We start from the raw sequence: 144179 nt of genomic DNA, 5'->3' as shown, positions 1-144179 counted from the left end.
TAAAGTAAGCCTCCTTTTTTAGTAATATTTTTCTAATTTGTTTCATGGCTATTCTTGCTTGATTAGTCATCTCAAAAAATCCCATTAAGATTGTAATTGCAATAGTATCAAATGGCTAAGTTAATTTGAAAAGAATTCAGTTTTAGTATATAAAAACACAATATTATGCTTTCCTATCAATGAACACAGATTTTTCTCTTCAGTTATCTTCTTTTATCCCCCTCAGTGAAGTTTTATCATTTTTTTTATGTCATTCTTCCTTATTTCTTATCAAGTTTACTCTTAAGTGTTTTATACTTTATAGTGACTTGTGATTAGGATATTTGTCTGCTCAATTTTCAAACTGTTTACTGATATACAGGAAAACGATCAGTTTTGAATATTCATTTTATAACTGGCCAACTTATTGAATTCTCTCATTAGCTCCAATAGCTTCTGTTTCCCCTCCTTACTGATTTTTCTATCCATTTATTTTCTGATCTTATTTTATGACTGGAATGCCCAGAGCAATTCTGAATAATAGCAATGACTAACGGCAGACACAGGAGATGTTTCCTTGGCTCTTGTATCCTCGGGAAAGTCATTACGTTATCTTCATAGATAAAAACAATTTTATTTTACCTGTGCTATTTGCTTTTCCTTTTTTGAAGTTCTTCTTGTTTTACCCACTTTGCTTTTCAGATCATCCTTTGCCTTTTTATCACATCCTGTCATCTCTTCACTCTTTTTCTTTCCTCTCTCTCTGCTCTAATTCATTGAGACAGCGTCTTCCTATATTCTGTTGAGGAAGTCAAAAAGATTCCTCAAATTCTTCAAGACTTTGTGGAGATTATCCTTTTCCTCTAGTTTTATACTACATTTTCATAAAGCCTTAATTTTCTTCTGTTGCTCATTCTTGAATAACTTAAGATCTAGTCACGCTTTTCTGTCCTGGCCCCACTTTCTGCACATCTGTGGGAAGATTGAGTTTTCTTTTTGGATCTACTGTTTGAGGGCAGGTTAAAATGCTCCTTCTCCAGTTGACAGTTGTTGGGCTATTTTCAATTATTACTGTTTTATTCATGATATCTTATCTCACCCCTAGCACTTTGAAATTATGGAGTATTTGAAAATTAATATCCTCATGAGGTACCTGTGATGGTTAATTTTGTGTGTCAACTTGTCTAGGTCAAGGTGCCCTGATATGTGGTCAAACATCATTGTGGGTGTGTCTGTGAGAGTCTTTCTGTTTTTTTTTTTATTTTTTTTATTTTTTTATTTTTTCCTTTTTCTCCCCAAAGCCCCCCAGTACATAGTTGTATATTCTTCGTTGTGGGTCCTTCTAGTTGTAGCATGTGGGATGCTGCCTCAGCGTGGTTTGATGAGCAGTGCCATATCCGTGCCCAGGATTCGAACCAACGAAACACTGGGCTGCCTGCAGTGGAGTGCACGGACTTAACCACTCGGCCATGGGGCCAGCCCCTGTGAGAGTCTTTCTGGATGAAATGAATATTTCAGTGAGTAGACTGAGTAGAGCAGATGGCCCTCTCTGATTTGGGCGGGCCCCATCCAATCAGTTGAAGGCCTGAAGAGAACAAAATGGCTGAGTAAGAGGGAATTTCTTCTGCCTGACTGTCTTCAGGGTAGGGTGTTGTTTTTTCTCCTGCTTTCAGACTCAATCTAAAACAGTGACTCTTTGAACCTGCCAGCCTTTGGACTGGAACTACACCATCAGCTCTCCTGAGTCTCTAGCTTGGTGACTGCAGATCTTGGGTCTCCTCAGCCTTCAAAATTGACTGAGTCAATTCTTTATAATAAAGCTCTTTCCATAGACATCCTGTTGGTTCTGTTTCTCTGGAGAACCTTGCCTAATATGATGCTCCTACTGGGATTCTCCAATCATGGCCTTCTGCCTTTGGAACCTTATACATGCTGTCCATACCTGCAGTATACTACCACCAGCTTTCCTAAGCCCTACTTTCTGCGAATCACTCTCTGAAATTTTCACCATCTCTGAATCATAAAAATGAAAATGGCTAACATCAATGGGAGCTTAATTCAGTCAGCATGCTAAGAGCTTTATACCTACTGTCTCAGCTAAACGATGTCGGGGTGGGGACAGAGAGGAGCAAGAAAAAACGATCAGTACTCTGACTATTGTATAGGTCGAGATCCATGGGCTAGGTACCATCTGCCCAGTGCTCCAGTTGGTACAATTACAGGGTCTCTGAATGCAGGAATAGTGGAGATGATGGAAATCATGTTCCTACCTCTTTTCAGATGGTTTAGGTGCACTATGAAGCAATGTCTGGGAGATTAGAGTCAGCTGAGCTACCCTGTAAGCTCTGTAAGGGCTGACCGTGATCACATTTGTTCACAGTGTATTCCCAGCAGCTGGCACTGAGCTCAGCACACGATCAGTGCTCAATATTTCTCATTAATCTTTCTCAGATCTACTTCTCAGTGAGTCAACATTCACCCCAAATTCTGGTAAGTTATATATCTGTCTTAATTTTCCTTAAGATAATTTGTCTTCTTTTTTCTATAGTTTCATAGCTATTTTAGCGGGCAATTGAAAGAAATTTTATATATTTTTAGACCAGAAGTCACTCTAATGAATTTTAAATGAGATTATATCAAAGCTGAGGAATGGCTCCACTAAAGATGAATGATACTACACATTTCATAAATTGAATTAGATGATTAAAGCAGAAGAGTCAGGAATATCAACAAGAAATAAATACCGCCATTGCTCAGAGCTCATTTCCTTGTCTGTACAATGAAAATCACAGTCACCCTCTCGGTTTGTTGTCTGTACGTGTGTGTGTACATTTACATATAATGTATGTAAAACTGCTTTGCAGACTGTAAATCCTGTATATATTTTAAACATTTTGGTTGTTATCATTATCATCATTTTCTGCCTTGTGTGCTAATCTACATAACAACATCTTTTTGTGACAAAGATTCCAACCCCATATTTTGTTCTGTCATTCCCAGAAGCAACAGTACAGTATTATGCTCGATTTCTCTACCAGACTCAGGGTCATGATCTCTTTGGCAGGGAGAGAGTTACTGTCAGGAAAATCCTACTGTTGGATCCAGGACAAACCATTAAAAGGTTGCATAAGTCTTTGTCAGCCTCGAGTTGTCCCGCAGGTGTTTTGCTGTGTTGACACAGCTCTTGTTTGCCCTATTTTATTTATTGCTCTTTCTTTTGGAGGCAATCACAGAGAAAACAGGATTCATACCACAAATGGAGACAGTTGATCGGTTTAGCTGTTGAACTCCTCAGGAGAGAAGGAAGAAATCAGTGAGAGATGCGTGAAGGAATAAAAAATATTCACCTTCAAAACCTGCTAAAAAAAATAACAAAGGAGTCAGATTAGGGGAACTTGTGCCAGAGATACTGGAGCTCCTGGAAATGCAGAGGAAAAAGGGAAATGTGATTCGATTAATTTTAATAGAGTAAATAATTGTTAATCTTCAGTCACGTTCAAGGCTCTGAAGGAGCTACACAGATAAGTAGAAGGCAATCCTTGCCCTCACCTTCGTTATAGCTGAACAGAGAGAACAGAGCGAGTAAACAACCCTAATATAAAGCAAACCGTAACATATGGCTGTAGCCAGCATGACATCCCCCATTGGAGCAGATCTTAATACTTCTTCATTATACTATCACATCCTGTTTCTCAAATTACATGTTTTATTATAAACTCAAGTTAGAATCTTGAGTTCAAATACAGCACTTAATGAGTCCAATGAACAAACTTTCAGAGAATAATATGTAGTTGTCTGGGAAGAAAGAAAGGTTTAGAAAATATAAGTAGCTTCTCTCCAAATGCCTGTCCCTGTGCTGGTTGATAGCCACTGGAAAGGCCGAGGATATAGGAAATAGTCTTCTTTCTAATATGAAAGGCATATTTGTGTCCCGTGGTATGAGAGGTATGTGTGGTATGAGAACAGGACCCAAGGTCATCACAGGGCTCCCAGTTGTAATGCATATTTCCTGAGTTATGTTCTCCCGCATGGATCACTGCTTGTTGGTAATTCACATCCATTACTTCTAATGGATTAGTTCAACAATAATAATGTTTAATTATTCTTGTAATTTTAAATGGTATTTCCCTTTCTTCATCATTCTCTCTTTGTTATTGTGGAGTTTCATTTCAGCCTTGGAGTCGATTCAGTCTCGTCTCCAGCGTTTCAGCAGCGTTGGTTTTACGGTTTCTCTGTCGTTACACATGGTTCAGTGCTTTCATATTTCTTAAAACTTTTAACTCCTTGATGACGTAAAGGCTCAGAAACGTACACAATTTTTAAAAACACATGCTTTTCAAGTCTGAATAGATGACATGTACTTAATGTTTTGCAGAGTAGAAATGTGAAGCCTACTTTAAAAAAATTAATAGAAACACAAGCCTTGTAAATTGCCAATCACCACCTGTCCCCTGACAAAGTTAATATTTGTCTAATTTTTAAAGCAAGATTTCTGTAGAATACAATGCAGAAATCTGAGGCATAGATTTTGATAAATTTTGATAAATGTGTATACCCACGAAACCACCATCCCAATCAAGTCAGCAAACATTTCCATCCCCCAGAGAGTTCTCTCATATCTCCTTCCAGTTAATCCTCAGCATCCAAGGGCAATTACCGTTCTGACTCCTTTCACCGCGGATTAGTTTTGTCTGTTCTTTACTTTCATGTGTGGAAGGATACAGTTTTCACACTTTTGTGATTGTCTTTTTCAATCAATATACTGTTTTTGAGATTGATCTCTATGGCCGTATATATTAGAAGTTCCTTTTTGTTTTATTGCTGAGTAATATTATATTGTACAAATATAGCACAATTTGTTGATCTATTCAACTGTTGATGACATTTTGGGGTTGTTTCCAATTTTGGACTATTACAAATACACATTTACAACTCAGCCAAGTCCACTTTCAAACACCATTATACTACTTCCCGGGTAACGTGAATACTTTATAATAGCAAAATAATCCTAATTCCTCCTCCCGTTCTTTGTATCATTGCTGTCATTCATTTCATTTATGTATAAGCATACATAGGCACATATATGTACATATATATATACAAGATGCATACATAAGTGAACATAAGTGAATGCATTGTTGTTATTATGTTCAAGTAACTGTTAGATCAATCAACAATAAGAAAAATGAAAGTTTTTATTTTACCTTTACTTATTCCTTCTTTGATGCTCTTCCTCTCTTTATGTAGACCTGAATTTCTGACCTATAGTATTTTCCTTCCTTCTAAAGAAATTCTTTTAACCATTCTTATAAGGCAGGTCTGCTGGACACAAATTCCCTTAGTTTTTGTTTGTCTGAGAAAGTCTTTATTTCTCCTTCACTTTTGAAGGACAATTTCACAGACCTTGTGAATTTGAGTTATAAGTGAGTGGTGTTTTTCTCTCAGCACTTTAATTATTTCACTCCACTTTCTTCTTGTTTGCATGGTTTCTGAGCAGAAGTCAGATGGAATTCTTGTCTCTGCTTTTCTGTAGGTAAACTGCTTTTCCCTCTGTCTTCTTTCAGGATTTTTCCTTTATCTTTGATTTTCTACGGTTTGAAAATGATATGTCTCAGTGTAGGTTTTTTTGGCATTTATCCTGCTTGGTATACACTCAGTCTCCAGATCTGTGGTTTGGTGTTCAGTATTGATTTCAGGAAATTCTCAGTTATTATTGTTTCAAATATTTCTTCTATTCCTCTCTCTTTCTTCTCCTTCTGGTATGCATATTACGCAGATGTCATACCTTTTGTAGTTACCCTACAGTTGTTGGATACTCTATTCTGGGTTTTCTTCTGTCTTTGTCTTCTTTGCTTTTCAATTTTAGAGGTTTCCATTGATACAGACTCAAGCTTAGAGATTCTTTCTTCAGCCGTGTCCAGTCTACTAATACACCCGTCAAAGGCATTCTTCCTTTCGATTATAGTGTTATTGATCTCTAGCATTTCTTTTTTGTTCTTTCTTGGGATTTCCATCTCTCTGCTTACATTGCTCATCTGTTCTTGCATGCTGTCTACTTATCCATTAAAGCTCTTAGCATATTAATCCTAGTTGTGTTAAGTTCCTGGTCTGATAACTCCAACATCCCTGCCATGTCTTGTTCTCATGTTTGTTCTGTATCTTCAAATTGTTGTTATTTTGTTTTTTGTTTTGCTTTTTGGTATACCTTCTGGTTTTTTCTTGATAATTGGACATGATGTACTGGGTGAAAGGAGCTGCTGTAAATGGGCCTTTAGAAAGGTGGTTGTAAGCTGTCCCATAGCCCTTCCTATGAGGGGAAGTATTCTATAGCCCTATGATTAGATCTCAGTCTTTTAGCAAGCCCGTGCATCTGGACTGTGAACTTCCCAAATGTTTCTCAGGGTTTTTTTTTTAATCCTGCCTTAGGTGGGACAGGATGGCTAGAGTGGGCTGGAGTTGGGGATTCCCATTTCACCGTGTAGAAGGCTAGAGTTGACTGGAGTTGGAGTTGGTATTTCCCTTCCCCAGGTCAGTCAGGCTCTGACGATACCCTAGCCGGTTAGGCGCTAGTTAACCAGCTTCGCCTGAGGGCAGGCCTTGTTAAGAAGAACAGATCGCTCAGGCACATTTCAAAATGGTTCCTCTTCCCTTACCTCTGCCAGAAGCACTAGGGGATTTTTCTCCAATATTTGCTGTGGGAACCAGGTTGGGATCCGGGAGGTAAATCTCACAATATTACTGGGGTCCCCTCTGACTGGGTCCCCCTGGGGTTTTTAACTCTAAGAGTTGTCCACATTGAACCTCGAGCAACTCATCGATTATACTTCAGGTTTCCCTTATCGGCACTGGTTCCCATGGCAGTTCCCTCTCCCGAGTGTCTGCTCTGGAAGCTGTGACCCCCTGTAGTCACTTGTCTGTCTCTCCAATCTTGGGGGCAGGGTCTTGCCCTGTGTCCTCCCCTCTCTTAAGGATCCAAGAAGAGTTGTTGATTTTGTCAGTCTGTCCAGTTTTCACTTGTGTTTAGGATGGAGTGGGGACTTTCAAGCTCCTGCATGTGGAACTGGAAACCAGAAGCGTGGCTATAAAGAAAGCCAAACACGTTCTTGTACACGTCTTTTGTGGCCATGTTTTGTTTCTCTTGGGTAAATACTTAGGAGAAGAATTGCTGCATCATAGAATAGGTATATGTTTAGGTCTATTTAAAAACTTACATTTTCCCAAAGTGGTTGTGTCTATTTATCCTCCTATGAGAGTTTCAGTAGTTTCATACCCTAGTCAACATTTGATCTTGCCAGTATTTTAAATTTTAGTGCTTCTTATGTGTGTGAAATGGTATCTATTGTAGTTTTAATTTGTATTTCCTAGATGACAAATAATGTTGTGTACCTTTGCTTGAGTTTAGCTGCCATTCCTTCTGAAGTGTCTGGTCAAGACTTTTGCCCATTTTAAAAAGTGGGTTACCTTTAATACTGATTTGAGGTTTTTCTATCTACATATTTACATATATATATAATTCTGAATACAAGTAATTTGTTTTATGTATATACGTTTGTTTTATATATGACAACATATACATGCGTACATATTTGTTATATGTATATGATATATACATGTGTATATATATTTGTGTGAACTATATGCTAGATTGATACAATTTCTCCCAGTCTGTAACTTCCCTTTGCATTTTCTTAAAAAAAATTTTTTTTTATTGGTGAGGAAGATTGGCCCTCAGCTAACATCTGTGCCAATCTTCCTCTATTTTGTATGTGGGATGCTGCCACAACATGGCTTGATGAGTGGTGTGTAGGTCTGCACCCAGGATCTGAACCTGCGAGCCCCATGCTGCCAAAGCGGAGTGTGGGAACTTAACTACTATGCCATGGGGCCAACCCCCTTTATGCTTTCTAAATGCTGTCTTTTGATAAATGTAGTTTTAAATTTTTATGAAGTCCAATTATTCTCCCATGTTTTCTTCTGCAAGTTTTTAGTTCTAGCTTTGTATTTAGCTCCACAATGCAGTTCAAACTACTTTTTAGTGTGTGGCTTGAGGTAGCTGTCAAGGTTTATTTTTTCCTTTATGCTTATCTGGATATTCCAGGGTCATTTGTTAAAAAGTCTTTCTTTTCCTCATTAAATTATACTGGAAGCTTTGTGAAAATTAATTTGTTGTCTAAGTGTGACTCCACTTCTAGACTCTGTATTCTGTTTTGTAGATTCTATTGTATTTTCTACTTAGACTCTCGTGTCATCTGTGAATAAAGACAGTTTTATTTCTTCCTTTCTCATCTGAATGCCTTTTTTCCCCCTTGCACTGGTTATAACTCCAGTATAGTGCTGAGTGGAAGTGGTAAGAGCAGACATTTTTATCTTGTTCTTGATTTTAGTGGGAAAGCATTTTATGTGTCAACATTAGGTATGATGTTAGCTGTAGGATTTTTGTTGAGAATTTTTATCAGGAGTAGATGCTATATTTTGTCGGATGTTTCTTCCGTCTGCTGAGATGATCACATGGTTTTCATTTTTAGTTTATTAATATGGTGAATTACATTGGTTGATTTTTGAATGTTAAACCAAGCTTGCATTTCTGGAATAAACCTCACTTGACCTTGATGCTTTTAATATGTTGCTGGATTTATTTGATAAAATTTTGTCTAGAATTTTTGCATCTATGTTTGTGAGGAAGATTTGTGTCTGGTGTTCTCTGACTCTACTTGTGCATTTGTCCATTTCTCCCCATAAATCTATCAGGTTTTTTCTCTGTTATTTGGTGCATAAACTTGTTTCTTGTGTTTGGGATTTATTAAGCTTGGTAAATCTGCGGGTTTATAATTTTCATCATATGTGGAAAATTCGGGACATTATTTCTTCAAATATTTTTCAGCCCTCTCATCTCCTTTGGGAAGTCTAAGTACACATACCTTAGTTTGCTACAAGTTGTCCAAAAGTTCACTGATGCTCTTTTTGTTTTTGAAAACATCCTTTTGCTCTGTCTTATTTTAAATAGTTTCTATTGCTATATATTCAACTTCACTAATCTTTTCTTTTACAATGTCCAATCTGCTATTAACCCCATCCAGAGTTTTTTCATCTCATACATTGTATTTTCATTTCTAGAAGTTTCATTTGGGTCCTTTAAAAAATCTTCCATGCTCCGTGTAACTTTGTGAAAATATGCAGTGCAGTAATAATTACTGTTTTAATATCTTTGTCTGCAATCGTGACATCTATGTCAGTTTTGGGCTGGTTTGAACTGACGGATATTTCTTCTCATCATAGGTCCTATTTTTTGGTTCTTTTATGCCTGATAATCTTTAATTGGATGCCAGACATAGTAAATTTTACTTTGTTGGGTGCTAGATATTTTATAATCCTGTAAATATTCTTGAACTTTGTTCTGGAGGCAGTTAATTTTCTTGGAAACAGTTTGATTCATTTAGATCTTGCTTTCAAGTTTTACTAGGCAGGACCAGCATGGTACTCAGTCTAGGGCTAATTATTCCTCAGTGCTGAGGCAAAGGCCTTCTGTATGCTCTACCAGTGCCTGCTGGATTATGGTATTTTCCAGTCTGTCTAGTGGGAACAGTACCATTCCTGGCCATGTGTGTGCAATGGATACCATTCCTTTAATCCTTTTGGATGGATTGTTCCTAGGTATCAAGTAGTTTCTCACATACATCCACTGATCAAAACTCTGCTGCTTTCTTGAAGGTGCCTTCTGCAGATATCTGGTTTTCTCTCTCTCTCTCTTTTTTTTTTTTCAAAACTCTCCCCTCTATTACTCTGTCCTGAACACTCTGACTCCCACAGTCTCACTGACTCTCAGTCCCACCTCCTGTAGTCAAGGAGTTCCCTCCATTTTGCCTGGTTTTCTCTCTCCATGGTGAAGCCTAGAAGCTCTCAAATTGTCTCAAGGGTATAAGTTTGGCCATCATAGCACTCCTCTTGCTCATTTCTTGTTTCTTGGAGATCGCTGTCCTTCACTGCCTGATGCCAAATGTCTCCAAAACCACTGTTTCATATATTTTGTCTTTTGTTATTGTTCTTTGGTTGTTTCAGTTGGTAGAATAAATCTACCTCTATTTTTCCATCTGGGCTGGAAGAAGAACTCTCTATTTTATGTTTTGATGCTATTTTAAATGGATTTTTAAACATTTATTTTCCAATTGCTTGTTTCTAGTACCATAAGTGTAACTGATTTTTATAAGTTGACCTTGTATCCTCCAAACAGGTATGATTTTAACAAGATCATTGGATCATTCACACATACATATAAGAGAGCAAAACATATAAAGTGATACAATGGATTATGGGAGCAGGAACTCACAGCTGATTGGGGAAATTACTGAAAAGGCTACATGGAGGATGTGGATTCGAAAGATGTGTAGAATATATTATACATAAGAGCTATAGCGTGAGCAAAGTACAGAAAAAGACATAATCAAGGTTTCTAAGTAGTTCAATTTGGATGAAAAGTCAATTATGAGTAGAAAATTTGAAAACTAAGGTTTCTACATATATAATATACAAACATAAAACTTCTGTAGGATATCTTTCTCTGATCCTGCAGACCAGGTTAAATCTTTTGAAATAAGCTTTATTTCTCTTTCATAAAGTGCTCACATTTCTAATTAAATTTTGCTTACCTACTCATGTAATGTTTATCTTTCACACTAGACTGAAAATTCAGTGAGGGCAGAAATCACACTTGTTTTTCTCATTGTTGTGTGTCTAGCATTTAACAATAAGTATTCACTGAATGAATTAATAAATGGAACCAGGATAAGAAGTCTGAATTAAATTTCATGTGCAATTGCGTCTTTAAAAGTATTTGCTTTAGGAGAATGATTTGCTCCGAGTTGTGCTTTAGGAAGATTTTTCTGGCAGCTTGTAGTGAATGAATTAGAGGGAGAAGAGCTAGGCATGAGGAGAGCAGCAAGGAGACAATGGAATAGTTTAGACAGGAGGCAAGGTGAACCTCAGCCATGGCAGTGGCATAGGAACTGAAAGAAAATAGATACAAAAAATTCTGTAGAGAAAAAACCAACAAAATATGGAAATAGGGGATGAGAAGGAATACAGAAATCAGTGAAATACCTGATGTTTTGATAGTGGGAGATTAGGAGGAAAATGGTGCCATTCATAGAAATAGGAATCTAATAGAAAGAACTGGTTTGGGAAGGAGCTGGGCAGTCTTGACTGTCAATTACCTGTGAGCTTTCTAGGTGGATCTATTGGTCAAGCAATTGGAAACATTGGCCTGGCTCTCAGAACAGAGCTGTGGATTGTGGAGAATCATATGAAAGTCATTCGCCTTAAGGGTGTGTTTAGCCCCAGGGAACAACGCGATTGGTGAGAAAGACAGAGAGGTACATAGAGCGGAGAAGCCCAAAGAGACAATTTTGGGACATTAACTTTAGGATGCAGGAGGAAGTCAACAAAGGATATAGATAAGTAAAGTTTTCTAAAATTGGGAGTAGAACCAATACTGTTATGTTATAAAAGGAGAAAGTTTGAGGAGAAAAGGCCAAGGCTTTCATCATTAGATAACTAACAAACTTCAAAATAACTTGAGTTATTTCATTTGATTCTTAGAACAATCCATTAAGGCAAAGTGGTGGTGGTGGTGGGGATTATTATCCTCACTTTGTAGATGAAGAAACTGAGTCTCAGAGAGTTCAAGTAGCTTTCTCAAGGCCACACAGACATGAAGCGTCAGAACTGGATCTTGACCGCAATGTCATCCCTGACATTGTCTCCTAACACCACGCTGCATCCTAGTCTTTCTAACATTCTTCAGAAAACTGTGTTTGTTCTCATACCTATACTCTGCTTTTATTCATCTTGTTATTGTCTATTCCTTAGGAAACCTGTAAAAACACTCATCTTGGATCCCACCGATACATAAAGATTGATATAGATAGCTCTTGTTAATAACTTAGAAGGAGTAAAGGCTCAGAATCTTTGTTTGCTATCATAGGGTGTTGTTTATTGAAATAACATAAGTAAATAACTATTATTAGGGGAGCTTTTCTGTTAGAACAGTGGACACCAAATAAGGAGTATGTCGAATTTTCCTCATCAATTCTATAAGTAAATTAAGCATGTTTCATATTTCCTTAAGTTTAAACTTGATTAAAGACTCATGATGTATTCACTTACTTCGTCTAATCAGTTCCTTACTAACTCATTAGTAAGTAACTGATGGAAGTCATACAAGAATATTTAAATATCAGAACATTTTATAAGTACACTGTAGTATGACGAGGCCCAGAAAAGCATGCCTATTGTACTAACGATGGCAAATATTTATCCTGAAAGCCACAGCCGTGAGGTGAGAGGTGCAGGAAAGGCTCGGAGAATTCTGACTTACTAATTTACTTTTTTTTACCTTAAAGAAGAAAGACATTGCAGATAGTTAAGCTGATAGGCTTGACTGCTGTCTTAAATAAGGAGCTAATATAAGACGATAATATATGCTGTTGTCGTCTTCAACAACTTCTAAAACAAATAAACAGACAGACAAACAAGAAAATAACTGTCCCACCTGTAGACTCTATTGTTGGATCTGTGAGTAAAACGTTGAGGCTTCTGATTTCTACGATGGGCATTCATATATAGGAAGAGCTGACCCCATCATAATCAATGGTCATTAAAATGCTTACTATTACACCAAAGGGGCTGGTCATTTAGTTCAGAGAAGAGTTACAATTATTCTTCTGAAAGACCTGATGTCTCGGCTTCGCAAAAAGAAGTTAGCCACTCTGAAGGAGAGAGAGTTCTTTATTACAGAGCTAATAAAGGTGAGAGCATGTTCTGAAATACGTGCTCAGTTGTCTAACTACTGCCTCAGAGCGTTGTGCGAACACCAAGGTTTTGAGTAGGTTGAGTCTCCTTTGAGAGTCTCTGTTCAGTGGGAATGCTGACTCTTTTGACCAGGATTAAGATTTACTTTATAAATTGGTACCATTTTTCAGAAGAAAATAAGGACGATTTTAAGAGCATTTCCATGGATATTCACTTTTCCCTTGCCAAAAAGTAATGAGACAAGCCTACAGGCTTGGTTCCATTTTGGTCAAATCACAAATATGTGACATTTTAGGAATTTTGGGCTGTTTCACTCTTCACACCCATTTAATCACAGTTTGGTGGCTGGGGTTTGATGCAGTAAAGGAGTTCCGTAGATTCAGTGCAGTTCTGTTTCTGGGATTTTGTAGCAACTATGGTTTCAGAAGAGAATGGAAAAAATAAACACGCTTAGCAACTCAAAGGCCAGCTGCCTTAAAACTGGCTTGGACATTCTGGACTCATCACCATGACTTTTTCAAATTTTTTTGTTCTAAATTGTAAACAGACTGGCTTTTCTTTTGTATATTTGTGTTTGGGGAAGGAGCAGGTTAGGGTATCCTCTTTTCTACATTTGTATAACCTTTAGAAATTTAAAGTAATAAGCCCATATTTCATAGTTATTAAAAACAGAGCAAAGGCTTGAAAGAAATGTAATTGATGACTATTGGCACCATTTCTTTCCTCTTTAAGAGAAACTGGATAATAATATCCTTCACCTGCGTAACACCCTCTAGTCTAAAGTGTCAAAGAGCTTTAAAAAACATTTAGACTTGGAGACCTGTAGTGTGTGTGATGGCTGTTGTACTGACAGCTTTACAGGGAATGCAAGAGAAATGTGACATAAAAGCTTAACTAGTAGAGGTCAACTGAATTACCCAAGTTTATACAGTAGCATAGCTAGGAGGTGACCCATTCACTGAGTCTCTCCTCCTTAGGTCTAGGTAAGCTCTTGAAATTGAATTCCCATTACTGTGCTGCATCCAATAATTTTATACCTTCTATGATATTTACCCAAAGTTACATATCATATATATACATGATATATATAATGATGGGGTGCCATCATGCTATAGTGGAAAGTGTGCTGTCTGGGAATATAGAAACCCAATCCAGGCTAGACTATTACCTGAGTACTGTGACCTCCAGTACCACATTTTAACACATCCCTAGTCATCTTTTTGGAGAAACAATAAAAATGAAAGATACAGTGAATATTTTTGGGGTCACTCACCAAAATCTGTCCTTCTCTTCTGCTTAAAGTAACCTGAGTTTTTTGGAGGGAATCTCTTTGAAAAGCCATTGTATGATAGTTGTGAAATTACAGTCAGATTGACCCAAGCATGGGCCTGATTGGCTTAAACCAATCAGAAATTCCTACTCTCTGGCCATAAGGATTACTCAGAGATAAACCTCATCAAATTTGGGTCAATGAGACATAACTATGTATATATGGTGAGGTTTCTCAGAAGTTAGTTCCCTCACTCTTCTAACCTCCCCAAAAGAAAATTCTTCTTCTTCTGGATGGGGCGAGAAAGTCTGGAACTACGAGAGCCACTGTCACCATGAATAGAGCTGGCCTTAAGACAAAGCTGAGGCGCTGGGGGGAGGGGAGGAAGTGAGGGGTGCGTAGACATGAAAGATAAGTGGACAACAAGTAGGAGCCCATATGGCCTCAAGAACCTCCGGGTCTAGGCCTGGACTATCCAATCATGTGATCCAATAAATTCCTCCACTATTTTATTCTTTGGTTAAGTCAGTTTTGGCCAGATTTTCTCCTACTTATAATCAAAAGCATCCTGATTGCTACAAAGGGGTTGAATTAAATGTAGTCACTAGACCCACATTGTCCAATAGAAATTTCTGTAGTGATGGAAATATTCAATTAATGCACTGTCCAATATGGTAGCCACATGTGTCTATTGAATTGTGGCTGGTGATTGAGGAAGTAAAATTTCAATCTAACTAATTAAAATTTAAATTTAAATAGTCACGTATGGCTAGTGGCTACTAGATTGGACAGCGCATCACAAGATAATCTTTAAGATTGCTAATAGTTCTAATATGGTACGATTTTATGAATATACTTAATACACATGACACCCATGAGTGGATCCAAATGTGACCTAAACTAAAATCCGTTGCCAACACACACAAGATATCTGATTTCCAGTAAGAATGGATATATTAGATTTATGTTTTCATTCAAAGCTGCTATTGTAGTTAATTTATGAACAGATGATAAAAAGATCAATATCTACTGCTCCTTTCCACATTAGGCATTTTACAGCTGGGAGGATTTGGGCAAATCTCTAATGATATTTTGAAGATTAAGTGAGATAATGCATGTAAAGGACTCAGCAGAGAATCTTGCCCACAATAAAGTTTCAATGAATGGCAGGTATGGCTGCTGTGACTACTGCTACTTAAGACTGACATAAATGATGACCCAATACCTCCACTCCTCAGTAGCTAGAAATGCCTATATCTGACTGAGGAGACCGGCGACAGGCTACTGAGATATGGACGTATTGAAGTTGGAAAAGACTTAGAGAGCGAGTAATCCAGTAAGATATAGACTCAGAGGGTTAAATTAAGTCCCAGTCAGCAGAATAACCAGGAATTTGGTTTAGGAGAGAAATTAAAACCAAGGTCTCCTGGCTCACAATTCAAGGCTCTTTTCTTAGATTTTTCTAACTGCCTGGCATTCTCTATTCAATTTAGCAAACAGGTTAATACTGACTACTTATAGAACATTCTATTTATCTTCTAGGAAGTTTTACAAGATAATCCTCTCAAGACCGTTTAATCTCACAGTTGACACTAGTTTGGGAAGGCTTCTGCTGTCAGTGTTGTTGACTATCTGGCATAGCTGTCTAAAGGATTTCAAAAATTCAAACACTGTTTTGATCTCTTTCTCTATTCCCTTTTTTTTCCCAACAGGAAAAAAATATCTTTTTCTTAAATTTATAGCACTTTTTATAGTATAGTTTATTATAGTCAAAGGCAGAATCGTTGTATAAACTCCTTATCGGGTCACATATTTTCCTCTTTACTCCCTCTCTTGTTCACAGGCTGCCATTTTATTGCTTTCAAAATGGAAAAAACAGCACCTAAAAACAAAATCTCTGCTGATGCAATGCTGAGCTAGCTCACCTTTGGGTCAAGGTGGCAGGACACAGCCCACCTACAATTTATCACTAAATAAACAGACACGATTTGTTCCACATCTCCAAATTTAGGTGGTTCAAAATCATTCCAATCCTTCTCTCCATGGCACTGTAGGGGTGGACTGATTGGAGTGTGAATTTTGCAGCTGCATTAACTCATTAAAAATTATTGTTAGAGGGGCTGGCCTGGTGGTGCAGCGGTCAAGTGCACACGTTCCACTTTGGTGGCCCGAGGTTCGCTGGTTCAGATCCTGAGTGTGGACATGGCACTACTTGTCAAGCCATGCTGTGGTAGGTGTCCCACATATAAAGTAGAGGAAGGTGGGCATGGATGTTAGCTCAGGGCCAGCCTTCCTCAACAAAAAGAGGAGAATTGGCAGATGTTAGCTCAGGGCTAATCTTCCCCCTAAAAAAAAGAAAAAAGAAAAAATTATTGTTAGATTATATTCCTGTTAGATTGTGATCAATACTTTATGGCTAGAAAATCAGAGTGAGAAGGTGAGACTCCGTTTGAATTAATTTTCCTTACATTGCTTCTACATGGATCTATATCTTTTAAGCTACTCTATGTAATTAAGTATGAATATTTGAAAAAAATATCTGATTTACAAAGATCTTTTTGTCTTACCATCCTTCCCAGGCCATATCAGATGTTCTAAGAAGCTCACCTCAACTACCTGAAGAGGGAGAGAAGGATCCTATACCGCCATACTCTTTTTTCAAAAAACACGTATCCACAGACCATTTTCCCAAGGCTGTAAGAAAGAGAAAAATGCGTTCCCAGGGCTGCCACATTTCTTCTCTTCTCATAAAAAACCTTAGGGAACAAACATTTTCTCCAAATAAATGTGTGCCTTTATTGATGCCAAAGAATAAGTTCCTTAAATGTAGTTACATATGGTGATTAGACTTCTAAGATGGTCCACACACATACACAAAAAATATATTTCAACTACTTTAGGAGTTAAACTGGCCTGGGGTAGCTAGAGTGGGAGCTAATTATAGGTTTTAGAATTATTTCTGGGAAACATCACCCAACCTCCAGAAAGCAGACTAAATTTTTAGGACATAACCTTTGGAAGTTGGAGATTTCCCATATTTGAAACAGGTTTAAAGTCTGAACAACATTAACTCAAACAATTTTTAAATAACATAATTCAATCTATGTGCAACAGTGCAAAATAAAATAACAGCTTCTCAAAATATAATAGTGAATACGTTACATGAAAAACTTGAAAATGTAAAGCATTAATGCAAATGAAAGACTACCAGACATATTCAGGAAGGCATTCTAATACTGGTAGCCAAGAAAATGTCTTACTGGAAAAATAAATGTTATGGTTGATATATACATACAAAAGATGCAATAGGTCAATGTTAATCATATCATCCATTGCATTTTTTCACTTTGAAAGCACTGAGAGATCCAGTAGTGAGTCATAACTGTTACTTCCAAACTAGATCAATTTCGAAGGAGACCTATGGCTGAGACTAGCTGATAAATGTCATTTGTAATGGGAAACATTTGCTTCCTGGCTAGTTCAGTGCATTTAGGTAGACAGTAATGAGTTGCAGCTGAAGGGTGGAGATCCTCTAAAAAGAAGTATATTTTTTCTTTGCCAAATATAATGAAAAAAGTATGACTTCCAACTGCCCCACTATTGATATTCATTCAAGAACGATTCTTGCAATGTGACTCTTTCACAGGAAAAAAAAAAACCACTGGAAAATCAGAAGAGAAGATTTTTACAGTTCAATAAACAATATGGAGACGTAGGAAGAATAATCAAGATTTATCACTATAGAAACAAAAATAAATTAAAACAAAGAATAAATATGGCTTAAAGTACAGGAAAGTAAGTGTTTGATGAAACCACATATTAGGATGGGCTGATTTATGTTTTAATTACAAATAAATCCCAAATCTCAGATGCTCAAGACAATAAAGGTTTATTTTTCACAATGCTACGTGTCCAGCATGGATCTAGAAGGCGACTGTGTTCATCCTTGTCACTAGTATTTCCCTAATGAAAATGGGAAGGGAATTGCAGCACTATAGTACCTAACACTGGCATTAAATGACTCTGTATCACTTTCAGTTTCGTTTCACTGGCCAAAGCAAGTCACATGGCCACAACCAACTTCAATAAAGTAGAGCTCAATTCTACCATATGCCTGGATGGAACAAGGAGAATTGAAATATTTGTGAACAGCTTGAAGGACTATCACATCATATTTAATAAAAGAAAAACTAGGGGCTGGCCCCATGGCTAAATGGTTAACTTTGTGCCCTCTGCTTCCAGGGCCCAGGGTTTTGCACGTATGGATCCTGGGCATGGACCCAGCACTGCTCATCAAGCCATGCTGAGGCATTGTCCCACATAGCACAACTAGAAGGACCTACATCTAGAATATACAACTATGTACTGGGGTGCTTTGGGGAGAAGAAGAACAAAAAGAAAGAAAAACTGCTTATAGACCATGAATCATTTCACTCAAGTAGAGTCCATGGGAACTGTTAATACCAAACTGGAAGGTGTTTGTTAACTTCAAAAAATAACTTTCACATTTACAGCTCATCAATACATTAACGTCTATCCTTGAGATCAGACAGAAGGTTATGAGAAGTCATGAGAAATAGTCCAAACATAAATTTCAGGCAAAATTTTACGGGTCCACTAATATATTCTCTGTATGCTTACTTAGCAAGTCAAAGATATTATATTTTCTCATCAGTTTCATTATGGAGTGTGGTCTTTGTTAGTAGACTTCAACCTTTTATTTTATTTTATTTTATTTTATTCTACTCTTTATTTTACTTATTTTTTTCCTCAAGCTTTCACCTGAGCTAACAACTGTTGCCAATCTTCTTTTTCTTTTTTCTTTCTTCTTTTATCTCCCCAAATCCCCCCAGTACATAGTTGTATATTTTAGTTGTGGGTCCTTCTAGTTGTGGCACATGGGACGCCACCTCAATGTGACCTGACGAGCAGTGCCATTTCCGTGCCCAGGATCCAAACCAGGGAAAACCCGGGCCACCGCAGCGGAGCATGCAGACTTAACCACTCGGCCATGGGGCCGGCCCCAACCTTTTATTTTTTTAACTCCAGAGGAAACCTTCACCCCCAGTAGGCCCCCATTGGTGCTTATGTAGCACCATGGCATATGAAGACAGAGAAGTGGATCTGAGCTACTTGAACTGGGATGAGAAGCTCAGAGGCCCCATAGGGTCCTGAGACACTTCAGAGATGGTGGAATTCCCTTGATTACAGCTTCAAAAACACTTCTCAAAGGAAAGGAGATGTCTGATTGTTCAACATGGGAGTTTTCGTCTCAAAAAGTCAAGAATTAGAAGTGTGACAATGGAGCTTTCAGTTCATTTCTATGATAATCTATTTAACATGTTTTTAAAAAGTAGCACAATATTTATTCTCCAATTTAATTATGTGATTCGTGTGACAATATCGTTTGTATCTATCTGTGATTGTGCTATATTGACCTTAAGAGAATATGTATGTGTTTATGTGTACATGAGTGAGACAAAATTTCATGAAATATAACCTGCCCTTACTATATGCAATAAACTCTGATATGTTCTATTCTTTGAAAATTTTTTTTAAATGCTGATTTCAACCCACTAAATTGGTTCATGACCCACTGAGGGATTACCACCACAGCTTGAAAACACTGACCCGAGAGAAGTTTCTACTTGGTGTACATTTCTCCTGGTGGTTTACATTAGGACATTGATTAAACACTGATGGTGTTTGCAGATGCTATCAGATTGGAAAATGTAGCTAATGTGGCCTTAATAGGCTGCAACAATGGGCCCAAGAAAAAAAGTCGAGGTTTAAAAGAGTTAAATGTATAACCTCATACTTGAATCTAGAAGATGTAAACCATATATACCAAGTAGAGGAAATATTTTAAAATTTATTTTATTCTTGTGGAAGGAGATATGGCTTAAAAGTAGAATATACGGAAAACATTTCAGGATTTTAATTTAGTATAAGCAGGATACGAGTAATCAGTCTTAAGTGATTGCCAAAATAACCAGGTGAAACTGAATAATCGGATGAAGAGTCCCTGAGAGCCTTTTCGGAGGGTGGAGCTTACCCAGAGCTTTGTGTTTAGTTCGCAGGACCACATGTTAACCAGACGGACAATGGCAATGAGAACAAATTCAATAAGGACAGTGGGGAGAATCACATCACATGAGGGTTAGTTGAAGGACCTAAGGATGTGGAGTCTGAAAATATAAGACTAAGGAAATAGTGGTCCTCAAGTACCAGAGAGTCTGCTATTAAATCCCATGAAAGAAAGATTGTACTTGCTCCCTCTTCTCCTAGAGGGCAGAACCATTCATTTATTGATTTATTCAACAAACATCTATTGAGCACCCAGCACTGTTTACTAAGCCAGGTTTTAGAGGCGCAGGAGTAAAGGCAGCTCTGCCTGCCCTCAAGGAACCCACAGTCTAGTGGGGATGAAGGTCAAGTTCCAGCTTCTGAACTTGCATTTACGGCTGTGGCGCAGCACTGTTTCCTTGGGCTGGCAGGGCCCACAGGCAATGTGCTGCCTTCCACATGGGATTGTTTCATTGTCCAGACTCATAGTGTGTACGCTGTACCTGACCGTGTCACCATCCAGCAGAAGTCTTTCAGAAACTCCCAGTTACCTTTAGAATAAAATCTAAAATCCAAATGGCACTCAAGACTTGTTTTAAAAATCTCTCTATATTTTCATCAATATTTCCTGCCATTCCCCCAGTACTGTCTACACTCCACAGTCCAGCCATTCTGGAGCAATTTCAGTTCCCTGAATGTGCTGCGCTTTCTGACCACCTCCACAACTACTGCATGCCATTCCTCATCATTAGCCCCTGGCTGACTTGTCTACCATGACAACTCGGTCACTGCCGACATCGCAAAGGCTCTGTGACTCTGGTTGGCCGTGTTCCATGATCCTTCCTCTGGGCTCCCATGGCACACAGTGCCCCTTTGTTACTTATCTTAGTGAACTGTCCCTTATCTATAAACTCCCCGAAGACAGGTGTGTTTCCTCTCACTACCTCTGCACCAGGCACAGTGGGTGGCACAGAGCTGGTCCTCAGCAAACACCTGTTAAACAAGTCAATGAATGAATGGTGCAGAATCACTTGGTGGTTCAGGTCTCATCAACAGATAAGTATCTATAACAGTCAAGCTGTTCATTGATCTTCAACTTTTGAAAATGAATCTAAATAAAAGAAATGTGAGAGGGATCTTAAAACCCACTTGAAGGTCGAGACCACTGTTGGCCGCTAGGCAATGGGAGTCATAAATCAGTCAGGTAAGAGGAAGTACTCCAAAAACTTGCTTCCCAGGGACGTTAGAGGAGAGGATGAATTATTGACAGTTACCAGCAGAAGCTGATCTCCATTTGCTGGTTTGAAAGTTGTCCTGCATTGCAGGGGACACCCAGCATTTCTCTCCTGCATGAAAGGCTGGCACTGGGCAGTCCGTGTGTCAGGCAGTAAAACAATCTTGCATGAAGGGCAGCACGTTGTCCATGGGCTGTGCCAGCCAGAGGAAACAGTGCTGCCTTTGAGAGACACAAAGAGCCACTGTCCTTGCCTCCTTTTTTTTCTTCTTCAAAAACTGTAAGAGTCCAAAACTCACTGTGGAGATAACAAAGGCTCCTCGCAGACAGAAGGCTGCAGTCATTTCACCTGTAGAATTCCAGCCAAAACCAGCCCACAGGACACAGCCCACAAGATTAGGGTAGTCGAGCATCCTTTTTACCTGAACTGTAATCTGAAAGAAAAATAAGCTCCACTGAAAACAGAATATCCCTTTTTTCTCTGCATCTGTCTGTTCTGGACTGTCCTGTCCTCATCAACAGAGGAAATCGGCTCCTGCATGCCAGGATGTCTTCATGGTAATGTTTTCCCCATATGCTAGTGTCTTCCATGATGCTTCCATGGTATTCACATAATATAAAAGCCTTAAGAATTATTTCAGCAAAGACTGGTGACCATCCACAAGGCAAGTCCTGTACTAACAGGGAAGTTGGACTGGCTGACCGCTGGGATCCCTTCCTGGCTCCGTAATTAGAGGCTAGGAGAGGGAACATGTAATTCATTCGAATCTGTGGTCACCTGATGGTCACATTAATACCCAAATGGCTCAAATGTGGACAACGCTGCCATGGATTCAAGTGCAGAGGGCAAGGTTTACTAAGAGAGAACAGAGGGTAGAGGCAGGCTAAGAGGTAGGGCTGCTGTTAAGAAGAAAATTGACTTAAATCTACATGGGACACTTGCTGCATTTCAGGCAGGGGCTGGAGACACGGAGATGAAACTCGGATTGTGTTTAGATGAGTCGTGAAGACAGACCCACACCTCGGCCATTAAAATACAATGGAATCGGTGCCATGATAATTCTGTGCTATGCAGGTAGCACAGAGACCAGTGTCTGGAAGCAGCATGCATAAAAGAGGACTTCTTGAATGAGGTAACAAGTGAGTTTAAGTTTAAGAATAACAGCTGAATTAGGTTGGGAGGAGGATGTGGGAAGATATTCTGGGTAGAAGGGACAGCCAACGCAAAGCAATAAAGCACAAGAAAACATGGCAGACACGGTCAGTTGCAGGTAGTTCCTGGGCACGCCTGGCATAGAGGATACGTGTGAAAAGATGACAGGGGATGCATTGGAGAAATAGGCTGAGACCCAATGGTGAAGAACTTTCCTACCATGCATAGCAGTAGGGAATTGACTTCAGTGATGAGAAGGTGTGGGTCCCAGAGCAGTGGGGAATAAGAGCTGCTGCCTGGCAGTGACTTGGGGTGGGAGCAAGACTTCAGAGAAGGAAAGAGACTACAGGAACTGGACTTCGCAGCCTAGTCACAGATTCCCGTATCCCAATCATGGCAGGAGAGTGACTGAAAGGCCCACGTGGGCCAGCGCAACAGACTTCTCAAAGATAGACTAGAATCCCTTACTCCCCACCCCCAACTACATCCTGATACTGTACAAGGCTCTGGGACTCTGTCTGGGGATGTGAGCGAGAAAGCTCCAGCAAGATCTGAAGTTAAATTTCTAGTGACCCAGAGGGTTAAGGCTCAGAGAATACGTGATTTAAAAAAATGCACATATATACAAAATATTTATAAAAATATAAAAGAAATGTATATATATTTTATATATTAAATAAATTTAATATAAATATATATATTTCATTTACATCAGAATTTGTAGATTGAGATTTACGCCTACCACATGTATCATCTTATTTAAGACTCACAATAACCTTATTTATGAGGTATTATTATTCTCATTTTTCAGCACTTAAAAATGGAGGCTACATAAAGAATGAGAAAATAAAAAGAAATATTCTCATTCAAACACCTCATTTTACACCTGAAGTGACCAAGGTTTTGGGAAAGCTAAATGGTCTTCAAGTTCAAAGACAGGTTATACAGACTTGCATTTTTTTAACTCTGACACATTGTTATTGCTTCCCCCTTTATGAGGCAAGCACATTTGAAAGGTAAATTTCCTGGACATTTTCTACTTTTGAAACATCACTTATAGCCTAGGATGATAGGAACATGTTGCAGGCCACAGAAGGCCCTGGGTCCTACAGGGTTAACCTCTTCCTGAAATATCTCCCATCCCAAGAGAGGCAGCAAATACCAGGAAGGAGAGAAGGGAAACTTCTAGAAGGGATGCGGCTGTTGCTCCTGGGGCGAAGAAGTGAACCCATGGGCATTCAGCTTATTGAACAATGCCAACAATGCCAGTCCTCTGCCAGAGTAACTGAGCTAGCGCAGAGGTCCAGAGCATCTTGGTTGGAGGCAGAAGTTCCATCTCTGCTGTCAACCTGCTCTTGGCTTAAGGAAGAAACTACTATTTCTAAGAACCTACTGTGTGCCAAGAGCTCTTACCTGTGTCATCTGATTTATTCGTAGAAAGAATACTGTGAGAAAGATATTATAGTCTACTCTCTGTAACCACGGTTCTGCACCCATGGATTCAACAAGCTAGAATCAAAAGGCCTACGAAGGTTGCATGTGTACTGAATACCTACAGACTTTTCCTCTTGCCATTATTTCCTAAATAATACAGTATAACAACTATTTAGATCGTATTATAAGCGATCTAGAGATGATTTGAAGCATACAGGAGGATATGCAGTTTAGATGCAAATAGACGCCTTTTTATGTAAGGGCCTTGAGCATCTGTGGATTTTGGTACCCACGGGGTCCTGGAACCAGTCCCCCAGGGATACCAGTGACGACTCTATTTCCACTTAACAGGAGAGGAAAGTGAAGATAAAGAGGTTAAGGATCTTGCCAAATTCCCAGTGCTAGGAATCAGAAAGGCTGAGATTCAAAACCAGCTCTTCCTATCCCCACACCCATTGCTTTCTTTTGTTCCCCATGGCCACTCCTCACTCATTTCTATACCGCCCTCCCTTACTGTTTGTCCATTCGTGAAAAGGGCTAGTGAAACAGTCCTTCCCTTACCTTCAGGAAAACTGAGTGAAATAATGTGAAAATATTTTGAAAGAAAAAGATGTATATGTCAGGATTCTTGTAGCCAAAAGAAAGGTGGAATCAGACTTTGCAGAACCAAATAGCAACAGCTTAAGTCCCCAGACTTCATGCAAACACACAAAACCATGTTGATTCCATTACTAAGACAGGAGAGGCAGGGAGGAGGGAAAACACGCTGGACTTCCCAGTGACTGTTTTTGGAAAAAAACAAAACAAAACAAAAAACCTTGGTGAGCTAATCTCGAACGTGAGGAACTGCTCCTTTGTTGTCCAGCTGCTGCCTTAGAATCCTGTGTTTGTGTTACCCACAATTGCCACGGAAGTGTTTCATTTCATTTATTTATTATTTATATCCCAAGAGAAATGCAAGGCCTGGAAGTGAAGCTTTTTTCATTTTCATACACTAGATTCATATCTCGACCACTTTGTTTTGCCGATATGTCAGCTTAAAAATTACAGAGCTAATACAACCACCAGCCGAGAGGGTGAGGTACTCTCAAATTCAAATATTTGGATTTGACGCCGAAGTCTGATGCCAAGGACATGCTGATCTGCGACTGAAGAGCCGAAACACAAAAGTCCCAATCTTATTTTCTCCTGACTATGTCACAGGGATGCACTGCCGATTTAATGTCTTTAATCTGCCTTGCTGCTTCCAAAGCCACAATTAATCAGAATCCATGCAAGGGCCAGCCCTGTGACAAGCTGCCCCTGAACACAGCGTGGCTGGGACCGCAGATCCCCGCCGACCCTTTGTTCCATCGGCAGAAGATTCTCTTGGTGGCCAGCTGAAGGCCTTTTCTTTGTGTCGTGATTGACAGACATGAATTAAATATCACCCCACTGAGCTCTCTGATTGGTGAATAACGATGGATTACAAGAATGTCTTGGGAAAATGGCGTTTTATGATGGGGGACAGTACCAGAAAGGCAGAGCTTTTCCAGCTAATCCTGAACTTGACAACAGCAGAGACCTTCATTTTAGGCTCTGGTTTTTTTAGTTCAATATGCCTTGTTCAGGTCCCAAAAGGAATGATCCTGGAATGGCCTAAGAGAAGAGGATGAAGCCAAAGAAAGTAAAAATTGGGGGGAAAGAAAACGATCGTTTTCTTTAAAAGACTCATGTTTCTGGAGATGTGCTTGAAGGAGTCTCTTCTAAAATGGGTCTGGCATTGTCCCTGAGGCATGTTGTTCTTTCTCAGTTTATCAGCGCGGCAACTAATGTCCCTTAGGGCAATGATGTGTGCTGCAGAATCCACCCTATTCCCAGCATCCTGCGCACAGTCGTGGGCATAAACAGCTCTGCACACACAGCCCTCTGGTTTTGAACAAGCAGAAACGGTGCACTAAGAAAGTACAGAGAAATGGGGGAGCAAAGAAAGGCATCCCAGAATTCTAGGTGACACAGCACATATGCAGCTAACTAGATGAAGAAGAAGGTGCAAAATGACAAAATGACAGAAACAAACCTGTCATCTAGTCTACGAACTGGTGAGGGGATTAGATGAGTGTTCATTTCAAAAACGTTGGGTAAGCTGGCTCAGTTGGTGACCCTCTAAAACAGAAAGGAGTGATTGTAATGCGAGCTCTCACAGCATCATTAGTCTTAGTTTCTATTTTGTGAATGATATTTTCTGATGCATCTAACATATATTCCAATGTGAAAGGAGGCTGGATTCTTAGGTTTGCCAGGGAGGTTTGCTATCAGTAATACCGTTGGAGGAGAGTGTCACAGCAGAATCTTTTGCCCAGCTTTCGATAAATATCAAAGCTGTTTTGCCACTGAGTTGGGCACAAAGATTCCTTCTACAAGATGAGAAGAAGGAAGAAGTATTTAAATGTTGGCCAGACTTCAGGCAGTAAAAATGTGAAAGTGAAAAAGGTGACAAGCTAAAGTTTGTTCAGCCTGGGGAATTATTACTAGGTCAGGAAAGGTAGTGTCAGGATTAGACTAGAGGATCAGGGACCAGTTTATAACCCTCACCTAGGAACACTCATGGGCCCCATCCAGGTGAGCAGCCAAAGAGAACTGGACAGTAATATCTGAGGGTCAGGGGGCTGCTGAGTCGGGAAGTCCGGCAGGTCAGCCATGAACAAGCCTGCACTAGAGGGGTGATAACAGATTAAGCAGCACACTGGCTTAGGAAATTAGGAGAAAAGTTGGGAAAACAGTTCAAAATCCTAGTAAGAAATTTGGGCAACAGGTAGAGTCCATAGCACCAGAAACATGCTCGAGCCAAGGAGTTGTCTCAGCCTGGAGGCCGTCATGTTCTCTGAAGAAGCGAAAGTGAATCTCGGCATGGCCAGGCTGAGTAGGCGGGGTGGCCATATGGCTCCAGTGGGGTGTGTTGGAGGTGGCGGGGAAGGGAGAAGAAGCACAAGGCAGATGTTTAGGAGTGCGAAGCTAAGGAGATAACCACCTACCTTTTCCGACTGCTGGAAATGGCCTCCTTCTTTCAGGATTAAGACTTGGGAGTTTTCATGTTCATGGAAATTATAATCAAAGCAAGGTCTTTATTTAGAGAGTGCACAGTTTGAGTGAACTGCTGTGACAGTGGTAAACAGATGCCTGGGGGTTGAGCTATGCAGCAATGCCAGCCCCGGGAGCCTTCCTAAACTGGAAGAGCCCTACTCTGGGAGGAAATGTGAGTAATAACAAATATGCTTTTTTAGTAGATCAACAGCTTGCTGAGCTGTAACATGGCACATCCCCACCCCCTCCCACCATATTTTTTTCTTCCTAAAGTACACTGTGTTGCTAGGAAGATTTATTAGCTGTGTGTTTCTTCAACTCCTTCTTGGATCCAAACAATTCAGTCTTAATGTCTTGGATATGATGTCACTGAAGGGAATGGGATTATTAAGGAGTCAGAGAAGTGGACTGGGCAGTGATGGAGTGTTGAGTTTGCTCGGGCTGCCATAACAACGTACCACAGACTGGTAACTTAACCAATAGAAATTTCATTCTTTTGCAACTCTGAAGGCTAGAGGTCTAAGATCAAGTTGTCAGGCAGGGTTGGTTTCTCCCCTTGGCTTGTGGATGGCCATCTTCTCCCTGTCTTCACATGGTCTTTTTTCTGTGTGTCTATATCCTAGTGTTCTCTTCTTATAAGGACACCGGACTTATTGGATCAAAACCCACACTAATGACCTCATTTGACCTTAATTAGCTCTTTCAAGATCCTATCTCTAAATATATTGTGAGATACTGGGAGTTAGAACTTCAACATATGAATTTGGGAGGGAAGACACAATTTAGCCCATAATATGCCACGAGCAGCCTCCCTGAATACCCAGGAGACACAATTGCTTTGGGGTCTATAAGACTGTTGTAAAATAGTCTTCACATAAAAACAGAATGTTTATGGACCTATAACCAGTGGATTTTCATTTAATCAATCATAGACCCATTTATTATCATAACCCTATTATTATCACATACCATACAATTAATTGTCCCATCAATATCAATAAATATTTATTGAACGAATGAATAACTCTTTTCTCTTGAAAAGACCCATCCTTCCTTTGGAAGGATTTGACAGTTGAGAGATGGGCCAAGGTCTCAGGTTACTTGCCGATTGCCTCCTATTGAATGAGTTGCGGGCAGTCTCTAGTGGACTATAAAGCATCATAAATAATTCACATTAAACAACCCTTGTCAAAATAAATTAATAGAGTGCTGTTTATGACACAGTCACTTCAGTTTCTTCAAGTTTGTTGGCTTGCTCACCGACTTGAAAACTCTAACACCAGGTACCGTGGCTGCCTGCTATGAGGATGAGGTCCTCTCCTGGGGAGGGAGGGAGAGATGCTGGGCAAACAGCCTCCTTCAAAATGAATTTCTGTGAAAAATACTGGATCAGCAGCCATGAGGATAGGGATCCTTCATTATAGGCTCAGTCCAGATGAGAGTCAAACAAGCTCCTGGTTAATTAACTGGCCTGTTCCATGTGGGTTTATTGGCCCTGAGTAGCATGCAAGTCTCACCCTAGAAGATTCTAGCATTAGTGTGTTGGTCATGGCCCCTGAAGACAACCCCCTGCTCCAGGAACATAGTTTTCCCTTGGCTAACATTTTGTCACAGTCACAGCAGCCCTGTGACAACCCCGTGTCAGGAACATCTCTGAGTCAACACGGTACTCAGAAGGAAGGACAAAGCTGTGAATCAGAGCTAGGAAAAAAGGTGAAGAACTGAATTCTGTAATATCGAAGGGCCAAAGATAGGCTCATTCTATTTTTTATTGTGGTAAAATATACATAACACAAAACTTATTATTTTAACCATTTTTCAGTGTACCATTCAGGAGCATCAAGTACATTCACATTGTCGTACCACCATCACCCTCGTCTATTTCCAGAACTCTTTTCATCTTCGAAAGTGAAACTGTGCTCACTAAGCACCAACTCCTCATTCCCCCACTTCCTCCATTGCCTGGCAACCACCATTCTACTTTCTGTTTCAGTGAATTTGACTTCTCTAGGTACTTCAGATAAGTGGAATCATACAGTATTTGTCCTTTTGTAACTGGCTTATTTTACTTAGCACGATGTCTTCAAGTTTCACTCACGTTGTAGCATCTGTCAGAATTTCCTCCCTTTTTAAGGCTGAAAAACATTCCATTGTATGTATATACTTTACTTTGTTACTTATTCATTCATCAGTGGACACTTGGGTTGCTTCTACCTTTTGGCTCTTGTGAATAGTGCTGCTATGAACACAGGTATACAAATATCTATTGAGTTCCCTGCATTCAATATTTTTGGGCATTTACCCAGAAGTGGAGTGGCTGGAAGGGCTGATTCTGAAGTCGTTTCAGGACATTTTCAAGCCCAGGAGGGAACAATAGAAATAAACAGAAACACGCACTGAGCACTGGAAGTGGGGAGGAATTGGGAAGACACAGCTGGGCAAAAAGGGTCCAAGTCCGGCTGAGGAACATGGGCAGTAGGAGCTCTATCCTCAGCCTCCTGAGATATTGGTTACCCCGAAGGATTTCTGCTTTGAGTGTATGCATCTCCTTTGGATCCCAAAGCTCTACGTCTCTACTATTCTGCCATCTCGTACCACTCTCTACACTGGAGGTTCTTTATACATGTACCTTAAGTTTCCTGCTAAACTGTGAACTTCCTGAGGGCAGCAACTATGCTGAATTCGTCTTTGAAGCTCCAGTAACACCTGGTATAGTCTCTGGAGCACAGCTGGTGGTTAATAAATGTTTACTAGATAGATGAACCTAATATTAGAGAAACTGAAACTGCTAGAGGATACTAGAGAAACAGACCTACTTGCTCATTTCCTGGAATTCTTCAAGGAAACCACCACCGTCATGTCAGCTTAGATGTTATTAATAGCAGTTGAGTAAGCAGAGGAAGTAATAATACCACTGTGGGAAAATTAGGCCACCTCCTAAATCCCATGTGCAGTTCCAGATCTGCCATAAGTAGTCTCTATCCTGGGTACTGAGGATAATCTAGAAAGAGCTCAGGGGAAAGGTAAGCAGAAAAATAAAGATTCTAGAAGCTGTCAGGTGGGAAACAGTTGAAGGAATTGACTGTTTAGCTTGGAGACAAGAAGACCAAGGAAAGAGACATCATGAATGTTTGCACATATTTGAAACGCTGTCTTGTAGAAGAGGAAGCAGGCTTGGTTTTACTCCATAGGAAGAAGCAGGACCAATGGGTTTAAGAGCAAGGAGACAAGATTCCACATGAGAGAGAACCGTTAAACTTAAATTTGAGCTCTCCAACAATGGGATAGACTGCTTGATGAGACAGTGAGTTCCCTGTCTACACAGAAATGGTCAGGAATGTGGTAGAAAGGGAAATACATACTGGGTCCTGTAGATTCTTGTTTTGACCATCATAATCTTTATTTCTAAGCCTCTAATAGTCTCCTTTAAAAAAAAAAAGTCCCGTTCAGTTTCAGGGATGCAATATCCTCTCTTCTCTCTCTGATATTACCCCTGGGTCCTCAGAAAAAAAAGAGCTTCCCCTACTGAGTTTGATGTCACCCTTCAGGATATGAGTTTTTCTCAAATGATTGACCATTCTTAGCTGTGAGCTCATTCTTGTGGCCGCAATCTCCTTGTAGTCTGTCTGCTTCTTAGCATTCTCAAGCAGGAGTGGGAGATACCTAGCATCAGGCAGGGTTTGCCAGTAGTTAGTCTTCTGGGTATAGGGATTGTCCATTATCTCTGGATGTTTCCAAAGCATTCTTCCAAAGCTTACACTCTCTGCTCCTGCCTGAAGGCAGACATCTCTACTTGGCAAGGAGGGGTCCGTCAGAGCTTGTCCCGTCTGGCTACTCCTCTGTGCTTCCGTAACCACTCACCCCTAGGTTTGCCTCTGGGCTCCCCTTCCGCCCCTCATAACTGTGACCCCCAAGATTGGGGTTGGAGCCTTGGAGCATTCCAGAATGATTTCTTCCTTCTACAATAGCCTTTTGGTTTTTGAAAAACACTTTCCTCTCTTGTCCCAATCCTGCCTGTCTTCTCTTATTTAGGAATTCTTCTTATTTCTAGCCCACCAAGAATATCTCTTCTAGTTTTCCAGTTATATTGTGGGTTTATTATTTTAAACATGTAGTCTCTTTTCTGTCATTTTTAGGCATCTGTGCACAGTTAACCATCTTAATTCAATCTCCTGTCCCTTCCAATTCTAAAAGTTATAATTTTATGAATGCAAAGGGAAAAGTAAACAGAAAACACACAGTCATTATAAAAAGAACTCATTTTAAAACTATGTTTTTCTAATTATGACAATAATAGTACAGAGATGAAATCCAAGATCATTCACAATAACCATATCAATCTCCATAATACCAACAACTGCTGCGATTTTGGAGTATATGTAAAATATACATATCTCTACGTATATATCACTGACTATAAATATGTATTCATATACAAAATATGCTACTTTTATATACATAAATATACTTATAAGGAATGAGAATAAATTCTCCAAATTAGCTTAACTATTTCTTGAAATCCCTTGTAAACTGTTATGTGATTATTTTAGTAATTAAGCCAAGTATAAACTGCTGGTTACCTTTTCTCTTTGAACTCTTTTGGGTTTTTCTCATTTTTGTGCATTTTGTTTTATAATTAAATGTTACTCTTTTGCTGGCTAACCACAGGAAACTTGTTTCTCAAGCATCTTTGTTTCCTTCACCATGTGTAGCAGTCTCTGCAAGGCTTAGCAAAGACAAAAACTTGGCATCTGCCATCCTTGATGCCTGGAATGGCGCGCCCACACTGCCTTTTAAGGTTAATTAATTTCAATCTTTATTAAAGTAAGTCATGAACACAGTTTTAGAAAGCTAGTAGTAATTCCCATTCCACCCAATTTATATCATAACTTATGAGTAAATCAATATTCAGGGTTTACATTCTTATGACTATGTACATTTTCTTTTGCCTGGGCTAAGTAGAATAGCATAATTATGTTCCCTTTCTTATTCAAATTTTTCAAATGTTCCTAGAGTTATCAATTGACTCTAATTTTTTTCTTAATTTGTACAATCATTAATTCTAAATATTCCAATAGCTCTGTAATATGCTTCTTGATTCTGTTTTCCGCCCAATCAAGTACATTAGTTTTGGTTTTTTATCCAGGAGATCTTCTCCTTGGAGTCTTCCTTCCTCATTCTCCAGCCTGGATTGTTGCTTCCCAGGCGTCCTGTACAGCTGTCATCCTGTGTTGGGTCCACTGCTTCCTATAATTTCTGCCTGGTTTTCTCCCTTATTCTTCTGAAGAACGTAATTCAGCACTTTTCTGAGAAGGAGCATATGAAAGGTAAAGGATTTTAGGATTTAAATATCTAAAAAGATCTTTTGTTCTCTCTTTATACTTAGTTAGTAATTTGGCTGGATATAGAACTCTTACATCAAAAAACAAAACCCCTTAGATTTTTGAAGGCAACTGTCCATCGCCCTATGGCTTCTATTATTGTTATGAAGAAGTTCAATACCATTTTGATTCCTGATACTTTTTACATGAACTGTTTTTCATTTTTCCTCTAGAAATTTTTAGGATTTCCTTTTTATTTTTGATGTTCTAATATTTCCCAGGGATATTTGTGATTTGAGTCCTTTGTGGTAGGTGCTCAACATGCCCTTTTAAATCTAGGGACTCAGATTGAAAATAATTTCTTATTTGCTCTATGTGTGTATGTGCGTGTGTAGGAGGTAGATAATTTGTCTGGCTATATGGGGAAAAGGAGAAAGCTGCATTGTGTATGTAACCTCTCATTCACATTTTCAGTTCCATGTCTCACAACCTTCCATATTACCTGGTAACTCCAAGACCTGAGGCTTTCTAGGGCTCAAGGGGGGCAAACTGACCCTCTGCTCTTTGTTGTTTCCCTTGTAGGCATTTAGATGGCTGGCTTCTGCATTCTGTATCATATCTCATCCATCTATTTTTTTTGTATCTAAAGATATGTTAACATAACGTTCATTTGGTCTTTGGGACTTTTTACTTTTTTTATTCTTGACATTTCAATAGATTTATCAGGCTTGTGTTAAACCCATCGTATTTAACCAGAAGTCTAAAGAGCTTTTAAAGTGAGTCTTTTAAGCCAGCAAGGGCCATTTTGCTGTCAAAGGAGTTATTGGGGAAATGTTTCCGAACAGGACAAAGACTAGGGTCATACACTTTCTCTTTTCTTTAGTAAACTTAACTCTTTGCCTCCTGGCAGCAAATGACAGAAATGACATCAATCAACTCTAGCCTTTCCCTCTTGACTAAAGTCCCATCTACTGCTGACCTCACCAACTCCTCCTTGGTCGCTAACAAGTAAAGGATCTATTATTTTACATGCTTGGACTGACCCGCGAGCATGGGGCTAGGAGTCATTACGAGTGCCAGTCTACAAATCTGACCTAAATACAGAGATTGTTAGAGTGGTTCACCCAAGGGACCAGATGTTACTTCATCTTAAGGGCTTAATTCCAGATTCTTTCTTTCTTTCTTTCTTCCTTTCTTTCTTTCTTTCTTTCTTTCTTTCTTTCTTTCTTTCTTTTTTACAACTTCAGCAAAGCCAAGAAGAAAGTAAGATGCTGACACTGTGATGCTACCAAATACAAGCTGTGTTGTATTTCTGATGATGCATTTGATATTCTTTCTGTAATGAATGCCCTTCTCATTCAGACTAGTGTATCTCTCCTAGAGTTGTTATGGGCCAAGACTGGAATCAAATTGCCTAGGTTTGAATTCTGGCTTCACCACTTATTTGTCCTGTGACCTCGGGCAAGATCATCTCTCGTTCCTCAGTTTCCTCATCTGTGAAATGGGAATACAATAGTAACCCGCTCATAGGGTAGTTGTGAGAGTAAAATTAACATAATGCCTCATGCAGTTTAAGTATTATATAAGTGTTTGCTCTGATTAGTGCTGTTGTTACTTCAAATAACAGGATGTTGGAATTGTTACTCTGGTTTTAAAGAAACTCATTAGAAGAAAAACAAAATCGAATAATCTGGAATCACAGTTGTTTTTCAAATATGACATGTGGAGGTAATTCCTTAGCAACCAAATCTCAAATGACACACGAGAGACTCCTTTTCGAAGACCCATTATGTTCCTTTTCTATATTAATTATTGTCAATAATTCCAAGGAGAAAGTTCAAGTTTGCCTAATAAACCAAGTCTTCCAGATGTGAATAGAGTGGGTCAAGGGGACTCCTCGTGTGCTCACGTGACATCCCTAGGTTTCCTCTTTCCTTCTCTTCAGGAAATCCCCTTCTTATCCGATTCTTTTTCTATAAACAGATGAAATTTGTTTGGAAGTTCATGACTAGCTTTGTGTTTGGATGGGAAGCTTTTGTGAGAGTGGGATACTTTGCTTGGGCTTATGTCCAGTGTTGACCCGTGGTCCAGTGTGGAGGGAAGGTGAGGGACTGGCAGAAGGGGAGGACCTAGAGGCCGGCAAGCACAGGCAGACCTAAAGATGCCCTAACCTTGACTTCTCTCCCTACGGAGGACTTGTGGTGTGCTGGAAAGGGCCCAGGATCCAGAGTTTGTCAGATCCAAGTTCCAGTTTTATCTCCAATTCAACTTCTCACAGCTTTATGAACTTTGATTCTTTATCTGTAAAATTAAAACTTCTTGGTGTTGTGATGGGCAGCCAATGAGTCATCCCAGAACTCCCTTTACTCCCATTCTCCTCTCCTTTTCTTACTACGCTTCACTAAATCCATACATGCATCTCCCCAATTACAGCTGCAAGACACATCTGTCCAGGCAACACGGGGATGCACAGGGCCCTGGTGATTACCCCATAGGACATTCACTTGAAGGGTCTGCAGAGATCAAATTTTCAGGACTATCCTAAATTATCTCTGATAATGGCTGGTTTCCACTCAGCAATTGAGTCATGTGTATCCAATCAATTTAGCGGTATTTATTAAGCCCTGCCCTGTGCCCTAGGGACCACAGAAGATACAAAGGAAGAAGAAGAGAGATTACAATTTTGTGAAAGAAATCAAACAACTAGATAAATAATATAGAACTAACTCAAGTAATGGACTGTAGACAAAATCCTGCGGGACTTGTTGAAGTTCAAAGTGGGAGAGACTTAATTTTGACATCTTATTCGATCTCCCTGTGCCATACAGTAGTGTTCAGTGGAAATGTCTTCACCTCATCCAAGCTAAGTGGGGTTTAGGGGGTTTCATGACAATGTGAGATGGGGCCTGGGGGGTTCTGGGAATGTGTACACATGCTGACTTGTCTTCAGGAGCCAAAATGCTTTCCCAGCCCAGAGATGTTTCAGTCTGGGGTTATTTTCTCAGCTTCTTGGGAAAAAGCCAAAGGGAGAATGCTAATGGATACAGCAAATTCTTTTCAGAACATGTTTTGGGCCAGGATCAGCTACCAACTGATTTTTAATTTTTGGTGATTTGCTAGAAGCAGAGTCTCAGCTTTATAGCATGAAGTCTTTCTAGCATGAATCTAGAGCACAGATTCTCTTCCTGCCTGTCCCCCTCCATTTTGCTCAGAGCGGATGGAGAGACTCTTATCTCAGGCATCAGTCAGATACTTGGCACATCTATACTATTTCTCATTCATAGAACTTCAAACTCTCTGAAAATACAACTAAAATCAAGTACTCAGGACCCTTCAACTAAGCTCATGGTTATTGGTGGCCAACATTTTCTAGGCAGGAACTAGAGGTTGATTATCAATAAATGCCTCGTTTTTTTTTCTCCTCTTATATAAGATTTGGAGGGTAGGCCTAGTCGTGCTAACTTCTGCTTTTCCTTATGTCTACCCTTCATCCTGACTTGACCTACAGTAACACTATTTCCCCTTAAGAGGATTGGGTGGTCTGCCATATTGGAAAATTCCCAGTTATATCTTGCAGAATAAGGAAAGGCAGACCCATGTAGCGTAGAGTGCACTTTGGGTTATATTCAGATGCCATCCTGGCAACTTCAGCTTCACAATCTTCTATTTTCTGGCTGCTGCTTATCTTAATGAGGGACTGGTCTGTTGGAAGTTTCAGAAATCCTGTTGGACCTCAAGTTTGCCCAGGCCAACAAAAGTCTGAGGCAAAGACAGGCTTGCGTTGAGTGAAAAGCAATTCTTACCTGGTTCTGGCTCCCCTTAGCTATCGCAGTACTTCTGGGACACTTGAAAGTTCATACCAACTTTTTTGACAGGTGCCCAGTTGGTGTTTCACGTGGGTTTGCAAAGAAGTCTTTCCAGGAAGTATCAGCAAAGCCCCTCATCTGAGCAAAAGTACTGATACTTGGTCAAAGTGGCTCTCCCATTAGCTGCCAACTGCTCCTAAGGCCAGGACAACCACTGAGGGCACTGCTGCTCTAGGGGTGCTGTGCCTGATGTTGAAGTGTGTCTGCCACACCATGCTGGGCCAGCTGGTGCTGGTATCACGGGGCTGCTGCCCACACATGGGGCCATAGTGCTGGTTCAGGGGTCTGCCACCCCCTGTGGTGCAGCCACCACCAGAGTCGGGCTACAAACCCTGATGCTGTGTGCTGCTTCCTGGGGCTGCAGTCTCACCATGTCCACGATGCCCTATGCAGAAATGGCCTTACTGAAGTAGGGACAAACCTTTTCTTCCACTGTCAGGGCACGCTCTCACACTTCAGGCCAAAGTAACGCTGCTGCCTGCTCCCAAAGCCTTACAGAGAGTTTTGTATGATCCCACCACTTTCCATTCTTACCTGCCTCCCTCCTCTCACCCATTAAGACTTGGCAGCTTGTTGAATGGGGATCAACCAGAGGAAACATCTATGTCCCGGGCACCAGGCTGTTTGCTCCTCCCACACTGAGCATTAGGTCGAAGCAACCTGGTGGGTGCTGCCCGGGGGGTGCTTCGGGCCCTCAAACCAAAAACCTGCCTCCAATCCTCCTTCCTAATTCCAGCCAGACACAGCTTGTAACCTTGTTTTGTTGCAGAGAAGCATGACAGTGTGATTAATAAAAGACTTGCAAGGGTGAAAGTATCATTAGGATAAAATGACATGAAGAAGTGGAATGGATATAAGGTCAAGGGGAAAATGAGGGACAAAATTTCTGGATATTAAATGAGTTTTCACGTATTTTTTAGTGGATGAAAATGAGTATCAAATTGTCCAGATATTCCATCCAACACATTTAAAAGTGATGTGTACTTTTAGTTTAAAATATTGACATTTACAATCTGCTGGAAATTATACCCCTGGTAACCATTTAAACTGATGGAAAAATTTTGGATTTTAACTTTAAAATAGGTGAAAATCTTCAGAGTTTTTCAAAATTCTCTCTTTTGAGGGAGGTGAGTTATGAGCAAAAATGTTTGAAGAACTCCAATTCAGAGTGTTTTGCAAATATGCTCTAAACAACTAACTGATTTCTACGAATTTTATTTCACAAACTGTTTTCTCATTGAAATATTTTGTGTGTGTTTGAATTTGTTTTTCAGTGGAAACTCTGAAGAACAATAATGATATTAGGGAGTTACATTAATTTGGCTCACCCTCCATCCTGAACGGGCTGCTCCGTCTGCTGCTATCTGGACACTTGCCCAAAGCAAGCTGACCTCAGATTCCCAGCCACGAAATGCAGGAACAGACCTTGCAGGGAACCACGTTAACAATTCTACTTTAAAGCTTGATCTGTTCTCATTCTCTGTCGTCTCCTCCTTCTTTTTCTACTTTTTAATGTTCCAAACAAAAAAGTGGCAAAACTCAAGATTGCTTGGCAAGGAGCATGAGTAGGAAGGGAACACAATTAGTGAGTAATGCTTAGTCTTCCCTGTGAAGTTATTTTTATTGCTACGCCAAGCCTCAAGGATCAGTGGGGAGGGAAGAGTTGAGAATAAGCGGGTAACTTGATTATCAAGAGAACCTTTCCCTAACTGGAAAAAGAATGACCGTCCCAGGAAAAATCGGCTCACAAGGATGTGCTTTCCTTGAATGTCTTTATAAACTTCTTTGTGGGTTACAAGAGAGACAGGACTCAGGAGCTGGAAATGGAGAGAAACTTCTGCCAGCTGTGTTCATTGTGGGCAGAGGGACAGGGATTTCCTTTAGTAAAGGAATTGTAGGGAATTGGGGTCCTTAGGATCAGTGGTCAAAGGTAACATTCTTTTCCCAAGGCAATGAGAGTCAGCAGAAAGTCAATTTATGCCAGCAGCGGGGCAAACAGCATAAGAGCTTTTAACACCAAATCTGCTGCCCAGAAGCTGAGCATAAGCCCCAGAAGGCTCCAGCCTCTGAAGAAAAAGTCAAGCACGAGTTCAGTTTGATTCCTCCTTTGCCTTGGTGATGAACACTAGGGTCACATTTAACAGTGGAAACTGGAAATTTAGCCAGTAAGAAATTTAACTCCCATCTATGTATTTGTATTTATTTAAGTCGTGTTCTAAATGACATCTACTCTGAAATTTGTTGGCAAACTGATAAATTGTGTTTGTAGGAGATTTACACTGATAAGCATAAACACACAGTTTTATGTTTATACGTACACACATGTATCCATCCTCATACACATTTTGTGGGAAATGTTTAACTTACGGCTCCTCACGCTAAATGTGCCGTTGATCAAGTCTGCAGAACTAGAAGCCCAGATGGTTGTTTCACTTTAAGCAACCAAGCCTTCGAACACCATCGATTATCAACCCAAATTGTAGGCCCTGTGCCTGAGAGGAAATGATCCATGTTTCCAGGGCTGCCCTTGCCAACCGGAGCCTCAAGGTGAGGCCAAACAGGGTCCCGTCTAAACACGCGGAGGTGGTGGCTGCAATTGCTGAGCCCTGAAATAAATGTCTGTGAGCCCACTGCCTCACTCTTCCTTGATACCCATTTCTCGTTCTGATTATTTAAAACTGTGTCCGCTGATAGGTGGGGCCAGAGAAACCTGAGAGAACCGCACAGTTTTCATGGAGTCACATCGCAATTGTTCTCATGGCTCTCATGGTGTTAAATGACCGGGTTGGACACCCCTCGACTTTGTTGACAGCAAGGGCACAGCGCCTGTGGTTAATAGACTCTGGTGCCTCGGGGAAAGCCATATCTGGCCATGCGGGCATCCCCAGTCCTTACTCTGGGCCAGGAGGTTGTGAATGGAGATTCCACGTGGAGATTGGAAATTGTTCCCCCAAAAGCCCCACCTCTGAATAGCCCAGAGGTACGTACATCAAAGAGGGCCTCTGTTGGCCTGTTTTTCTTGGCCAAGTGGGAGGAGGAATGCTGGAGAGCCCAGGACATTCCCATAGAGACGTAGGGCCCTGACTTGGTATGTTGTTCCCAATTCCTTTCTGAGTGAATTCCACTGCTGATAAACTGGCTCGGGCACAAATGTTCACAGCTGCGTGAAGGATGTTGCCGGGGACATAATGGCTGCTGTGTGTGGTAGAGCACAAACAGTCCCTCACAGGCCTGGACCTGAGAAACAATGGGGCGACAAACAGCCTTCAGGACAATGCATTCATTTCCTGTAATAACACTGGGCCAAATGAGGCCCAGCGGGCCGGCTCCACCTGACCAGGAGACTCTCCACCGATGCCATCATTTTCGAGGCCTGTTGTTCATTAAGGATGAGAGACACACATACAAAGAAGAGAGACTGCAAGCATTTGGGTTTGTTTTCTTTTTCCTTGCAGAGCAAGATATAATTAAAACTATATATATGTTTTTTATGCCCAGATAAAACAGTGTGGTAAAAATACTAGAGAGGTGTTAGAAGCTATTTCAACTTTAAGTCTTTCTGACATTAAATGCTATGACTCACTTTCACTCCTAAAAATACTGGTATGAGGCACCCAAGGCTTTTCTGCTTCCCAGAGAGCCAACTGGCTCCAAGGCGAGCTCTCCCCTCTACCCTACCCGAGCTTCCATCCGGTGGTAGGTAAAAGCCCTATTGGGAGTTGATTTAAGATAGCTCCCTACTAATGATAATAATAGCTAACAGCCCCTGAGTACTTCCGTGATAGCAGGCCCAGTTCTAATTACTTGAATCCTCACAGGAACCCTATAAAGTAGGCACCATGATTAGGCCCATGTTACAGATGCGGAAACTGAGGTTAGAGAAGTTAAGAAAATTGCCCGAGCTCCTAACTTGTAAGTCTTTTCAAATACATACTCAGGGCCTCCCATGAACCCACTTTGCTAGACAGTATCTTATCTGTGCAGGTAATTGCCTCCTGCCGTGTGTGTGATGAAATGGCATCAATAGCTCTTGCACGGGACAGGCATATCTTGCGGGGGCATGAGAGGGCTTCCAGGGTGGAGAGAGAGAGGAATGGCAAAGAAAGCTCTGATGGTTGTTGTAGGGGAGCCAATGTTCTTTCGCGTTAGTCTGAGAAGGGAGTGCACGGGGCTGCTTACTTCCGTGGCTGACAATTAATCAAACTCCAGGAGACTCTCCATGGATCTGTTTAGAAAGCCATGCCCTGCCCCGGCATGCTCCTGACTGTTAGGCTGGTGGGGCTGTTGCTGAGCATCGCATGTGCCTCACGACTGTTCAACGCGTTGGGAGAGACTCAGAGGGGGTCAAATAGAGGCAGTGGGAGAGAACACGGCAGGCTGGGGGAAACGTCGCCAAGATGGAAATATATTCATGGAACTTTGGAACTGAAAGAGACTTTAGAGAGCGTTCAGCCACCTCCTCATTTTATAATTGTGGGGCCGAGGGGCAGGGAGGTGAAGAGTCCCAGCTAATCCCACTCAGGTGGTTCAAGACAGAGCCAGGAGGAAAAGGGGGTCTGCTCTCTCCACCTGTGTGAAAGAATAAACCTGGTTAGAACCATTTGCTAAGTGCTTACTGAAGACTGAAGGCTGTGCTAATTCATGTCTTGGGAGGGATGTGACAGGAAAGAAGTAGAAGATTTCTCCTGTCCTGAGGCTTACAATTTCCCTGGAAATACACACGATATACAAATGCAAACGCTGATGGACTAATCTTGCCACTTCTTTCGTGAATCCAGCACACGTTAAGAACGTAGGAGATATGACTTCAAAAGATAATTGGGTTAGGATGGTGGTAACCCGGGCATGGTTTCCAGGAGTGCACCCTGTTCTGTATAGAGGTGGATAAGAGGGGTGTGAATTGGTAGAGAGAATGAAAACCATTCAGTGTTAGAAATAAATACGACTTGTGCCAAGGACAAAGGAGCACAGAGTGAGAGCCACGAACACAGGTGGCAAGCAAGTTCATTGGGCTGGCATGAAGAGTATGCATCAACAAGCAATGAGAAATGATGTCACGAAGAGAAACCAACTTTAAAAACATTCCTGTGATACCTTGAGGCAGCTAGCTGTCTGACGTTTGAGACACCGAGGAATCTGCCCTGGTTTGATACCTAAGGAACAAAACCAGTTGTAAGCAAAACAATGAAATTACACGTGTTGTTTCCCAGCACACCACATGAACAACCTCTAAATGGTCACAGTGCGGTTACAGAGCTGCATAAATCAGTCGCAAGGGGTGACGGGGCTTCTTCTATATTCTAGGCATATAGATGCCGGGCTCTGAAGATACGATGAACAAGACAGACTCAGCCCGCTCTGGGTGTGTGCTTTTACAGGTGTGTTCTGTCACAGCAGTTCCAGGAGAAAATCAGCACTCTTTATATCATTCAGAATTAAGGAAGCCCAGCAATTCCCAGAAGCAGTAGATAAATAATCAATATGTTTCAAGGATGTTTAAATGAGTGAATAAAGACACTGGGTTTATTCTGCCCAGTCACCAACTCAAGCAGAGAAACAGACATCCATCTGTGACTCTCCGCTCTGCTGGCCGGGAGCCAGTGCAGCAATACGGTTGTCTTCCTACCTCTTACCTCCATTTCTAGGTGTGCTCTCTCCCTAGAGGGATGCAAGGTTATTCTCTGATTATTGGGCTGTTCTTATTGTCGAGGCTGCTGGCTACCACTTTGTAAGACCGTTGGGGGGCAGCTTCAGCTGCGACTCATCTGGAGATGTCTCAGCAAAGGACTCCTGAAAGGACTGGATGACCCTGTGGGGAAAGCCTTGGTTACTCGCCTTCATCGGCTCCTTCTTTTGATCAGTCAAGGACTAGGCATTTCCCTCAAGCTCTAAACTAGAACCGATCGGAAGGTTCTAAAGTACCTGGAAGGGCGGGTGGAACAAGGAAAGGGTTTGAATTTTAATAAGAATGATATCTTGTCTTTGTTGAAGCACAGACTGGACAGGACTCCCTCCTGTTGAAAGGGGGGCTGGTGGTGGGGAGAGGGGTGTTTCTGGATTAAAATAAGCCAGACCATCAAATCAGTTGATTTCAACTAAACCAATACAGTTAAATCAACATTTCTTGGGTATTTAGTATGTGTCTGAACCATTTCTAATAAGTCTGGAGCACCTTAATCTTCATCTCCAAAAATGCATTTCTTACCATCAGACACTTAAAGTTTAGAAATTGATATATTTAGAAACTGACATATACTTTTAGTCCTTTTTTTCTTTGTTGTCATTGTTTGGTTTTTCATTAACCCTTTTTTCTCCCAGTGTCAGCTTGGCAATAGCATGGAAAGCCAAGGACTTTAGGTCAAGGGACATGCTCTGTGGCCTGCCGTGTGGCCATCAGCAAGAAGACAACCCAGGGAACATTTGGCTATTGTCAAATGGAGGGTGTGGAAGGCAATGGGGCAGCTGAGGCTTCCCTTTTGCCTCTTTCCTCCTTTCTGTTCAGTCCCTGTGGTAGTTTGCAGGTTCACAGCTTGGGGTTTGTGTTAATCTGGGAGCACACAGTTCTGAAAACCATTGCTTTCTAGGACCCGCGTGGAGAATTGGAGAATTCTCTATGGAGAGCTCTGGTCCTAAAGGGAATATGGCAGGAATGGAGGGAGAAGGGAAGAAGGGAGCTCATCAGAGTTGTGGCTTCTCCTCCAAGGGAAGAAAGTGCTGTTAGGGCTGCTCAATTAACTCCAACTTAAAGGGAGCTGGAGACAGCAAGGAGGTCATCCAGCCTGGGATATCCTACCCCCACATCTCTTTACCAAGACCTGGTCAACTGGGCATCAGGCTAGGAGGGATCTAGTTACTACATCACACAAGGTTTTCTGAACAAGTTTCAGACTAGAATAGGAAGGCTCTGGGCAAGTGGGGAAGGCACGTGAAGAGAGTCAAAGAAAAGCCTGTGCTGGTCAGTGGATGATGAATCAGTTTTGGCCCCGCCATTTATCAGCTGTCTGCCTTTGGCAAACTATTTAACTTTTCGGGGCCTCAGTTTACTCATCAGGAAAATGAGGGAACTACGGAGAAGGCTCTGGAGGCAGACAGGTTTAAATTTTTTTTGTCATTTTCTAGCTCTTGGACCCTGAGGAACTACTCACTTTCCTCTTGTGTAAAATGAGGGCAAATAATTACTACCTGCATCAAAGAGTTGTAAGAAGGAAATATGATAATATATGTTAAGTGTGTCATACAGTGTCTAGCATATGGTGTTCAATAAACGTCAGCAGTGTATATAATAGGAAGGGTGTGAGGATTAAGGAAATACATGCAAAGTGCTTACTATCCTTCCTGACACATGGGGCTCCCTAATAAACTTAGGTATCATGTGACTTTGAGCAGCCAATAAATATTTGTTGAGCAAATGCCCAAAGGAGGGTTGTGTCTTTTCTAACTTTGAATCTCTGGCCCGTAGCCCTGGTGTGTAGTAGAGTGCAGTGTATTACTTCCCTATTGCTGCTGTAACAAATTAGCACATATTTAGTGTCTTAAATTTGTTACCTTACAGTTTTGGAAGCCAAAGGTCCAAAATAGCTTTCACTAGGCTAAAATCAAGATGTTGGCAGAGCTGTGTTCCTTTTAGAGGCTCTAGGGGAAAACCCATTTCCTTGCCTTTTCTAGTCTCTAGACATGTCCTACATTTCTTGGCTCACACCCTCTTCCTCCATCTTCAGAGCCAGCCGTGGAACATCTTCGGATTTCTCTGTCTTTGCCTCTGACCCCTACTTTTGCCATTGCATCTCCTTCTCTGAGTCTGATTCTCCTTCCTCTCTCTTATAAGGACCTTGTGATTACATGGGGCCCAGTGGGACAATCTGCCCATCTCAAGATCCTTAATGTAATCACAGCTGCAAAGTCCCCTTTGCCATGTAAGCAGCGTAATCACATGCTTTGGGGATTAGGGTGTGGATATCTTTGGGGGACCATTATTCTGTTGACCTCGGTAGGAGTGAATGAACGCCATGTTGCACATCAGCACGTCTTTCTAGAGCCCCTGCTCGCCACGTGACCTTGCCCAGTATGTCTCATATTGAACAACTCTGCCCTGGACCTAAAAAAATTCGAGGACATTTGACTTCACAATAGGCCTTTCTACATGCTAGTGGTTTAGCAGCCTTGCCTCAGAGAGAAGGGCAGTTCACGATGAAGGCAAACATCTCAGGCTCGCTCTTTTCCCCAAGTTCATTATAAGCATCTTGATGCTCGCTATTGCCATAGGTTTACCTTTCTTTTTAACTAATTATGCATCATAGCCATACAATGAGGAGGGCTGTTTGTCTCTCCTGAGTTTATAGATGAGTAAAACAAGGCCTAGAGAGGACCCACTGGGGCTGGAATTATAGCTCTATGTTGTAGAAGTCAGAATTACTGTGGTTCTGAGTTTTTGCTTCAATATTCCGCTTCTTTGCCTCCAACTAGAAGAAAGGAAACTGTTAGGTCTTCATTGTTGACGTTGCAGCTTAGAGTTATGAGTAGATCAAAATTCTTTATTCCCCTCTCCGCTGGCACACTTTCTTTTTTTGGTGCCTGACTCGAAAGTCGCTGCCTTGTGTGTTTATGAACTTGTACAGTTAAACTTGCAGAGGGACGCAGCACCTGTCCCATGGCTTTTCCTCTCAGTGTGACAATGATTTACCAAGTCGTTCTGGCTTCCTGATTAAAAACTGGAACTTTTTTAAGAGTTTTAATTATAGTCAGTTCAAAAATGGTTGCCAAAATAATTTGGACTTAAAAAAAAAGCCATCTGTTCAAATGAGAACAGCATCACAATTGTTCGAACCACAGTTTTGACTAAGGTAAGATCAAAAACTAAGATTTTGCATCTTTGTAATGAAATCAAGGTTCAGGAAAATATTACATGGTCATAGAAATATTCTGTAATTATTTAAAATATGTTGTGAGATGCAAGGACTGAGATGAAGCTGAAGGGAAAGCTCAGAGATGAAAGACAAGAAAAATGTCAGCATTAAGTATTTACTTAAGACTATATTTTTGTATGTTAAATATAATTGTGTTGCTCAGTACTAAGTGCCAAGAATTTTACACGTTATTCACAATAGCCAAGACTTGGAAGCAACTTAGGGGCCCATCAAGGGATGAATAGATAAAGAAGATGTAGTATATATACACAATGGAATACTACTTAGCCATAAAAAGGATTAATTCTTGCCATTTGTGACAACATGGATGGACCTTGAGGGTATTAAGGTAAGTGAAATAAGTCAGAGGGAGAAAGTCAAATACTGTATTGATCTTACTCACAAATGGAAGATAAAAATAATAACAAACAAACACATAGAGACAGAGATTGGATTCGTGGTCACCAGAGGGGAAGGGGGCAGGGAGGAGGGCAAATGGGGTGATTAGGCACATGTGTGTGGTGGGGGGTTGTAATTAGTCTTTGGGTGGTGAACATGACGTAATCTACACAGAAATCAAAATATAATGATGTACGTTTGAATTTTATATAACGTTATAAACCAGTTACCTCAAAAAAAAGAAAAATACCTTGCTTGAAGTGCTACCAAAAAAAAAAAATACTAAGTGCCAAGAATTTTACATATATTATCTCATTTAATCCTCACAATACTAGGAAGTAGGTATTGTCTCCATTTAACTGAAGCTCATACTTGTTTATGATTCACAGTTAGTAAACAGAAAATCTGGCCTCAAATACAGGCCTGCCTACCTCCAAACGTCTTGTGAACTCCTGCCTCCTAATAGTGTTACACTCGGAGAGACGGAGGAAGAGGGTCAGGTCAGCTCCCTCTTTTTAAATAGCAGTTCCAGAGAGAAATGATGTGTTGCTAACATAGACAGCAAGAGGTCCATCAGACGGCAGAGTGATTTCTAGTATATTCGCTACCGTTTGTGTCTAAGGAACATGAAGGACACCTCTTTCCCTATTAGCTTTTACACTTTAGGGAACAGATGCGGTCTGGAGGTTGCTGGGGCTGGGAAGAAGATGCCTTTGTTTGAGGCTCAAGTGAGGTAGATGGGATGTCGTCTCAGAGCTGAAAGGATGACCTGCCCCCTATTAGTCATGACTGTCAAGCTTGGGCTTGAGCAGCAGTGGGTTCTGGAGGCAGGCACAAAGCCAGGAGCAGGCAGGGAATACCAAGAAGCCTGGGGGCCTGAGGGGTCAGCTCAGGTCCAGAAGTCAGGTGAACAGACAGTGTCTCTGTGGGCCAAGGCAAGGCGGACAGAAACCAGCTGATCGGTCAGGACCGACCTCAGCCCCTGAGCCACCACCACCAAGCGGGCCCAGTCCGGAGGCCCTGCATGGAGCTCCCATCTTGGGATCTGTGCATGTGGGCTGGAGCTGTGTCACAGGATCAGCATTCAAGGCCAGGGTAGATTCCTTGTGAGCAAGCTTGTACCACCCCGCCAAATATATTTTGGGAAATATCACACTTGAAAGAGGGCTGGTTTGTTTATTTCCAGAAATGATGAAAGAACCTGTGTAATTTTTTAAAATCATGTCTCATTATATATCCAGCATTGAGGTGGTAATCAAGATTATCATTTAGAGAGTCATTTTCAAGACACTTCACTGATTTTTAAAGGGCCAATATCTAGGATATTAAAGAGCCATATTAAATGGACATGTATGGTTAAGGGTCAATGCCTGGTATATATTAAATAATAAATAGTTATTAAATGAGTGAATGGACCTGCATTAACACAAACAAAAGGCCTACATTCTTTGGAACTCTATAGAGAGGCCTATATAAACCCAAAAGAACTAGGAACTACTACACAGGTGAAATGCTTAGTGTATTTGGAAAGTGTATTTTCCTTCCCACAAAAATGAAATTAGAGGCCGACATCATGGCCTAACAGCTACGTTCATGTGCTCCGCTTTGGTGGCCAGGGTTCATGGGTTCAGAACCCCGGCCTGGACCTACATTGCTCATCAGCCATGCTGTAGTGGTGCGCCACATACAAAATAGAAGAAGATTGGCACAGATGTTAGCTCAGGGCAAATCTTCCTCAGCAGAATAAAAAGGAATAAAAAGTTAAATTTAGGCCTAGGATTTAGAGATCTTGGATGTGGGTAGAAAATCTTTGATGAAGGTCACTTTCATCAGCAGCCTTCCTGCCTCTTATCTTCTTACGGACTCCAGTGCAGAAAGGGACTTATTCAGCTGCCTGCAGTCTGTGTGTACCATCAGCAGGTTAGGAAACGAGTTAAATGCCAGATTATTGAATGTCGCGTGTGGGAGCATCTGAAACCGAGATTTTAGTCACTTTGACTCTGCCGTGTACACCCACGCAACAGAAATGGACCACAAGCACTGGCTGAGCACGAGAGAAAAGCAGAGAAGCGGGAAGAACACTAGAAGATAGTCTGGTATTTGTGCCACATACTCATTCTCTTCTTCCAAGTCCTTTCCTCTTTATCTAAAAATCCATCTCCCACCCCATTTGATGAGAATTAACCCTTCTCTGGGCGAGTGAGGGTATGAGCTAATCGCAAGTTGCAATACTGATTAAAGAAATACAGTGCACTATTTCTTTCAAATTGCAGTTCTAAAAATCCTCCTGCCTGAAATCTAGAAACTTCTCAAACCCAGTCAGGTGTTAACAGGTTAAATTATTTAACATCTTTGAAGCTAGTAAAGAAGAAATAAACGCATCTGTTATTTTTAGGACACTCAGAGACAAGAGCAGCTTTCCTTTCCTCTCTCACCACAGTGGGAAATTTTTAAGTAAAATACACTTTAGGAATTAAAAACCTGTCTGAGGAAACAGTAATTTCGTATTTACTTATTTATAATTGTGGTGAAAACCACCCCACAAAATTTACCATCTTAACCATTGTTAAGTGCACAGTTCAGTGGCATGAAGTACATTTACATTGTCATGCAAGTGTCACCACCATCCATTTCCAGAATTCTTTCCATGATGCAAAACTGAAACTCTGTGCCCATTAAATAATTACTCCCCATCACCCACTCTCCCAAGCCCCTGGGAACCACCATTCTACTTTTTGTCTCTATGAATTTGACTCCCCTAGCTACCTCAAATGTACACACTATTTGTCTTTTTGTGACAGGTTTATTTCGTTTAGCACAATGTCCTCAAGACTCATCTACATTGTAGCATGTGACAGAATTTCCTTCCTTTTTAAGGCTGAATAATATTCCATTGTACGGATGTACCACATTTTGTTTATCCATTCATCCATCAATGGGCAATTGGGTGGCTTCCACCCCTTGGCTATTGTGAATAGTGCTGCTATGAACGTATGTGTGCAAGGAAAGAATAGTTTGTTAACGTGGGGTATTATTTTGCTCAGAGAAGAATGAGTGGATTGAAGATCTTGATAAGAGGAGAGGGGAGATACTGGTGACCCTTCGAAACATCACCAACATTTGAAACTATGCCAAGACCTTAAACAACTTTGCTGTAAGCATCTCTAAGTGTATGTACCAGTTTCTCTTCAAAATAAATGATTTTAAATCAAATTGTTTTCTTCTTGGGCTTGATGACAGCATTTAGTCTTTAATGAAATATTCAGGAATAAAGACTGAAAGAAGAAGTAGAAATGTTACATTTACTAAAACCCTCCAAACCACCAAATATTCAAGTGAACCCTCCGTTTGTTAGGAAGCTAGCCTAGTTCCATGAGAAGGGAAAGTATAAAATAGCTTTTGTGGAACATCTTGTCTATAATCACTGTTAATCTATATTGATATCAACATCTTTTTTCCTAAAATTCATTTTGACACTGTTAAGTATCTGGAGTCAATTATTATCTCATTGTCTGCCCAGTTTGATTACAGTGTATTTTTTAAGGCCTGGAGTATTTTTTTTCCCAGCAAAATGGAAATGCAAACAGATGGAGAGTAGATAACTTGAGCTAATGTTATTCTTTTTCTGCCTGAGGAAACAATAGTAGAAAACTTTATAAGGCTCTTATTTAAGTGAATATAATTCTTGTTGCAGACAACAAGCCTTTTTCCCTATTGCCATTTCAAGGATTAATGAAAAGCTAGACCAAGGCAGGAACATATTAAAATCCAGGGACAAGTTTCAAGAACTTTTAGTGGTATGAATATCATGCATAGTTTATCTCTGTCTGAAAGACTCTGAGTCAGAAAGGATGTGAAAACATCTGGGTAGGAAAAAAAAGTGTATTCAGAGAGACATTTTGCACTATCTGATTCTTATCTTCTTTTTAGTGGTTATCAAAGAGACTAAAAGGATTTCATAATATAAAATCCCCTAAAAGAAATATCATTGTGCATGAGAAGTGTATAAAATTGATACTTTTGCTTTCTTTTCATTCATTCACAACTATTTCTCATTTTCTTTTTTGAAGGTTTCTTTTTTCAAGAACAAATTAGTAGAAGAGATTTAGGAACCAATCATAAAATTTATTTTGCAATATTAGACCAAATTTCTGCACGTGTTAATCTTTAGGAAAAAACGTTAAGATGCTGGTGTTAGACTACATGAAGAGAGCAACTTGGAGAAAAATGGAAGTCTGCCAATTGCAGAAACACGGTGTCCAGAAAAATCACTGATTGTAAAGAACATCCTCTCTTCTTATATAAGCTACCAGATGTTGTTGAATTGAACTTAAAAGAGAAAAAAATAAAAACCTGATGAGTCATAGGGTGCAACCACAGCAAAGCAAAGTTTAGCAGATCTTTTAATTAAAGCACATTGTGGTATGTGTAATAAACAATGTTGTGAAATGAAAAAATATAAATTCTGTACTGAAAGGAAATTTAAATATAAGTCTTCAAAATGCTATTTAAGCCATAATGATATTGAAAATGGTCCAATTTGAATGATACAAAAAATAGATGCCATTTAAGTGGACAGAGGTTAAATACATAGTGTGTGATTAAAAAACTACATTAGGGCCAATCAATTTAAAAATGTCTTGGGAAACATTTGCCTTTGATAATCCTGAGGATGCCTTTGTTTATCCAGTGTGTGCTGACATGCAGAAGCTCATTGGCATTGATATTTTAAATGCAAGAAAAATGTCTTTTACACTCACCCATTTAGAAAATCTTAATATCTTCATATAGTTGAAAAGACTTTGAAAGTTCTGGGCCATCTCATCTATGACCCTCCACTTGCACCCCCAAAAGCACATTTTGGAGAAATCTGTTTTTTGTGTTAATGTCAAAGTTTAGTACTATAGTGTCTGACCAGACAGAGAATTGAGGAAATGTCCTCCTTATATCAGAATACATCAGGTGCCACTTCAGGCCAGGCCTTCTCTTCTATTCCAATGGAAAGTAAGAACCCTTGGATTTGATCTGCAAGAGCGAAGCTTCAGCCCTTCACCTCCTGCACATTTAAATTAGACGCTGACAGCCCCAACCCTCCACCCTGACCCTAGGTTTCTCTCTAAGCTCCTCTATTCTGTCCGTAGAGCCCTAATATCACTTTTCTTCATTGCAATTTACTACTCTCCCCTCATCCTCTACATTGCTTCTGAAGCTTATTTCCAGGACTAGTGCTGGTACTCTAGAAAGAGTCAAATGAGTTCTTAGGTCCACAAGACAAAATAGCTTTATTAGCCCGACTTCAGGCAACTGAAGCTGCATATCTGAGGGTTACTGTAAATATTCAAGAAGAACACGGTTACCCTTCAACCTTGTTCCCAACACAGCCACAGATGAAAAGAAGTTAATCCACACATTGTTATGAGCTTGTTAATTTGCTGTTTTCTTGTGTAACCTGAGGAGTGACTCAAGGGTCACAAGGAGTTATGAGCTTGTTTTGCAGAAGAAAAAGAATGCCTTCAAGAAGTTAGGACCACCAGATAACCAGCCCTCAGCTGCCACTGACCCCAGGATTCTGGTTGCCCAAGGGCTTATCTGGAGTGAAAGAAACAGGGACTTCCCCTTAGTTTCTCCAAAGCTCCTCCCAAGGCCCTTAGCACTATAAAGACCCCCTGCTTTCTTCTTTGTTAAGGTGGATTTGAGAGAACCTATCCTCCTGCCTTCTCATTTTGGCCGAATAAAGCTTTCTCTACCTCCAAGTACTGGGTGTCTCATTAATTGGCTTACCATACATCAGGCACATGAATTTGAGATTAAGAGGTTTGGTATCACAATCAACAAATATTTATCAATGCCTATTGTGACCCAATCATTGTGTAGGCACTGGTGACAAAGATGAAATGACACAGTTCCTGCTCTTTCTGTCATTTATGCAGCTGTCTCCAGAGTTGGATGTTCATATCTCGCGATAGATACACATGATTCATGAGGGTGGGTAGAAAATACTAAAACTTCTATTTATGCTTTTTAATTTAAATCTGAAAATAAGAAACTAAGCCTTATTAACATCTGGACTGCCATGCGAGGTCTCACTTGACCCATATGTCAGATGTCACATGTCAGGTACAGTGTTTAAAATACCTGGAGCCTGTAATGTTAAAGGATTGACAATGCAATATGCATGTCACACATAATATGTTTCTAATTAAATTTCCTTGGGATTGCGTTACCTAGTTTTATTTTCTCTAACAGCTTTATTGACGTATAATCAATATGCAATAAACTACCCATACTTAAAGTATACAATTTGATCAATTTTAGCGTATGTGTATACTTGTGAAAATGTCATTGAAATCAAGATAATTCAACACAGACAAAATTTCTTCCTGCCCCTTTGTAATCCTCTCCTCTTACCCCTCCCTGCCTTTGCTCTCCCATCCCCTGTCCTCAGGCAACCACTGACCTACTTTCTGTCACTCTACATTGCTTTGCATTTCCTAGAATTTTATGTAAATGGAATCACACAGTATATTCCCTTTTTTGTCTGGCTTTTTTCACTCAGCATAATTATTTTGAGATTCATCCATGTTTTAACATGTATCAATAGTTCATTCTTTTTTATTGCTGAGTGGTGTTCTATTGTATGGATATATCACAATTCCTTTATCTAGTCACCTATTGATGGACATTTGAAACGTTTCCAGTTTTAGCTATTACTGTACTAATAAAGCTGCTATAAATATTCTTGTGCTTTTTTCTAAATATATACTTTCATTTTCTAGGAGTGGAATGGCTGGATCATATGGTAAGTGTGTATTTCACTTTTGAAGAAACAACTAAACTGGTTTCCACAGTGTTTGTATCATTTTAGATCCCCACCAGCAGTGTATGAGAACAATTCCTCCAAAGCCATGACAATACTTGGTATGGTCAGTTTTTAAAATTTTATCTATACTGATAGGTCTGTAGTATTATCTCATTGTGGTTTTAATTTGCATTTCCATGATGACTAGTGATGTTGAGCATCCTTTCATGTGCTTATTTGCCATGTGTATATATTTTTTGGTAGAGTAAATACTTGGCCCATTTGAAAAATTGGGTCATTTGTTTTCTTATGATTGAGTTTTGAGAGTTCTTTATATATTTTAGATAAAGTCTTTTATCAAATATGTGATTTGCAAATATTTTCTGCCAGTCTGCAGCTTTTTTCATTCTTCTAACAGTGTCTTTTGAAGAGCAAAAATGTATTATTTTGAGAAAGTCCAATTGATTAATTTGTTCTTTTATGTATCCTACTTTTGGTGTTTTATCTAAGAAATCTTTGCCTAAGCAAGATCACAAAGGTCTTTATCTAGAAGTTTTATAGTTTTAGGTTCTACATATGGGTCTATGATCAATTTTGAGTTTATTTACAGGGTGTGCAGTATGACTCAAAGTTCGTATTTTTGCATATACAAGTTATTTCAGTACCAAATGCTATATTGGTTTTACTGAATTGCCTTTGCACCTTTGCTGAAACTCAATTGTCGATGTGTAGGTTGGTTTATTTATAAACTCTTTATAGTGTTCTATTGATCTATCTTTCTGTATTTATACCAATACTATACTGTCTTAATTACTGTATATTTATAATAAGTTGATATCAGATAGTGTTAATCTGCAACATTTTTCTTTTTCAGAGTTGTTTTGGCTATTCTAGGTCCTTGGATTTTCATATGAATTTTTGATTCAGTTTTTAAAATTTCTACAAACAAAAAAAAGCTTGCTGGAACGTTGTTTGAGACTATGTTGAATTTATAGAGTAATATGGGGAGAACTAACATTTTAGCAATATTGTATCTTCTGACCCTAGAACACAATAAATATACTTTCTATTTGTTCAGAACTTCTTTAATTTCTCTCAGCACTTTTTGTAGTTTTTAGTGTACAAGCCTTTTACGTCTTTTCTCAGGCTTATCATTAAGTATTTAATATTAATCGATATTATTGTATTTTTTTTTTTTAGGAAGATTAGCCCTGAGCTAACATCTGCCACCAGTCCTCCTCTTTTTGCTGAGGAAGGCTGGCGCTGAGCTAACATCCGCACCCATCTCCCTTTACTTTATACGTAGGACACCTACCACAGCATGGCTTGCCAAGCGCTGCCATGTCCGCAGCTGGGATCCGAATTGGCGAACCCCGGGCTGCTGAAGCAGAACGTGCACACTTAACCTCTGCGCCACCTGGCTGGCCCCAACTGATATTATTGTAAAGGGTATATTTTAAATCTCCATTTCTGATTGTTGTTGCTGGTATATACATTTGATTTTTGTATATTGATCTTGTAAATTACAATCTTATTAAACGTACCTATTAGTCCCACTAGCTTTTTGGTAGTTCCCATCAGATTTTCTGCATAGATGATATAAAATGGCAGAAATTAAGTCCTTATATCCCAGTAATCATAATAAATATGATTTAAATATAAATATATAAATCATAAATAAATATAAATAAATATAAGTCATAATAAATGTACTTAGAGTGAAATCTGTAACTTTAAAGACATTTATCAGGAAATAAAAGGGTCAAAACCCAAAAAACTAATAACTCAAGTAGTTACTTTTTTTACAAAAAAATAGAGCAATATAAGAACAGAAATAAATGAAGTAGAGCATAAAAGAATAAAGAAGTATCTTATGTCAGATTTCTTAGAACAGAGATTGGCAATCTTTTTCTGTAAAAGGCTAGCTAGTAAATATTTTTGGGTTGTCAGGCCACAGAAAGTGTCTATGTATATTTTTCTTCCTTTTTCTTTCTCTCACCCCTCCTTCCTTCCTTCTTTCTTTCTTCTTCTTCCTTTCTTTCTTTTTCTTTCTCTCTTTCTTTTTCTTTCTTCCTTCTCTCTTTCTTCTTCCTCTTTCTCTCATTCTCTCTTTCTTTCCTTCCTCCCTCCCTCCCTCCTCACCTGCCTGCCTTCCATTCATCCATCCAACCTTCCTTCCTTCTCTCCTTCTTTCTTTCCTTCTTACCCCTATACAAATGAAAAAACACTCTTAGCTTGCAGGCCATATAAAGACAGGTTGTGGGTTGAATTTGACCCGTGGGTTGTACTTTGCCCACCCCTGTTCTACAAGCAGAGCAGCAGAAAATGGTTCTGGCACACTAAGTTTTTGGTGTTGTATTGAGTGAGTGTTCTGAGGAGTGAAAGAGTGATGGAAGCAGGCCAGGACAGGAGAAGCTAAGCAAGGATGTGGAGAGCTTCAGCCTGATCCCACAGGGAGTTCTGGAGCATGAATTGTACCACACAGAGTCCCACTTGGCCTTTCGTGGTGCTCTCATGTCTGTAAGTCACTGGCCGTGACTACCCGGGGGAAGTTGTATGTCTCTAGGAAGCAAAGAAGGGGCAACCATGTGCTGTAGCAGCCAATACTCACAGAATCTGCAGGATGGGTACATTAGCCTGGAAAAGAAGATCCATTAGAAGAAGATTAACAAAACAAAAGGGATTTCTTAAAAAAAGAAAAAGGGTATTAGAAGCAAATAAAGTATGGAACGAAAAGAAAAAATGACTATACACATTGAGATTTTAAAAAGTAATAAAAATTTCAATATAGAGAGAATTCTTATCTTATTCAAGTTGTTTCAGAAAATAGAAAAGAAGTAAAAGTTGATCTCTCTTTCCGAGGTTAGAATAATCCTGATTCTAAAACCAAATAAGGATAATAGAAGAAAAAAGTTTCATTTCACATTTGAACGTAGATGCACAAAAATAGTAGCTAATGGAATCCAGTTGTATAAGTACCCAGAGGTCACTGGGTGCAGCCAAAAGTTCCAACCCTAATCACTTGGTCTTTCCGGTGACCAGTCCCATCCTGAGGCTGTCTGGGGGTCCCACTCTAAGTTACCTCATTAGCATAAACTCAGGTATGATCAAAAAAGCCTTGTTGTGGGGCCTGCCCTGTGGCCAAGTGGTTAAGCCCACCTGCTCTGCTTAGGCAGGCCAGGGTTCGGATCCTGGGCACAGACTTACACACTGTTCATCAAGCCATGCTATGGCGGCATCCCACATAGAAGAATTAGAATGACCTACAACTAGGATATAAAATAATGTACTGGGGTTTCGGGGAGAAAAAAACCAAAAGAGGAAGACTGGCAACAGATGTTAGCTCAGGACCAATCTAAAAAAACCAAAAAACCAAAACTTGTTACATTACAAAAAAAATAGACTTGTTATGAATAACAAAAGATACTCCTATCACTTTGCAAATTCCAAAGGTTTAGGAGTTCTGTGCCAAGAACCAGGGACAGAGACCAAATATATTTCTTATTATAACACACCACTACTTCTTACCCTCATCTGATTGTCATGTATACGTCTGTGGACAAACTTTCTACAGTGTCCATAAACAGTCCTGTGTACTGAGTCCTGACTTAGCAGTCCAATAGCATTGGTTCAATTTCTGGCTTTGAACAAAGCTGTGTGATCCCATGTAAGTGATTTAATCTCTTGGATGCTCATTTCCTTATCTCTAAAATGGAGATACCAATTCCTGCCTCTGAGTTTTGTGCTAAATATTAAATTGAGTTGTTGTCACGTTTTTGTATAGTGCATGATCCATTGTAGCTGCAGCCAACTCTTTCATGAAATGTCAACACACTCGATGCCTGGGCTTGTCTTTCACAATATGCTTTGTTGTGTTCATGATAGATCCTTTTGAATATAACTATCAGGATGTGTGCAGTCACCCAGTAGCTATGTAGTGTAAATCATTTTCTCAGGCTATTGATGAATATTCTTCATGTGGCAGCCTTGTTAAAATAAAGATAAGACAAATTACATCAATTTCTTTTTCCAGTCAACCAACTCTGTCATTAGATATTCAGAGAATAGATAAATCAGACAGAACAGTTTTTATTGTAAAGCTGTGTTGGTTATTACTCAGTAATCTGTTGTTTAAAAATGTTTGTTGATTGATTTGGTGAGTACCGTTTCCAGTATAATATTATTTATAGACAGGATGCAGTTCACCTAGTTACATTTATTTTGTTTTAAGGAACCTCACCCTGGATTATTTTCTTAGCCAAATTATTATGTGATTTCTTCAGATAAATATGGAATTACTTCTAAAATGTCAATATGAATTTATATTTATAGAATGTTTGGTAAGTAAAAACTATTTTACTATGTTTTTTATATTTCAAACTTAAGCACCTTAATGGAAATAAAACTACTTTTTCAAAGTCTTCCTAATTTATTCCAAACACTATTAGGAGGAAAACATGTATTTCTATCTTTGTAATCAAGGTGTGCTACTGACTGGTGTTCTTTGTATCATCTTACACTTTGCCAAGCGGCTAGGTAATATTCTGTAATTCTTAAAAGGCTATGCAAGCAGGCATATCTTCAATTTATGCATTATGACCACTGAATAATCAACTCCTTCAGTAATCTTATTAGTAGGAAAAGTGCAGGGCACATAACCTTTCTGTGGGAGATTTCATCTTCAGTTTTTTGAAGACGGCCATGGCATTCTATATCCCATCCCACTTGAATCTTCTTACAATATGATACTGCTGTTCTTCCACTGAGTGGTGGCAGTCTATGTTCCTTCCCCTTGAACACAAACAAATCTTTGTATTTGCCTTGACTAACAGAATCTGGTGGAAGCGAGCATGTGATATAAGAGGCAATATGGCTTCCACCTGCTTTTCTCTGTCTCTGGCTGAGCTTGCCTTTGGAACCCAGCCGCCATGTTGTGAGGAAACCCAAACCACATGGAGAGACCACACAGAAGCATTCCAACTGACAGCCTCAGCCAAAGTTCCAGCTAACAGCCAACATCAACCATTAGACGAGCCTTCAGATCAGAGCTACCCATAGAAGTTTCTGTGATCATGGACATTTTTTATGTTTGTGCTGTCTAATATGGTAGCTTACTACCATGTGAGGCTACTGAGCAATTGTAACATAGTTAGTGTGAATGAGGAAGTGAATTTTAAATTATTTAACTTTAGTTAACTTTAAATAACAACATGTGGCTAATGGCTGCCACATTGGACAGTTTAGTTTCACTTGGTTGTCAATCCTCAGCCTTTGAGTCTTCCAGCTGAGACAACAGACATGGAGCAGAAAAAGCTACCTCCACTGTGCCCTCTCCATACTCCTAACTCTTGTGAGCCATGAGACATAAGTAATTATTGTTGGTTTAAGCTCCTCAGTTTTGGGATAACTTGTTACACAGCAATCAATAATGAATACACTCTTTCTACTGTTTGTTTGTTGTATGCAGCAAATAAAAATGCACATGTCTCTCCCATCTTTTAAAAACCCTCTAGCTATGGTTACGTATCTCTTCTCTTCACAGCCAGGTTTCTTGAATGAGTCATCTACACTTACCATCCTCACTCACAGCTTATTCACTAGTCAACACCCACTAGGCTCTGGATAGAAATGAGGTGACAGCGACATTAGTTCAGGTATATTTCTCCTACTAGGAAAATGCAAGACTTCAGCATTCCACCCTGTCTTCACGTTCTCCCCTATTTATTTCTGAGCAAAGCCCACACTGACAGAAAAAGCCCCCTCTCCTGGCTGAGAAATTGCAGAAAAACATATCTTTTTTGAGTGGACTAGAAAAAGACACCCCTTTTAGAAAAAGGCACTCCTTCCTGAGGGCTAATGCAGTCCTCAGCCAGGGTCCACGGCTTGGCAAGTGCAGTTCAGCCCTCACTTGCTCCCGTCAGGCGTCCTTGCACAGGGCACCAGCTGCATAGGCTGTACAACTGCACACAGTAGCTGTGTTTCTGAGATGCTCAGAGCTTTTGCACAGGCCTCCATCGACATTCCTTTCATGGTCCCTTGAGGATGCCTGGGATCCATGAAGCCTCTGGAAGGTGGCATCTTGTGAAACACCCTGGATGTGGACACCCTTTCCAGTGCTCCCCAAATTGCAGAACCCTTGGGATCCTAAAATGGAGCTGCTTCCCCACTTCTCCACATGCTAAAGCTAAGCCACGATTTTCAATGAAATGGGGAGAATGGCCTGTCTGCCCTGCTGTGTGGCATGAAGGCGACCATGAAAACTGCTCTTTCAGCTGCATCTCTGTCTACGTCTCTCCGCAGGGTTCAGAACAAATCACAGGGTATGACTGGGGCCAAGAAACAATGCAGCCCTCTCCACGTACCCCCTTTCCTTACTCTGCTCACCTCCCAGCATCAACGTGCCAATCTCCCTTCCACAATCCCCTTTTTTCCTTCATGAAACTAGGCTGCCCGCCAGTCCTCAAGTGTCGTCAGGGGATCCAAAGGAACTTGATGATACCAAAGTGAGGAAAACTCCCAAATGCTATTTTTGCCCAAATTAGCCAGACATCTGGGTGGAGAGTGTGGTTTAGGGTTTCAATTTCCTAGAACATGCTACCTCTATTACAAAAGTGAGGACATATTTCCATGACACTAGGTTTCTGGAAGTGGGATAGATTATCTACTTTCTCCATTGGGAAAACACAAGTTCCCTCCATGCGAGGCTGAGGAAATGTCTGCTTGTGCTCTGAAAGGCTGTTTTCACAGCCCCAGAAGGCCTGAGACATGGCAAACGATGTTATATCCAACGACATCCAAAGATTAAATGAGGTACATCAGGAAGCGTCTATTTGCAGCTCACATCGGGGTACGTGGTTCAATATGTGATACATTCCAGTCCACTAAGAAAAGCCAATTTATAATGAGGGGCTCTAATTAGTTTGCAAGATCCCAAAGTATTACTAATTATGTTACTGTATTATTGTAGTAAAAGTATTGCTAATTATTGTAACTGAATCCAAATTTTTCCAATGGAGTACACCACACGTTTTTCCCCCTACTAATGAACTTTGGAACACGAAATTAATAAATACATTAATTGTTAATCAGGCAATAAGGTCTTGCATTTTTGGTCTAGGTTGAATAAATTCGGTGGAATTAAATAGACTAGAGTTTTGCAACAGAAAAGGAAATGCTATTTTTCCCAAGATGACGTTCTTGGCTATCACTGTCAAATTATTGTCTGATAGGAAAAAATTGTGGGAATGATTGAATGTACATTTAATGGATTTTTGTTTTTCAGCATTAACTCCCACAAGTTCTTCTCAAAAGCTTTCTGAAGTAAAGCAATTTCCTTTCCAATTTGACTAAAACATACAGGCCTCAAAAATGATATCAATGTTTACTAAAATTCAACATTTTTAAGAAAATATTTTAATAATACGTACTTTATGGATAATTTTATACTTAAAATCAAATGTGTCTGGATTTTCTCTAGGTCCTCTGATATAAATGTAGCATAGTAGAAAATTATGTTTAGAGCATTAATTTTGACAGTTCAAGAAACTGGCCAGCTAGACAGAATTATCAATCATAACCTGGACGTGGAGTCTTCAATGGAAAAAAGTTGGAAGGAATTCCCTTTGCTGGTTTCCCCCTTGGGACATCTGGGAGTGGTTTATTTTCTTCTCTGACTGGGACAAAGATATGCAGGAAAATCTTCTTTTACAATTAAAATTCCTTGTTCTTACAAACAAGCTTAAGGAGGAAAAAAAAAGAAAAGTGCCAGATCAAGCCCAACTTAATCGTTTGCTTATACTGGTGTATATATTGGATTTTTTCCAGGTTAACAAAAATAAAACCACAGGAAAGATATATGCAGTAGTATATTTAAGCTACTGGCTCACACACATTTTAATGGCTGAAAGTATATAAAAAATACGGAGGCGGAAGAAAAAACAGTAAGCAGTTATGAAACATAACAAGGTTTCTTATTCTTTATTACTTTAAAGGAAGCTAGAACCTGATAACAATATGCCACATACGGTTCAGAACCAAACGAGAGCTGCTTAGTTATTTATTTTGCATTTGTTCTTTTTAGGAAGTGAAAAAAACAGCTCTATTGGCACTTGAGTTTATTTTCAATTAGAATCCTCACAAATCAGAAAACATCTCATAAAACAGTGAAGATGGAAAAAATGTTATGCAGAAAAAACTTTAAGTTAGCTTGTTTTCTATAGTGGTTTGGATTGTGTGATCGATTTTATCAGGCCACCTGAAAAAATAATTCAACCTCTGCATTAACCTTTAGGATAATACATAATAGTGTCTTGTCCTATGATGGAAGTAAGAGGAAAAATTTATACTTGCTTAGTTTTGAGCACTGAAAACACTTTCCCCTCCCCGCCAATTCTGCCATTTGCTCATGTCCCACGTGAATAAAAGGATGCTGCTTAGAAACCGGGGCCTTGCTGCCATTGTATTTTTCTAATTAAAATTCACAGTATTAAACACAGTTGAGTACATCCATGCATACATGACATACTGTTATCACATACCGGAAGCTCCAATCAATGGCACTGAGCGCAGGCTCATTTCATAACATCATTAAGATTCATTGTACGCTGCGGTTCAGAAAGGCTTTGTCAAAGCAGATAATAACGGCCTGTCAGAAACGCGCAAACAGAAATTTATATTAAATTGTCCTTTCCCTCCTTTTTTAGTATGGGAATCTAGTTGCATTCCCAGTAGATGGGCTCAGAGCTTCACTTAAAAGGCTTCTAGGTTCTTAAGATTGCAAAATATTACCAAAATAGAGTGTAAAAAAAAAAATTAAGTAAAAAATGTTTGAGTAACTAGGTGGGGTACAGTAATCAAGCATGATGACTGTATCAAAACAAAAGAAGGTATAGCTCAGGAGGGTGAAGGTGGCAGAACCCATGAGTCACAAGGCGGAGTGTATGATTTGGAACAAGTCACAGAAAAGCACTGCTTTCTTTTCCTTAAGAACCTTTGTTACTCTTTATGTTATAATCTCAGAAAAGAAAGCCCTCTCATTAAGACAGTTTTTTCTTTTATTTCCTGCTGAGTGAAGAGGCCTGGGGAGACAAACTTTACATGCTGGCTTCCTGAGTGTAGCTGTAAGGCTGACGCGATCTGGAGATTCGACGGTGAGAAGTGACTTCCTCAGACTCGATACTTTTCCTTGCCGTGTTCACTGATCACGCATATGTGCTGCAACAGGAAAGGATTTAAATGCTTCAGTTTCTTAACAAAATATGAGGTGCAGAAAATGTGATGCAGCAATAATAGCTTGGTTATTGTTCTTGTACTTGGTTGTACTTGTTCATTTAAATATATATGTATGCATTTATATGTGTATGTGCATACATTTGAACACATGCACATATATGTATGTAAAATCTAAAGAGATCCATTCAAATGCTTAACAAAAGTTTCTTCGTTGTTTCAGTTTTGAGTTCTTTTCTGAATTTGGCTCCCTAGGTCTGTAACAATGAGAAATGCTGAGGGGGCAGTATGGTTAGCCATGGTGGAGACAGAAATGTCCTACCGGTACAATTACAACCTCAAGGGCGAATGGAGAACTATGGTAAACACAATATTGACTCTTACCCCACCCCTGTCGGGTAGCAAGAAATGAGTCAGGAATATTTTGATTGCAAGCGACAGAAACGGAGTCAGGCTAACGTAAGCAAAAAGGCGGGGGTTATTGGAAGGATACTGGGGTAGCTCACAGAAGCGAAGGAAGAGCTGAGCAACGAAGCAACTGGAAAGCAGGAACGGTGTAAGTCCAGACGTCAGTCCCTGGTGCTTGTGGGTGCTGTCTCTGGGGCACTGCGATTACAGGGGCTAAGCCCCAAAACCTTTGGTCTCTGTGACTTTTGTTTGTAGTTTCTAATTCTTAGGAGAGAGAGAGAGAGACTGATTGGTCCGCTTTGGGTAAGATGCCTACCTCTGGGTCATTCAGCATTCGTCAGGGTCACACAGCTGGGGGTCTATACTGGGGGTCCATGTCTATATGTTGAAACTATCTCCCCCAAAGGGCGATAGTTATGAGCTGCATGCCACTGTCATTGGTACCTGCTAGATTTCAAGCACTGACACAAAACAGTTTATAGAACATCGATTATTATTATGTTTGGGTGGGCATAGTCAGTGACTATGGGGAAAAATCAATATCAAGCCATAATTCTGGTTTTGCTTCCTTATTTCTTTACTACAAAAAAGATACTCATAATTGCTTCCATTGCCCTAATACCTTTGCAGAGTAGTGGTGGGAATTGAGATTATGAATGCAAAGTGCCCAGAATATTCTTGAGACAGAAGATACTCAAGAAGCAGCAGCTATCATTACTACTATCTCAATAATTGGTTAAATTTATGTCACTGTTAAGTTCTTGTGAAAAGGGAGTAGGGATTGGCACACGAGACTTACATTCAGATCTCGGAAGTATTCATTGTAGCCCAAGGCGTAACCCACCACAAATAAGTTTGGAATCTCAAATCCAGCATCTGAGTAGGGAGACAGAAAAAAAAGAAACGAAATGTAGATAACACAAGTATAAAGCCACCACATGCTATTGTTGGCACTTAAACTGGGAGGACATTGCATTTAGGTAGGAGCAAGCGAGAAAAGTGATAACCAATGTATAGGATGAGTCCAATAGAACCTGGACCAGAGGAGACAAGACAAACAAGCAAACACACGGTGAAGAATGGCTGCGTTCCTGCTATATAGACAGCACTGAGAAAGGGCTCTGGCAACCCAGGAGATAACAAGAAGTATGCACTCGTTAGTCATGTAGCCCTCTGGTTCCAAACCAAGAAGCATCCCACGACATAATGCCAAAGGAAACGCTTTGAAAAGCACAAGGCACAGTTCACACAGAACATATTACAAGACGGCAATATGTGAGCAGGTGCACAGGCTGTTGCAACAAGGAAGCCATCCTCCCACTGTACTCAGTGTCCTCGGCTGGATAAAGGGCTGGAAAGCGAAACCTGGCCAACAAGATGAAAGGAAATGGGATTGCTCAGCTTGAGGAAGAGAATCCTAAGGGTTATTCTAATGCTAGTCTTTGAGTCTACAGTGCAGATGATCTTAATTAGGTCTTTATCTCTGTTGAGGGCAGAATGAGAGGAAATGGATTTAAATGCAGTATGAGATACTTAGGTCAAGCAAAAGAAGAATTTATTGAAAAGGATCTTTCAGGAACAGACAATAACTCTCCTGCTTCAGAGGTCTTGAAACAGGATAAATGTGCCTATAGTCCAACAATTTTTCAAATTCTTTCCAGTTTTTTAGAATCTACGTTTTAGTTTTTTTATTTAAAGATTAGCACCTGAGCTAACATCTGTTGTCAATCTTCTTTTTTTCCCTCCCTCTCTTCTTCTTCTCCCCAACCCCCCCCCCCCCCCCCCAGTACATAGCTGTATATTCCCCTAGTTGTGGGTCTCTCTGGTTGTGCTATGTGGGACGCTGCCTCAGCATGGCCTGATGAACGGTGCCATGTCCGCATTCAGGATCCAAACGAGCAAAACCCTGGGCTGCTGAAGGAGAGTGTGTGAACTTAACCACTCGGCCACGGGGCCGGCCCCTATGTTAGTTTTTTACAGTATTGCAGATGAGAGATGTACTTGCTTACTTTTATGAAACTATACTTTGGTACAGCCAATGGACATACAGCATGGAGAAAATTATCTCCATGGAGACTGCTTACCACCATTTTGATCCCTATGACCAAAAATGCTTTCACATGGAGAAACCAACTGGTTGCTGCTCACAGTATGTACTAGAGGTGTGGGACTTATTTTCTAGGGGATTGCATTATGTGTCACTGTTAAGGAGCCCATTTAATTCCTCCAAACTGCAGGTTCTTGAGAAAATATTCAAAGAGGAGATGCAAGAACAGAAGAAAATATGTCGGAGCGTATAAAAGATGTCATTGAGCATATCGGAAAGGGTCAATTATGGGAAAGGAACAAAAAGTTCAGAGCCTCAGAAATCCAGAGAGAAAGAAGAAACAGAGATTCTGAGCCAGCTAAAAGAATCTTAGTAAATGCCAGGAAACCCTGGTTGTAACAATGACAATGATTTTACAGTGAGCAATGCAATCCTTACAAGAGGCGTGGCAACTCAGCCTGGCAAAGCCTTCAGGGCTGTCATGGTATCAAAGAAGGACGATGGGTCAGTGGGAGAGGAGACCAGTCAGGGATCAGAGAGCCTATCTCTAGCTGGTGAGTGGGTGCAGTTCCTACACTCACAGTTGCAATTCTAGATGTTACTTACAGGTGGAATGAAAGAGTAAGAGCAGCAAGTGGAACAGACTGCTTGGGTTCAATGCTGACTCTACGCTTACAGCTACGTGAACTTGACAAGCTATTTCAGCTTGTTGTGTTCGATTTCCTCATCTGCAAAATGGATGTAACAACAGCACCCACCTTAGGGGAATGTTGTGAGGATTAAATGTGTTAATATCTGTGTAGCTCTTAGAACAGTGTCAGATACCTCATAATCTCTTACTAGCGTCAGCTGCTATTATTTTATTAATGTTGTTGCTATCAATGACACAAGAAATTTGTAATTAGTTGGATATGTCTGAAGCAAACGTCTTTCAACTTCAAAGTTTTATCTATACACCAATCTTACATTAATTATTTCCTTAGAAGACTACTATTTACAAAGCTTGTCCAACCTTACCTACATCCTGAATATACTCCCCAAGCCAGGAACTGCACACAAACACACTATTGGGTTTATCCGCCCAGAACTGACATTCTCTAGATTGAATACATCCAGCAGAGAATGAAACTTGTTTTTAGAATAAAGAGTCACTGGCACATGACCCATCCATAGCATGCTTCTCTGGCAGTAATGTTTGTTCAGCTTGCTGATGAGAATTGTAGCCAAATTATCCCAGAGACCTTAGAGCAAATGTAAGTTATAAAAATCAAGCTGAAGTCTGTGTATGCAAGGGAAAAAAAATTGCCTCCAGTGTTAGACTAATAAGTAATCAAGCTGCTTGTTCATCCTTTCTGGCATTAGAACTATTCACATTATGAGGAGGAGGCAGGAGAGCGCCCTAGCTGAGGCAAGGCCTCCAGAACACTCGTCTGGAGGCAAGTGTGAAGAAGGGATCTAGAGCTGTGTGCTCTGCTAATTCTCCGTGTTGTTGAACTTCTGTTTGGAGGTGGTGGGGAGATGTCTGGGATTTCCCCTTCTGCGTGCTAAAATTCAGGCTTGCTGAAGGTCAGCATTGTGCATTGTCTGGTACCAGTTCCTGGAGATAGTATGAGAGTCCCTCCAAACCTTTACAGGGCCTCTCCATGTCTGATTGGAGGGGACAGCGGCCAAGGCAGGAATCCTGTGCATCGGAGCCAGTCTACTGGGTCGGGTCTCCCTCTACTCTAACACTCTAATAGGTTTCACGAAACCTATTAGCTGAGATCTTCGGAGTTAAGGTGCTATAGAAAACCTAAAAATAAAAATATCCAATGCACCCAACAAAGATGCAAATTAGAAAATTAAAAACCCTCATTGTAAAGGGTCCTATCTTCCCTTGGAAGGCTGGGGAGACCGCAGGGAATTGGTGGGACTATCAAACCTTTATAACTTCTGCTATAAAGGGCACACAGGAATTTCTTAAACACAAAACAACACCATCAGCCAACCAACCAACAAACGAAAAGCAAAAACACTTACAGTCAGGTCTAAAGCCATCACTTCCAGGTGTTCTCTTCACCAACAAACTACCATTAAAAAAAAAAGAGAAAGCTTTAGTGATCCAGATAACATTTCTGTGAACTGCAAATAGAATCAAACATCATTAAAGTATGTATTTAACATACGTATTTTTTTCCCTTGAGCAAATTCATGGTCCTGCTCCTGCAGCACCACATCAGGGATTCTGGATAAAAGGAAGGGAGGGGGGTGCCCTGGCACCTGGGCTCAGCCAGCTGCTCCTGGAAACAGCTAATGGAGGCATCATAAAGAGGGGCTCAGACACACAGCAAAGCATGTCCTCTTCCCTGTCGTGTCTCTCCTGCTAGCAGTCAAATGGGCTATGTGTTCAGTGCGGCCAACCCACAACACCCCAGGGCAAAGGGTCACTGGTTTGGAATAGACCCTACTCTTTGGAAGCAGCATCCTATGTTAGCATCCCTCGTGGGCTTGTCCAGAAAGACAGAAACAACGATGATGTGAATGTCCAACTCACCTGGCTACCTTAATCATGTTGGGCTTGTGTTTCTCTATGCTGCTGAGCAATGCTTTCATGGTCCTCCCAGTTCCAACAAGATCCTTCGCAAAGAGGACAGACAAATTCAACCAAATGCATTTGGGCAGCATAATGGACTTTTCATCCAGACAGATGATTATGTTCTTTATTAATAATGCATCATAATTAGAATTGCCATCAAATTGGAGTCAAAATGGGAGGAGGAGTTGGTTATATTTTTAGACAGGTGCTTCTTTCTGGAAGCTGGGTTTGGGGGAATATATTGGTGAATATTTCCTCCTTGAATCCTTGAGCTGTGTTGAAAGGCTAAATTCGGCCTTTAGAAAGCACGTGGGACTCCTCGCTGAGTACATTTGGACTCATGCACGCACATTCAAGGACTAAATTTGGCCCTGAGGTTATGTAACACAATATGGGACACATGAATTTTCATGGCCATGGGATGTACATCTGAATGCACTGAATGGATAAACACCTCCCCCTTGCCCTCCCCACTCAATAGGGGATTCTATGGCTGGGAAGTGAGATGTGTCTGGGCAGCAGCTGGTGACAGCCCGTGAATTCTGAGGGCGCACGGCTGGAGTGAGCTGAGGTTCATCTCTGCTGACGAGCTGCTGCACAATCAGAGGAGAATGGGCCGCAGAAATTTATTGTCCTTGGGACAGAAATCAGCTGTCAGGAGCTGATTATCAGAACAACAGGTCTGAATTTAGCCTGGGTTGGGCAATTCATTTGGCTAGGGCGTCTACATCATGGGTTATGTCTGAGCCAGAAGAACGGCAGATACACACGGCATACACAGTCAATTGTGTAACAAAAGCTTGAAAACAGCTCTCCTGAATTTTTGCCAGCTGATAAGACAGACGTGCTCCTGAACGAAACATGGCCATTTGCTGTGTTAATCCACTGCAGCCATAGGGTCCTTTCTTCCTTTCTTTTCTTCTTTCTTTGTTTTCTTTCCTTCTTTCTTTCTCTATTTTTCTTTCTTTTAATAGAAAAACTAATTAAATTAAATCATAGCTTTCCTTTAGATTGCATTTTTAAATTAATTGTATTTATGATTTGGATGCTGAAGGTGGAATTGCTCAAAGTCGTTAGGGGTCATCAGCAAGAACACTGAATTAAGGATGAAGAGAGTTCTAACCTTGGTTTTATCATTAAATAAATTTGGTTCCATGTGCAAGTTTCCTCTTCTGTAAAAATGTCGATTCACAAATAAGTATAAGAATCAACTTAGGCACGCGTGAAATTAGATATAAAAAAGGATAAGGTACCACACAAGTATTATCGCAAAGCTTTCTTTCTAAGTTATTTCAAGTCAGTGATTCTAGTTGTCTCCTGTTCAGTAAGTTTGGAGACTCATGCACACAGTGGGAATTCAATAAATCCTTGGCCAATTTGATAACAAGTTCTATATTTCAAAAAACTCACTGTTAGATTCTTTCAATTTCCAAATGTGGGTACGGAAGGGTCAACTTACCTTAACAATGAGGACATTCTGAAATTAAAGAAAACAAACAACCCAATTATTTAGAATATAATGCAAATCTGGCTTACAAGATAAACACGCATTTTGCTTATAGTTAGAATTTTGCAATTCACTTAGCTTGTCCTTCCCCATCCATCTAACCCAAATGCTCAGAGGTAATCTAGGTATTATTCCAGATTCATTTTAACAGTCTCTCTGGAATTACTTGGTGCTGCCATGTTGGTATCTATATTCAGGTTAGGAGCAGGCTTATTTTAGACCCTGTTAACTGCCTGAAGAGCTATGCATAGAGCCATCCCACCTCCATAATTCTGACAAGTGCCCCACGCAGCCTTCTTTGGGATGCAAAGCTTACTGAGAGTTTATCAGAAAAACAAGCCAAAATCAACTGCATCGCTAATGAAGACAGAGCTCTGTAGGAGGATCATGTATTCAGCTGGGACAGCCCTATTCCTGCATAGCCACGAAAATCACTGGGGATTCTGTATTTACTCTCTGATTTTCAACCCTGAGGAAGGGAGTGGGCTAGAGAGAGGGCTGAAAGAGGCCTGGTTTATATTTTTGGTGAAATGGTTATGTCCCTTGCCACGTGCTCTCAAGATATTCATCCATGTCCCCCCTAAGAATACTGATGATGCTTCATTTTAATTTCTTAGTTGATTGCTGTTTTCTCCACTAGACTACAAATTCCATGAGACTGGGAATCAGGTACGTCTTGCTCACTACTGTATTCTCAGTCTCCAGCATCAATAACTGCATATAGATGCTCAGTAATTATTTGTTGAATGAAGGAATAATAACTGATTATCCTCATTAATGAGTTAAAATCAAGCACTTAAATGGATTAGTTACATGTCAATACTATCCCACCAATTTAAAATCGGTGTTAAATTAAGACTGTGTTAATATGCCGTTCCAATTAACTAAATACTGCGAATATTCCCTCAATGTAACAGTGTCTTTCTTTAGATGACTTTTCATTGATCCCTAGGATTCAGATAATACTTTAAAAACTTGATCAAGCCTTACACCTTAGGTATCTTACTTATCTAACGCAAAAGAGATTAAAATAATAAAAATGTTAACCAACTAACCAAAAATTCTAAATTTGTACCATATTACTAAATGTGCCAAATGCATTTTTAGGCAGAAATATCTTTCTGAAAGTGTTTTTCTCTCAGGTATGGTATTTTTATTCATTAAATCCATTTCAAAAAATCTTAATTTTATCATTAAAATGTAAGATATTATCCATTTGTAAAGTAGGTCATGCTCACAGTATCCTCTCTACCCTGAGAATCACACTGAAAGAGGAGTCTCCCTGGGATTCTGAACACATATGCTATGATCCTAACCATCAGCCCACAGCAGTTAGTTAGGATGTGCATTTTTAGTTTGATCGAGGCTTACCAACCATGCCTATTAACCAACCAGGAGACTTGGAGAAGACTTGGTTAATTTAATTTCCTAGTTTACGATTTCTTTTTGTTTCAATCTTATAATGGAAAACCTTTCTAAACTCTGTTAGTCTGCATGCTTGCCTAATTAAGTAAAGTGCACTGAATGTAATTAAATCTGGTTTTTGAAAGTTCAGGACCTTGCGAAACAAGAGTCATCTTTGAAAAGATTAGCTTCAACTATAAGATACAGTAGTGGCTGAGAAGTGGGACTTGGATGTATACTAATCCAAGCATATCTTGTCAAAATTACCTAAACACATTTTTAAAGTCAAGGTAATGCATACACGTGTTCGAAATCAAATAGAAAAGTCTAAAGATTTACAAATGTCGACGTGTGCCTGTTTAATGTATTTTAAAATACATTATCTTATGTACTTTAAAACAGATTAAAGTTACCATGATATTCTTCATTATGCATAGCCAAAATATTATCACATCTAACAAAAATGACAATAATATCTTAATATATAAAGCCTAATACGTATATAAATTTTATGCACTGTCCTTAAAATAGCCTGTGTAGTTGGTTTGTCCAATCTAAGACCATGCATTGGCTTTTTAATTCTTTTTAAATTTAGAATAGTCTCTTTTTCTGTTCTTCTATTTCTCAATTTAACAATTTTAGACATCATCTATTTACTATATTCTATAATAGATGAGAATTTCGTTCTTTTACACTACCTCACTTCCTTTCCCCATCCCTCAATGCAGCTACTTTGTTACAACTGTATCTTCTCGTACTGCTTACGTTTTTTTCCCACTGAAGAGTCAAGTAGTGTACTACCTTTATATTTCCTTTCAGAGCTCATTTATTCTTTTCTTGGAATTCCTAATTGTTTTTCCTATCATCTTCCAGTCGTTTTTTTTAAATGGCAATAATCATTCTTTTTTTTTAGCAAGCTCTTCTTTCTTGGAAGGATTATTACAAGGAACACATTGTTTAATTATGGCTTAACTATATTTCTCAGAGGATTTTGGAGGATTAAGGAGGGGGTTGATGACATCCGTAATAGCACAAAGAACTCCCTGAGTTATAAACAGTATTAAAAAAGTAAAATTCAATGGAACAAAATTGAGAGCCCAGAAGTAAACCCACACGTTTATGGACAGCTAATATTCGACAAGGGAGCCAAGAGCATACGATGGAGAAAGGAGAGTCTCTTCAATAAATGGTGTTGGGAAAACTGGACAGCCACATGCAAAAGAAAGAAAGCAGACCATTCCCTTACACCATGCACAAAAATCAACTCAAAATGGATTAAAGACTTGAATGTAAGACTCGAAACCATGAGACTTCTAGAAGAAAACATAGCAGTACGCTGTTTGACATTGGTCTGAGCAACATATTTTCAAGTCTCATGTCTGACCGGGCAAGGGAAACAAAAGAAAAAATGAACAAGTGGGACTACATCAAACTAAAAAGCTTCTGCACAGCAAAGGAAACCATCAACAAAATGAAAAGACAACCTAACAATTGGGAGAAGATATTTGCAAACCACATGTCAGATAAGGGGTTAATATCCAAAATATACAAAGAACTCATACAGCTCAACAACAAAAAATACAACAATCCAGTTAGAAAATGGGCAAAAGATCTGAACAGAGATTTCTCCAAAGAAGATATACAGATGGCCAACAGGCATATGAAAAGATGCTCAACATCATTAGCTATCAGGGAAATGCAAATCAAAACTACAATGAGGTATCACCTCACTCCGGTCAGAATGGCCATAATTAACAAGACAGGAAAAAACAAATGTTGGAGAGGGTGTGGAGAGAAGGGAACCCTTGTTCACTGCTGGTGGCAGTGCAAACTGGTGCAGCCACTATGGAAAGCAGTATGGTGTATCCTCAGAAAATTAAGGATAGATCTACCATATGATCCAGCTATTCCACTGCTGGGTATTTATCCAAAGGACTTGAAAACACAAAGGTATAAAGATACTTGCACCTCTATGTTCATTGCAACATTATACACAATAATCAAGACATAGAAGCAAACTACGTGCCCATTAAGGGATGAATGGATAAAGAAGATGTGGTATTTATACACGATGGACTACTACTCAGCCATAAGAAATGAGGAAATCCAGCCATTTGTGACAACATGGATGGTCCTTGAGGGTATTATGCTGAGTGAAATAAGTCAGAGGGAGAAAGTCAAATACCATATGATCTCAATCATAACTAGAAGATAAAAACAACAACAACAACAAAAAACACATAGCATTGCAGATTGGACTGGTGGTTACCATTGGGGAAGGGGGGAGGAGGGGAGGGCAAAAGGGATGATTAGGCTCACATGTGAGGGGATGCACTATAATTAGTGCTTGGGTGGTGAACATGATGTAATGTACACAGAATTAGAAATATGATGTACACCCGAAAAAAAATTAAAAAAAAATTATATGATGAACTTTAACAAGAATAAATATAACATCCAGTACTTTGCATCAATAAAAAAAATAGTAAAATTATTTAGTGGGCTCATAAATGATGGGCAAGGGAATACTATTATAGAAAAACCATCTGCTATTGAAAGGGAACTATGCAGACACCTAGAGTTCCTTAGTGAGTTAGACAGAGCAGTCATTACATATATATTTATTTTCCTTGACAGAACATCACACTATGTTTTCAAATTCTGTCATTACTGTAACATGCTACTGTCTGGATTTTCAGTGGCCTACCTGTTGTGTGAAAAGCCCACCCCAACATAAGTGGATGCCTTGAGTACCTTTGGAAGCCTGACTCTGCCATGCAAGAGAAGAAGTAGCCCGAGAGTAGAGAGAAAGTGACTAGCCCAACTTTGGAAGTGTTTTCACTAGTGTCTATGAGAATTAATCTCTTTACACTTTAATGTACCAAGATTAACTCCACGAGCTAAGGGACAAAGACCAACTCATCTTTATACAATCAATACACAACATGGAGACCAGTATATGGTAGCTATTCAAGAAATGCCATAGTACAAATCAATAAGTCTGACCTTATTTCTTTCACTTCCTTTAATTCACTATACTTTGGATACACCTCCTCCATTTTTTCCTTAACGATGTACAATTCTGTCTTAACCGAGCTATAATTAATGTCTACTGCTTTTAATTTTACACTAAGAAATCTTCTAAAATTCCCATTGTTTGGAGTGGGCAGCCTTGGGAATTTTTTCAGAATGCACTGTGTCTCCTAAACATTTCCAATCTGATAACTCTGATCACTGAATCTGAGATGTTTGCCAGTTACTGTCTTAGTCATCTCATCACACCTCGCTCATTTCCTTCCAGAAAGCCAGTAAAATCTGCAGCCTGGGGGCCGCAGGCAAAGATTCTCTGGGGAATCTCTGGAGTGTGTTCTTTCTTTGCTATTGCATGATCCTGATGGAAGCTAATCACGTTGAGTTCCCTAAAGAAAAAGAAAGGAAGAAACAGAAGAAGAAAAGAAAGAGGGAAAGAATGATAGAAATCTAAACGATGTTCTTAAATAGGTTATTGCTACTTTTAGTCTTTTAAAACACAAAATGATTAGCACACCACAGTCTAATCCTCAGCAGCGGGGTTTTGTGGCTGTGGTCACACCAAGCAGAGGAATGGCAGTGGTGACGATGAGCTGATTGTGGATGCTGAGTGTGAGTGGGAGTGTGAATATAAACCCCATGGAGAAAGGAATGTAGTTCAGCATTTCCCTTTATGTGATAATTCACAAAATTGACAGAATCCTCAGTCAGTGGGCATTTCCATTATTGTGCTCTGCCTAGGCAGATGCAATAAAAAGGAATGATTTAAACAGTTAAGGCAGCCAAGGAGAAAATTTTGGCAGGTTCCAGCGCTTCGTTCTGGCATTTGATTAGAAACTTATTTGGGGGGGGTGTGGGGCATGTCTCCCAAAATCTTGCACTTAACCTGCACATCTGTGTCTTCCCGTTGCCAGATTTGGGCCTGTTTCTGTGCATTTGGTTTTATTCCATCCTTTCAGAGATTTCTCTTGAACATGAATAAAATCTTCTTGCTTTAATGGATACACGCATTTTATGAAGTGCCAGGATTAAATCAACTTTGAAAAAAATCAGCCGGAGAGCACGTTGTGCAGACAGCTTAAACACCCCAAGTAAAATGCTTTTAACATTGTGAGCCGAAGAGGCCATTTCACTTAATCGTCGAGGGCTCCCTTTATTACACAGCCATGACCTATTTAGAACCATGACTCAGTCAGCCTCCCTGTGAGCTTCCTTCCTTTTGCTTTAAAAAGAAGAAAGAAGGAAAGGAAGAAAGAGAGAAAGAAAAGTCAAAAAAAAAAAAAAAAAGGAAAGAAAGAGAAGGGTACATGAGGCTGCATAGAGTTTCCTTTTTCTAAATATTTTAACTTACATTTCTTTAGAGGGCTTAAGAAGTTATATAGTACAGTTATAAGGTTTATAATGCACAGAAAAATTATACATGTGAGCTATTTTCTCATGTTTTTAAAAGTTCTTTCATAAACAAATTTGATTAAAAAAGCCCTTTCTAACCCTGCCACCTTCATTTAATCAGTGAGCTCCGCAGCTTCTCCTTTGAAGAGGCTACTCCTCTTTCACTCCGACTTTGCTGCTGTGGTTCCAGTGCTGGAGCTTGCTTCCGCCACCCCGCCTCCCAACTTGACTCTCTACCTGGAGTCTCCCTTCCTTCTGTTGATTCTCCCCTCCTGTCGGGTTCATTTTCCTAAAACACAGCTTCCTGATGTCACCTTTGCTCCACAACTTCTGTGGCTCCTCTTTGTGTTTCTGAGCAAGTTCAACTCTTTATTGAGACATTCAATGTATTCTACAAACCAAATCCAATTTACATTTCCAGTTTTCAAAATTATGATTTCCCTATTTTCTAGTAATTTCCTTCAGTCATACTGGTCCACTCCTGTCCTCTGACACTCCTACTTCCTTCCCTTCATCCTCCAATCCATGCTCCTCCTCCCTTTTCTGTCCCAGACCTCCGGGTCCCAAGTAAAACCTCACCCTGTGCTCTCTAAGACAATTACAGTCCTAAGGAATGGTTCCTTCTGTGGATTTCTTTAGCTCAAGGAAAGAGATTTGTGTGGAAAGACCCCTGGAGATTTTCCCTGGGTGTCGAGCATTAAATAAGATAAGATGTGTAAAAGTTCATGGCAGAGAAATAATATAATGATAAATGTAACTTCAGTGTACATTTCTTGACTGAGAAATCGTATGATGACGATATGAGAAGGGAGAAGTCAAGACGATGACCTGCAACAACCCTTGCATTCAATGCAGGCATTTACTGTGGCTTCAGACTTTCTTCTACACCATTAAACAGAGGCTCCACTCATTGCTGGGTGCCTTTTCCTTTTAAGTTATTGTCCAGCTGGTGTACATTCTGCATGATGGAAAGATTCTAGAAGAGCCTCCAAAATTTATTTTTAAGCTTCTCTCAAACTCAGTGGAGAGCCTCTCTCTGACAGGCTGGAGAAGAGGTGAGCAGGGCAGGCCATATGAACACCTTTAACTGTTTAAGGAAAAGGAGATTCCAAAAGTGAAGGGAAATTTTTTCACTTCTCCACTTCCATGCGTGTAGCATTCCCCAACTCAGTCCCCCTTTGAATCTCTGGTTACACCCAAGCCCTTCTGCTTCTACAGAGAATGTTCTCTCAGTCGACACCTTTCTCATCCAAACCTAAACCAGCTGGTTGATGTGTCCTTTGGTGTGACCAGGTGGGCTTCTATTTACTTTTTCCCTCTGCCACATCTTTCCTTTCCCAAACTTAATTGGAAACTTCTTTCTGATTTCTATCTAAGAGAAAGAGGAGCCTGTACTTGCTCAGTCACCAAATAATATTCTGACATGTCACGGCCGGGCATTGTTCACGATGCTGGAGTGGCGATGGTCAATGAGACAGGCATGGTCTCTGCCCACATCACACTCCCATTTTGGTGGAGGAGACAGGCAAATAAAAAATAAGCCAAGTAAACATTGCAAGTTGTGGAAAGGGCTCCAGCGGAAAACAAGTGTACCGATACAGAGATTAACGGGGAACGGGAGAAGCTTACAGGGGAAGAGCATGTGCTCAACATAGACAGGGTCAGGGAAGGCCTCCCTTGTACAGGAGACTTTAGGCTGAGGCCTGAAGCATAGGAGGGATATGGATTCCAGGTGGAGGCCACAGCTTGTCCAAGGTCTTGCAGGAAGGAGCTTAGCCCGTGTGGTTATAGGACTGTGAAGAGGGGTGAGTGGGGAGGGAGATGGAACCAGATCACACAAGTCTTACAGGCTGTCGTACGAAGTTTATACTGTAGTCTCAGAGCACTGGAGTGGGGTTGCCAGGTAAAACACAGAACACCCAGTTAAACTTGAATTTCAGATAAATAACAAATAACTTTTTAGTCTAAGTATGTCCTAATATTACATGGGATACGCTTATACTAAAAATTTATTCATTGCTTATTTGAAATTCAAATTTAATTGGGCATCCTATTTTTCATTTCATTTTATTTTATGCTAAGTCTGACAACCCTAATTGAGAGGCCGCTGAAAGATCTTCAGTAGGCCAGTGATGTGATCCAGTTTGTATTTTAAGGGATCTTTGGTTGCTTGTTGGAGAACGGCTTAGAAAGTAGCAAAAGTTAAGCAAAGGCAGACGTTCAGGGAGGCTGGTTAGGATGTCATAACAGCTCAGAGGTGGGATAGTGGTGGCCTCGCCCTAGCAGACCGGTGCTTCTCAAACTTTAATGTGCATAGGAATCACCTACTGATCTCATAAAAATGAAGACTTAATTCAGTAGATGTAGGGTGGGATCCAAGATACTGCACTTCTAATAAGCTCCCAGGTGGTGCTGACTTTGCTAGTTCCTAGACCAAAGGTTGGCAAACTATGGCCCATTGGCCAAATCTGGCCCACTGCCTATTTTTGTAAATAAAGTTTTATTGAAACACAGCCATATCCTCTTGTTTCCATATTATCTGCAGCTGCTTTCATGCTAAGACAGCAGAGTTAAATAGTTGCAACAGAGACTATATGATCCACAAAATCTAAAACATTTACTCCCTGGCTATTACCTAAATGTTTACTAAGCCCTGCCCTAGACTACACTTTGAGTAGCAACGGCGTAGACTTGGGTGATTTCCATAGGGAAGGAGGGAAGGCAGCAGATTCAAGATACATTTGAAAGCACTGGCTCATTAACCATTCCCTTCTGATGCGAGCCTAGCACCCTGAACCGCAGAGTCTTTAAACGTAAGCTGTTGTGACAGTTGAGAACCTGGCTAATCGATGTTGATTCATCTTAGAAATATTTACCCAGTGCTTTCTAAGTCCAAGGGGTTCTACTTGGTGCACGCTTAAACATATATAGAAGAGCATCTATGCACACATGGAGAGTGCAAAGATCCCATGAAATAGCACCTGGTAACCTGGAAGGATCATTTGACATGCTAGCAAAAAGGTGAAGCCGATTCCTCGTTGTACTTCCTGCTGGCTGGTTTTCCATCTCCTAACTGAACTTCCATGATCTCTACTTTCTTATGGGGTCTTTATAGTGATTATAGGAGGGGGCACTGAGTCACAGGGCTGTCACCCTTTCTGCTCATTCCACTCCCAGTAAGAAACTACCCTTTCCTCAGCCTCCTCTCTATCTCTTAAAGGAAGGGAATATCCAGTGCTCACCTAAGAGAGAAATCACTTTACAATGAAATAGAAGATGATCTCAGAAGGAAGGAGAGAAGTGATGTGGATCAGGGCTGCCCCAGGGAGAGAAGCCCAAGGTGTCCTGGCCTACATGCCGATCTATATGACCCAGTTCATATCTAAGGTTATATGACTACACAATAACCAGACCCCACCTGCACTGATGCCATTTTAGTGACTTTTTACATCATCTTTACTTTGTCTGGTAAAAATAAATCATGTACCCGTGCCTTATAAATTTAGCTCTAACCCTCAACACATTGCAGCTCTTCACTGCCCATGGGTCCCGTCCCCATGCCTGCAGCCCTTCACTGCCCATGGGTCCTGTCCCCTTGCAGCCCTTCACTGCCCATGGGTCCTGTCCCCATGCTATTCTCTGAATAAAGGAACACTACTACCAGAACTTGAGAGTCCAAGAAATCTTTCTTTGTACTCTTTGGCTCGCCAAGCCCACATCAGAAGGACCACAATTCTATGTGCAAATTTTTTCTTGGCATTCATTTGGGATTCTTGGAGTTGCCACTTTGATAGACTCCATGCTAAAAGCAGAAGGTACAATATTGCTCGCATGTAATAAACCCGGAAGGCAATGTCATACAAGAAAGTACTAAAATAAAATCATTTAAAGAGCACTCCAGGGTCATTAAAAGTTACGAATTTCTGGAAATTTCTTTGAGTATTTTAGCTTTATAGGATGTTATTTTATGCACGGATGGAGTAACATCAAATGGTGGCCTAGTGATACATTAGGATCAATGAGTTAATTCTAATTCCTATGGAACATAATTTACTAGTAGATTAACACTCGGATGTAATGATGCCGTCTTCAGAGTGGAGGGAAGTGCGCTGTTTTGTAGTTCGAGTCCTGTGGCACTATGGTGTTCCGAATGTTATTATATGTATTTTTATTAAATGGGTCTGCTATTCCGTTTCCCCATCCTGGCATTGCATATCAATAACAACCACAAATACGAGAGATTAAGCTTGTGTGACAGACTGATCTGTTTTACTTAGAAAGCTGAAGTCGTTCAGGGATAATGAATACAAGATACATCCGGAGAGCTGAACAAAATCAAATTCTGTGTTGGTTTCATTCACAGCAACACTTGCATTTCAGGTCACATTTCCACAAAGACCATCTGCTTTATGAAACAACTCTTCCTTCCAATGTATATATTCATGTCAGAATCCAAACAGTTTTTTCACTTTATTAAGCACAGGCAGGTTTGGAATGCCACGTTAAAATTAGAGGTGTTTGTCCCCTAATCTAAAGGGTACATTCTTTTTAATATGAGGGAAAAAAGGCAAAGGGCTGAAAAATGTGCTGTCAAGAAGTCCTTTTTTATTCCCTCCCCAAATTTTGTACATTCAACAAAGCTGTTTAAATGTCTTCCTGAACTGCCTAGGTGCTGAGGCATAGATGACAGACAAAAAGTGGACAAAGAAAAGAAAAAGCTTCCTTTTCAGGAGGTACCTGAATGAGTGAGGAGGAGTGAGGAGACAAGAAAGAGAAGCAGGAGAGCCAAGGGGTTTTGTCACGAGACGTTGTCTGAAATAAGATTGGAAGGAAGCTTGGAGACGAAAGATGTGGTCTGCATCATGTCCTGGAAGCATTATAAAAGAAGTGTTTTATAAAGGAGAAATCATTAAAAAGATTCACACATCTATTTGCATGAATTAGCAAACTCCGGAGACTGTCTGAAGTGTATTGCAAAGTGCTGACCTGAAATGAAGGTCACTGATTTCCCCACGACATCAAGACATCAATGCGTGCTGAGCAGAGTTACATTAACAAACCTTTCCAGCCAGTGTTGAAAGATCATCGCCTCCAATTATCTGCATCTCGTCCATGGCCTGGTCGTTCTAAAACAAAAATGAGGGAGAAAGAAAAAGGAAGACAATATTTTACTGTACAAGAAAACCTTTAAAGCATGTTTTCCCATCTACCCAGCTAGTGGCTAGAGTGCGCCTTACAAATATAGAACAAATAGCTAGTGCAGATTCATGGTTGCCTATGGTTACCAAGAGCCACTCTGCGGCTACTGTGCTGGAGACAAAGCATTCTAATGGCTGAGAGGGAGGGCCCACGTGTAGAGAGGGGATGGAAGGGATGGAGAGAGGACAAAAAAAATCTAATTTTGGAACAAAAAACTATAGAAGGTGCCTGAACCTCCCCTGAGGCAGATGGAATTGGAGAAGACGGTCATAGTCCTGGACTTTCCTGGGATGGAGGGGGCTATGGAAGACCCAGGAGTGGCCCAAGCATTTTTCAGCTGTGCCAACAAGCCCTGGTGATAGCAGTGGGGAACAAGTAGATTCTGGTTCCCAAAGAGATTACTCCCTACCAGCAGGGCCTGTCCCTCATCTCATGTCCAGGGTAATTCTAACAGGCCACGGGTCAAGAACTATTGCAGTTCAACCTTCAGACATGAACGGTGAAGCCTCAGGAACTTTCCACAGTTCTGAGAATATGAAACCCAGAACCACGTTTAGAAGATTTTTCACTCACATCCCATTAGAGGTTATGATCATTCACTTTCACAATGCTTCTGTATGACACATCATTCTGTCCTAATTAAACCTCACACACACACAATATACAAAATATGGAGTGTTACATAGTGACTATCAGAATAGAATAACATGGAAGCAGAACAGGAAACAGCAGGCAAGTTGTTTTCTAGCCTCATTAAGGAAAAGCATTAAAGAAACTGAAGCAGATATCCTCCAGACACTCGACTTCAGGACCAAGCAAGAATCTTGCAATCCCTTCACCCAAACAAAAACCTAAGGGAGAAGATGATAATATAGGCACCACACGTACGGCCTGCTGAACCAGGAACCGTGTTCAGTGACTCCTGTGGACGGCTGTTGCTTTTGCTGGTTCAGCGCTTTCTGGGAGGGAGTGCATTCCAGACAGATCAGGTGGGGTCAGGCCTTACCTATGTAATCCAGCTATGCCTGAAGCTACATCCAGCCTCAGACTTTCCAGCTACTCTAGCCAATTCATTCCCTTAGGAATTTTCTTGGGTTGGTTTAAATTGGATTCTGTCACTTGCAGCTGAGAATCTCTATCCAGACATAGAGTTACTCTGTCATAGAATTGGTCATCTGGCTAGAGAAAAAACAGCCAACCAACCAATAATAACCATTGTACCAGTGAAGCACCTTTTGTCTTTTTACCTTACTGCTCTTGGAAAAAAAACGACTTTAAAATGTTTTTACTTCCACTTGGTAAAGCTCTCATTCTTTACTGCAAAGGAATGGAGAAAATGCTCAAAAGGGGCCCAATAAGTTAGATAGAACAAATAATTTCCTTCTTATTGGAACTGATCTCAAAAGGATAAAAATCTAAGAGTATTCAGAATTCATCCATCTTTTGCTGTTTTTGTACAGGCATATATAACCGTATATTCACAAGCAGTCATGTCAGTAGGTTAAGAACTTGTCAAAAATGTCAAAGGAGAAAATTTTCTTGTCACTTTAGAGATGCTGAGATAGAGGAGTTAACATAGGGAGAATTTCTGCATATTAGACTCAAATATGTTGTTAATAGCAGCAGGAAAAATAAAATTTCAGTACCTCCAGAGGGCTGAGGTATGCAGAATTGGATGCAATTACTAAACCACAAAGTGTAATGTAACAAATGAGATTTATACTCTGCCAGATGAGAGTAAATGTCACAATAATTCTACTATTATCATCTCCATTCTATTGATTAAAAACCAAAAACACAATACATCAGAAAGCTAAATAATGTGCTGTAAGTCACACACTCAGTGTCTTGCCAAGTAAGTCTTATTTCAGAAGGCCCTTCTTATCTTAGTCCAAGTTCATAAACATGTCTTCTTTTTTTTTTTCGGCTGCTCCCCAAAGCTCCTGGGTATATAGTTGTATATTCTAGTTGTGATCGCCTCTGGTTGTGCTGTGTAGGACACCACCACAGCATGGCCTGATGAGTGATGCCATGTCTGCACGCCGGATCCAAACCAGTGAAACCCTGGGCTGCCGAAGTAGAGCGCTCAAACGTAACCACTTGGCTACGGGGCCGGCCCCATAAACATGTTTTTAATGTTAGATTTATCCTTGATTCATCTGGAACTTATACCTCCCAAGTGTGTATATAGTCAATGGTCCCAATAGCATTTATTGAATTGTTTATTTTTTTCCCTACTGGTTTGAATTTTTTTTTTTAAGATTTTATTTTTTTCCTTTTTCTCCCCAAATCCCCCCGGTACATAGTTGTATATTCTTCGTTGTGGGCCCTTCTAGTTGTGGCATGTGGGACGCTGCCTCAGCATGGTTTGATGAGCAGTGCCATGTCCGCGCCCAGGATTCGAACCAACAAAACACTGGGCCACCTGCAGCAGAGCGCGCGAACTTAACCACTCGGCCACGGGGCCAGCCCTCCGGTTTGAATTTTTAATCATATCTTTCGGTCTTATTCATAAGGGTCAACTTCTATATTCTTTTGTTTCATTAACCCAAAATGTCTATTTCAGCTTCCAAGCCATACTGTTAAATTATTATAGCTTTTTAGTATGTTTTAGTATTGGGTAGAGGAAGTCCTACTTTTTTGTTCTTTTTAAAAGTTGTCTCGGCTACTTTTGTACATTTACTCTCCAATCTGGTGGGTTGTTAGGAAGATCAAGTGAATTATAACATATAGAATATTTAGAAGAGAGCCTGGCACATGGTAAGCACTCAGTAAATGCTGGATACGATTAATTCATTTCCTTTCTTCCTTCCTTCCTTCCTCACTCCCTCATTTCCTCTCCCAGGAAACAGTCACTCCTCAGTCCTTCCTGGTACACTGGAGTCTGGAGCTCCCTTAGTTTAATGACTCCAGAAAATAAACCTTTGTCTCTTGCTGGAATGGAGAAAGGGACTTAGAGGTGCAACCTCTCCATTCACGTGCTTTCAATCACTTTGCTGCTTTCAGCTCATTCCTGCCCCACTCCACCTTCTAAGAACCCGGTGACTCTAACGCATGAGCCATTCAGAAACGCTGTGGGAGGATTCCTCTCTTCTCGCTCACATTTCCCTCCACAGACCTGTACGTTTTCACTTTCCATTTTGTTGAGTCACTGCCCTCCTTAATCAGTTTCATCTCCTAAAAAACACTGACATCTCTTGCCCACTGAGGTCTTCGCCATTCTCTTTGTCCCTGTGGGTTTATACTTTGTTTCTTTCTTTACTGTCACTTCACTGAGGTTTCAAGAGGAAATGGAGTTCATTGCATGTATTCATGTTTTTATCCGTGATATTTTTCTAGTGGGTCAAAAACATCCTTACATTCCTAGGATTGCTGGGTTTTTTTTTTTTAAACTTCATTTGTTTTGATTGATAAAATTTTATTTGGGATTATTCATTTCATCTTCTTAAGTAAGATTGATATTTAGTCTAGGAAACCTTGGAACACACACTCTAGAAATTACTAGCTTGGGTGACCTGGTCTCTAGGCACATAAGATCATGACTAAACAGCTCTGCAGGTGTGGTGCTTCCTTACACAGAGAATTTGGACTGCTTAGATAATGTTTAGAAAGAAACATAACCAAGGGAGAATAAATATCCTGAATTCCCATCCTTTCGAGGAACTGGAAGGGGAAAAGTAAAGAAAACAAATAAGCAAAAAAACCACTCTCTAAGGCAGTCATCTCCAAAGTCAGAGCAACTTGCTTCAAAATCTATACACACAAAAGCTTTCTCAATATTCTCAGCCCCCACAGATGCCTTCACTTTTCTTCCCCACGCCCTCTTTGCAGCCTAATCCTTCCTCTCAGCCATGTTCTTGTGCTCAATAAGGTCGTCAATACTATAGCAAATGGATAGACGTGCTAAATAAAAACAAAAACAGTTCATTATAACTTTTACTGATCAAACTGAAGAGCTTCTAATTAAAATGTTGCAAACTGATAAATTTTTATTTTAATGCCAATATGTGATACCAAGTCAGATAACAAAGACAGGGGAATTGGTTCCAAATACCCAGTTTCCTTTTCAACCAGTGGTTGATGTAGGACGTGACTCTTAACTGGGTGCCTTGGTTCTTTAGCTTCCTGGGGTCAAAGTGGAGGTCACAGTGCAGTGGGAGCTGGTGTGGCTTTTGTGCCTGTCCTTTGCTTCACTTACCTCTGTTATATTGATTGGGTTCAAAGTAAGGCAGTGGGGGCAAAGAAAGTGTGAAAACTATCAAGTTAATGTTTTCTTCCTTTGAAGCTGACTGACTTTCTTTTTGGTTTTGAAGTTGGGTACCCGAGGGTTACTGTAAATATTCAGCCCCAAGACTATTTAAAAGTCCAATAATTTCCTCTTATAAGCACTTGCTTACTCTTAAAAGCAATGATTTTGGGGCCGGCCTGGTGGCGCAGCGGTTAAGTGCGCATGTTCTGCTTCTCGGTGGCCCTGGGTTCGCTGGTTCGGATCCCGGGTGCAGACATGGCACCACTTGGCAAAAGCCATGCTGTGGTAGGTGTCCCACATATAAAGTAGAGGAAGATGGGCATGGATGTTAGCTCAGGGCCAGTCTTCCTCAGCAAAAAGAGCAGGATTGGCAGTAGTTAGCTCAGGGCTAATCTTCCTCAAAAAAAAAAAAGCAATGATTTTTATAATAATAGCCAAAATGCCTTCGATGAATGACTGTTACAATTAATTTCACCTTATTTGAATCGTCTGTGTCCCAATAACACTCTATGCACATGGGTAGTTAACAGACCACATCCAACTGGAATTTTCTGTGAATGTAGCAATTGCCAATGGAATGAAAACTCCTTCAGCACGGCAACCTTATTTTCATCCTAATTGAACCCCCAGTTGCTGGCACATTGTGGCATCCAGTGTTTGTTGAGATGTCTGATGTTGGAGCATCTGAGTACACATTAGCTATATATATATTTTTTGTGTGTGTGTGTGTGAGGAAGATAGGCCCTGAGCTAACATCTGTTGCCAATCTTCCTCTTTTTCTTTTCTTTCTCCCCAAAGCCCCACTACATAGTTGTATATCCTAGTTGTAGGTCATTCTAGCTCTTCCATGTGGGACACCGCCACAGCATGGCTCCATGAGCAGTGAGTAGGTCCACGCCCAGGATCTGAACCAGCAAACTCCAGGCCGCCAAAGCAGAGCACCCGAACTTAACAACTCGGCCCTGGGGCCAGCCCCACGTTAGCTATATTTTTAATACTTCTCCCCTACTCACTTCAGATATTAAGTGTTCTCAAACAGCATTTGGTTTCTCTTGCTTTAAATTCTTTCTCTGGCTGTCCAGACTCCTGAAGGAGCTTATTGTCCGATGGGAAACAGAGAAAAAAGTAAAAATTATAAACAAACATATGAGAAAATATCTGTAAAGCTCAACTGAGAGGGACATAAATAAAGCGGACTTGCGTAACGTGGAAGATGAGAGACTGAAAAAATGCAGACCTTCCTCTGTTGTGTCTGAGTGATTCCCACCAAAACCGTATTTCTCTATTCTCATCATTATTATTTTATTATCTCAGTTCCCAATAGGATCCTCAATATTTTAAAAAACTTCAATGCAAAAAACCATGGGAATGGTGAATATTAAAAATATGAAAATATGAATTATTAAGGTATTTTAATTTCAGTAATTCATTCCCTAATTAGTAAAGGATACATTTTTAAAGCCAAACTATCATTTAACTGGGAAAAAAGTATGTATATTTTACCATGTACAATTTAGCTCATTTGAAAGTATACATACACTTTGCATTTCCTGAATTTGGTGTGTCTAACTTTGCAAACATGATGTGAATTTACTCAAAGACAAAATGGCTTTCTGTTTAATGACAATGATTTATTACTCCATTGTGAGTGGTAATCCACTCCAACCAGTATCCGAGAGGGGTACTGGTTAGGCAAGAGTAATCCCCACCCAACACAGAAAGGCTCTTTTCTTTATGGAAAATAAAGGAATGTTGGGTCAGAAGAAGGGGCCACAATGGTGTGAAGAATCTATAGGCTAGCAGAAATAATGAGGAGCTCCCAAGAAAAATAAAAACGGGAGAGGGGAGAAGAAAATGGACCTTTACTTTAGTTATAAGAGACCCCAGGAAAGCGGAAACAGCTTAAAAACAGATTCAGCAAACTTTGCTTTATATGAACTCTGTCTGAAACCTTGAAGCGGGCCATCCTTCTGTTTTGAGCCTTGGTATGGCCTTGTTTTGGTTTAAATTATGGAGCAGAAGGACAAACAAGCTGAGCCTCTTGAGACATCTGAACGACCTCAAAAGACAACAGTAAAATCTGTTTTAAACTATGGACCACCATATCCCAGTGGTGACTATTTCTTGAAAGACCATTTTCTCCACACATTTTTTTCCCTAAATAACCCAGGAGAGATTTATAATTAAAACTTAAAAACAATAACCAAATGAAAATTGTTGTCCAGCAGTCATGAAATCTTTAACTAGCTCTCGTGAACCTATTTTAAGATTGCCAGGAGATGAGACAGTGAATATGCAGGGCCAAGGGAGAGAAGTGGCAGCAGATCTCATGCCCAGGAATCTTCTAGAACACATGCTGCTTTTTTTTTTTTTTTTTGGTGAGGAAGATTGGCCCTGAACTAACATCTGTTGCCAATCTTCCTCTTTTTTCTTGAGGAAGATTGTCACTGAGCTAACATCTGCACCAGTCTTCCTCTATCTTGTATGTGGGATGCCGATACAGCATGACTTCACTAGTGGTGTATAGGGATCCGAACTGGTGAACCACAGGTGACCAGAGCGGAGCACGTGAACTTAATCACTACTCCATACTGTTTTTTGACATTAGACTAGATCTCATGTCTTCATTCATACCCAACTGTACTCTGGGTGCAAAAAGTTCAGCTGTCTTATGTCACTTCTCAGCTCAAAATATTTCTGAAGATGCCCATGCCCGCAAAATACAGCTTGATTTTGTCGTTCCAATGGGCAAGGTCACCCCGGTAGCCTGGCAAGGGGGCCCCGCATATCACAAATACTGAAACAGAAAGACATTTACTTTTTTCTTTTTGGTAAGGAAGTTTTCTGGAAAGTTCTGTAACAGATTGAGCTAATGGGAATTATACAACAGGGATATATGTGCTGAACTGGGCCTTACTCCCCACCCCCTCGCAGGGCCTAGTTTGTGGCCGGGACTGTGGTGGCGGAGAAAAGCACAGCCTTACTTGGGGAAACCTGACAAAGAACGGCTGACATTTTTCAAGCTGGCAACCCTAAATCGCCCAAGCAAGTGTCTCAGAGACTGGACTCCCCAGATAACGGTGTTCTCTCCTGCCTCTCTGCTTGGAAGGTACAGTCTGAGCCGGAAGGAGGCATCTGAGTCAGAAAAGAGAGGCATGAAGGAGAAGAACCTGGCAGCCCCAACCCCCTGAAGAGCTTAACCGGGTCAGTCCCACGTGGGGTTCAGGCAGGCTCCACCACCACCCAGGAGCTGGTCCTGGGTGCAGCTTCTGCCCTGCCCTGCCCAGCAGACACACGGCTCTGCTCAGGCTTGCAGGCTGCAGAGATGAAGACGGCTTCTCTGCTCTCCTGCTCAGGTGATCTGGGTAGAAACGTGAGCCTGGTCACGGACAAAGCTATAAAGTTTCAAAACGTTAACTATTTAGGCACATGGTATGTGGATGTGCGTTTGTACCCCTGCCCTGGGCCCCATCAATATTAAGGGCCCGCCTGACCTTGAGAACCATTTATTGAGCATTTACCAAATGCCAGGCACTATGCTAAGCATATACTGTATGATCCTAACTATAGGACATTCTAGAAAAGGCAAAACTATGGAGACAGTAAAAAGATCAGGGGTTCAGAGGTTGCGGGGAGGGAGGGATGATTAGGTGAAGCACAGATCATTTTTAGGGTAGTAAAAATGTTCTATGATCCCATAATGATGGATACATGTTGTTACACATTTGTCCATAGAAGGTACACCACCAAGAATGGATTCTAACGTCAGCTATGGACTCTGGGTGATTACGATGTGTCAGTGTAGCTTCATTAACTGTAACACATGTACCCCTCAGGTGCAGGATGTTGATAGTGGGGGAAGCTGTGGGTGTGTGGGGGCAGGCGAGATGGGAGATCTCTGTACTAGCCCCTCAATTTCGCTGTGAATCTAAAACTGCTCAAAATAATAAAGTCCATTTAAAAAAATCCTATGAGGTAATAGGTACTGTTATCACCCCACCTTAAGTAACTTTGCTCAGTGACTTTGCCCAGGGCCCCACAGCTGGAATGTGATGGAGCTGAAGCTGGAGTAGAGATTAACCCTCTGTCCTGCTCCATAGCATCCACCTAACCAAGACATTCCACAGCTTCTTTCCTGGGTCTGATCAGAATCTCCCTGTCCACGTGGCTTGCCAATATATTCCCTCTGCCCCAGTACTTTATAAAGCGAACATGAATCACCTGTGCAGACTGTGCTCCTGCCTGGGGTGGGGCCTGAGAGACTGCATTTCTCACAAGCTCCCAGGTGATGGGGATGGGCAGGTCCCATAGGCTGCACTCTCAGTCATCAGAGTCCATATTCTCCCCATGCAACCTGCTGGCTAAGTCCAGCACACACCCTGCACCTTATCATCTTTTATCTTAGTGATGCTCCCTCCACCCAGAATGTCTTTTTGCCACATCTCTGCAGGCCAAAATCATAATTTTCCTTAGATACGCAAATTAAGGTCGACTTCCATTATAAATCATCACCTGATCCCCACCCCTGCCCCCCACTGTCAACCAGAATTGATCTCTCCCATCAACGAGCTTCCTTTGCATTTAGCAACAATTCAGGCTTGAGGGTAGGGACTTTCTCTCACTCATCTTTATAGGTTCCTTAACACTGAGCAGGGCCTTGAATGCAGAAAGTAACATGATGTGGTGACGAACGAGGGGCTCAGATCCTGCCTTGTCGCTTCCTTAAGCTCCCTGACAATGGTGCCCCGTTCAATAAAATGGAGACAATAACACCTACCCGTTTGGATTGTCGTGAGGTTTAAGTTAAATGTCATGTGAAATGCTTCGCCTGCCGCAGGTCTCTGATAAATATTTATTGAATTGAATTGGATTTTCCTCTTTTATTCTTCATATAAGGGAAGGGGGTGGGCATGGGAGTGAATTAATGACAGCCAGGCACAGCACCAGCGGTCTTAACTTTTAATTCAAATGATTTTTCTAGTCTATCAAGCTCTACTTCACTTCATTTTGGTTATGTGAGTAACTTCCAGTCATTCATATAACTAAAATTATCAGTATTTACAGAAAAAACCTGGAATATTATTTCCTGGTTCACATTTATATACAAATCACTGATGAAAATTCTAATAGGACTTAGAAACAATAAGCATTGATGTATCCTTATATCTTGGTAAACAAAAGTAACGTAACATAATATATTTAATATACATCTATAATGTAGTGGCATGTCTATGTAACTAAAAATAACCAAATTTAAAAATAGGTAATGGTTTCCAGATTGAACGTGATCATACAAGAAAAAAGAAATGATTATGATCAGCCATAATGACTGCCTTAACTACTCACTGGGACACCTTGGCAAAATCACTTGATTTCTCGTTTATTTCATCTGGAAAACGGAGCTACTCCTAGCTGCCTTACTTGCTTTCCAGAGTTCATGTAAAGAGCAAATAAATCGCCAATACATGCAAACACGATGAAAAATAGCAAACCTTCTGGGTGCAAAAAATTATTCACAGTATCTTTAGGCATAATACAGAGCTAGAGGGAAAAGGCAATTCATATGAAACATACAGAAAGTGAAAGACTTGGGAGGGTCAAATATCAAGTATTTCATCTACTCTCAGTTTTTAGATTTATGGTCTTTGCTCAAAATTCTCCAGGTATCTAATGAGACATGAGAAATACGTGAGAAGGTCAGAGAGCAGAATGCTTCTGGAGCCACCTTACATTTTTCAGAATAAGAAAAGATGGTTTATTTGATGCAGGCATGTTGATTGGCAGTGCAGGCTTGCAAATTCCTTCAGCGTTAAGTCATGTCTTCAAAACTGGGTGGGGCGCTGAGTTATTAAATTTTTTCTTTTCCTCCGGAGGCCAGGGCTTGGAAGTAGCTGGAGACTACATGTGAACAGAGTTGGGTGGTCTTGGGAAAATTCTGTGTAAACAGCATTGCTCATCTAAAAGTAGCCCGAAACACTGCACATCTGTCTGTCCATATTATACAAACAGAGTCTGGACTCCATTAATGTGCCCGAGGAGTAAATTATTTCCTAATAAATGCTTTGATAATCGCAGTGAAAAGGAAGGTCCAGGACGCCAAAGGAAATGGGACTCTGCTGTACCAATTTGTTGGCGGAAGCGCCTGGAAGAGGAGTGGGAGAAGGAGGAAGACCATAGCCGTGTCTGACTTAGGGAGGTTGTGCCTTCTTCAAATATGGGAAACGGAGGGTTCCATGTAACAGATCCCTCTACAGTACCTTCTTCCAGACTGCCACGGAGGATGCCGAATCACCTGAGAAGGGTGGCTTTTGCTCTTAGCTTTTGCCAGACGACCTAAGAACTACTCCTGCACGAGACATGCAACTGAGGGTCCAGACCTGACCACCTCTGTGCTCGGAAGGTCAGAATGTCCACATGACGTGGCCTAAGGGGTGCCAGCAGCGACGGAAAAGGGCACTTGGGCTGTCTGGTTTTTGCATCCAGATATTGCTAATGCATAAAAAAACCCAGTCTTCTCTCCCTTTGCCTCATCAACTATTTGTTGTCATTGGCTGATGAGCACGAAGGCCTTTGTTTTGTAAGTCAAGGGGCAGGAGAAGAAGTTTGAGTCAGAGTCAGGGAAGAGAAAAGAGGAGGCTGGAGGCTGATCTGATCACTGTTCCCTGTCTGGCTCCTTTGACTGCATTCGAGCCCTGACGTTAGAGGAGTGAATTGCTTTCCTTAGAGACTAAGATTCTGGGAGAAGAGAAAGGTCTGAAGCAAGAGATGTTCGGAACTGTTCGGGGCCCCTGCCTCTCTGAGAAGCCTGGCCCTGCCCTGTCACCCGGAGGACCGGCAGCTTTGGGAGTGCCCTTGGCATAGACATGGGCACTCTCACAACAGGCACCATTAGCAAAGGCTTCACGAATGACCCTAGAAGAGGCTTCTCGGGCAAAACACGAAAAGCAGGGACTGCAGTGGGGGCTGGTGGAGGAGATGGCAGATGCTCTGTGGTAACTGCAGCTGACAGACTGATTTGTAGACATGTGTGAGGACCCATTTGGGGACCCTCAGAAATAACTGAAGAATAAATTCTTGATTGGGCAGGTAGGAAAAGTTCAACTCAAATTCAGCGTACTTTGGGCATACTCCTACATGGATCCAATTTTGTACTTACTGACTGGTAATGCCAAAGGTGAACGCTACACAGAAAACGACATTTGAGTTTCAGAAATTTCAGGTTATTTGGTATATATATATATAATCTTCCTCTAATTATGTCAAATTCATTTGCTATAAAATTCATGATGTCCTTAACATAACGAAGTTCATGAAACTATTTCCTAATATGGCACCTCATTTCTTTTATTTAAAAAAATTTTTAAGGGAATAATTTTTATTGTTGTAGTTTTAAAATTTCATTATATTTGGATAAGTCCCTGTGACCTCTGCTTCTTGCCAAAATGGAATAACAAAGACCAGGTTTAACCTCTTTCCTTAAAAAAAAAAGAAAAAGGAAAAATATATGCAATGACAATTTCAAGACACTTTCTCTATTGTTAATGTCTTAGATAACTGTGGTTGATTTGTTCCAGTTAAGGAACCAACACTAATACGTTACTGTTAACTAAACTCTGTAGTTTATTCGTATTTCATTCATATCCTTTTTCTGTTCCAGGATCCCATCCAGGATACTACATTACATTTAGTTGTCATGTCTCTAGCCTACTCTGATCTGTAGTGATTTCTCAGATTTTCCTTGTTTTTGATGACCTTGACAGTTCTGAGGAGTGGTAGTCAGGTATTTTGTAGAATGGCCCTCAATTTGGGTTTGTCTGATATTTTTCTCATGGTTAGACTGGGTTATGGGTTTTTGACCAGATGATCACAGAGGTAAAGTACCATTTTCATTACACCATACCAGGGGTATGTGCTAAAAACATATCTTATCACTGATGATAGTAACCTTGATCCCCTGGTCAAGGTAGTGTCTGCCACGTTTCTCTACCTTACAGTTACCTTTCCCCCACTTCCATTCTCCACGCTTCCAAAGCAAGTCGCTAAGCACAGCCTACACTCAAAGGAGAGGGAATTAAGCTCCACCTCCTTGGAGAGAGGAGTATCTACATAAATTACTTGGAATTCTTAGAATCTATCTTAATTGTGCAAATATGGATGTGCAGAAGAATGAACTGCATCAGAAATAGTAACTATGTGAGTACACATAAAACACTTTTTTCCATATCATTTATATCCCTTTAACAGACAATTATCTGTTTAAACAAAAAAATAGTAACAATGTATTGCGTAATTTATAACATATGTATAAGTAAAATGTATGACAATAATAGCATAAAGTCCAGAAGGGGAAAAATGGACCTGTCCTTTAAAAGGTTCTTATACTCTAGGTGAAGTGGTATATTATAACTTCAGAGTAGACTGTATGGAGTTAAAGATGTTTCTGTAAATGCTAGAGAAACCATTAATTTAACAAAACACAGTTATAGCTAGTAAGCAAACAAAGGAGATAAAACAGAGTCATAAAAATAAACAATTAATTAAAAAAAAGGCATAAAATAGGAAAAGAGAGGAGAACACAGGAGACAAATAGAAACAAATAGCAAGATGACAGAATTGAAGCTACCTGTATCAATAATTACATTAAATGTAAATGGTCTCTACACCCCAGGGAAAAAAGGCAAACATTGTCAGATTGGATATATGCTGCCTTCAAGACACCAACTTTGCATATTAAGAAATAAACTGATTAAAAGTAAAAGGACAGAAAAACATATAACATCAGTATTCATTAAGGAAATACAAATTAAAACACAATGAGAAACCTCTATTCCTTTGAATGGCTAAAATTAAAAACCATACCAAGTGTTGATGAGGATGTGGAGGAAATGGAACTCTCACACGCTGCTGGTGGGGATACAAAATGGTATAGCTGCTTTGGTGAAAAGTTGGGCAGATTTTTAGAACATTGAATATGCATTTACCCTAAAAGCCAGCCATTCACTCCCAGGTATTTACTCAAGAGAAAAGAAAGCACAGGTCCATACAAATGGATGAATGCATCAGTTATGAATGTTTATAGCAGCTGTATTTGTAATAGCCCCAACCTGGAAACCAGCCCATGTCCATCAACAAGTGCCAGGTAGGTGGGCTCAGACAGATGAGGGTGCTAACACTAGAAAAAGGAAAAGGCTCTCACTGGCACCCGGACAAATGAATCCCCATAAAGAAGCCTGTGCTAAGTGTGTCCTGCTTACCTCTGCCGTAACAATGCTGTGGATTGGCCATTTTCAAAGAAGACTTCATATCAGGTTTAAGTATTTGAAAATGTTTTTTAAAAAGGCTCAGTTTTAAAAAAAATAATAAACATATTTGATTAATGCTAAATAATTTATGCACTACCTTGGCCAAAAGTTCTAGGAATTTGGGGCAAATCCTCTCAACCTCATTTCCACTACAGAGATCAACAAGTCAAACTTCTTTCAGTTGTGCCTTGTAGGTCCCATTCAAGTCATCAGTGTTCTAAGTAGCTTCTTATGTAAAACTTCTAGCCTCTTTCTCTTTACTCATCACCATCTGTTTCTTCCGCATGTTCACTCGATGCGCATCTGCTCAGATTGGCTGTGCACCATTATCTTTGCCCTACAGTCAAAATAAATCCTCTTCTCCTCCCATTTATCTTATGATAAGTGCTGCTGGGGCCAATTAGGTGATGCAGACGTGGTCTGTGCTCACATGCTCCTTGAGCACTCCTAAAGCAACAACTGAAATTCAATAACAAATTCTGGGGACTATGAATACAAGTAGAAAGGGACTGAAGTGTTTCAGGAGGCAAGCGGCAATGAAAAAAAATATTATTCACTAGAAAATTGACATTTCAGATTCTATTAAAGTGTTAATTATTTCTGGAGCGTTAAAGACCTAAAAGCAAATTTTGCTACCATTGGCAGACACGGCTACATATCAAGGACTCCTTAATGATCCTCAAAACTGCCAAAAAGAATGTTTGATTTTTATACCTCTGGATTTTATTTGGCTGAGAAGGATGGGAAGAAGGAGTTTCCAAATTCTCTTAAAACCCTAGGATTTAGCTATTAATAGATGATAAAATCATCCAAACTCTGATCATATGACATCTGTCACTGTAATGGTACATCTCACTGACAGGAAAATGGAAGTAGGACACCCTATATTACATAACGTCACATATTTGAGAAATAAAATGCACTTAAAATTCAAACGCAACTTTCAAATATACAATAAAGTATTATTATTAACTATAGTCACCATGATGTACATTACATCACGTTAAGAAGAGTAGATCTAAAAAGTTCTCATAACAAGAAGAAAAAAAATTGTAAGCATATGTGGTGTTAGACGTTAACTAGATTTATTGTGGTGATCATTAAAAATAAAATCAAATAGAATTCAGAAGGAAAGTATAAGAAAAAGTTTTCATGGGTCCATCTCTTAATAAGTAGATAACCATTTATATTAATAAATGTTTTTGAAGATACTGATTCTTATTTTCTTATAACTAGAAGAATGTAAGTTTCATTAACTTACAATATTAATATTAATAGCTAACCTTTATTGTGATAGATACTGTGCTGGATTTTACTTACTTTATCTCATTTTCTGAATGAGAAAACGGAATCCTAATTAAATAGCTGGTCCACGCCCCCTCAGTAATTCACAGGGCCGGAGTGGGAACCCAGGCCTGCCCAGAGCAATGTCCTCACACTTGACTGTTATGTTGACCTTCAGGAAAATGATACAAATTAATACTAATGAACTTGGCAATGGTAGTGGCAGTGGTACTCAAAAATGAAGGCCGGCAGGCTCCTACTTTATCACGTCTGTTGGAAATGTGATGGGTTCAGGACAGAGGAAGTGCAGAAACCGCCTGTCTCCTGATAACGTTACCATGGCTCAAAGGAAGTATTAAAATAGGGCAGCTCTGCTGGCTCTTCGGCTATCAGAACTGCTGCTCATGCTGTGAGTCATGCTCTCGGGCCTCTGCCTCTGTGGACACTGACTGCTTGATCTTCACCCCAAGACTCTGGAGAGGAGGCAAGGTAGGTTTTGCTCCGTCACGGTTGTGTGTGTTTATGAGAGTAGAGAGGTTCCTTTTTTCCACTTTGTGCAGCTCATGGTGAAAGCACCGTGGAGCCAACCTAGGCTTGTAGATGAGGCAAAGTGGTCACCAACCGGGTTCCCACTCTGCTTTACCCAGAGCACCTCTACTGTTGAGGTTTTATGGAAGATAGCACTTAAAAAGCTTTAGTGTTGAAAAACTACTTGAAAATGACCAGCCAACTGGGAGAGGCATAGCATTATGGTGAAGATCATGGCTTTGGAGCTTGACAACATGGGTTCAAATCCAGGTTCAACCACTCCTTGACGGTGTGCCTCCCAGAGCAATTTAATGAACCCTTCTGAGCCTCAAAAATATCCTGGCTCAGAAGAGACACCAGGAAGTGGGAGTTATTAACACTACTGTCTCTCCCATTGGTGGGAGGTGGGCTAGAGAGGAATCAGGTTAACATTCAGAAGGAGAGGGGGAGATGCCTAGTGCTTTGTAAAAGAAAGACTTGAGGCCTGGCTCCCCAGACAGGTCTGAAGGAGAGAGGGGTTTACCTGTGTTACATCTTCTAATTATACAGCTGGATGCCACTGTAGAGAAAATTCAATCCTTCTCCTGTCATAAATGCAAAAACTGAGGTCCAAGGAAGTTGTGACTTGCACCAAGGTTAAATTAGAAACCTAAGCTCTAGAAACCATTCTGTTTCTAAATCCATGTAGGTTTCTTTTGTTCTTCTGAAAATCTCTAACTTTCTTATTCAAATGAATAGTTTTCTATACATGGAGGGGCCTGTGCTGTGTGTATCATATCTATTTGCATATGTCTTTCTTTTACTGCATTGACACAGTGAGAAATCTCAAGCATCAGCTAACTCTTTGGCCACACCACACTCATCCCACCTATGCACAGAAGGGGTTTTTTGGTACTGGCCCAACAGTGGCACAGGAGTCAATAGTAAGTGCTCTCAAGGATGCTTCCTGAAGCCCTTTATTATAAGACATGGCCCGTCTTCACTCGGAGCCTCTTCATGAGAATCTCCGAGTTCGCTAAGTTCAACTTCTGATGACGGAAGGCCATTTTTAGTCTGTTCCTAATGGAAGGGGAGAAAAAGACGAGAGCAAATGCACCCTAATTGGAACCACTACAGAGGAAAGAGAGAAAGTGGGTCATTTGGGCTGTTGTGAGGAGCACTGGGCAGGCAAATATTGCAAATGCTTTGGAAAAAGGATGACGTGGAAGAGTCCTGAAAATGCCGCTGTGAAAGCCAAGGTCATTCCAACTCCATACCAAGAGAACAAACTATTGTGAGTGCACTAAAAAAACTCAGCCATCGGAGTCAAAGGAAAGCCTCTGCCTCAGGGTCGCTTTCCCGGCCAGTTTAAAGGGCTTTCCCATCCCCCTTCTCACTAAGTCTAAACTTAACAAAACCAAACAGAAGAAACAGAAATGCTCCTGCCACCTGCTATCGTCTTTTAGGATGTTTACTCGATGATTTCTCTTCCCCTGCTCTCAGAATGAAGAAGGTGTTGGTATTTTGCATCAAAACTAGGCAACGTGAGGTTTTGACAAAAGCCTCCAAGGGCAGGAAACTTAGCATTTTGATAGAGTGAGTCAGTCAGCAAGCAAGGCTCGCTGGAGCGATAAGAGAGCCACCACATGATGCTCTAAAATGTGATGGAAATCCTGGGCTTCTTCACTAGAAGGACTTGTTTTTCCCAAAAGTGCAAACCAAAAAAAACAAGGAGCTAGCACTTTTTGCCTGTAAAATTGAGAAACATATTAAAGAAATAGAATGATCACATCCAGAGGTGGTGACAATGTGAAAAAAAACAACAGACACTTTCATGAACTGCTGTTGGCAATGGGCATTAAACACAACTGGCAGGGAGATGTGGCGAGTGTGTATCAAAGCTTTCCACGTACAGTTTTAGGAGCAGCCTAATGCAACCATCAGAGATGTGCACAACATTTTATGAATAAAGATGTTTACTACAGCATTATTTATGACGCAGGAAGACTTTAAGCAATCTAAATGTCCAACAATTGAGGAAATAAAATCTGTAAATAAACGCATATAATGGGATGCTTCCTAGCCCTTACAAGCGATATTGTAGATTACTCTTTTAGATGCTATCATTAGAGATGCCATATTTGAACTATACACTTCAGAGAGAGAGAAAAATACGACATGAGTCTTTAAAAATCCAAGAACTCAAGACAATAGGGACAGATGACCATGACAAATGATGGTCATTTTAAACATGTTACCACAACAGTGAAAGGCTCTAATTCCATTAGAGAAGAGCCTACAATGTTGCAGGAAATATTCTGAATTAAACAATAATGTTGCTTTTATGGATTTTCTTTATTATACAAATATAAATATCTGGACTCTCATCTACTGGAATTGAGGGATTAAGGAAGTGGGTAGAAGATGGATAGGAAATGAACTCACAGATTCTATTTAGAAAGAGAGTAGTAGATGGGTAGAGACTGCTAGCTGGTTAAGGTTTAAAAATCAATGAAAAAAACCCTTTAGTCATTGCTTACTGCCCATCAATAGGCAGAATTCAACAGCTCATCCAATTTACTGATGCCACCTAATTCTCCCTTTTGAAAACAACACCATTTATTTTATACCATTTCTCATACGGCTAAGTTGAGAGAATTTAAATGTTTGCCTCTTCAGAGTTTCTTTCCAAATAGAAATTCTTGTGAAAACCTAAACCAAGACCGACGAGATGAGAGACAGAACACAGCAGTGGTGCTGCGCCAGAGCCTCCTCAAGCCCTGGGGGTGTAGTTCAGACACCATTTCCTGTCTGCGGTCAAAGAGGAGTGGAAGCCAAAACCCAGAAACTCTGAGGGTGTGGTTCTGTCGGGGACTTTTTACCTAGCCTTCGGTAACTTGATATTTCTGCAAGTGAATTTTTCCCGTCAACTTCTGCAGCTCCAGAGAAGTTGCCATCTTAACTCTGGCCAATGAACAGAGAGGCAATATCTCAAACCCTTCTAGAATCTTGAGTGGATATAGAGAGAGAATGTGCTAACCAATTCGTGAAAGAGTAATCTGGTAAAAAAAAAAAAAAAGATATGTTCTTTGGGACACGTAGCTCTTTAGTTTTTAAAATATTCTCATCAAATCTGTCCATTGGATTAAAAAAGTCAATTGTTTCTCCTTCAAATGAAATCAACAAATCTGTATAACATTACTTGAAAGCCCAGCAAGTTTGGATTTTAGGTGCCAAATTTTGTTCACGTTTATCTTTAGAATTAAAAAACAAATAACTAAGATAAGTGCTGTTTACAAAAACTCAGGATGAACATTTTCTATAAATAAAATCTATGCATGAAGATTGTATTTAAAAAGGAAGAACCTTACTTCCTATGCAAATCCCTAAGAAAAAAGATTATTTCATGGCCACCTGTCACTGACTGGTGTTTGAAATTAGAACGTGAAATTTTGGGTCTGAAAGTTGAACCTAAAACTATCAAAGAACAAAGTAATTATAACCTGGAAATGATATTTTATCATTGGAAATGTGTCTAGTCTTCTAAAATGCTTCAGAATCATATGCCTCAGACATCATCACACAATTGAATAGAAAATTGTATCTTGGGTTCCTTTATGTAGTTGATCACAAGCCACAACTGAAATCACTCAGTTGTCAGGCTCTTGTTTCTTGAATGGCCGAGCAGGGTAACATCAAGTCAGTAAGAAAAAAGGAACCTGCAACCATATGAGAAAGAAACCAAGTGGGTGTTTCTTTGCGGGCATAATGTCAGCAATTAGAACAGTAAGGGAAACCAGCATGGGTGCACATGTGTATGCTGTAATCATCAGCGAAAGATAGAAGTTACAGATGGAGAGTGGTTTTTAAAGAGAAATGACTACCATGGGCTAACCTCACTGATGCACATACACTAAAATGAGTTTTTAAAAAGGCTGAAACGGAACGTTCCTAATCTTTCCCATGTTGTTGTACTAGTCTCATCTGCAAAGTCTTACTGCTGTATCGAATCACTGCTTTTGTAGTGAATTTCTCTTCTTGAACGTATATGAATATCTAACTCCTTCAATGTGGAGGCGTGTTGACTTTTCACAGATATGCATCCACAAGGACCAAAATCCCGGAATCTCTCCCACGAAGGTCACCCAATTCCTGCACCATCTTTCTGCCGACTGAGTGGTGGTTAGGTAGGTGAGGCTGCACAGTCGGAGTCGCTTTTGGCAATGAAAACTCTGCTGCAGCAAAGGAGGTTGAAAGAAGAAAGCCGACGGCTCAGAGCAATAGATGGATTACTCATCAAAGCTGCCTGTTTAGCTGGATGGTAGAAGGACATGATTGCCCAGGATTTTTTTTTCCTCTTAATCTTTAAATTGCTCTTTTGCAAAGCAACAATTCCCATTGTAGTTAGGAATTAATCTCTGCCTGGTTAGTTTGATCAGCCAACTCATAGAGCCATGGACCCATGCCAACAGCTCGCTATTGCAGGGCCCTAGTTCCTTTTTATCTGCTCCATGGCCGCAGATTGCACCCTTAACCACTGCCGGTCATTGTGAAAAAGTGTGTGTTATTGGAATCTTAGAGTGCGAATGAATTCTAGCAGTTGTCCAGTTCTGTCCTTTTACAGACGAGAGACCCAGTCAACTTCTGTCCGAGACCTTGTGACTCCGTAGGTCACGTCCGACTCTAGTTCTCATAAATCCAGTTCAGTGCAAACTGCCTCTTTCAGGAAAGGAGGCTCTTCCTAGAAGCCCCAGGGGAAGTGGACTTTTATGTTTTTCTTCACACTTTGGACCAAATAGAGTGACATTGCAGCGTCGAGGACTTTCTTCTCTTACCACATGGGACACGGTAAGAGGAAACAGGTACTATGAGCAAAAGCAAGCAAAATGTAGTCGAACAAGATTGCAGTTAGATTTCTTTCTTCCTCACTGTCTTGGTGCTCTGCCATGATTGTTGGCTTAGGTAGTTATTCATTTGTTCTTTCAACAAATATCTGCTGATTTTCCTAAGACCTTAAGAGATTATAATAGATTATAATAGATTATTCGGCACCAATTCCAGACTATGGATGGAATAACAAGGTATAGAGAGTGTTGTGAGAAAAGATAATTGGGCCTTCTTCATAAACTAAGTAAATTATTATTTACTGAGCATTCCCTACACGTTGAAAACTAATAGAGCCAACAGTTGGTAATGTTCTATTTGTACATAACTGGCAAGGATTACACAAATGTATTCACATTCACTTGGTGAAAAATTCATTGAGTTGTGCTCTTAAATTTTGAGCACTTCTCTGTATGTAGTCACACTTCAATAAAAAGTTTTTAAAAGATGCAAACTATAAGAGGCAATTAACAGACACAATCCCAGTTTTCAAGGAGCTTATATTTTGATATAGCCATCCTATAACATTTATAGAAAAGAAGTCCCCCACTCTTTCACTTTACAAAGCAGAGCACTGAAGCCTAGAAAGGTCACGTGGCTGATCTGGGAAGAGCTGGGAGTAGGACCTGGCTTTTTTGGTTTGACATTCTTTTCACACTGTGATTCCCCTCTTTCTCAGTACAGCATTCTGTTTTAAGGGCAATCTTTGAAGAGGGTCCTGAGAAAAATCTAACACTTCTTTTCTTCTTGGCCTTGTTCTAGTCTTTCTAGACTGTGAGCTGAAATTTTTAGTCTCTTTTGAGTTACTAAACTGTAAAGTTCTGAAATTGAATAGAGGTACTCACTTTGATGAAGTTTACTTGATGGGGAAAAGGCAGTTGCCTCTGCACTGCAAGTGGGCTGCAAACTTACACCGTTGACAAACTAACATGCTCTTTCACCTGAAATGTTTCTTTTTTTACGCTTGCAAGTCTGAGATTCTCCTTATCATTTCTGAAGTTGACAAAAACTAGGATGTGGGAATTACCCTCTTTTGAGGAACAAGTCACACTATTATATATCTTCGCTATCTCTCCCCAAAGATGTTTAGAGAACCAACCATGTGTTTACATCAAAACTGAGTGGTTCCAAAGGGTTCCTACAGGGCTTTGTGGAGGGCACATCTGGGGGCACACCAGTCAGCTGCATGGAAAGCCTGGAACCCTTCAGGCCATGGCGCTGGAGCTGGTGTCACTCTCTATGCCACCTCTTAGATCCCTCCTACCTGACTTAACATTCCAGAGCCTTCTCTTCTAGAAACGCTAAGAACACATCTGAACTTCTAGGGACCTCTAACTATCCCCAAAGTGCCCACGAAAGACTAAACTATGGTTTACAGAGACTGCTCTTACTTGGTCCTTTACCTACACTACCAGGATCCTTTCTAGTATGGGCCCCTCTGCCTCAACCCTCCTCTCATCTAATATTGTCCAAGATCTTATCCCCCACCTTCAACCCAAGGTCACGTTCTCTAAGCAATCTCTTCCATGGCATCAACTCACCTGTGTCCTAATGACTGCCTGCTTTAGTTTTACCTCTTGCCAAGATATATTTACAGTGCCAAGGTTTAGCTTCCTAGTAGCCTACTGGAAATTTCCACAAGGGTGTCCCACAGGCCCTTCAAAGTCAGTTTGTACAAAAGTGCCTGTCATCTTTCTGGCTGAATGGTTTCTTCCTCCTGTATCTCAATATTGGCCCATTATCCATCAGATACCCAAGCCAGAAGCCAAGGGTCATAAAATTCTCTTCTCTTCCTTTTATCAACCACATTCAATCAGTTATCTATTAATTTAATCACCCAGAGGAATTAGTAGTTATTGATTACCTATTTCATAATATTCTGAGAACTAAATGAGAAAACCCATGTAAATCACTTATACGGTGCCTGAATAGTAAATATTCAGTGAATTACTATTATCAATCCTAGTAGTATTATCACTACTACTGTGGCTGCTTTGATCAGATAGATGGATAGATGAATAGATGGAAAGATAGAAACAATGGCATAATTCAGGTATCTGACACTTTGTATTCATTATTTACTCATTCAAAACTATTTATAGCGTACTACACTAATATTCTAACACCAATTCCAATGTGTGGGTTCTTTCTCCACACCAAACAATTAGACACCGGCAGAGTGTCCTACAATTCAACTGTTACAGTTCTAACACTGCCTGGAGATAGCATCAGATTCCACATGTTAAGGGCTCAGTACTACAAGACTATCCTCATTTCAGATGTGAGTCACATGTCTGGGTTGTCGCCTACGTTTCTGACCGATTGGCTATAAATCAGAGGCTCCCAAGACTCCCTTCTTGGGTTTGATTAATTTGCTAGAGCAGCTCACAGAACTCAGGAAACCAGTTTACTCACTAGATTACTGGTTTATTACAAAGGATAATAAAGGACACAAATCAACAGTCAGAGGAAGAGATACATAGGGTGAGGTCTCAAATGCAGGAGCTTCTTCCCCGCGGATTCTGGGGCCCAGCACCACAGCATGTGGATGCATTCTGGTTCTCCAATCTGGAACCTCTGGTAAGCCTGTCCTTTTGGATTTTTTGGGAGGCTTCATTACATAGGCATGATTAATTAAATCATTGGCATTAGTGATTGAACTGGATCTCCAGACCCTCACCTCTCCCAGGAAGTCAGGGGGCGGGTTCCAACCCTCTGATCATGTGGTTGGCTCCACTGGCAACCCGTCCCCATCCTTAGATGCTTTCCAAAAATCACCTTACTAACATAAGACTCCTTTATTGCTCTCATCACAGCAAATTCTAAGGGTTTTAGGAGCTCGGTGACAGGAACTGGAAGAAGATGAAATACATATTTTTTATTATAAATCACAATATCACAACAACTACGTGCTAGATGCACTCCTAGGTTCTAGGGATAGAGAATGAAACAAACGATTTACTCTCATCGACCTTATATTTTAGTGAAAAGAGACAATAAATAAATAAATAAATAATATATCATGCGGTGATAAATCCTAATCAAGAAAATAAAGCAGGATAAGGAGGACAAAGGATGGAGAGGATACTATTTTATATGGGGCAATCAGAAGTAACATCTCTGACAAAGTGAAATTTGAGAAGTCGGAAGGATGTGAAGGTACAAGCATCCAGGCTCGGGGGGCAGTGGCTGCAGTGGCTCTGAGTGTGAGCACACAGGTGTCTTCAAGGAAACGCAAGGAGGCCAGAATGCCTGGCGTGAGGAGTAGGGAGAGGGAGGAGTCGTTAGTGGTGGTCGTTATCTCACCTCATCCTGATTATAATTCTTCAAAGTAAGTGTTATTATAGCCACTTTACAGATAAGAGATCTCAGGCTCATAAAGACTCAATTGTTTGTCTCACTGCCTGCAAGGATTTCCACAAAGTCTCAAGCTAAGTCTATAGTATCTGCTGCCTCCCCTCCATCTTCGCCTCAGTTCAGACCATCTTCATGTCTTGCCTGGACTATTGCAATAGACTCCTAACTGGCCTCCTCACTCTAGTCTCTTCTGCCTCCAATGGGCCACACCACCCTCAGAATGACTTTCTATAATACACTGATTGTATCAATTCCCTATTTAAAATCCTTCAATAGTTTCCCATCCTCCAGACCCAGAGGGTCAGGGTCAACTCCTCAGAGGCAGAACAGGCTCATCTCTGCAGATCTGCTTCCTATCACAACCCACGCATGTGGTCCTCCACCCGTTCCAGATCAGGCTTCCTCCTGTTCCTGTGCAGTTGCAGATGTTGCTTTCTCAGCCTCTAACTCCCTGTCTTCTCTTGTCTACAGAGAGAGCCCTACTCCATGTTCACGACTCAGCTGAGGAAGCCTCCTTGACCCTCTCTCTGCTCCCATGCTTTGTGTCTATGCCTCAGTACAATTCTGATTACACTGTGACTGCCAGGTCCTCTCCGAAGTCAAGAGAGGCCTGGGGCACCCATCTTATGAGGATCCTGACATACTGAATATGAAGAAATATAAGAATTACAAATATGTGGTGTAATTTGAATTCTTACATAATACACACATGAACACACACACACACACACACACACACACACACAAACACTTCTAAATATAGGTGGACTACGCTGATACCTGAAACAAACGACTTCTATGAATGAATGAATGTGTCTTTCCATGTGGAACAAAGAGAATAATATCTCCGTTGGTAAATGACCAGAATATAGACCACACAGAAGGAACACAAAAGCCTCTCTTTAGTTGTTTGATATCCTTGGCATTTCTGCTAAGAGGCCAGTGAACTGGAACACTTTTATTTATCAAGGAAATAAAAATGAGATTGCTACAAGACCTCATTTCACAGGAGCAACTGTGGCCACAAAGCTCACGTGTAAGAGGTTTTCCTCAGCTGCTCTTGAGAGCTGTCTTGAGGGCGACCAGCTGCGTGCTCCCATTTGCGAACCGCAGACTCTGGTTCTGAAAGGCATGGGGCCAAAGGAATAGAGAAATGGACAAGATGTCAGGAAATCTTGGCACTCCTCCTGGTTTTGCTGCTAGTTTATCTTTCCTTAAATGGGTTTCCTTGCAATATAGGCATATGATTATGTTATGGTTATATCCATTAGGGATATGAAGCAGCTTATGTCTTACATTCCTCAACATAAAACTCACATGAACCCATTACGGAAAAATGGGATAGTGTAGATAAGTATAAAACTTGGAAATTACCCAGGCGATTGAGACTGAGAGATAGGGTGTTGTACGAGTTAGAATTTCTACAGCATAAAAAGACTTGAATCACTTGAAAGCAAATTCTTCAGAAAAAAAATCACTTCTATGAAAATAGCAACATACTCATTTTTGGAGTTACTACACTTCACTTGAGTTCTGAAAATCCTGGAGAGTTTCGCCAGCACCACTGGAGAAGTTATATTCTTTCCAACGTAATGTCTAATAATAAGAAAAACTATTTGGAATGATTGTTTTCTTTCTTTTCTTTTCTGTCCTTTTTAATTTTAAAGCTACAACCAAAGGCATTCCAAAGGGAAGCATTCTAACCCAGTATAAATAGAGAACCTAGAACAAAAGACTATTTCAGTCTGGAGTCAGGCAACGAAATGTCACGACCTTTGCCCTAAGAGTTTGATTTTCAGTAAAATTTCGCTATAGAGTTTTCTAGCAACCGAGTGTTTTGAACATGAAATGTGGGAAAATTTTACTTGAGGGCAACACTGCTTTCTAGGATATGGTCCAAGACATTTAAAATGAATGTTGAATAGGGCCTTTTAGAAGTTTCACTGACTATGGCTCCATCTGCAACAAGGTCCCCAGAGGCCCAGGGCTATATCACTGCATCCCCAGCAGTGTGGTCCAGAAGACCCTCAATACATTTTTGTTGAATTACATGTTGAATTACATGAATTGAACATGCCTTCTATCTTTTACTGAACAAACAACTGGGAGACCACCACTCTGTATTTCAAGGCAATATTTTTAAGACCTAAACAATGTTTCTTTACGTATTTTGATGTTTTTCACTGTCTCGGGCAGGAAGAAATATACCACCAAGTGATAAAGTGTCTTCTTTTTTCCCTGAGGACTGCTGCCATAGCCAGGGCTTGAAGGGGCTGGGAAGGGGTTGAGTACTAGAACTTTCCATGTGTTACTACACACCTTAATGGATCTGAGACTTATTTCCACTCTGGCCCTGGTAACTGAGGTGGGGTGTGGAGGCAAAGAATGAGCATTTGGAGTTAATCCCTCTTCCAAATAGCCCTTTTAATCCCACCTACTTCAAGAAAAATAGATCTCTGGCTGGGGTGAGTATGCAGGAAAGGAGGCAGTGGTTTTAAGCATAAACTCCCATCCTGGGGTGATCAACCTTAAACAGGGCATCTAACCTTCCTGAGCCTCAGTCACCTCACGTGTTAAGTGTAGATAATATCTACCTCAAAGATTAGAGAGAGAGATCGCAGGAGTTTTAATAAGTAGCTGGGATGCAAGCTCTCTTTTTATTACAAAAATCTCCAGTACCCATTATCTCACTGTTCAGCATTCATTTGTTGGCACATCTCTTCCCCTTACTAGGCTGTGGGTCCCTTTAAGGACAAGGATTGTGTATGACTTATATTTTCCCAAATTCGTGGGATCTAGCAGAATCGCTGATGCACAGACTTTCAGCAAATGTCAGTCGAACGGATGAATTTTAAAATATGGCATATATTTCTTCTTAATTTTTATAGCTTTGTATAGGGAAAAAATGTCTCTTTCTTCTAATAGTGAAAGACTAACACGCTACACATGGCACTAGATTTAGATCTCAAATGTCCTTGATTCATATTTTACCCTCTATATTGAAAAATGCCACTTCCTTTCACCTCATCTCCTACTACAAGTCTGGGAAGCATTTAGCACCACAATGAAATTAGGTGGGGGACTAACTCAGGAGGGCAAGAGCATTCTCAGCGCCCATGGCCAGACTTTATGGACACCGCTGGGCTCCCATATGAATCTATTCCAATAAAATGCATAAATTTGTCCGATGTGCTGAACAAAGCAGGAAGCTGGGGATTCAGTAAATTAAGGACAATTATTATCTTGACAACTTCCATATATTTTAAGGACGAGGGGAAGACGGAAGCTTTGGTTGAGGAAAGGGCATAGAGCCAGAAAATCTAAGATTTACTCTGGTTTTACCAATTACAAGTTGGATGACCATGAGCAAGCCATCTAACAACGCATAGATTTTTATCTCAATCATTGGCTAATAGGGATAATGATACCTATTCCAAAAGGCTGTGGAAGATGAAGATAATGTACGTGAAATGCAGTGTATGATCACAGAGAATACCGTAATCAGTGTTAGTTGAGGGTGAATCAACTTGGAACCTAGAATTTCTGGTCGTCAGTATGAGAGCGAGTATTTCTCTCCTCTCAGGGAGATGTAGTTACAGAGCCATCCAGCTTTAATCAAATCTAGTATTCGAAAATACAAGTCCACAAAATAATTCAAGCCCACTTATTTCACTACCAAAGGATACTTTACAAAATGAGTCACGATTGGATGCCACTAAACAAAAACTGAACTTGAGGCAATTAAAATTCAACACAATTTATAAAAACAGTTATTATGCATGACTTTTCAGATTTAAAAAAAAGCACTCAATCAGGAACTGTGGTCTCCATTTTGCAGCAAAGGGGACAGACGCCTGGAGAGTTAAGTAGTTTTTTTCAAGATGGCTGATGCACTGGACACCTATGCATTTACTCATTGAATCCCAAACAGTTAAAAGTGCTAACCTCAAAAATAAAAATAGTAATATTTAGCACTACTTTTTAAAAAATCAGCTCTTTGGGGCTGGCCCCATGGCTTAGTGGTTAAAGTTCGCATGCTCTGCTTCAGCAGCCTGGGTTCGCAGGTTTGAATCCCAGGCATGGACCTACACCACTTGTCAGCCATGCTGTGGTGGCAACTCACATACAAAATAGAGGAAGATTGGCATGGATGTCAGCTCAGGGCTAATCTTTCTCAAGCAAAAAAAGAGGGGGATTGGTAGAGGATTCTAGCTCAGGGTGAATCTTCCTAATGAGCTCTTTTGAGGTTTAATTTACACATACCAGTTTTGAGCATATAATTCCATGAGTTTTGACACATATGCACAATCATGTCTCCATCACTACAATGATGATATAGAATACTTCCATCACCCCAAAAAGCTCCTTTGTGCTCCCTTACAGTTATTTCCCTCCCCTCTACTTGTAGCCTGGGGCAAACATGGTTCTACTTTGTGTTATGATAGTTTTGTTTTTTCTAGAATTTCACGTAAATGGAATCATACAGTATGTCACTTTTCAAGCCTGGTTCTTCTGCTTAGCATAATTCATTTGAGATTCATCCATGTTGTTGTGTGTATCATTCCCTGCAGGTAGTTCATTCCTTTTCATTGCTGAGTAGTCTTCTATTTGTGGATGTACTCAGTTGGTTGATCCCTTCTCCAGTTCATGGACATTGATTATTTCTAGTTTGAGTTATTATGAATAAACTTGCTATGAATAATTGCATGCAAGTCTTTGTGTAAAAATGTTTTCATTTCACTTGGATAAATACCTAGGAGTGGGATTGTTGCGTCATATGGTAAATGTGTATTTAATTTTATAAGAAGCTGCCAAAGAATTTTTCAAAGTGGCTATACTATTCTACAGTCCCACCAGCAGTGTATGAGGATTCCAATTTCTCAACATCCTCACCAACACTTGTTACTATCTGACTTTTTGATTATATGCATCCTAGTGGGAGTGTGAAGTGGTATCTCACTGTGGTTTTAATTTGCATTTCCCTGATGACTAATAATGCTGGGAATCTTCCTATGTCCTCATTTACCATTCATACATTATTTTGGTAGACTGCCTATTCAAATCTTTTGCCTATTTTTTAAAATTGGGTTCTGTGTCTTCTTATCAATGAGTTGCAACAATTCTTTACATGTCTGGATACAAGATCTTCATCAGATATATTTTGCAGATATTTTCTTCCAAGTGGTGCCCAAGTCCCAAACCTTAGAGTCATCTTTGACACCTCTCATTCTCTTTCCCTTCACAGTCCAATCCTCTAGCCTATCTTAACATGTCTCCAGAATCTGACACTTCTCACCACCTCCCCTGCTGCCACACTGCTCCGTCATCTCTCAGCTGGATTACTGCAGTAACCTCTTGCTGGTCTCCTTGCTCCTTCATTCTATTCTAAACACAGCATCCTGAGTGATCTTTTTAAACCATAAACAAGATCATGTCACCTTTCCACTCAAAACCCTTCAAAAGCTTCCTTTTACTAAGTCAAAAACTACAGGCAGTTATAAAAACAGAGAAAATTCCATTTACATTTTTTGAAATCAGATTTGACAGTACAGTATAACAAAATCTTTTCGGTACATCAAACATAAAGGATTTCAAGTATGGTATCTGGAAGATCTAATACCATTTGCCATTGAAATTCCAGCCACTTTATGCAGAAAACACTAACTTTTCTAGGGCTGCCCAGCTTCCAAGGCAGAGTAAGTCTATGCTGAAAAAGAGATAACCCTGTAATTGGCTTCCTCTTGTTGGTTCAGAGTTAGGTTAGCTAAGAGCAGGGAGTGTGGTGCTGTCAGGGGGCAATGCCAAGCAATCTTACTCTTCCTTTTAGCTTAACCCTTTAAGTAACTTCATGTGTCTACATTAGTTTGATGAGATGATTAATTATGCAGTTCTTAACTGTAATAAAGTCCTCTGTTGAGTCTTATCATTGACATGCTTGTTCCTGTGACTCCAAATACTTTACCCTATTTCAGGCCCAAACTGACAATTCTTTATGCCCAGAGAATTTGTTAAGCGAAATTCTACTATGATCATGACAACAAAGAGAGATTATAAGCAAGTCAGGCTTAATTCATCTAATCTGAATATTTAGGAATTGTCATTTCTACCAGAAATGACCCTTTCAAGCTAGCCTACATGATTTTTAATGCCCCTATTAGAATGTATTTTGCATTCAGATTATAGTAAGATGCTAGTAAGGGGAAGGCCACTTGGGTAATGATTTTAAAGCAATTTTTAGAATCTATTTATCTCTAATAAAGAGACTAGAACTCATATAAGTGAAGGTCAAGAAACACACAAAACAGTTGTGCATTCAAGTAGCACAAACAAGTCTTTCTCTGAGTCACATGCGAAGGAATAGGATTTCCGGGATTATTTTTAAATAGGGTGAGGAGATTTTTAAATTTGGGAACTAATGAAATTTTATTTTCCCCCTGAGGAAATTACTTGACTTCTGGAAATATCCATTTTGTTTGAATTTTTTTTATGTTGATAAATTGAATAACCACAAACTGTTAATACAAAAACAAAATCCAAAACTAACACAGTTGGCTAAAGCGCTTTAATGCCATAAAGTTTCACAGTCAGGTCAGCTGGAAAAAGTAAATCAAAGAAGCTGCACTCAAAATTATAAACTTGAATAAGAAAATGAGGCTCATAGCTACAGGTAAACATTGTTTTAGAACATAGAACCTGTTTGCTAAATTTCCAAATATTTCATTCGAATGTGAGGAATATGACTATTTCCACTAGAAATATTCCAGTTTGGTCTGAATTACTGTGAAAATAGAAAAAAAGTCATAGTGTACTTCCACAAAATTATTTCTTAGGCATGTGCTATCTGCTTTTTATTTTGTGAACCAGGGAGGATAAAACCAACACCCATGAGTATATAGTGTTCTAAAGTAAAAATATATAAGGTTGAGAAGAAAAACATAGGATGGAGGTGAGTGTCAGGCCATTGAATACCTCACAAAGATGTACTTCTTGGCCTGGCAACATTCTTAGGTAACAAGGTGATCTCTTTTCTGCCCTCAGCATCCCAGGGGTGCGGTATTATCTTAACCTTACACATGCTATGATCTGGTTTAAAGAGCAGAGTTTAAGAGAAGTCAGTGAAATTTGTTTTGGAATATATCGAGAAAATATGGCCTCGAGCCCTGCTCTGCTTCATACAAGGTCTCGGCCATAATAAATCCCTTTCAAAGAATTTTGTTAAAAATGCAGGCACACCCAATCCCTTCTCCAACTAGGTTCATATCAACAAACGTTCCATCTTTTCCACAATAAAGCAAGTTGGCCTCTTCATCAGGCCTAACTAGGATATAATAAAAATGATGATGATAATAATAGTATTTATTTATTCATCATCTGTTTGCATGCTTCTGTACTAGGGGCCTTCTATACATCATCCAATTTACTGCTCATAAAATGGCATGAGATAGGCATGATTAGCTTTATTTTACAGATGAGAACAGTAAGATTCAGAAAGGTTCAGTAACTTGGTATCAAAAATTAGTATACGATATTGGAATTTGTACCAGATGCATCTTTATTCTAAAGTTTGTGCTTATGGCTTCCATATTCCTTTTTATCATGCTTGTCTTTTCAATGCTGTCTCATGTTTGGACGTGGAAATTGGCCATCAAGCTTCCTCTATCATGCTTCCAAATAAATAAGAGATGCAAAGAGCATAACTGCTTGAATGGTAAAACCACAGCTTCTTATTTTCCTTTTAATGACCCTTTTCCACATTTGGCTTCCAGACCCCTATAAGCAATATTAGAATTGCACACACCTCCTAGGCAAGGAGTCATTTTCAATGTCACACACTATGACTGGCTGACAGATCATCATTTGCTGAACCTGTCCTTTTCTCTTTGTTCCTAAAGACATCTAGGCCCTTGTCGAGGCCACTAACAAGTTCCATCTTGCTACATTTGGTGGTCAATTTTCAGTCTTCTCACTTGATCTATCAGCCACATTTGATGGTTGATCAGCCCCCTCCTTTACTTGGCTTCCAGGATATGGTTCCCTGGCCGCTTCTCCTTAGACCCCTTTGCTTGTTTCTTCTTGTCCTCCTAGTTTCTAAATATAGGGGTGCCCCCCGGGCTCAGTCCTTAGATCTCTTCTCCACTACCCTCACTCCCTGGGTGACCTCATCCTTTATATGGCTTTACCTCTCTTTCTATATTGACGACTTTCAAACCAATATCTTCATCCTCAGCCTCTTCCCTGAACTCCAGACTGGTATGTCCAATGGCCTGCTTATCTTGGATGTTCAAGAGGAAAAATAATTCAAGATCAAACTCCTGGTTTCCCCTTTCAAAGCTCCTCTTTTCATACTCTTCCTCATTTAAGTAACTGGCAACTCACTTCTTACTGTTGATGAGGCTCAAATCCTTGGAGTCATTCCTGGAAAGAAATGTCAAATCCATCAGCAAATCTGGCTGATGGTTTTGGCTTTTTTCTAAGATATATCCAGAATCTAAATACTTCTCACCACCTCCTCTGTCACCATCCTGGTTCAGGCTATTATTATTTCTCACTGGGATTTCTGCAATGGCCTTTCAAATGTCTCCTGCTTCAACCCCTACCCCAAATTCTATTATCAACACAACAGACAGACTTATTCTTTAAAACATAAGTAAGATCATGTCACTCTGCTCAAAACCCAACAAAGTCTTCACACTTATTCAGAGCAAAAGGCAAAGTCCATACAACAGCCTGCCAGATTCTACATGACTTCACCTCCTGTTACTTCTGACTTCATCTCCTATTAATCTCCCCTCACTTACTCTTCTCTGGACTCCTTTGCTTTTCTTCAAATGTGGCAAGTACATTCTCACCTAAAGGCTGTTGCATTTGCTATTTCTTCTGCCTGGAATTTATCTCCCCTATCCACATGGTCTGTTCCCTGTTTCCTTCAGATCTCTGCCTCAAATGATCACCAATTAGAGACCACCTTCCCTGCTCACTCCTCGCACAACCCCCTTCAGCCCACCTCATCTCTCTGATCCAGCTTTATTGTTCTCCATAGTATTTTTCACTATTTGAAACATTTTCTTGTTTCTGTTTTATTTTTAATTTCTTGTCTGTTTTACCTAGAATTTAAGCTCCAGAATGGGAAGAATTTCTTTTGTTCCTTCTTGTCTCCCTAGCACCTGGAACAGGACCTGACCCATAGTATAACTATTTATTGAATGACTGGGCTATGGCAATTTGCGTTCATTGAACCCCTAATAGCATCATGTCCTACTTCCTGACAAGGCTGTCTCCTCCGCCTAAACTTTAGACTTTCCCTTATGGCCCAATAGCCATATATTCACGTCTTCCCACTGCCCTATAGGTCAGAGTCAGTTCCTGGGCTCTGGTGCCATTGAGGACCTGGGCTCTATCCCTCTTTCCTCTCTGTGATCCTCAGTAATTAGTTGAGTCCTTATACTTGTCTTCTTGTGGTCCCAAGAGGATTGCCACAGTTCCAGGGGTCTCTTTATGAGAAAATAACACCTTGCTAAAAAGAGAGATTTCCTCCCATGGTTTGTTTTTCATTAGGGAAACAAACCATTCCCTCAGGGAAGACTGGCAGCTCTCTTCCCTTTACTGTGTCAAATGCTCATTTATTAAGTGCAAGGGAGGCCAGGAAAGTGAGTTGCTGGCACCAGCGGCCTCTGTAATGGGAGGCAGAAAATTTGCAGGCGAGGGAAAGGATGGTTGTTGGATAGGCAAGCAAGAGCATCTGCTACAGTGCACATCTTCTTGACTTCAAGAAAATTTTCTTCTCCTCTTGTTTATCTTCTCTTTTTCTGTTACAGACTCTTGTTCTTGCTTTAGAGGTACAGTATCTTATTTTGTCTCTTATGTTTAGTATTATTAAACAATCATATTAATAGAAGTAAACACAATATTTTGACGTTTTCTTCTGTTCCCTGCTTTATCTCTATTTTCTCAGAGTTCTCTTTATGTGTTTTTTGTTTTTATTCTGTTTTGTTTGGGGTGGTCTTTCTCTTTTATGTTAGGGACTGTTCCCCTTGTTTGCCTTTCATATTTAAAAGACACCAAAAGAGTTGACTGGAAAGAGTTATGTGTCCATCAGGGGGCAGAGAGTGAGGACAGATGGATTTACTAGAGGGTTCTTGTGGGGAGAGATGTCCTCTTCAGTGGTGGACTCCCAAATGCAATATGTGGAGATCTTTCCTTTAGGATCTCTCAGTTTCTTTGAAAAAGAACATTCACTCTCAAATCTCAGTGCCTCTTTGATGGGGGGTGGGAAATGGTAAGGTGCCTGGATGCTAAGAAGGGGGCTGAGGTTCCCAGAATCTCATGTAGAAATTTTAGCTTAATTCCCCCAGACCTCTGCTTTACGTGGTACCCACACTTTTGGTACCTCTTTGGTTCAATTTTTCTAAAAAATTAATCTTCAATTTCTTGTAACAGTGGGAGAGGGAGATGAGGGTGGGTTGGGAGGAGAGGCGAGCTCACTTGACTTCAGATAACGGAGTCGGCTGGGGGGACCAGGAAGTCCAGCTGCTCTGTCCAGACCTCAGTCCGTTATCTGTTGTACCTGACGTCTCCGGAGCGCTCTGTCTCTCAAGGCCCTGCTTCATTTGCTTTGGTGTCCTTCTCGGCAGGCACTTGGGTCCTCCTCTCCTCCATGACATTAGGTCCCTTATCTCTGGCGCTGTTATCTCCTCTCCTGTTCAGTTTGTGATTTGTGGTTTCATACACAGGTATCCCCTGCTTTTCAAAATTTCGCTTTACGCCACTTCGCTTTTACGAAAGACCTACGTTAGTACCTGTTTTCACTAACCGGAAGAAAACCAGAACCTAGCGTTCAGCTTTTTGTTTTGAGCGAGCTGTTAGAGTGGCAGCACGCATCCTGGAGCAGTGAGAGTGGCGCCGCGAAGCTCCTTCCCCGGGAATTACATTCAGCATCTCAGCATCACGCCGCCCTAGCTTTGAACTGTGTCTGTGAGCATCTGGGCTTTATCTGGATTTACTTTGTGCGTCCATTAGCAAGACATGTGCTGAGGTAATTACTTCTTCCATTTATACCATTTCGCCTTATGAAACTTAAAGGTTTCATAGGAATGCCCTACTTTCAGATGGGCAGGGGTGGGGTGTCCTCTACAGAGTGTGTGTGTGTGTCTGTGTGTGTATAAAATATATTAATGTCATTTTAGCGGATAAGGCAAATCAAATATATGTGGTCAAGCTGTCATTTTTATACAGGTATTCCAGGACTTTAAAGACTACATAAATTCAAATCTGTCAGGGACCCTACTGATCTTGAAAGCCGACCTTGTCACTTCACAAAAGAAAGGCAAGCCCAGACAAATGAGTTGCTTGCCAAAGTGAACTTTAGAAATGGGGGACAGCAGGAAGACATCATCAGGCTTGCATGCTCTTGAGTCAGGCTGCCTAGTTTTGCATCTCAGCCCCATTCTCAACCAGCTCTATGATCTTGGGACAGTTTCTGAAACTCTCTTTGGCTCACTTTCCTCGTAGGCAAAATGGGGACGATAATAGTTATCTAACTCATCACCTTATGATTGGTATTAATGCATTAATATTCGTAAAGCTCTTAAAACAGTACTTTCACACAGTAGTTAATATTACTATTATTAGTCTGGATAAATCTAACTCAACTTTTAAAAAAACGCATGCATCATACTATTATAGTAGAAAGAGATCTTAATTTAAGAATTTGTACAAATAATATTAGGGATAATTTATTCTAGATATATAAGCTTTATATGTAGCTATTAGCCTAATAATGCTGCTGACAGAAAAATCATTATCCCTGGAAAAGTCTGCATTAATCCATGCATTTGAAATATGTTTAAATTTATCCATTAAAAGAAAAAAACTGAATTACATAATGGTTTCCAAATTAAAGTATGCTCATTAATGACCTAAAAGTACTAATAATTCTAATTCTTACAAGAACACTACCTAAAAACGTCAAAAAAGTTATCTTTTTTTGATGGTCTAAATTGGTCTGCATTAAATGTGAGTGGATTTTGCTTTAAATAAAGAAATAAAACTAAGATATGTTTCTTTCATAGTTAAATATCTCCCTGCCTACAATTTAACAATAGTTCAAAGTGATTTAAAGAATTGAACAATAGAGGCATAATTAATAGCTTCCTGAGTGACTTGGGCTCAGAAAGCAGTGGAATAAGAAACAAATTATTTTCGTCTTAAGAAATTATCTTAACAAGAGGAGGAGAGATAACATTGTACATTTTCACTTCTTTGATCTCTTAATGACAGGCCAAGATGAACTTCAGAAGTTTGCCCTTACCAGAATTCTGGTTGGGGCAGCTTCTGAGGGTCCCTTCCAGCTGTCTTTTCTAATTAGCAGAGACTCTACAACCAAAACAACACACAGAGGTCAGTCAGGCACCAACGCCCACGCCAGTACCTCAGCAGGGGCTCTAAGAGAGGAAGGAGTAATTCCTGGCTTCTACAGTCACATGCCTACAAATACTTCCTACTACTGTATTTCCATTCGCATTTTTAGCAAAGGCGTTGCTGATTCATCACGACTACTGGTCCACTGTGACTGCTGAGTCTTTTCCTGTGGCATTTCTGCCTAGTCATTTCTATCTGTGGTGTGAGCTTTCAGGGCCCTTGACGTATTGTTGTGCCCTTTTTCTCACCAAGAGCCATCCTGTTTTTATGGTATTATTGACTAATTTGCCAATGTCTGTTTGGAGTCCACTTCTGTTGCTGAGAAGAAAATAATGCTAGGCAAACAAAAAAAGAAATATTTTCAAAACTATCCTCCAAATGAATGCCAAATTAATAAAAAGAAAGTTAAATAATTCTTGTCCTTGAAAGCTATGAATCTCAAGCATTTTAATATATGTTGAAATTACCTAAGTTGTTAATAATCATATTGCATTTAATAATGGTAAACTCATGCCAGAAAGTAATCAATGCTAGAATCTGAAATGAAAACACAAACACTAAATTCAAACTGTATTATAGCACAATGACCATCATAAAAGATTTTTAAAGAAGTTAATTTCCCATAAATATTTTTCCCAAGTTATTTTATTATATGCAATTATTTTTTTTTTACCATCCAAATCCAAATTATTTCTTGGTAACTCTTCTAGCTTATAAAGTCCATGTGTTTTATAAAATACATATGGAATATGTAATGTCATAAAGGCTTTATGGCCTTGATGCTAGGTTTCATATTCTACATCAGTTACAAAATGTAGATAAAAATAGCCTAACTTATAAAATATGGGCAAGGATTTTTGCTGCCTGCAATTATTTTTGTGCCAAAAATTATCTGGACATAATTAATAAAACATCACATTGTATCCTTTTTGGAAAAGGTGAGGTACAAATAAATTAAAATGAGTATCAGCATATTTACTGTATATATGCAGCATGCTCAAGTTCCATGGGTCCAGCATGCACGTGAAAGAGGAATGGGGCAACGCGAAGACATGAGATATGATCGGAACCCTGAGGCATCTGATGCAATCCATACTCCTAGTAGACGCACTTTCTGGTGAGCCAGGCCCTGCCCAGTTCCCAGGTTCTGCAGTCTTCGCTCCTAAAAGCTAAGTCACCTGATGCTCACCCCCACCTCACCTGCCAGCTCAACCTCATAAATCTCTAGGAACAAACCCAACCTTAGAAGGTATTAGATCTCTTTGGAACTGTTGGGCAGGAAATGGAGGCTAACGCCCCACGATTCAGTATTACGCCTCTCCTGCTGGCTTTGGCATTCTGCCTTGTTCCCATGATCCAGTATCCACTGTGTACTCTGGAATTCCACCTTGTCCTGTTTTCTGTGCACAAGTCCCCTCCTAGAAACTTGCCCAGCACTCCTAAAGAACTGGGGAGATCCTTTCTCCTGCCTATCCAACTCCTAGGCATTGGGGTCCTTTTCTTCCTCTACAGCAACAAGAAGTGGCTGTGGTGTTGTGGTTAAAAGCCCCAGTTCGGGGAGCTGGCCCGCTGGCATAGTGGTTAAGTTTGCACACTCAGCTTCTGCAGCCTGGGGTTCATGGGTTCAGATCCAAGGCACAGACCTATACACTGCAGTGTCCCACATACAAAATAGAGTAAGATTGCCACAGGTCTTAGCTCAGGGACAATCTTCCTCACAAAAACAAACAAACAAATGAAAGCCCTAGTTCGGGAGTCTGACAGACCTCCACTTCCGAGCCGTGTGGCAGTCACAGAGATTAGCACAGTCCTCCCCAGAGTGGTCTCTGAAAACATGGTGGCCTCTGTCATTTAATAATTACTTCTGCATTATTCTCTTATTTGCCCTCTTATTATTCTTATTTTCATAAGGAAAGACAAATCCTAACAAGCATCTCTATAGAAAACTAAATTTGAATACAAAGAATGTACATTAATAAAATGCATAGATATTTACAAAATAAAGACTATAAGGAATGAGAACTAAAAATGTTGCTTATAAACCCTACCATTAATTTGATTACACAAATGGGCTTGGGTTGCATTTTTTTTTTTTAATATCTTTTACTTGATAGAATCAGAAATCTCAAAGTAAACTCCCCTAGGGCAATGTTAGATGATCTCTTTTAAGGTTACCTAGACATTTGCTTCATGCCAAGTTTCTTCATCCATGCATGCCGAAAGCCAGAAGTAAATATATCTTAAGAACTAAAGGTCGAAGACAAAACAGGTAATGTCAACACTGTTTCAGTAACTGTATGAACACGACAGATGTTTCAGCGTCTCTATCCAGAGGTCACAGGGAAATTCTGTTCTGGTTTTCATAAGCACTTTTCATTAATTTTAAGGATTTATGTGGATTGATTCAAACCACCCAGGCCTCTCCCTGACTAATTCTTTAGTAAATAACTCTCTCTTTGAAGTCCACAAAAACGTTTTGAGGATGCTAAAAATATTTTAGATCCTAAAGTGGAAAAAATATTCAGCCTCAAAGGAATACCTCACCATTTGCAAAAGAGTATCGGGATAGTATTACAGGACCCAAGATTTAAGAATGACCACAGGGTAAAGACAATGTTTTCTGTTACATTTCAGCCATTCAAACACTTGCAAATTATATTGCCAAAAAAAAGGGGGAGCTACCAATTCATCAAGTTGTACATTTTTTTCACAACTTAATATATCCAAAATCAGGATGCATCTTGCAATCCATGTCATGTCCTGGCTTAATTTACAGCACTTTTTTCTTTCTTAGTGGTACATAAAATAATGGTGTACTTTGCAATCTATGATATCTTCGATTTAGTGAAATATGTTCAGTTTTGGAATTTCTTTTGTCTCTCATCTTCCCTTTTCTGGTCCTTTATTTTCCTCTACTTTCCTATTCCTTTAGTTTTCCTCCCTTTCTCACTTAAAAAGATACACATTCACAGTCACATATACAGACAACATATAACAACGTTTTGGTCAATGATGGACCACACATACAATGGTGGTCCCATAAGATTAGCACCATATAGCCTAGCTGTACCATCTAGGTTTGTGTAAGTACACTCTATGATGTTCGCACAACGACCAAATTGCCTAACAATGCATTTCTAAGAATGTAGCCCCGTCATTAAGCAAGACATGACTTTATATATCCATATCTATATACATATATACAAATTATATTTAGATATGAATATATACAAATTATATATATATACACACACACACATATGTACCTTTCTTGGGTCCATCCAGCAGCCCTAAAGAATGGGGACCCTCTCTTCTCCACCTGTCCATCTCCAAAGAATTGAATTGGAGTCCTTTTCCTCACCCCAAGCCCAAGATGGAACTCTGCTAAAGGTGGACTTCCGGTCTCAAAAAGAAAGGGGGCCTTCAGGTCAAGGCCCCCTTACTACATGGAAAAAGTTCAGCGAAAGGCCTGTTGTAGGGCAAAGTAAAAATTACTCACTAAAACCAAGGATGTGGGCCTAGTTTATCTATGTTGTCCCCACTCCTCACAGGCATGGATGATAAAAGACTGACGTCAATCCTTTGTTCTGAACTCTGGGAATGAGAAAGAAGAAACGTATTTTAGCTTTTCCCTTCCCTCACGGGAACAGGTTTGTGGCCAACCCTTAGCTCTAATGAGCCACTTTAATAAAGATGCCAGCTTCCCCAGGGGCTCCCGTGCCCTGCATGGCAAATCTCTCAGCCTACTACACTCTGGGCTGTATTTTATCTCCAAAAAGGTTTCTCTTGGTGCTGCCAACACACAGGAATTGTTAATTAACACAAAGCCAAGCATGTTCCAACAGCACTGGGGAGGGGGACCAACGCCAACTACAGCCTGCTTAAAATAAAGTTTCTCTTCAGTTTTTAAAGTCTCCAAGTCTGATGAAGATTTTACTTTGCTCACAGTAAACTGGTGGAAAACAAAGAAAGCAGAGTACTGCACCCTAAATGGCACTTTACCTTCACCTCGGACTGTATATAAATCAGTGAACCTTTAAATGAGGGTGACATTTAAGAGGGAATAAAGGAGAAAAGCTTGGCAAATAATATATCCACACACAAAACGCTGGCTGACAAGTCACTTGCTGGAATCTGCCAATACTCGCATCCAACTCCTCTCAAACCCTTATCTCTTCTCCCAAGCCCCTTATCCAAAAGGCCGCCCACCACTACCCTGACCGAGGCTTCTCAGAACACACTAACTTAGGTAACTCAGGAGGCAGCTGAATCTCGCCTGCTTCTCTTCGATTCAGGTCTCCACACCTGCAGAAGCTTGGTGCTCAGGCTCCCTTGCAATTCTGCTGGATTTGGCTCCCCAAGAGCACCAGCTTTGACTCCAGAGAGCAAGCAGGTGTAGTCAATGTTCACAGCTTTTGGAAAATCTCTATGGTGTAGGAGGAAAGATGAAAAGAAAATCATAGTTTCCCATAATTTACAGGAAAACTAGGTGTCCAGATTTATTATACATTTTCTTGATAGGTACTTCTTCATAGTTTATTAATATATCATATAAAACACTTCAGAAAAATAAGCATTTGTCTATTTACAGATATTGCCATTCTTCCAGCAACTACAGGAGCTGGCTTAACCTAGTCAGGTAAGTATAAAAACAAACACTAGGAAAAAATGGCGCTGATTCATTTGGTGAAATCTCCCTCCTTTTAGCCTAGTACATTTTAACATATCAGTACACCTCCAGAGAGACAGTATGTTTTAGTGGGCACAATCTTGGGCTCTGAAGTTGAACTTTGGTTTGAGTATTAGATCCTCTGCTTATAAGCCGTTTGAACTTGGACATGTTACTTAACAACTCAGGTCTCAGTTTCCTCATCTGTAAAATGGGTATAATAAGGTTACTGAATTGTTTCTTATTTTCTTTGTACTATTGAATTAATCAAATTTTTGAGGTTTTTTAAAATTTATTTTTATCCTCTCTACTTGCTGGGAAGTTATACATCACCTTCCTATTCTTTCAATGGTTACCATTAAATTTTTAATAGGCATGCTTAACTTAAGTCTGCAAGTCTTCAATATCTCATTACTTCTCCTAAACAGTAACTAGAATATTATAATGCTTTTATTCTGGTCATTTACAACTGAGTATAGACTGTTATTTTAATTCCACATCGTTTGTTTTGCCACCAAAACAGATCATAATCAGTGTTACTATGTCATCAATTATTATTATAACCAATCAAAACTTTTTTGAGTTACCTACATACTTGTCAATTTCTTTGCATCACATTTATTCTTTCGGGTTCAATTTCCTTCTTACTGAAATATAGCCTTTAGGAGGTACTTTGGGCCAGCGTCTGTTATTAGGAAACTCTTTCAGAATGTGATTACTGATGTCTTTAACTGGCACTCACACTAGGGTTAAAGATCAGTTGGGAATGAAAATCTAGGTTAGCAGTTATTTTCTCCCAGTATGTTGATGATACTGCTCCACATCTTCTGATTTCTGTCATTGCCTTTGAGAAGCCTGTGGTAGGACAGCTGTAATTCCTTTAGCGGCAATTTTTATTTCCTCCTCAGTTGCTTTTACAATCTATTCTCTGACTCTGGTGTTTTGTTTTTCAGTTTCACTATGACATGTCAAGATATGGTCTCACTGTGATTCCTGAACCTGAACATTCATGTCTTTCATCAACTCTACAATATGATTTTGCATTATCTTATAAAAAATTGCCTCTCCTCAATTCTCTCTAGTCTTTCCTTATGGAATTCCTATGTGACTTATTTTGGATCATTTCAGTCAGTCTTTCATGTTGCCTGTCCTTTCTTATATTCCATCGCCATCCATGCTATGTTTGGGATAATTTTTTTCAGATTCATCCATAACAGCATTCAATCTGCTGTTTATCCTATTATTTGAGTTACATCTTAACCATTCAATTACTGTCTTCTTCATTGATAGACATTCTATTATTTCACTTCTAAAAATTCTCATTATTTTTTTATGTTGCCTTATTTTTTCTTTAAAATCCTTTCATTTATGTCTTTAGTCATATTAGGCATAATTATTTCATATTCTTTTTCATATAGTTTATTTATCTATTTCTGCTATTGATCTTTGCCAGCTGATCTTGCCCATGATGGCTTGTTTCCATGCATCCTCCATGCTTTGGATTTGTGAGGTCAGGCTAATTGAGGCTTTATCTACAGGAATCCTGCCTGGGTTGAGGTATTCCCTCCAAAGAGGTTTTGGATTTACTTCTACCAGGCACTCTGAGGGTATTGTGGTCTGTGATCAATTTCAATATTAAATTCTCAGGTTGGGATTTCCCAGACTTTGCAAGTAAATTAAAACCTCAAACTCGCATGTGGTATAGACACATGTTTAAAAATACCCACAGAATATTTTACTCTCCCACTTCAGCCCAGGCCAAGAAAGACAAAGCTAGTTTCATAGGGTCTCCCATTACCTTTAGGGTGAATTTTTTTTTTCTTTTTTCGAACACTTTAACACTCCTCTTTTAGTAACGGCATGAACAGGCAGATGGGAAATCAACAAGGATACAGAAGACTGAGTGCTGCCATCAACGCACCAATGGGATCTAGTCAATATTTACAGAGCAGAATACAAATTATTTCCAAGAAACTTTCTTCATGAAACATTCATCGAGAAAGACCGTATCTGGCATCATAAAACAAACTAAACAAATTTCAAAGAATTGAAATCATATAAAGTATGTTTTATTACTATAGTTGAACTAAAATACATCAAAAATAGAAAAATAAACATCTCCCAACATTCAAAAATGAAGCAACATAATTCTACAAAATCAATGGGTAAAAGAGGAAGCCTAAAGGAAAATATATATATATTTTTACTTCTTATTAAGATTATGATAGTTTACAACCTTGTGAAATTTCAGTTGTACATTATTGTCAGTCTTGTTGTAGGTGCCCCACTTCACTCTTTGTGCTCATCCCCCACCCCCCCTTTCCCCTGGTAACCACCAATCAGTTCTCCTTGTCTACATGTTTAACTTCCACCTGTGAGTGGAGTCATACAGAGTTTGTCTTTCTCTATCTGGCTTATTTCACTTAACATAATACTCTCAAGGTTAGGGTGAATTTTTTTCACCAAAGGCATCCATCTTTGAGGGCACTGGCTTTACGTGAGGGTCTCATTCAACTTCCCCTTTTATGTGGATCCAAGGTTTTCTCATCTGCCTTTCTATGGGTGTGAAAATCAGATTTCTAAGACTGACACTCTTCCTTAACTCCCACTCTTGGGAGGCTCTGGTTCACACTAACGCTCTGATTCTCAGACTTGTCATTTCCGCCCCTTGGAGATCCCTCACCTTCTTGTGAATTCCAGTAAGCACTTAAGACTTTTTAAAAATTATTATATTTCACCTAGCACTTTTAGGTGTATATGGCAAGAGGATTTTCAAGTTGTCGATTCCATTAAACTGCCACAGTCAAATTCTGTTTGGTCTGTTAACTACTTGAATGTATTACTTTAAGAAAAAGAAAATATTTTTAAACAGTGTAATGTAGCAGTTATAACACAAATAGGTGCTCATGAGATCTAGTGTATCCTTGGATCAGATTAGCTGAAAAATTAGGTCCCTTAGGTGAATAAATTTTTACGAAAAATAATTGATATTTGATTCTTTGTTAAATGAAATAAACGTTGAATACTTTCACAAATTTTGTGGATCTTATAAGACAAGCTACAAAGTATAGCCACTGTGTGCACATGGTGTCACAAGATGTCAAATCTGTAATAAGTTCTCTCTCTCATGCAACTTCCAGATTTTCTGAAGTACAGCCACTATTTCTTAAAGGCAAATTATTGCAGAATGATAATAATAATTGTACATATGTGCTTAATATTTACCTTACATATATTTTAGGAGAAAAATATAATCAATTCCTTTATAAATGTTAGCAAACATATTGATATTTCATGGAATAGTAAAGTTTTGTGGGACACTTTAGAAAATTCTGAGGGAAATCTTGATATGCTGCAAAGTTCTCGGGCTTGAGAGTCAGAAGGGTCTGGGCTCTGATGCCATCTCTACTATTTATTGGCTCCGTGACCTTAGGTGAACTAACCTCTCAGAGCCTCCTTTTCTTCATCAATAAAAGATGAGATGAGAGACACTTGGTAGGGTTGCAGTTAGGATGAAATGAGATAATGAACTCATCCAGCAAGTGCTGAATGAACATTAGTAGAAAGACAGAAGGAAAAAGGAAAGGGAGGGAAGAAGGAAAACTTGTAATGCTGAGGAATTCAGGCCGCTAGGGCCCCCCATTTCATTCAAGAACAGGAGTATGTTGGCCATGCCCTCCAATGAACTAATCCAATGCTAATTTCTAAATCCTCTTTGTCTAGATTGCTATCATTCATGCAAATTCATTTCACGTCTTTTGGAAAGTTTAGTATAACAACGAAGACAAGTCAAATTGACTAGAGCCCTGAGATGTTTGGAGTCATCCATCCCTTAGGAATGTTCTTCAGTGAACAGTGGAGGGGACCAGGCAGCTGAGATTCCTCCTGGGCAAAGAGCCCTTAAAGTGACTTATGAATACTGGCGGCTGGGACAAGGAGAAACATTGCCTGTGACTAAACTGAACTTTCATCTTTTTTCCTCAAAAAAGAAATTTAAAAAGAATCACAGAGCAAGAGGGTAGGAGAGAGTCAAACTACACAATGCTTTTGACCAGCACCCAAAACAGTATACAGAGTCTTGATCACCCTCCAGTAATTTCTAAAGGAATAAAAAGAACCCTTTAGCAGCCATTGTTTCTGCTGAGATGTTTTTGAGATGTCTGCTCCCCACGAATAGGTTTAGAGGTATGCAGAAGCACCAAACACCGTCAGAGGAAAATGAGCTAGTCCTGTTCCCCTTATTTGGTGGTGTTTATTAGTTTTTTCTTTTTTAATAGATCTCTGTCCTCAGGAATGTTGAAAGAGCTCAAGCATGTAAAGGGATAGTCAGCTCAAGCCTAACCTGACACAGCAATTAATTCATCTCTGGATGAGGACAGCTTAGGTATTATAAGCAGACAATGAATATGGTTTTTCCATCCATTTATGAAGATATTTAATTAGGGTAAAAGCTTGCCCTGAGTGAGCAGGTATGCTTTTCTGTGAGATAAACTCTCAGGAGATGATCTGTGTTACCTTGGTGACAGACAAGAGGAGGAACATTTGGTAAAAAGGGAAGAGAAGAGACACCACAATCATCCATGGGTCCTACAGGATTGAAGTGTGGGACAAAAGCTAAATATACTGTGTGTGAGAATGGATGAAGGTGGTGAAGACTGAAAGTCTGCCATTGCTTTCCTTTCATCAGAAGCTTAGATAGAAGCCCTCACATCCTCATCCCCGGGAAAAACGTGTTGATGTGAAAATGTCTGTCTAGATGAGCAATAATAATCACAAGGTTACTGGAGTTTTAGAAATGCAAATGTTTGTTCTGAACTAGCATCACATTAAAAATGAGTTATACAGCATATAAGTATTAGAATGTGTGCCTCTAGGTTAAAACATTAATAAAATAAAGAGAGGATGTTTAGAGAAATGAGCAATGGAAAAAGCATGAAACATTAGAAAGAGATAGCAGTAGTGTTTAATCTGACATAGGTTACAATGCTGTTAGTTTCCTCAAGATTGACCATATTCTGGGCCATAAAACAAGCCTCAACAAATTGAAAATAATTGAAATCATACAAAATATAGTTTCTACAACAGAATTAAACTAGGAATAATACAGAAATATCTCTGGGAAATCCCCAAATAATCCATGCGTGAAAGAGGAAGTCATAAAGGAAATTAGAAAATAGTTTGAATTGAATAAAAATGAAAACAATATGTCAAAATTTGGGGGATGCAACTAAAGAAGTACTTAGAGGAAATTTTATAGCATTATATGTTTATACTAGAAAACGAAAGTTCTCAAATCTGTGAACTGAGCGTCCATCTTAAGAAACTGGGAAAATAAAAGCAATTAAACCCAAAGCAAGAAGAAAAAAGGAAACAATAAAGATAAGAGCATAAATCAATGGAACTGAAAACAGAAAGGCAACAGAGAAAATCAAATAAGTCATAAACTGGTTCTTTGAAAGGATAAAAAAATTGACAAATCTCTAGGTACAGTGGTGAAGAAAAAACAAAAAAGAAGATACAATTTGATAATAGCAGGAATAAAAGAGGGGATGGCACTACAGACCCTGCAGACAGTAAAAAGACAATAAGGGGATATTATAAACAACTTTATGCCCCTAAATGTGAAAACTCAGATAAAGTAGACAAATTATTACAGACACAAACTATCAAAAATCACTGAAGAAGATAACCTGAATAGTCCTGTATCTACTAAAGAGATCAAATTCCTAATTAAAATCATTCTGATAAAGAAAACTCCAGGCCAAGATGGTTTCACTGGTAAATCCTACAAAATATTCAAGGAAGAATTAATACCAATTCTACACTAATTCTTCTCGAAAAGAAATGAGGAGGAACTACACTTCTCAACTCATTTTATGAGACCAACATAATCTTGATACCAGAACCAGAAAACGGCATTGCAAGCAAAGAAAACTATGGTTTAATATCCGTCATGGATGTAACTGCAAAAATCCTCAAAAAATATTAGCAAACTGAATCTATGAATATATGAAAAAAGATAAGTCATGATCAAGTGGAAAGATGGTTCAACATTAGAAAAAGCAATTAATGTAATTCATCATATCAATATTTTCAGAAAAAGCACTGGAAAATATTCAACATTAACTCATGATTTAAAAAACAAACAAAAAAGCCTCTTAGCAAACTAGGAATAGAAGGAACTTTCTTAACTTGATGAAGAACATCTTCGAAAAATCAGCGGTGTGTATCACACTGACTGAGAACAAGGCAGGGAGGCGTTCCTTCACCACTCCTACTCAGAACTGTACAGGAGGTCCTAGCCAGTGCGATAAGGCAAGAAAAAAGCAATAAAAAGTGTACAAATTAAAAAGGAAGAAGTAAAGCTATCTCTATTCACAAAAGAAATGATTGTCTTCAGAGAAAAGTCCAAAAGATTCTACACAAAAAGTTGTTAGAACTAATAACAGAGTTTTGAAAAGTCATAGGATTCAATATACACAATCAATAGTATTTCTATAAGCTAGCAATAAACAACTGAAAACTGAAATTCAAAGAAAAGCTTACCATAATAGCATCAAAAAACATTAAATATTTAAGTATAAAGCTAACCAAATATGTCTAAGATCTGACTCTTGAAAACTAGAAAATATTGATATTAAATAAGACCTAAATGAATTGGCACATATACCTTGTTCATTGATTGCAAGACTAAATAGTGTTAAGATGTCAATTCTCCCCAAACTGATCTAAAGATTCAAAGCAATCTCAATAAAAATTCTAACAGGTTACTTTTTAGAAATCAGTAACATGATTTTAAAATTTTATGGAAAGGCAAAGAACTAGAATAGCTAAAAGTTATGAAAAAGAAGAACGAAGTTGAGGATGCGTACTACCTGATTCTCACTTCCCATTCAGCGACAGTAATCAAAAGTGTGGTATTGACAGAAGGATAAGCACATAGATGAATGGAACTGGAGGGAGTGTTCAGAAATAGACCTACATGTATATCGTCAATTGACTTTCAATGAAAGATCAAAGGCAATTCAGTGGAAAAAGATAGCCTTTTTATCAAACGATCCCAGAACAATCAAACATTCACATATTAAAAAAGAAAAAAAAGAAATCTTGACCCTACTTTATACCATATTAAAAAAAAAACACAATATAGATCATATTCCTAAATTTAAACCTAAACTATGAAACTTCTCAAAGAAAACAGAGGAGAAAATCTTTGTGATTTTGAATTAGGCAAAGATTAATAAAATACACAAAAAGCATAATCCTAACACAAGAAAAATCTGGCAAATTGGACTGTACAAAAATGTTTAAATTATGCTCTTTGGAAAAAAAAGCAGTGTTATGAAAATGAAAAGACAACCCATTGACTGGAAAATATATTCAAAACACACATCTAATAAAGGACTCATAGCCAAAATATATAAAGAACTCTCAAAACTCATAAGGAAATAATTCAATTTTAAAAATAGGTAAGGTATTTGAACAAACACTTCGTCAGAGAAGCTCTCTTAATAGCAAAGAAGCAAATGAAAGGATGCTCAACATCATTATTCATTAGGGAAATGCAAGTTAAAACCATGATGAGAGGGGCCAGCCCGGTGGCACAGCGGTTAAGTTCGCACGTACCGCTTCGGTGGCCCAGGGTTCACCAGTTCAGATACCAGGTGTGGACCTATGCACTGCTTGTCAAGCCACGCTGTGGTAGGCATCCCACATATAAAGCAGAGAAGATGGGCATGATGTTAGTTCAGGGCCAATCTTCCTCAGTAAAAGGAGGATTGGTGGCAGATGTTAGCTCACGGCTAATCTTCCTCAAAAAACAAAAAAACCCCAAAAAAACTACGATGAGAAACCATCATCTATTCAAATGGGTACAATAAAGAAAAACTGACAAAATAGCAAGTGCTGTTGAAAATGTGGAGCAAGTAGAACTCTCAAATACTGCTGGTGAGAATGCAAATTATTCAATTACTTTGGAAAACAGTATGGCAATTTCTTATATACACTCACCATACGATCTAACAATCTTGTTCCTAGATATTTGCTCATGAGAAATGAAGACATAAGAAAACAAAACAAATTAATGAAAATATTTATAGCAGCTGTATTGGTAATCGCTCCAAAAAGGAATCAAACCAAATATCCTTCAGCTGATGAACAGATTAAAAAACTATGGTATAGTCATATAATAGAATCCCACTTGACAATAAGAAGACATAAACTACTGGTACACACAACAATATGGATGAATCTCAAATGAATTATGCTAAGATTTACCGATTTACTAAGGTCACGTGGTATATAGTTACATTATATGATATTCTGGAAACAGCAAAAATCTAGGGACAGAAAACATACCAGTGATTGCCAGGACCCAGAAGTTGGGGAAAGAATTGACCATGAAGTGACACAAAGGCATTTTTTGGTGGTAAGGAACTATTCTATATCTTGATTGTGGTGATTTACATGACCATATGCAATGGTCAAAACTTATAGAATTGTAAACTAAAATGGATGAATTCTACTGCATGTAAATCATACCTCGAAAAACCTGACTTTAATTTTAAAAAGAGTTTTAAAGATTTTTAAGAAGCCACTTGCAGGGGAAAAATACTGTAAGGATCAGACCCAAGTAAATGAGAAAAAAATCTTCTAAGAAGGAAACACAGCTATTTAATCCAGGATGAAAGGAATCTAAAGAGAGAAAAAGTTTTCAAGAGAAGATGAAACCAGTAAATTAAGGTTAAGACGTCTGCAAAAAACAGCTTCTTCCTGGTCCAGGAGGTCATCAGGAACATACAGTGTATCTTAAGAAATGAGAAATAACTTGGTAGCTTCTTTAGAGTTGAGGCGACTGGGTCACAGAAAGAGAGGGATTCTAAGATGCCTCACTCATTCTCATCTCCCAGTGTACACACCCTGTATAATCTCCTGCACTTGAGTGTAGGTGAGACTTGTAAATATCCTGGGAATTCACTCCCATGATTAGGTGACTAGTCAATTGACTTGGAGTTCCTTAAATGGGAGCTTATCCTGGGTGAAAGTGACCTAATCTGGTGAGTCCTTAAAAGGGCAACTGGGCCCTCAGTGAATGGAGAGGTTCTCCAGTCGTGCTGTGACCCACCCATGGAGGAGACCATGAGGCAAAGACGTGAGGACAGCCTCCAGGAGTTGAGGGCAGGGAAATGGGACTGAATTCTGCCAACAACCAGTCTTCTCAGAAAAGTTCACTTATCTGCAAACCTCAGAGGAGATCAAAGCCACAGTTAACCCTGATTTCTGCCAGGGAAGACTCTTAGCAGAGAACCCATGCTCAGATTTCTGACCTAGAGAAACTGAAGGATGATAAATGTGTGTTGGTTTAAGCCACTAAATTTGTGGTGATTTTGTCATCACAGCGATAGAAAACAAATTCAAAGAGTGAATGTGTCAAGCTAGTTTAATCAATGAGAATACTTGCATGGTTTTGACTCCAACAGTTCCTCACTCAATAGTAAGCTAGTTTTAATGATTTACTATACACAGAATCAAAAACCACCATAAAAGGTAACATCACAGAGACAAGAGGGAAAGACTAAAGGGATGAAGTCTTTGGAGAAGAATCTCCCTCAAGTCTGCCCAGTGGTGGCCAAGAAAGCCCAGCATAGACTGGTGGAGGGGCCTTCTGTTGGAGGCTCCCTGGTCTTATCTCATCATACTTGATAATTCTGTGTCCCTACAGGTTTCCCTTCTCTACCTCCAGGCCACGACTGCACCCACTCTCCTCTCTGGGCTGGCCACCCTCCCACAGGTCTCCAGGGTCAACAGTGACATCCAGAGCAGAAAACGCGTCAGTGTTCACTTTCCTAACACTCATTCTTAACACACTCATTTGCAAGGCTAGGCACCAGGAAACAACCACTCAGCTTTATAACCACAAAAGAAAGCATGAATCATTCCTGAAGCATCTTTCTATATATGTGAGAATAGATAGAAGGGTTCCCCCCCCAAAGAATATTGTTTGAATTACAGGTTGAAGTATCTTGCAAATTAAAAAAAATTACATTCTTCATTTTCATAACCTATTAACTCTTTTATTTTATAACATTGTCATTCTAAACATCATATAATGAAAATGGAATAAATAATAACTTACCCTGCAACTTTTTAGCCTGATGAAATCAACCTTCATAGAGACAAATCTATCCGAATTTCGACTGATGTTCTTAAGGTGTTCGACAAGATCCATACAGAACTTGTAACCTCCTTTAAGCACACACAGGATCAGAATGTCACAATATCCTAAGTCTTTCATAATATCCTTAGCCAGCCGCTCAATTCTGAAAGAAGGGATTAAAAGATATATTAAAGCATAACTACTTCCGAGTATTTTTGTTCCTTTCAAAAAAAATGCATGATGTATTACACATATCAGATAACGCAGGGGAATGTGTAGAAGTGCTTGGGAGATAGAACCCTACAGAAAAAGAAGCTTTGTTACAGCTGGACAAAGAGAGAGTGTTCGAAACATATTTCTGATAACCACGTCATCAACAGTACATTTTTGCTCCTCTGTGTCACAAAAATGATTAAGGTGTAAAATACAATGTCAAAGACCATGAATGCTATTATTTTATCACTACAGAGCCTGGTTGTTAAGCTTAACAAGGCTATGATGGTATTTGGTGATGTTATGCTCACTTTATAGCAGAGAAAAAGGAAATGGAGAATGATTCGCCACCGTGCCACATTACAGGTGACTGGAGGAAAAGTCAAGCCCATAGTAAATATCAAAAGAATAGCATTTGTCTTATGTTTGACAAAGATAACACATTACCTATGTGAAAGGTGCCCCAGAGTACCATTCTAGTAGGCACCATTTCCATGGAATACAATGTGAATGATGCTTCCTGGAATTATGCAATGATGCAGCCTTGCGCTGGCACCCAATACCTAATTTGGAACTGTCATTGTATTTTTTCTAATTGTCTCATAGGTCCATTGCCCATACACCCATACAACATTAAAATCTTTAATAAAGGCAGGATCTAAGGTGCCTACTTTTTTTTAAAATTCCCACTGGCACTTCAAATAGAATTAGATTTAAAATAGATGAACTGAATGATCTGAATATATATGTATATAACATTATATATGTTCTACAGATGTAATATATATTACATAATGTATTTCATATATGTTTTTATATGTGTGTATATATGCATACACACATATAGACATATACATATAAAATGGCAGCCATGGTTTTAGACAACGTTTTTCAAAATATGATCATCAAAAAATGTACATCAGCATGCCAGATATTCTATAAAAGGAACATCTGTTTCCAGCTTGAGGGACTGAAGAGGTTAACACATCCTCTCAACAAAAAGCAACTACAAAGTTGGACAAAACTGTCAAAAACAACCATTTCAGCAGTCTGGAAATCAACCAAAGGCATACAACAAACTGAGAATCATCTATTCATGAAAACACTGGACACAGGGTAGAAAGAGTACAAGTCTGCGGCATTCTTATCCAGGAATGCTCCCAACCCCTTCAACTCCCCTTCAGCCCTGTTGTTCAACCAGGTAGTTCAACCACGGTGGGGCACTGCCAGAGGGAGCTCACTTGACTGGGAGCATTGTCACCTAAAATGGCCATCTTGGTAGCACCTGAACAGAGAGGCCTAGTGGCTCCAGTATCCTGGAGTGGCAGTCTTGTCTGAGCAACTAACTGGCATACTAGTTGGGGATTTGATAGGGAGTTCCAGGAGGTTAGAATCATGGGAGAGAGGTACACAATAACCTCTTCACATATCCCAAGTTGACCAAAAGCTATGCATATGCACAACAGAGACTAGTGTGGGCTCAAGCCACCCACACATCCCTGGATGACGGAGCCTGTAAGCACATGCAGAGGAAATGCAGGAAAGCCCAGGAAGATTTGAAGAAGGCTGGAAAGTCAAATGTGTTTGCCAGACCCCTCACACACATTCATCAGCAGAGAGTGGAAGCCTTACTGGCTCCCGGTGTTGAGTACAATCTCCAACCAATCTTAGGCTGAAGACTAAGCTATGCAGACAGACGGCTGAACCCTGATAAGTGAAGCTTAAAAATAAAAACAAGAAAAATAAACTGCACACCATCAGAGGCTGCATATTGTGGGGGGAGACATTTCACGAAGTGGAAGACAAAAAAAGAAACAAAGAAAAAGGGCAATGAATAGGAAATAGTTACAAATATGACAGATATTAAACCAACTATATCACTAGTCACTTTAAATGTGAATGGTCTAAATACACCAATTAAAAGGCAGGGACTGTCAGAGTGGATTAAAAAACAAGACCTAATCATATGTTGTCTACAAGAATGCACTTTAAATATGAGGACACATATAGATTAAAAGTAAAGGGATGGAGAAGGACATACCATGAGAACACTAATCAAAAGAAATCTGGGGTAGCCATATTAATTTCAGATAAAGCAGACTTCAGAGCAAGGAAATTATCAGGAATAAAGTGGGGCATTATATAATAATAAAGAGGTCAATTCTCCAAAAAGACATAGCAATCTTTAATGTATATGCACCTAACAGGGTATCAAAAAACTGATAGAACTGCAAAGAGAAATAGATGAATGCACTGCTGCAGTGGGAGACTTCAACACCCTTCTCAGTAATTGTCAGATCCAGCAGGCAGAAAACTAGTAAGGATATTGTTGAAGTGAACAATACCATAGACCAACTGGACCTAACTGACATTTATGGAATATAGCATCCAACGTTCTTCTCAAAAGATATAATAAGAAAATGAAAAGACAAGCCACAGACTGGGGGAAAATATTTGCAAATCATACATCTAATAAAGGACTTACATCCAGAACATATAAAGAACTCTTATAATTCAATAAGAAGACAAAGAACCCAACTCAAAAACTGGCGAAAGACTTAACTAGACATCTCTCCGAAGATGTATGAATAGCTAACAAGTACACTAATCATTAAGAAAATGCAAATTAAAACCACAAGGAGATACCTTTATACATCCACTGGAATAGCTATCAACAAAAGGACACACAGTACTAAATGTTGGCAAGTATGCAGAGAAACCGGATCTCCAATCCACTGCTGGTGGAAATGTAAAATGGTACAGCCATTTTGGAAAATAACTGGCAATTTCTTAAGCTTGCCATAAAACTCAATGCCACTCCAAGGAATCCATCCAACAGAAAGCAAGATAAGTCGACACAAAGACTTACAGGTGAACGTTCATTGAGGCATTATTCGTAATAGTCGAAAACTAGAAATCCAAATGTCCAGCAGCTGGTGAATCAATAATTAAATATTGTATGATTTAATTTATATAAAATGTTCAGAAAAGACAAAGTTATTAAGAAAGAAATCAGATTAGTGATTGCCTGATGCTGGGGGTAGAAGTAGGGGTTGACAGCAAACACATTTTTGGGGATGACAAAAATATTGTAAAACAATGGTGGTGATGGTTGCCCAACCATAAATATTGGCTAAAAATCATTGAATGATTTACCTACAGTGGGTGAATTTTGTAGTATGTAAATTATACATTAATAAATTCATCTTAAAGGTGGGGATGGGCATTCCTGGCCCTACTGTAGACCACTGAATCAGAATTTCTGGACATAAAGCTTAAGAAGATGCATTTTAATAAGTTCACTGGGTAAGACGCCTGTAAAGGGAACTGGCTTCAGGTAACCTTACCAGGACTCAATCATGTACTAGATCAGGATGCAATTAATTTAAGTCACAAAATTCATGTGAGAAAAGCAGGAATTTGTTTAAACCAGGAGATCCCCAAACTAGCATTAAGGGAAAAATCTTCTGAGAGTTATTAAGAGGTGTACTGAGTACAAAGACAAAAGTTGGTTTAATTGTTAAAGTCGAGGTTTCTTTTCCTTTTTTTTTTTTTTGCGGGAATTTCCATATCTTTAATATGACTTATCAACAGGAAGATTTAGCAATTTGGGAGTTGCAAAATCTCCCAAGTTTATTTGATCACAGAACCTCTTTTTCCCTCTGGGGATCAGAATTTGTATTCCATGGAAAGCCATGTTAGGCCATGAGAAACCCCAAACTAGACCTTATTTTAATAATATAGTTTGAGAGAAAGTGCAATATGCTAGTCTTATCCAATGGAAAATCTTAGAATTGGAGTGAAAGAATGACATTTTCTTTTGCTTACAGACAGTAATTGATGGAAAGATAATATCCTGGGAAGAGCGACCATGTAGGGTTTTTCAAACTTTCCTTTGGCTGAAGACCTATTTCATAAAGTTAAATTTTAACTCAGAAGAATATAACAGATTTAAAAAGACAGAGGCAGAAGTCTAAGGTTTAAGGAAAAGGGTTGGGTGGGGAGCCCAAAGTCTCAATTTCCTCCTGCACTTCAATGCCTCCTCCACTCTGATTCTGGGTCTCTGAAGAATCTCTGATTCCTGGGAGTGGACTGTGAAACCCATGAAGCTTGCTTTCCATATAAACATGAAGGCTTAAGTATTTGACCTTTGTATAAGAAATTAGAGGTATATAGGAAGGTAATAGTCTGGGCATTAAGGCAGTTTTGTTAAAGGGGTATGACCTATACACCCTGATGCTTATGGAGAGCTGAACTGGAGGAGACCCTCTAAAAACCAAGAACAAACAGCGGTGACTTAGGGGCTTAGAACAGGAGAGAAATGTTGGCTTTTGGAAAGCCAATCAGCTAGGAAGCAACCAGAGGATATCTATGTAGACGGGTCAGAAAGAACTAGAAATAGTATTCTAGAAATAGTTCTGTGCGGATATTTTTAAGCTGCAAATACTCCTATTACGAAAACATTCCCACTGGCTGGAAAACATAATTGTGCACAGACTGGCTGACCTGTGATACATGACGTGATCCGAGATAAAGGCAAGTTGCAGGTAAAGCCCGGGTTTTAGGGGTGTGTCCTCTGAAGGCAAAGGTTACCTCTTAACTCTCCTTGGTTAACTCAAGAGTCTGCGGAAAAACCTGAGACAAAGGTCATAGGGTGAAGAGCAATGCTTTCCCCACTCCCATTTTCATCAGTTTGTATAGGACATTGTTATCCTGAGGCTGTTACTTATAATGTAATACCTCACATATGTATATCCTTCTTCCCATTTTCCCTGAACAAATGTCCAGGTAAAAAGTTCAGTTAAAGCACAGACTCATTTTATTCCAAATTCTCTGTCCTATAAAAGTTCTGTCTTCCACTACATAAAAGAGACAGGAATAGCGTCCTAAAGTGTATTGTATGATTCCCACAAGAGAGGGCCAGCCAGCGCAGGCCTAAGACTGACACAGGAAGTGACACTCACCTGTCCACAATGATGCCACGAGGTAAGAGGACATATTCCAAATCTCCATAATAATGCTGTGGGTATGTGAATAAATTCAAGTCATACCCTGGCCAATTGTCCTTAATCTGTAAATCAAATTATTTTGGTTACAAGAGTTTTCACTGGAAGTTTATTTTTAAAACATAAATAAACCAAAAAAAAGAGTACACTTGAAAAAAGAATAATATTGAATATAGAGAATAGGTCTGACAATCACTATGGCATTAAGTTATATTCTGTCAACCTAGGAAAAGCTCAGTGGGGACAATGTAATTTGTTTCACACAACCTGATAAAACATCTTGTACTGAAGGGAACAGAGAATTCAGTTCCTAACTTTTGGCATCACACAATAAAATAGAAACTTAATGTCTTATAGCATTGTTTGTAGAGTGTATATATGTAAATATATAATTTGTACCTAAACTATGAATATTATCATGAATCTATCATAAGTAACATTATGCTTATGATTGTATTAATATAGACAGTATCATAATACATTATTATATTATTATATATACTATTACATTTCTATGCATTGTAAGTGCCTCACCTGCCTGGGAAAAGTTACCTACTAAAGTACATGCCTCTGGGGATTAGTGTAGACCCAAACTTCCGAGTGGTCTAGTCATTAAAGCAAAGACTTCAAAAAGATGTACTATGGTGAGAACTTAAGCCAGTCCTATTGGGAAACTGTTGCTCCAGAAAATTGGCCAATTCGGTTAATGGATATCTTGCTTAGGCTGGATGCATAAATTTTATGGTTAGAATAGTAAAGAGGTGGGAGAGAAAATGAAGGTGAAGACCAAGTTACTTTTACTTTCAGATCAAGAAAGGATGCAACACAAAAGTGTCACGCGCTCAAGCTATACCATAGCTCTGTCGCAGGTCCCCCCTGCTTTGATTACTCCTGCACAATTCCATCAGACTCCTCTACCCAGCCTTGAGCTTTCGAGGCCTTTCATAATGCAGAGCTCTCCTAATTTTCCAGCCCAGTTCCCTCCCCCAGCCTTTCCCATCCTCAGATTGCTCCTCAGTCAAGTCGTGATCCTTCCCAGCTCTGCGTTCTGTTTATTTGCCTGTCTTACACCTACATGCTCTCGCTCTCTTTCCCCCCTCCCTCTGTAGCCCAAGCTCAGCTCCCTCCACAGAAGCTCAGATCAGGCCCCACTTCTTTCTGGAGGCCTTGCTGACTGCTTGCGCTCTCTGATCTTCTCACCCAAACTCCTGGTGCCCCTTGCAGCTCTCTGTCTTCCCAAAGGCTCCCAATCAGGCTCCTTGAGAAGACTCTTGTCCCTTCAAGCCTCTGGCTCTTGGTCTGTTGTTTTAGAACCCATCTGTACTTCATTTAATGCTGGGCTATGCCCCTGCTTTCCACTCTCCTCCTCACCTAGGACTCAAACCAACTCTCTTTTGCTCATGCTTGAGAAGGGCAACTTATGGTCCAGCCCCCACTCACTCCCACCCTAGTTCTGGGTTCTGGGATGCCAGCCAACCAAACTCATGGATGTCCCCCAAATGCATCCCTTCCGTATCTCAGTAACGGACGCTCATTTTTCCATTGCTCTGATCAAAACCTCAGAGTTGTCTTTGAGTCCTTTCTTTCATTCCCTCTTGCAACCCATTAGCAAATCCTATCATCGACTTCTTCAGAATTTAACCAGGACCACCTCTCAGCATCTCCACTGATTCCTCCCGGTCCATGCCACCATTGTTTCTCCTGGGACCATGCCATAGCTGCCATACTCACCTCCCTGCTTCCACCTTGGCCTCTGCCCCCCACATGGCAGCTGGAGTGCTCCTTTAAAAATGCACATCATATCTGGGAAGTCTTCTGCTCATGTTTTTTCAAGGGCTTCCCATTTCACTCTGAGGACAATCCAGAGTCCTCTCAACATGGCCCAGAGGGTCTACCTCTCAGACTCATCCCAGGCACCCTCTTACTCCTTCACTTTGCTTCAGTCACCGTTCTCCTTGTTGATCCTTGAACGTGCCAAGCACGCTCCTGCCTCAAGAGCTTTGAACATATTTCTTTTGCTTTCAATCCTCTTCCCTCAGATATGAAACACGGCTTACGCTTCACTTTCTTCAAGTCTCCATTCAAATGTCACCTCCACGAAGAGGCCTTCCCTGACCATCTATATAAAATAGCACCCCCTTTCTTCCCTCTCATCTCTGCATCCCTCTTACCTAGCTTTACTTTCCTCCATAGCATTATTCCCACTGAATGTGACATATGTATGTCTGCGTGTGTGCTTTGTCTTGTCTCCGCCCACTAGAACGTTAGCTCCTTCTGGCAAAGACTTTGCCTTATTCACCATTGAAACCCCAGTGCTCAGAACACTGACCTAGAATATGGTATGTGCTCAAAAATGTTAAATGCATGAATGAATGACACGGTCTCCATCTACGAACTACCCGATACTATCTGAACTCCAGCCTCACCTCTCGGTTTGTCTCCTTGTGATAAAGAGCACCAGTGTTCAAGGCTCTGGAAATGCATATCTACCATGGACAGACTGACAGCCACATGGTGCATGTCATCTGTATATTTGGAGAGTATCTCATTGGCTTGGCCTCTACCGGCAAACTGGCTGGGCATAACTGTTGAATTTCCAGAGAGCAGCTCTGGCTCCTACCCATGAAAACTCCTTGGGCCTGCTGTAACCAGCGACCCCACAGTGGCTGGTCAGAGCCTGAGCCACCAGCTGTACATGAAGATCCTCTGGCAGGGCACGTGAAGCCCAGACAAGAACCCTGACCAGCACCAGGCCCTGGGAGATCACCCAAGGGCACAGCACTTTCCGGCTCCCCTTCCAGACCACACACACTACCCACGCCACTTCCTGGAGTCCTTCCAGGTGGTGGCATCATTAACTGGAGGTCTTCTGAGCCTTTTTCTCCCACCATGCAAATCCTTTTACTGTCCCCTGCTCTGGCCAAATCTCAGAGACTACTTCCCACTCCATGTTCTCAAGCTTAGCTCTGACACTTACTAACTGTGACATCAGGGAAATTACTTATCCTTTCTGAGACTAAGAATCCCTCTCCTTTAAATGAGACACAATAAAACCTATGGACAGAGTTGCTGTGAGGAGGAAGAGACAGAATAGATAATGTACTCAGAGTTCCTGATGTATAATAAGTGCCTAATAAGTGATGCCAAAAAAAGGATGATAGGAAAGTGACAAATAAAACAAACCTATTGATAAAAACTGTTACACAAATCGGTAGTGCACAGGCAGCATGGAGTCATGGTTAAAAATATGGACTTAGTGGGGCCAGCCCAGTGGTATAGCGGTTAAGTTTGTGTGCTCTGCTTCAGCGGCCCAGAGTTTGCAGGTTTGGATCCCAGGCACAGACCTACACACCACTCATCAAGCCCCACTGCAGTGGCATCCACATACAAAATAGAGGAAGATTGGCATGGAAGTTAGCTCAGTGACAATCTTCCAAGCAAAAAGAGGAAGATCGGCAACAGATTTTAGCTCAGGGCCAATCTTCCTCACCAAAATACCCAACAACAAAAAAAGAGATAAGATAAGATAGATAACGGATATAAAACTCTTATATCAGGATCTGGTCTATAGTACTTACACAATAAATGTGAAGCATTTAGATGTACTGAAACATCAATAGTTTACTCACAAATTGTATGTTTTAATTAATTTAAAGAAGTGCCTCAAACCTATTTGCTAAAGTCTTATCACCCTAGTTAAAGTGACAAACTTTAAAGTAGGAGAAACGTATTTCTTTAAAACTCTTCTATAATCCAAACTGGCCTTATTTCCAATGAGTCTGAAACAGTGAGTTTTCCTTGTTGAGATAAACGACAATTAGAGTGAAAGGAACCACTGGTTTGCCCTTTGTAATCCTCAAGGGCGCATGCAGATTGCGCTGTCGGTAAGGCCTAACCCTGAAGGAATGGAGGCTGTTACAAACTGTAGATAATTACGTTATTCATCTGCTTTTGAAAAATCCAAACAAGAAGTCTTTAAATAGTTTCAGTATCACAGATAATATGCTCTAAGTTTATTCAGAACAATGCTTTCTCTGTTCAAAGACTCAAAACATGGCCAAGCTAAGGAAGTGACAAACACATTAACCGAGCCATTTTATACAACATCCAAATCCCAGCTCTCATTCGGCTTCTCCTTTTTCTCATCTGAAGATGTATTGAAAACCTTCTTTCTAAGTCATTAAAAATAATTTTTTGCTGAGAATATTTCTTGTATCATTTTTCAGGGTTTTTCCCCCAGGGAGAAAAATAATTTGGAAACACTTATAAAAAGTGGATCTCTGCTCCTCTCTGCCACTGACCCCCACTCTGGGCCCCACTCTCTCCTTCAGGCAGTGACCATGGCTGCAACCAATGCTCAGGCTCACGTCTACCCCTCATCCGTCAGCTCTGCTTCCAGGAATCCCACACACGAACACTGGCCCAGGGAAGGAGGCGCACTGTGATGGGGGTTGAGAAAATGGGTAGAAGTGGTTCCCTAAAAGAAGGGCCCCAGGTTCTGCTACCCGAGGAATGAAGGGGGACTCGACACCAAATAACGCTTTGTATCACACATACCTTCCTCTTTATGGGGGGCTTGGCACCCAGAAAGTGAAACTCATTACAGCCTAGTAAAATTGTGCATTAGATGGATTATCTGATCACTTATCTCCAATACTGCTACATTTCTTTGAGGGGCAAAGGGAGAGCCACCCATAACAGAAACACATCCATCATTTTAAATTTGTCTCTTCTCCTTAGCCCCACCAAACTCACTGTGTAGGTACTAACTACGGTTCTTTCAATAATGGTTTGGTAAAAACAAAACATATCTAAGAATGTGATCCCAAAAGGCCAGATGGGTAGAGAAGGTCTTTATTTCTCCCTGAGAGTAACAAAGATGCACCAACCAGGGGCTGGTGACCTCACCAGCTTCACATCAAGTGACCAGTCCACCCTGAGCAAAGCTTCTGAACGCGGGGTCTACATCTCTTATTTGGCAATTAGCACTTGCTACCATTTATTGCTAATAATCTACTAATGTCCTACTTCCTCAGTTCAGCTGAAAGCCATTTGTAGACAAGAGCCATCTTAAATCTCTTAACATTCCCTTCTCTTGCACAAACTATACTTCTCGTTCATGCTTAAGTCACCAGCTCTATGCCCCTTGCCATCTTCATCACCAAGTTTCTACCAACTCAGAATTTTCTTCTCCACCTCATTCTGGACAACTCCAACGCCTGCCTGGATGATCCTACTAGCTACTCCATCTTGTAGTTCCTTCACCTGCCTTAATCCAAACCACTTCATCTTTTTTTGTGTGTGTGAGGAAGATTGGCCCTGAGCTAACATCTGTGCCAATCTTCCTCTATTTTATGTGGGGTGCCATCACAGCGTGGCTTGATGAGCGGTGGTAGGTCCGTGCCCGGGATCTGAACCTGTGAAACTCAGAACTCTGAAGGAGAGCATGGAAACTTAACCACTACACCACCAGGCTGGCCCCTCAAACCAAACCACTTCATCTTTATTCTATATTATCCACGTCCAATGCTCCGGAGCGGCCCCACCTCTGAAATCCTTCCGTGCAATCGCAGCTTCCTATGTAGCATAGTGACTGAAAGTGGGCTGCAAATCCTGCTTCGGCCATTTGCTGGTTGTGAGACCTTGGTGATTTACTTAATCTCTCAGTGCCTGTTTCTCCCTTTGTAAATAGGAAGTATAACACACCTACCTCAAAGATTTGTGAGGATTAAATGAATAATACAGGAAAACCACATAAATGCTCAATAAATGCTTGTTATTGTTATCTGCCCCCCTTTTTTACTGGTACTAAAATTTCCCTTTGATTTTTTGCAACCCATCCTTGGGGGCTCTCTATTTCCCCAGTGTACCTACTCTCTGAGCTTTCCTTTTCTTCTCTACCCTAGATGCAGCAGGCTTCCACCAGACCTTGAATTCACTCTGAATTTGCCTTGCCTGCCTATATCCAACCTGAGGTTAATCTAATCACCCCAAGTTCTACTAGAGAAAATGACATAAATGCAGGACTATCTCCATTATACATTGATTATTTCCCACCTCAGTGGCCCCTTTCACTACCTCCCTCCGTCTGTCACAAAATTACCTTGCTTTTGAGAGGGCTTCTTTTGACACTAATAGATTGGGCTATTTACAATGTTCCATCATTTGCTTTTTAGATTGTAAGAAACTAGCTACTGTATTAGTCATATAGATTTAACTTATTCCTTTTTAAGAGTATCCACTATTAAGTAGTAGCACCATATTTTAACCATTCTACTGATGGGATGGTTGTTTAAAAGATTCTCACTACTAGTGGCTTTGTAACTGTTCAAGACAATGGCCTCTTTTCCATCTGTATCCTACTTTTTGCTCTTTCTGCAGCATCTGACACTCTTGATGACCTCTTAGCCTCCTCACCCCCCTCCACAAAGCTCTGTTCCCTAGGCAGCTACCACCCTGCCTGCTCTATCCTGCTCGGCTACTCATTCTTGGTTTCTTTATCAGGCTTCTCCTAGACACCCTGCCTCTCACATTTGAGGCATTCCAGGTTTTTACCCTTCACAGTGGTTTTGAATTTTCTTTCCGTTTTCACTGGGCATCCCTATCCACTCCCAAGCATCAGATACTTTTCTACTTGCTGATGATTTCTAAGTCTATCCAATCACTCCCCTGAGTTCCAGTATGAATTTCAAGTTGCCTACAGTGCATCCTGACCGCCAGGCCCTGCAGGTACTACTGACTCAATTTGTCCAGAATTGCACTTATTTCCCTTTCTACATTTTCATCCTCCTGCCACTCACTCCATCCCTGGGCCTGACCATCCTTTCCATGGCAACTGGAGTGATGTTTTTCAAAGCATAAGTTGTGTGTAATGACCTCGTCTCGGGATGTAATGATTTCTTCGCACTTGGTATGCGCTATCTCAGAGTTCTCTTCCCAGTCATCCCATGGCCACCTCTTGCTTCCCCTTCAGATTGTGGCTTCAGCGTCATAACAAAGAGGCCATCCTGACCACTTGAGCAAAAGTGCTCCCCAGCCCTCCTCCAATCAGTGTCTGTCTTGTGGCCCTCTTGTCATTGCACGTGTCACTCTCTGAAATTATCTTTGTTTATTTGCTGTTACACTGCCTACGTCCCTTCTCTAGAATGGAAGCTCCATGAAGACAAGGCTGTGTCTTGTTCTCTGCTGTGTCCCAGAGCCTAGGACAATGCCTGGAATCCAGCAGGTCAGTCAATGTGTGTGCAACAAATAGCTAAACGTACTCCTCATCCTTTAAGAGGGAAAGGGCCCGCTGTGAAATTAATGACTGGGCAGCACATTTCGATCTGAACAGTTCTGTTTCCGTGTGAGGTGTTTCCTTCTCAAATCTCTTACTCCAGCAGTCCATTCATAATCTCAGACAGATCATCTATGAATTACAGGCTGAAAGTGTAGCAAGTTGACCCACCCACCAGTTTCCATTAAACCTGACACTGTAATAACCACCACCTTCCGTAGAAACCATTCCTGAAGGGAGCCGGGAGTGGAAGCTGGTGGCCACAGGGCAAGACTGGATTTGATTCCAGGACACTGAGAGATGGCTATCCTCTGGTTGACTCCTCGAGGGAATCCCGGGAATAAAGAGGCTCCGGTCTGGGAACCCATCATCCCATATCCTCCCATCTGGACACAGTACTAGATATTTTACATACATCCTCTCCAATTCGCCCAACAGGCCCAGCAGGCTGTGTTTCCTTTTTGCTGAAAAGGAAACTGACACTCAGAGGCACTAGGAAAGGTCTCACAGACAGGGTCCCAGGGCAGGTTTCAAAGCTCAAACTCCGTCCACTGGAGCTACTTTATTTCCTAGCTGCCCCGGAGAATCCTCAGTATCCTTCTGGAAAACAAAACTTGAAGCCCGCGCTGGAGTCGTCAGGAGGAAGCACAGAAGGAAGGAGCCCCACAAGAGTAGCACGCGGGGGTCTTCTCAGACCTACCCCGGCTCCCAGAGGTGGCTCCTGGTGTCTAGCAGGAGTGGGGACCCAGCATTACACCAGCTTAAGGCTGGAGGAGCAGATTCTTGGCCGCGGGCGAGGGGACGGGGGCTGGGGATGCGGAGGGGGGAAAACCGGGCGAAGGGACGTTAAGTGTTGGATCAGATTGGGCGCAGGGAGCCGGGAGCCAGGAGGGGAGGAGGGATGCGATCCCCGCCGCGAGGGAGGAACAAAGCAGAGGCCCGCTCTCTCACCCGAATACATTTCAGGCATTTAATCTAGAAGGAGCGTGCCAAGAAGGGAGGGGAGGCGAGAGCCGGGAGCGCACGACTCGGGCCCGAAATCAGGAGTTAGCATTTACCACCACGCCTCGCCCGTAGTCTGGCGCCTCCTCACTGCTCCCGGCCATGTTTCTCCCGGGGAAAGCGGGCGAGAAAGCAGGACGCGGGAAGGACCTGGGAGGGGCTGGGCCGCCCCGCCCCGGGGTTAGGAAGCGGCGCGGACCGGGGGCCTGGCGCAACTCCAGCGCCTCGGCCTCGGCGCCCCACCCCCGGTCGGGACTCGGGGCGGGGATGCGGGGATGCGCGCCCCGAGCGCAGGCCGGCGGCGCGGGGAGCAGCTGCGGGGCGGCGCCCGCCCCACCGGAGCGCAGGCCCGGGGCACCCGGGCGCATCCCTGGCGGCCGCCGCCCGCTGCGCGCCCGTCTGCGAGCCGGGAGCCCCGCCGCCTGCGCCGCACCCCGCGGGGCCCCGGGAGCCGCAGGCTGCCCGCGGCTCGATCTTTGCAGGAAGAGAAAGTGTGCCCCGGTGCCCTGCCTCCCTGAGTCTGTCGTCCCGGCTTTCCCGCTGACAATGTCTTGAATCCTTCGTGCTAATTCTTCTGCGCTCTTGATCCCAAGTAAATCCGTGACCGAGCCTCGATATGGAACGTTCTCAAAGTCCGGCTGTGGACGCAACCATCCCGGATGTGTTTTTTAAAATCCTCGAACCGCCAAGCCATGAGTTTCAAAGAGCCGTGCGATTGCTTTTACCTTGGCCCGTGCCCGTGGTGATAGGATCTGGACTTTGAAATAGGACCTTTC

General features: G+C 40.3%; 1 protein-coding gene across 2 annotated transcripts; it reads right to left on the bottom strand.

Annotated features, from left to right (window-relative positions):
* Positions 1–60085: 60085 nt before the first annotated feature.
* PRTFDC1 (phosphoribosyl transferase domain containing 1) lies at positions 60086–143908 on the bottom strand. 2 transcript variants are annotated; one of them, XM_014847418.3, is made up of 9 exons: positions 143460–143908; positions 135084–135190; positions 129886–130069; positions 78943–79008; positions 68009–68026; positions 66508–66590; positions 65994–66040; positions 62727–62803; positions 60086–61504 (listed from the first exon to the last, which is right to left on the bottom strand). In XM_014847418.3, exons 1-9 carry the CDS (start codon positions 143769–143771, stop codon positions 61457–61459), a joined length of 942 nt encoding a protein of 313 aa, XP_014702904.2. In that variant the 5' UTR covers positions 143772–143908; the 3' UTR covers positions 60086–61456. The 2 variants fall into 2 exon arrangements, with proteins under 2 accessions (XP_014702904.2, XP_044617937.2); XM_044762002.2 differs by lacking the exon at positions 62727–62803 and having other exon boundaries at positions 60169–61504.
* Between the last annotated feature and the right edge of the window lie 271 nt (positions 143909–144179).

The sequence above is a fragment of the Equus asinus genome, chromosome 29 (genome assembly GCF_041296235.1).
Source record: "Equus asinus isolate D_3611 breed Donkey chromosome 29, EquAss-T2T_v2, whole genome shotgun sequence".
Taxonomy (NCBI): domain Eukaryota; kingdom Metazoa; phylum Chordata; class Mammalia; order Perissodactyla; family Equidae; genus Equus; species Equus asinus.
The sequence above is the reverse complement of the archived record's forward strand: the minus strand, read 5'-3'. Positions and strand labels throughout refer to the sequence as shown.

What these genes read in the sequence shown, in the direction of transcription:
- PRTFDC1 (XM_014847418.3), bottom strand. Translation starts at nt 143,771, where the DNA reads ATGCGCCCGGGTGCCCCGGGCCTGCGCTCCGGTGGGGCGGGCGCCGCC. An exon ending in ACTACGGGCGAGGCGTGGTG is followed by an intron (nt 135,191 to 143,459) that starts GTAAATGCTAAC and finishes TTTGATTTACAG; the next exon opens with ATTAAGGACAATTGGCCAGG. An exon ending in AACATGATTAAGGTAGCCAG is followed by an intron (nt 66,041 to 66,507) that starts GTGAGTTGGACA and finishes TTTTAATGGTAG; the next exon opens with TTTGTTGGTGAAGAGAACAC.